This window comes from Pristiophorus japonicus, chromosome 21 (assembly GCF_044704955.1).
Source record: "Pristiophorus japonicus isolate sPriJap1 chromosome 21, sPriJap1.hap1, whole genome shotgun sequence".
Classification (NCBI taxonomy): Eukaryota; Metazoa; Chordata; class Chondrichthyes; family Pristiophoridae; genus Pristiophorus; species Pristiophorus japonicus.
In genome coordinates, this window is record NC_091997.1 from 88,777,199 (window position 1) to 88,921,377 (window position 144,179).

At 47.0% G+C, this 144,179-nt stretch overlaps 1 non-coding gene across 1 annotated transcript; it reads right to left on the reverse strand.

The window, feature by feature from the left end:
• Positions 1-141,474: 141,474 nt before the first annotated feature.
• trnar-ucg (transfer RNA arginine (anticodon UCG)) lies at positions 141,475-141,563 on the reverse strand. The gene is given in 2 exon segments: positions 141,475-141,510; positions 141,527-141,563. It is a non-coding gene; the product is annotated as a tRNA-Arg (tRNA).
• Between the last annotated feature and the right edge of the window lie 2,616 nt (positions 141,564-144,179).

Below are 144,179 nucleotides of genomic sequence, written 5' to 3' on the forward strand. Positions count from 1 at the left end.
CGTAAACACATTGCATGCACAGAAATTTAAAGGGACTGTGCATTAAAAGAAACAGGCCACACAGAATAAAGTGCAGCTTACAGGGAACATTGGTTACCATTACTACAGTATAAAGAAAAATCAGCAGCTATATAACATTAGCAGGCTTCAAGACAGTCTGATTAACTTCACAGTTGTTGATCCTAAAATAATCCCACAGTTTGAGTGTAATCACATCTTAATTTTTTCAAACCCGTGAGTGCAGTTCACAGTCCCAAACCCGTTTAAACATTATAATCAGTCCAAGTACAGCTGGAAGTTTTACTGAACAAAATCTGGTTCGCTAGCTAGCAACATAATGCTGAATTTCCAATTAAGAGAGTGTGTCATCTTTTTATTGATGCCATCAGTACTCACTGGTTGAAAAAAAGTAAAAGGGAGACTGACAGGAAAGATCAAAGCTGATTTCGATAAAATCGTAACCATGTAATTTCCAAATAGGTCCTGATGGTGAGGCGCCCTCTTTAAAACAGATCAAGGAGTTTCTTAGGTGAGACAGGTCAACATAAGGTACACTTCCTTTACATCTCAATCTCATGACGGTTTGATACCTTATCCCACCAGACATGCAGCAAAACTTTCCAGTAGTTCCAAACCAATGGGACTTGGGCTAGCTTTCCGCTTTGGGTGCAAACGGCAATCTGGGCTCCAATTGCACTCAAAATTGCGGCCATTTTGAAAGTGTTTTGTTCCCGAATTTCCGCTCAAACTAATTTAGATATAGCCAAATGCAAAATCTGCCACGAACCAGCACAATCGGGCAGCATTTTAAAACATCATTTAAAAAAAAATTGCTCCTAAAAATATACTTTGATATATTTAAGAGTGGTAACTTGATGCAGTTTGATTAATACAGCAGAAAATAGGTTTCTCACAAAAAAAATAAGCATTTCAAATCACAGTGTCAAATCACCACCTGTGAGTAACATAATTTTAAATAACTGAAAATGGCTCAAAAAAAACTATACAGAACCATTGGCTTATTATATTGGGTACAGTAGTTAGTTTCTTAGTAAATTAAAAGAAATTACATTCAAAAAGCTTTTAAAACGTGCCTTACGCCCAAAAGAAACAGCTTAATTTTTGGATCCTTCTCAAAGGCCTGCAAACGAGCACAATAGCAGAAACTTCCAATGGTGATTAATTTAATCTGGGAGTGTGGCCAGTTATTAGCGCAGTATTTTTTAAACTAGTGCAAAAGAAACTCGATTTGCAGCAAATGTAATTTGCATTAAAACTCTTTAACCTTTTGCGCGGATTATACTGATTTTGGCCGAACCAAGCGGAAACTCTGCCCATGGATTTTCTTTAATTTTTGAATGAGGTGTGTACTCCATCAGTCCTGAAAGCAGGGGAACTGCTGCTTGGGTTAATTTCCTGATTCTGTTCTACACTCGTATGAAAGCAAAGCAACAGACAAACTAACATTCATGTCAGAAAGCATTTAATACACCTTTCTCAATCCACAAATCTCATTAAAAACATGTTCTAAATTGCTGATTTAACAACTGGGAAAATTCAACGGGATAACATTTATTTAACATGACAATGTCCGTACAGCATCAGTTTATGATATTACAGTAGCTGTTACTGTCATGTATCTTACATTATTATATATAACTGTATCCTAACATGCTATGCATGACTGTAATAAGATATGACCTGTAACCACCAGCGTACCTTACCATCAGGGGTGCACTTGCAAGAGACAGGTATATAAGTACAGGTCTCAGGCAAGTGCAGCATTCCAGAGCTGTGAAATAAAGGTGCAGGTCCAGAGTGACCTTGACTTCACGACATGTCTCGTGTGAATCTGTACTGAGGGGACAGAACTTTACAGTGGCGACGGGTTACGGGATTACATAATCCACAGAATGGCGAACAACGGATCAGATGAAAAGTACAATGCGGGAGACAATTGGGAGGACTTTATAGAAAGGCTCCAGCAAAGCTTTGTAACCAAAGACTGGTTAGGCGACGATAAGGCAGACAAGAGAAGAGCTCATCTCTTGACCAGCTGTGGCTCGAAAACATACGCTTTAATGAAGGATCTGTTGGCACCCGAGAAACCAGCAAGCAAGTCGTTTGAAGAATTGAGCACACTGGTAAGAGACCACCTGAAGCCAGAAAGCAGCCTACACATGGCCAGACACAGGTTCTACAACTACAGACGCTGTGTGGGCCAGAGCATACCCGACTTCGTGGCGGAACTTCGGAGGTTGGCTAGTTTATGTGAGTTCGCCGATGAACTGAGGACAGAAATGCTGAGAGACTTTTTCATTGAAGGAATAGGCCACGCAGGCATATTCCGAAAGCTCATAGAAACCAAGAACCTGACCTTAGAGGCAGCAGCACTGGTTGCACAGACATTCTTGGTAGGGGAAGAAGAAACGAGGTTGATTTACAATGCAGGTACGACAACTAACGAAATATCGGAAGAAGAAGTTCACAGCACTAAACAAGCTGCTACCCCCACACACAGACAAAACTGGGAGAACAGGCTCTCGACAGCAGGCAGAAGCCATCAAGCTGCTACCCCCACACACAGACAAAACTGGGAGAACAGGCTTTCGACAGCAGGCAGAAGCCATCAAGGGCCACAGGAACGGCCGTTCACACCTCATCAACCCACAATGCGAGCAATCAACTACAAACTAAGAGAAGCTCAAGAGAGATCAGCCAGACGCAGCTCATTCTTTGGGAACTCTTTGAACAATGGAACAGGTCTGTGCTGGAGGTGTGGGGGTGGGCACTCATCAAGGGGATGTCGATTTCAGCAGGCTGTTTGCAGAAATTGTGAATATACAGGGCAAAAAACAGCAGCTTGGCTGGTATATGAATCGGATGGGTCGGAAGCGGACCAGAAGATGGTGGGGACAGTACCCGGGACACCGGTGTACAGCGGGTCAACACGATCAATGGACGCTGCTCCTACAACAGGACGCCTCCTATAATGATGAGGGTCCTACTCAACAGGATATCTGTGAACATGGAGCTGGATACGGGAGCAAGTCAATCTCTCATGGGCGCTCAACAATTTGAACAACTGTGGCCGCATAAGAGACAGACCAAAACTCACAAGGGTCGACACCACACTAAGGACCTATACCAAAGAAATCGTACCAGTCCTCGGCAGAACCATGCTCTCTGTCACACACAAAGGGACAGTGAACCGACTTCCCCTGTGGATTGTCCCCGGAGACCCCCCAGCACTGCTGGGGAGAAGCTGGCTGGCAAAACTAAACTGGAAATGGGATGATGTCCATGCTATGTCATTAGAGGAATGGACCTCCTGCTCAACAGTTATAAAGCGATTTGAACATCTCTTTCAGCCAGGTGTGGGCACTTTCAAAGGGGCCAAAGTCAAAATCTACATCAGGATGCTAGACCGGTCCATCACAAGGCCAGAGCTGTACCCTATGTGATGAGGGAAAAGATTGAACACAAACTAGACAGGCTTCTGTGGGAAGGCATTATATCACCTGTGGAATTTAGCGACTGGGCAAGTCCCATCGTCCCAGTCATGAAGCCTGATGGATCCGTACGAATCTGTGGGGACTACAAATCTGCCATAAATAGAGTCTCCCTACAGGACCAGTACCCGCTGCCCAGAGCGGAGGACTTATTTGCCACATTGGCTGGAGGTAAACTTTTCTCAAAATTAGACCTCACATCTGCATATATGATGCAAGAATTGACCGAGGAATCCAAGCTACTCACCACCATCAACACACATCGAGGTCTTTTTATATACAATCGATGCCCATTCGGCATCAGGTCGGCAGCTACCATATTCCAGCGCAACATGGAGAGTCTGCTCATCCCGGGGACGGTTGTATTTCAAGACGACATACTTATCACGGGCAGGGACACCGACTCCCAACTCCGTAATTTGGAGGAAGTACTAAAGCGGTTGGATCGGGTAGGCCTACGAGTCAAGAAATCCAAGTGCCTGTTTCTCGCACCCGAGGTTGAATTTTTGGGCAGAAGGATTGCCGCTGATGGAATCCGCCCAACAGAGTCCAAAACAGAAGCAATTTGCCTGACACCCAGGCCCCGGAATGTCTCAGAACTGCGCGCCTTTCTCGGGCTACTCAATTACTTTGGGAACTTTATGCAGAACTTAAGCATGCTGCTGGAGCCTCTCCACGTGCTACTCAGGAAGGGGTGCGATTGGTTTTGGGGGGACGCCCAGGAACACGCCTTCAATAAGGCACGCAACCTTCTGTGTTCCAACAGTGTTTTGACTTTCTTTGACCCAGGTAAAAAGCTAGTTCTCACATGTGATGCGTCAACGTATGGGGTCGGGTGCGTTTTGCAACATGTCAACAATGAGGGCAAATTACAACCCATAACTTATGCCTCCAGGTCACTTTCGCGGGCGGAGCGCGGGTACGGAATGGTAGAGAAGGAGGCGTTCGCGTGCGTGTACGGTGTCAAAAAGATGCACCAATAACTTTTCGGGGCCAAGTTTGCGTTAGAAACCGACCACAAGCCTCTCACTGAGCCCCTGGCCCTGGCCTACCAAACCGTGGTCGCGGGTGCACGTAGACTATGCGGGCCCATTCATGGGCAAAATGTTCCTCGTAGTTGTAGATGCATTTTCAAAGTGGATCGAATGCACCATTTTAAACTCGAGCATAACCTTCACCACTGTGGAGAGCCTCGCAACCATGTTTACAACGCACGGAATCCCTGACACATTGGTCAGTGACAATGGTCCGTGCTTCACCAGCGCAGAATTCCAAGACTTTATAATTGACCACGGCATAAATCACGTCAAGACGGCACCGTTCAAGCCGGCCTCCAACGGCCAGGCGGAGAGAGCAGTGCAAATCATTAAACAAGGCATGCTGAAAATCCAAGGTCCCACGTTGCAGGGTCGCCTGTTGCGACTGCTGCTGGCATACAGATCTCGTCCGCACTCACTGACTGGGATCCCCCCCCGCGCAACTGTTGACGAACAGGACTTTAAAAACAAGGCTCTCATTAATCCTCCCAGACATGCACGAAATCGTTGAGGCAAAACACCGTAAGCTGACTGAGTACCATGACAGAAATTCGAGGGGGAGATGGAATGAGATAGGGGACAAAGTGTTTGTACTAAACTATGGCAGGGGTCCCAAATGGCTTCTAGGGACAGTAACGGGCAAGGAAGGAAACAGACTACTGGTAGTACAAATGGACAATGGCAAAACCTGCCGGAGGCATGTCGACCAAATCAAAAGCAGATTTACCAACAACACTGCGGAACCAGAGGCAGACTATAATGTGGAACTCGCACCACACCTGGTGGACAGACAGAGGGAACAACCTGAGGAAAGGGCAATCTCAACAGACAGCCCAGGCGAGTCAACAACAATCACACTAATCAAAACAGATAGCCCTGGCGAGATACCAGCAACCACACCCAAAGAAAAACAGACACCAAGGCAAACAACTGAACCACAACTCAGATGCTCCACGCGAGAGCGTAGACCACCTGAGAGACTGAACCTATAAAGACAATAAGACCTTGGGGGAGGGTGATGTCATGTATCTTACATTATTATGTATAACTGTATCCTAACATGCTATATATGACTGTAATAAGATATGACCTGTAACCACCAGCATACCTTACCACCAGGGGTGCACTTGCAAGAGACAGGTATATAAAGGCAGGTCTCAGGCAAGTGCAGCATTCCAGAGCTGTGAAATAAAGGTGCAGGTCCAGAGTGACCATGACTTCACTACATGCCTCGTGTGAGTCTGTACTGAGGGGACAGGGCTTTACAGTTACTTTCTATTAAGATTCACTTGCTCCTCAATTCTTTTGGGCGCTTGCCACACTTTATTCACAATTTTGAAGGGTTCGAGTGGCAATCCATCATGTGCTGACATAAAGATAAAAACCACTTCAGTTATTCCCGCCCCAATGCAACCTACTGCGATAAGTGGCGAAAAGAAATCACTGCGCCTAGTGGGTTAGCCCAGCCTTCGCCCAACTTCTGGAAAAATATCCCACATTGAAAACTACTCTACTGGGTTTGGGTTTTAAAAAGTCTGTATAATTGGTTATACATATTCTATCAATTCTTCTCCATCACCGCCTACTTACACCTTTGTAATATTGTCAGTCTCTGCCCCTATCTCGGGTCATTTGCTGCAGAAACCCTCATTCATGGTTTTGTTAACTCCCAACACAATTCTTCCAATGCTCTTCTGGCTGGCCTCCCATCTTCCACCCTCCATAAACTTAAGCTAATCCAAAACTAACTCGCACCAAGTCCCGTTACTCATTACCCCTCTGTTCTCTGATCTACATCTGGTCCACCAATGCCTTGATTTTAAAATTCTCATCTTTGTGTTCAAATCTCTCAATGGCCTCACCCCTCTCTACCTCTGCAACCTCCTCCAACCTTACAATCCTCCGAGATTTCTACATTCCTCGAGTTCTGGCTTCTTGTGCATCCCCTACACCTTTGCCCCACCATTAGTGGCTCTGACTTTAGGGGTTAGAAATTCAGCGCCATTTGAAACGGGTTGCACCTAACGCTTCTGATATGTTTTCACCATCACTGTAGATTAGGTGGCCTCCTGCGCGAAATTCAGCACTTTGGCAATTTTTTTTGAGTGAGTCAGATCAGTCATAATGAGGGTGGAGGTGTGGCAGTGAGTACTCTACGACAAGGTCCAACATCGCCTCCAGTGTTCCAGCGCAGCCTTCGGTTGCCTGAGGAAGAGAGTGTTTGAAGACCAGGACCTCAAATCTGGCACCAAGCTTCTGGTCTACAGGGCAGCAATGATACCCGCCATCCAATATGGCTCAGAGACGTGGGCCATATATAGTAGACACCTCAAAGCGCTGGAGAAGTACCATCAGCGCTGCCTCCACAAGATCCTGCAAATCCACTGGGAGGATAGACGCACAAACCTCAGTGTTCCCGCTGAGGCCAACATCCCCAGCATCGAAGCACTGACCACATTCGACCAGCTCCGTCGGGCAGGCCACATCGTCCGCATGCCTGACACGAGACTCCCAAAGCAAGCGCTCTACTCGGAACTCCTTCACGGCAAGCATGCCCAGGTGGGCAGAGGAAACATTCCAAGGACACCCTCAAAGCCTCCTTGATAAAGTGCAACATCCCCACCGGCACCTGGGAGTCCCTGGCCGAAGACCGCACTAAGTGGAGGAAGAGTATCCGAGGGGGAGTTGAGCACCTCAAGTCTCGTCACCGAGAGCATGCAGAAATCAAGCACAGGCAGCGGAAGGAGCATGCGACAAACCAGACTGTATTGGACTGTACAGTCACCTGAGAACTCACTTTTAGAGTGGAAGCAAGTCTTTCGAGGGACTGCCTATGATGATGAGGGGTGGAAGTGAAGACGGGACGGAGTCTCCGCTGCTGTCAGGCATCAGCTTGCTGCTGATGACGTCATGACGCGTGTGCGTTACCACGTCTCTCCCCTTCACTTAAAGGGGTGAGCTGCTGTGAGCTCTGCGATTATTTTAGTTAGGCCTACTGGGGCACTAGGGAGGGTTTCAGCCGGGCCAGCGATCTGGCACATAAGAGAGGGTGCCAAGCTGCCTGTTGGCGGCACGGCTGAACCAGGGGGCATAATTGTCAGCCCTACCTGGCAGTTGGCCAACAAAAAAAAACATACCAGCCACGGCAGTGTGCTCACCCCTTGAATGAACACCACACAGCCATGTTGCACACACTTCCAACACAGCGCACCGACAGAAAAAGCTGTCAGGGGTACTGCGGGATGAAGATTTTTCCAGGTGAATTTGGATGGAGGTGCGGATGATCAGTGGTGCACGCTTTGATTATGCACTTAGGAGGGGTTGGCAGATGCGTGGTGGAAGTGGAGACCGCCGCAAAAACTACCGAGGTGAATTTCACTGGTGGCGGCCACTGGACTCCAAATCGGCGGCCACTCGGCTCTGCCGCTTGGCCGCCGCTTTCCGGCAGTAAAAGGTCTTTTCGGGAGGCTGAATTTCGGCCACGATGCGTCTAAGCCCTAAACTCTGAAATTCTCTCCCTAAACCTTGCTGCCTCTTTAACGCTCTCTCCTCCTTTAAGACGCTCATTCAGACCTACATCTTTGACCAAGCATTTGGTCACCTGTCCCAATATCTCCTATGTGGCTCTGTGTGAGATTTTGTTTGATAATGCTCCTGTGAAGCACTACATCAAAGGCGCTATATAAATGTAAGTTGTTGCTATTGGCACATCCCTCTAACAATGCTGACCCTTCAACTGGAGCTGTCTGCTCTAATTCCATTTTCCTTCCCCTTAGTCTTTTATATCCTTTATTTTCAAATACTCTGTTAAATTATATTATGACCTCTACCTCAGTAGTTCCCTGTGAAAAAGCATTCCACATTTTAAGAACCCTCTGAAAGCAATTCCTCCAACATCCTTGTGGTGATAAATATCAATTGGGACCAATTCTTCAACTAAAGGTTTTTTACCCTTTGTAAATCTTTAATGATTTTTAAAGGCATAATATAGATTTTCCAACTACTTTTCTTAACAATTATCACCCTGTAATTGGAGAAGGCACATCTTGAGAGGCGTTGTTATCAATCAGATACAGTCCCACACAGAACAATGTCAACCAGTTACAGATCCACCCAGATCCCTCAAGTTCCAACCAGGTACTGTTCCACCCAGCTAAAGTGCTACCCAGGTACAGTTCTGACCAGGTACTGTCCCTCCCAGGTACAGTTCTGACCAAGTACTAATCCTCCCAGGTACTTTCCCACCCAGGTATAGTTCCAACCAGGTACGTTCCCACCCAGGTACTGTTCCACCCAGGTACTATTCCACCCAGGTGCTGTCCCTCCCAGGTATAATTCCTACAAGGTACGGTCCCACCCACGTACAGTGCCATCCAGGTACAGTCCCTCCAAGGTTCTGTCCCTCCCAGGTGTATTTCCAACCAGGTTCTGGTCCTCCCAAGCACAGTTCCAACCAGGTACTATTATACCTAGGTACAGTTCTAACCAGCTACTGTTCCACCCAGATACAGTGCCACCAGGTACTATCCCTCCCAGGTACAATTCCAACCAGGTTCTGTTCCACCCAGATACAGTGCCACCCAAGTACTTTCCCTCCCAGGTACTGACCCTCCCAGATACTGACCCTCCCAGGTACAGTCTCACCCAGGTCTAGTCCCACCCAGGTCCTGTCCCTCCTAGCTACAGTGCCACTACATTTTGGTAATATAAAAAAGGCACCAGTATATTGTGGCTCCCAAGCCACTGTTCAAACTGCATTGGATGCTACCCCAAATTATGCACAGTGCTACACAGAATGCCACAATTAACATTTACCAGCAGGCAGAAGCAGCTCTGATCTGTGGCAAGTGTGGGATTTGAACAAGCAACAAGTCAATGCATCAAAATCCATTAGTTTGCTTAAAAGTGTTGACAGTGTTGGATGGTAAGGACAGTTGCAATGCAGAAACAAACAAAATGCTAGGAAGCATCTTCACACTAAGAAATCTGGTCAAATGGGCTGAAAACAAACCTCAGCACAGGGGTTACACTAATCTATTGTCATTTATCATTCATCATGCATGTGTGACAATCCGGGGAAGCATTCTCTCACTTAAGTTCCAATAAATCTTCCCCCAATTATCACAAACCAGGTCACAGGACAGTGTAGACAAATGTGTTCTACTCCAGTGACCCCTTCATCACTGCCCCCTCCCACCGCCCACCACCCCTGCGCCCCCCCCCGCCCCCGGCGATCTCACAACTAATAACAATATTCCCTGTCTATGTCACTCCGCCCACCCGAGAAGCATTAAAGCCTGAAATATTTGACCTCTGTTTAATTGTTTCACAGTTTCAATGGAGTAACTTCCAAGGCTGAATGTCACAGAAGATCAATTTGTTACTGGTCCCAATTTAACAGAGACACTGCACAGTACCTGTAGGCAAATGACAACACATCAGTCATGGCTTAGGAGGGGGAAAAAACCTCTCTACTACACTTGAGGTATGTCCTTGAAGAATATGACTGCTTATAATGCCAACATTTTTTTTATAAATCAAATATCTTAATCCTTAATTTCTCCTGACAAATTGGCAGGTTGCCAAAAGAAGTCATTTTCAAAGTGTATAACTGTAAATTGAGGTAATTGATAATTTAACACGCAATGTTTTACATAACAGCAGGTAAACCAGTAATTATCAGTGCTTCTCCACATAATACAATTAAATAATTTTTCATATTCAAAAATGAAACAATACAAAAGTCTGCTGCGCTATATTGAATACTCCTTCCATCTAGGCTTCTGCCTCCTATTTCTGATCGTGTCACTGTTTCAATAATTAAAACCATTTGTTTTAGAGGCCACGCCAGACAGTGGCCTAGAAATTCAAGGGTTTAGCGCCAGCCATTAAGGCCCGTTTTGAAGAAAAAATGGTGGCCCACTTCTGGCGGGTCCCGTGGCGGCCGCCATTTTGCACAGGTCGGCAGCTCTGCCGCCGCCTGCGCTCACTGCAGAAGTGGAAATGAGTTAGATCGTGATGGCAAGACTGATTTGATGCACGATCTGCCATTTTGAAAGTTGCCGCTCCACTTACCGCTGTCTCCTAATCATGACTATACCATGCACAACCTCACCATGCGTGGCAGCAGTCTGGCTGGCTGACTGATGGGCTGCAGCCAAGGCAATGGTGGAGTGGCAGTGGTGGGAGTAGGAATGTTGTCACCCTGAGAGACCTGGTTGCTGCGAAAACCTGCAAACCTCTTTCGAGACTCATAACCCCAGCGGCGATGGCAGCAGTCTGAGCTTCCCCTGCGGCAGTGAGATATTGGATTACTTCTGGCTGTATTGCAATAGAAGCTGCAAGATTGCCCATCAAACCCAACATCATCTGTGAGTCCACAAGGTCTCTTCAAGGGTCATCCATCATTCCATCCTGGAAATCATGGGTTCCAAGATCTGCGCAAGGCCCCGTGCAATGTTGGAGCTGGACTCCTCCACTAACACTGATAAAAGTTCTCTGGCAGGCTTGCCATAGCACCTAGCATTTCCATGCCCATCACCCTTCTTCTGAAGGCTGCCCCATCAAGGTCACCATATGAGTCCTGTGGAGCAGAATTCATGCGCGAACTCGCCCTCTGGGGAGCCTGACCACCTGGCCTGCCTGCAGCCCATTCATGCGCAGTGATTCACAATGAGAATCTGTATCACTGTAGCTACCAACTTTATCTGTATTATCCGTACTAATTTCAAATGTATTAACTCTTTCTAAAATGGCCGCTCATGGTTATTGCTGACTCAATGGGCCCAAGTTTCCACATGAGTTGCGCCTGATTTTTAGGAGCAACTGGTGGAGAACGGACTATCTTAGAAATCGCAATTCTCCATATTTTTTTTCTGCAGTTCTAGTCAGGTAGAACAGTTCTACTTTGGAACAGAATTTTTTCTTCAAAAGGGGGCGTGTCCGGCCACTGACGCCTGATTTGAAAGTTTCCACAGTGAAAACGTACTCCAAAATAAAGTAGAATGGAGCAAGTGAAGATTTTTGTAGAACTGAAAAAACCTGTTCTATACATTAAAAAATCAGGCGCAGGTTACAAATTAGGCGTCCAGAACGAGGTGGGGGGGGGGAAGGGAAGTCATTAAATTCTATAATAAATCCTTATTTATACTTATACAAATATTATACAAATAAATCCAACCTGAATAAACATTTATAAGCAAAGAAAAGATTAAATAAACCATCTTCCTACCTGTGTGAAAGTGCTTCAGGCAGGCCTTTCGGGACCGAAGGCTGAACGGGCCAGCCCGAGACTTCGGGCAGGGCCCATCCCCAGCACCAGATTTACAGGTAGGTGGCGTTAGGTTGGGTCGGGTCAGGGAGGGGAGGTTTGGTTCGGGTCGGGGGGGAGAGAGAGAGAGGGAGAGAGGGGGGGGAGAGAGAGAGAGAGAGAGGGGGGGGAGAGAGAGAGAGAGGGGGGGGAGAGAGAGAGAGAGGGGGGGGAGAGAGAGGGAGAGGGGAGGGAGGGGGGTAAGAGGGAGGGAGGGAGGGAGACAGAGAGATAGGGAGGGGGGGCGGAGGGAGAGAGAGAGAGGGAGGGGGGGCGGAGGGAGAGAGAGAGAGAGAGAGGGGGGAGGGAGGGAGAGAGAGAGGGAGAGAGAGAGGGAGGGAGGGGGTGAGGTCAGGTCGGCTCCAGTCCGGGAGCGGGAGTCGGGTCGGGTCCAGTGGGGGGGGCGGGTCGGGGGGCGGGAGCGCGGGTCGGGTCAGGTCCAGTCGGGGAGTCGGGGAGCGGGAACAGGAGCACGGGTAGGGTCGGGTCGGGTCCAGTCGGGTGGGCGGGGAGCGGGAACAGGAGCGCGGGTCGAGTCGGGTCAGTCGGGGGTGGGGGGGGAGGGCGCGGGTGTCAGGTCTGGTCCGGAGGCAGGGGGGGTGGGGAGCGGGTGTCGGGTCTGGTCTGGTCCGGAGGCGGGGGGGGGGGGGGCAGCGGGTGTCGGGTCTGGTCCGGAGGCAGGGGGGGGCGAGGAGCGGGTGTCAGGTCTGGTCTGGTCCGGAGGCGGGGGGGTGGGGGGGGAGCGGGTGTCGGGTCTGGTCCGGAGGCGGGGGGGGGGGGCGGGGAGCGAGTGTCGGGTCTGGTCGAGAGGGGGGGTGAGCAGGAGCTGGCCGTGGGAGGAGCCTTATTCACGCAGCCCCAGTGAGGCCATTCAGCCAGGGCTAGGGGCTGCGTGCTTCGGGCCCCTCCCACACAGTTCGGAGCCTGGAGCTACTGCACTTGCGTGCCCACTGTAGCGCGCATGTGCAGAGGTCCCGGCACTGTTTTCAGCGCAGGGACCTGGCTCCGCCACCCCACAGCTCGTACTGGCTGCACCGAGGGCCAGAGGACCTGCAAGTAGGTGGAGAATACCGAGGATTTTTTTAGGCGCACTTTGTGATGCGAAAAACGGCCGTCCAGGCGCGTGTGGAAACTTGGGCCCTTTAGATCTCACTATAGTGGAAAACAATGAGTGCCTTGTCTTTGTTAAACAACCTTGAGGGACCGTATATGTGAATGTAGCAACAGATGTAGGAATAGTCAGAGAAGCAGGACTATGCGTGCTTTCCTTGTCTGCAAAACAAGGATAAGCTGGAGATGACTTAATCTTCTCTCATGATTAGGGACATTGCTTAATTAACTGTGTAAATGACTAATTTAGCTTGTATCTATGCCACGGTAGCTGATGTGATTGGACAATGAAAAGGGGTTGTACCATTCATGAACTGTATAATATGTATTGATTTTGTAATGATTTTTGCTTGCTCTGATGGATTCGACAGACTCATGAAGTTGGTGCCCCTTTATCAGAGCAAGACCTCATCGATGAAGCCTGAATAAAGTTAGTCTGAACTAAACTTTAAAGTGTTCGAGTCAGTGTATTCACTGAAACAGATTGAGGGGAAAGAATCCGTATCAACATTTGGTGTCAGAAGTGGGATCTCAACGGACGACTGCCGGTAACTTGCGAACTAAGAGCCGAACTAACCTTGGACGAGATGGGAGGAAAATGGCCACCGGAGTGAGCATTCTTTAAATACCACTTCGGTTTCCTCGAGTCCAAAAGTCTGAAGAAAGTTTTGCCGCTCGCTAGTTCTCAGGTAGCGTCTGAACGAGATCCAGGTCAATCTGTCGAATACCTTTTAAACTTAGAAAATAAGTGTCCAAATCAGGTATGATGTCGACCTTGTATATCACTTGGCCCGTCTCGGCGCTGATTGGACTTAAACAGACTAACCGGGATACGATTACCGCGGGGCGACGCGAGGGGGATTGTGTAAATTTGACTTGTACTTATGCCAGGTACGGTGTCGACCTTGTATATCACTTGGCCCGCCTAGGCTCTGGATAAGATAAACTACCTTTACCGCGGGGCGACGCGAGGGGGATTGTGTAAATTTGACTTGTACTTATGCCAGGTATGGTGTCGACCTTGTATATCATTTGGCCCGCCTAGTCTCTGGATAAGATAAACTACCTTTTTACCGCGGGGCGATGCGGGAATGGGCAATCACTTAGACAGTACTACGGATGTGGGCAGCCCACTACAGAAGTTATGTGAAGAATTCCCCGAGAAGGCTGAACAAATTACTGAGTGATTAATTTGGAAAAAGGGACGAAGAAAAAGGGATAAAAGCTTAATTGCCACGTGGAGACAATATTGTCAAAAGCTAAAAGATTGTAACTTGCGTAACTACGTATTGCCATAAAAAAAGCTGATAGTGACTATCTTAAGTGACATATGGATCCAAAAATAGAGCCGGCCAAATAATTAATAGGCTTTGTGGATGAAGAGAGACTTTTATGAATGTTTGTTGTTGAGTGAGAGTCCTTGTGTGATTTTATTTGACTGCAGAAGCCTGTTTGGAAAAATAGTGCAGCTCCACCCACTTTTCCAAACAGAGTGAAAGTTTTTTTTAACCCTTTGTAGTGTTGTCCTGTATGTGGGAAGTTTTAAGACATTTTAAGTTAGAAACGCAGGTGTGGATTTATTCGGATGAATCACTTCTGTCAAGTTGGCAGGAAAACGCCACTAAGTTAGGATTCTCATTAATGGAAGGAGAACATGTTAAACCCCTAGATGTATTAAAGAGAGAGTGCGCGCACGAAAAACGTACCAAGAGCTCCACTCGGACCTCTGAAAAGGGTATTGATAGACTACATAGTCAAATGGTTGGCCTTGAATTGACCGAGGCTGATGACGAAATTGAATTTCAGTAAACAAATAGCTACTAAAAATGTGTGGTCTCATTTTAAATCAATGAAAAAAAAAATCCTTGGCAAGTACTTGAATTAGAAGTTGAAAAAAAATTGGAGTTTAATCTAAAATTCTGTCTTTCCTGATGAGAAGACTTTTATTATGATGGCTTTACTAATGATTTCTGCTGTTTTAACCGATTCCTAATTTCTAAGCAAGTTTTGAAGGCACAAAGACTTAAAAAAAATTTTTTTCGGATGATTACGCGAAGTCACGTAATGACATCAGGTCTTCTTACAAGCCTGTAAAGGAGTTAATCCTTTCCATTGACAGCCGTTTTATACTGAACATTATTAATTTGGATTTCTTAATAGAATAACGACTCACCTGACAGATAAAGGAAATGGTGGGATAGTCAGAATAAAATAGAACTAGCTTATGTAATAATACTTGCCTGATACAATAAAGAAATAGATGCTCAAACAAAACAAATTCAAGAGTTAAAAGGCTAAGATAAATAAGCTGAAAGAGATTTTAAAAAAACGGGACAAGACAGATACAGATAGTACAGTGCACAGCCATAGCACCATCACCTGTGGCAAAAGAGCCAATGTACCCCACGGTGGGGAGTCCACAAACCCAACTTAACCCTGATCTCCGATTTCACGGAGTGACCTCGACATGCATGGATAAAAGATGAGTCAGACTAAAATCTTGCAAAGGATAAGTCAGCCTCGGAAAAACCAATGCCAACCATCCAAGATGTCATTAAAGCACAGGAGGACGCTCCTGAAAAAGATAAACTGTTGTGGAAAGATTTTGGATGTACTTATGACAATGTTTCTAAACTCTGGACCACTCCCGCGGAACAGACTTGCATGTCTGACGAGTTGGCCCTATGGGTTATTGAATGTATGCACTTTGCTACTCATTGTGGAGCAAGGACAACAAGTGACACGCTTTGGGCCACTTGGTGGCACCCTAGACTCCAGGCGCTGGCCCAGAACATCAGTAGTCGCTGCCTTGTTTGCCAACAGCATAATCCGGGGAAAGGAGTCCCCTGTGATTGGGGTAAGACGCCCCGACCAGAAGGTCCCTTTGAGACCTTGCAGTTGGACTACATTGAGTTGCAAAGAGTTCAGTGTTACAAATATATGTTCGTAATAGTAGATGTGTTTAGCAAATGGATCAAGGCTTACACTACCCTGGACAATAAGGCTCAAACTGTTGTTAAGATGTTAATGAGGGAAATCGTTCCTAGATATGGTATCCCAGCTCGACTGAGTTCCGATAATGGCCCTCACTTTATTGGCTAAGTTAACAAGGAATTCTGTTCCCAGATATGCATTAACCAGCAGCTGCATTGTGCTTATCGACCCCAAGCTGCGGGACTAGTTGAGCGTGCTAATCAAACTCTTGCTACCAGTTTCGCAAGCTTGGTTTTATCAACTGGACTCAATTGGCTCAAACTCCTTCCCATAGCCCTATTCCAAATCTGAACTACCCCCGCCGGTAAGGCTAGACTGACCCCCGCTGAGGTCATTTATGGTAGGCCCCTTCGGACCCCATGGAATCAGAATGTCCCCTCCACTGTCCAATTCCACCATATGACTGAGGAAATGACTACCCATGTTCTTGCCTTGACTCAGGCTCTGCGAATGGCGCACAACCAGGTCCGAGATGCTCACCTCGACCTCCCAGTCTTACCTGAATCGTCTCTCGTGGCACCAGGAAAGTATGTCCTGATTAAGAAATGGATTCGGAAGGGATTGGAACCTCGATGGAGGGGCCTTTACAGGTGTTGCTTACCACCCCCACCACTGCCAAGGTTGAGGGGAGGAGCGCCTGGGTTCACCTGCACCACTGTAAACTTATCACCCTATAATGAACCCATTTTACTGGCTTTCCTAACCCTTATTTCTATTCCAGGCTTCCTCTTCTCCATAGCTGAATAAGGACCTTCTTAGAAGCTTCCCGATTGGCATAGTGAATCCCGAGGAAGGCAGTTTGAATCCCCACCTGGCATGATAGACGAGCATTTGTACCGGCAGTAGACTAAAGAGGAAATGAGGAAATCGGACTCTTCAACATGGCGAAGGTTTTTTTTTCAAGAGGAGGAAAAGACCCAGTTGTCATCCAACTTACGGCTACTACTAATGTTTATTTTGTTTGAGCGTAACAAACATGCCGAAGATAGCGTTTATAATTGCGTTACTTTATGTCGTCACGGTCGTAAAGCTAAAGGGGTTAGAAGATAACTTGTTTTTCAAGACCCATATTCGTTTGCACGGCAATCGAACCGTGTGCTACCCACGAGCCCAATCAGTGGAAGCCCTGTTCGTGGCCACCCCTGGATGGACCCCCCGCAACTTATATATGGCAGATACCTCGGACGCGCCCTGTGAGGGACAAACGGGCGAATATAAAAGAGGTATACAAGGAAGATGTGTGGAATTAATAGACTCCACGAATCCTGAGTGCAGGGAATCCCAGGAAAAGAACGGAGCGGTATGCTCAGACAATGCAAGCTACCCGCTTTGCTTCTCAGGGCAAGGGTGGGGATGTGTATATGCCCTGGTCCCCGGGAATGCCACCTGTGTGCAGACGCAGTGCGCCTATCAGCACTGTCGAGTGCGTGGAGGCCAGTTTACCTGTACCTGTAACAAGCAAAGATGCCTGAACATGACCGGGGGAAGGCAAGTTATCTGCGGTCAGTGTAACGGAACTCATGTCAGCTCAGAAACATGGGCATACCCGTTTGATGCTTACCAATTGGTAGGATCGGGCACAAATTCAAGGGAACCGAGCAATTGGTGGTATAAGCAGTTCACGAGTGTTAGCAACACCGACGTAAAGTGTTATAGAGCTAAGGAAGGATTCGTGTTCCTCCTCAACGGCACCTTCAAGACAGCAACACCGACCCTCCCTGTCCTCTTCTCAGTAGGAACCATAGGACCACTCACTGTCCCATGCCCCAAAAGATATCATACCCGGAAAAGGATAGTAACACGGGCCATCAGCAAGGAGTTCTGTGCCGATTGGGAGGATCCTATCACGCTGGGATCATCACTCGGCTATGGGTTCCTCGGGGCCCTATCTGTAGGGGGATCAGTGGGGGTAATTAGTGCCAAAAATAGGAACTATCTTATTTGTGGGTTGACCATCCTGGGAAACAGCACCTCTAAGGGATTGGATACTATCAACCGGGAATTGTCTGAGCTGCAGCTATATACTCAACAGACCCGTTATGTAGTAGATTATCAGCTGGCCCAACAAGGAGGGGTCTGCACGATAAGAGGAGACAAATGTATCACCCATGTCACAGACAAGTCCTACAATATCACCCAAGCTATTGATGCTATACGGAAACAACTCGATGAGTTTCGACAAGGCCCAAAGAAGGGGAATAGCTGGCTTGACAGGCTATTAAGGGGATCCTGGGGGTCCTATTTAACGCATGGAGTAGTTATTCTCCTTATAATAATAATTACCTGTTGCTTGATCATCAGTTGTTTTAATGCCTGTTGTAAAGTCATGATGGCAAAGTTGGAAAACTCTCTTACGGCAATGGACCCCCGGATTATGGTCCAACAAACTAAAGACCGACTCGATGACAACAAAGAGGATCAGGAGCGGGAATGCGAACGGCTAAACGCAATACGCCTGGATTAGCCACCAGAGTTATCATGAAATGATAAAAGGGGGGAATGAGAATCTGTATCACTGTAGCTACCAACTTTATATGTATTATCCGTACTAATTTCAAATGTATTAACTCTTTCTAAAATGGCCGCTCAGGGTTATTGCTGACTCTTTAGATCTCACTGTAGGGGAAAACAATGAGTGACTTGTCTTTGTTAAACAACCTTGAGGGACCGTATTTGTGAATGCAGCAACAGATGTAGGAATAGTCAGAGAAGCAAAACAAGGATAAGCTGGAGATGACTTAATCTTCTCTCATGATTAGGGACATTGCTTAATTAACTGTGTAAGTGACTAATTTAGCTTGTATCTATGCCACGGTAGCTGATGTGATAGGACAATGAAAAGGGGTTGTACCATTCATGAACTGTATAAAATGTATTGATTTTATAATGATTTTTGCTTGCTCTGATGGATTCGACAGACTCATGAAGTCGGTGCCCCTTTATCAGAGTAAGACCTCATCGATGAAGCCTGAATAAAGTTAGTCTGAATTAAACTTTAAAGTGTTCGAGTCAGTGTATTCGCTGAAATAGATTGAGGGAAAAGAATCCTTATCAACAACCATGTGACTGTCCCCTCACCCCCCCCCTCCCGTTGAGTGCTAAGCCAATCAGCAGTGCATTTAGCACTGAGATCAGTGCTCCAATCATGTTATTGAGCAGGCAGCAAGAATTGCACATTCTGCCTGTACCAATCAGAAGAGGTGCAGGCAAATAGCGCTGGCCAGTGTCTCCACCCGTTTTCGGGCCTTATCCAATTTTTCAGTCAGCATCTAGGGAGAGGAGCTTGCATTCCACAAGAATGAGCTGGCAAGTAGCAATTACCCCTGTGTCTTTGAATGTTCTCTTTTATTTTCGAGACCACCAGTGCAAACATGCACTGAGTCAAAGGTAATAAGTCCTGAGGAGATAGCCATCAGCTTGAGCCAGCATCACCCATTAAACCATTCTAAGGGCTCAATTTTCTCCAGTGATTTGCACCGTTTTTAAGCGCGCGTTGCTTTTTTGGGAGAAACTTGTATTTTTTAACTTAGGCCAATCAATTTGCACCAGTGTAACTCAGTTCTTTTTTTAGATTTGTTTTTTTTGAGTCAATGGGGGCGTAACCTGCCACCCATGCCAATTCTCATCAGTTAGGTGAAGTTTGGCCAGCTCAGAGCTACTCCAGTTCTTCTTAGGCCGGGGTATGTGGCCTCTGTCGAAAAACCTTCTGGTGAGTTAAGAAAATCGGTGCAGGTAAGTAAATTCATGCAGCAGTTGCCAAGACAGCAGCAGCAGGAGAGATAAGAGAGACTGGAGAGAATGGGGGAAGCCTTTCGGGTATAATTAGGTGTGGGGACCGGGAGGGAGGAGGCCATTCGGCCAGGGATAGATGCGGGAACCGGGAGGGAGGAAGCCATTCGGCCAAGGATAAGTGTGGGGATTAGGACCGGGAGGCCATTCGGCCAGGGATAGGTGCGGGGACTGGGACTGGGAGGCCATTCGGCCAAGGATAGATGCGGGGATCGGGAGGCCATTCGGCCTGGGATAGGTGAGGGGAACAGGACCGGGAGGCCATTCAACCTGGGATAGGTGCAAGGACCGGGAGGGAGGAGGCCATTCGACCTAGGATAGGTGCAGGGACTGGGACCAGGAGGCCATTCGACCTGGGATAGGTACAGGCACCGGGAGGAAGAAGGTCATTTGGCCAATGATAGGTGCGGGAACTGGGAGGCCATTCGACCTGGGATATGTGCAGGGACCAGGAACGGGAGGCCATTCGACCTGGGATAGGTGCGGGGACCGCGACCGGCAATGGGAGGCCCTTCGACCTGAGAAAGGAGAGGGGACCAGCACCGGCATGGGAGGGGGAGTTTAATCATTTAATAGAGGTAAGTTGCTGCAATGTTTAATGTGCTTGTACTTGGTAAGTTGCTGTGATGTGCTTGGTTGCTGTGAGCTGGCTGTAAGTGTCATTTTCCAGCCTCAGCCCGCATTGTGGCCCCAAGTTTCCACATGATTTGCTCCTGATTTTTAGGAGCAACTGGTGGAGAATGGACTATCTTAGAAATCGCAATTCTCCACATTTAATTTTTCTGCAGTTCTAGTCAGTTAGAACAGTTTCACTTTGGAACAAAATTTTTTCTTCAAAAGGGGGCGTGTCCGGCCACTGACGCCTGATTTCAAAGTTTCCACAGTGAAAACGTACTCCAAACTAACTTAGAATGGAGCAAGTGAAGATTTTTGTAGAACTGAAAAAACCTTGTCTACACATTAAAAAATCAGGCGCAGGTTACAAATTAGGCATCCGGAACGAGGTGGCGGGGGGGAGGGGGAAGGGAAGTCATTAAATTCTACAATAAATCCTTATTTATACTTATACAAATATTATACAAATAAATCCAACCTGAATAAACATTTATAAGCAAAGAAAAGATTAAATAAACCATCTTCCTACCTGTGTGAAAGTGCTTCAGGCAGGTTCAGTCAGCTCAGCGGTGTGGCGTCGTTCCCGCGAAGGGGAGGGAGGGAGGGAGGGGCAGGCAGGCAGTAAGCAGGCATTTGTGCAGCCTTCCACTTGAGGTGGAAGCCTTAAAGTCAGCTCAGCGGTGTGGCGTCGTTCCCGTGAACGGGAGGGAGGGAGGGGCAGTCGGGCAGTAAGCAGGCATTTGTGCAGCCTTCCACTTGAGGTGGAAGCCTTAAAGTCAGCTCAGCGGTGTGGTGTCGTTCCCGCGAACGGGAGGGAGGGAGGGCCCGACCGACCGCAAGGGGTGGGGAGGCAGGGAGGAGGAGGCAGCCGTTCCCGACGGCAGGGGGGGGAGGAGGCAGTGAGAAGGCTGCAGGACGCCTCAGAAGTGTGAAGGAAACATTGGCACTCGGCCATTTTTGTAGTTCTTTGTAGCTGTTTAATTTTTGAATATTTTTTAATAAAAGCACATTGCCCTTCTATGATCAGCACTGAGGCTTCTTGCAGCAGTGAGAAAGCTGCAGGAAGCCTCAGAAGTTGAGGCAGCCGTTTTCCGACGGCCTCCCCCCCCACTGCTGTCGGGAATGGCTGCCTCAACTTCTGAGGCGTCCTGCAGCTCCATGGCAGCTTGGCGCGGCGTCCAGGGGGCGGAGCCTACCACTCGCGCCGATTTATTATGTGGGAGGGAGCGGGTACCATTTAAATTAGTTTTTTTCGTGCCAGCTCAGAGGGGCGCCCGTTTTGTAGCGAGTGGAAACTTGGGGCCTGTGTCCCTGGTTACCGATCTTTCTGATGCAGCTCCACCCTCAAAACTGAACGACTGGCTAGGGGGCGCCAAAAAGAAGAAATCAAACGGGGAAACTTTGAAGATTTTTTATTTGGCATACTTGGGCCCCCAAAAAACAGACATAACACAAAAAACAAATTGGGGGAAAATTGAGCCCAATAACTTTAAATGACGACTTAATTATTTTTAAATTAATTCTAATATGTAAATCAGTATTCATATACTAAAATTATTAATCTATTTTTAATTTTCAACTGTCTGACACATTTTCTTCAGCTCCAACAAAGTGTCTATCTGAAATATTAACCTGTTGTCTCTCATTACAGATGTTAACACCTGCTGTTCATTTCCAGAATTTGCAGGTTTTTTTCTTGTTACTTCAAGTTTCTTACGCTCATTTTACAAAGGCACTTTGCATTTACAGCAGCATTTGGGGCAAAATCCAGGCTATCAGTTGGGTCTTTCATTCCAATTTCAATCTCCCTACAGTTAGTCCCAGTGGTAATAGAGAGTGCAGAGATTCTGCTTGTTTTGACCCTGTATTCTGTGTACGCATGGGATGGTGTTATATTACAGGTGAGTTACTATACATGAATGGGAGAAGGCTGGATTAATGGACGAAGGGCATTGATGGCACATATTATTGGTTTCGTTCATTAAAGAAAGATTCGCATTTATATAGAGCCTTTTACGATCTCAGGACGTTCCAAAGCACTTTGTAGCCAATTAAGTACTTTTGAAGTGCAGTCACTGTTGCAATGTGGGAAACACAACAGCCAATTTGCGCACAGCAAGGTCCTACAAACTGCAATGTGATAATGACCAGCTAATCTATTTTAATGATGTTGGTGGAGGAATAAATATTGGCCAGAACCTTGCAAAATCGCCAGAGGGTTTGCAAAATACCACCCCGCCCGCCTGCCCCACCCCACCCCGCCCCCCCCCCGCCCCATGCTAGCATGACTGTGTCATGGCAAAACATGGAGAAAGCACTAATAAAAATTTACAATAATCAATCACAGAGCTTAGTCCCAATAGAAGAGATCACAATTTCTGTAAAAAAAAAGTAACCAAAGGCTAGAAATGACTTTTGCATTATGTTCCTTTCTTTCATAATTAATTTGTGCAGGAAAGAAAGGCTTTATATAGTGGCTATCACAACTCAATTCATCCCAAAGCGCCTCACAGCCAATGATGTACCTTTGAAGTGTAGTCACTGTTGTAATGTAGGAAACGCAGAGCTGAGTTGTGTATAACAAACTCCCACAAACAGAAATGTGATAATGACCAGATAATCTGTTTTTTAGTGACGTTGATTAAAAGCTAAATATCGGCTAAGACACCAGGGATAACTCCACTGCTCTTCTTTGAAATAGTGCCATGGGATCCATTACACCCATGGCAGACAGGGCCTCGGTTTAACATCTCAAATGAAAGTCGGCACCTCCGACATCGCATCCTTCCTCAGTACTGCACTGTCGTGTCAGCCTAGATTTTTGGGCTCAAATCTCTGGACTGGGAGAAACCCACAACCTTCTGACTCAGAGGCGAGGGTGCTATCCACTGAGCCATGGCTGACAGACCTGGCTAGTTTTCTGTCTTTCTTGAAAACTTCAACACCTGTATCTTTAGCCATGTTTTCAAGCATCTCTCCTGTTACTTCGGGTTCATGTCTCCTCTGTGAATTGATTTTTGTATTTAATACCTTAAAGGTGCTGTATAAATGCAGGTCGCTGTTTCAGCCAACTAAAATTATAATTTAAAAGGATGTCCATCCAAATGCCTGTGCCTGACACTTCACAGGTATTGTGTGTGTAGGATGCTCGTTTTTAATACGTGTCACATGGAGGCAGTGTGGTTCAGAGTATAACACAGCACAGTAGCAACAGGGAGGGGAGGTGTCTCACAAAGCTGGGGCTGAGAGGAGAGGCAGCAACACATCCATACTGCCTGCTACCTGTACCAGATGACTTGCATACAATAGCAAATATGAGGTTGATACGGCCAGTGAATGTGAAGATCACTACAGCCCTGATTTAAATGCTGCAGAGTCATTTCAATCACCTACTAGGGTGATTATGATTTTGGTATGGAGCGCAGATTGGGAGGGCAGAGGGTGGTTTGGAACTCCACTCTCATCGATGGGAGACCCCTGATACATTTTAGTGGTTGGGCCTAATTTAAATGTAATCCGTGAGCTGTCAGCACGAATAGCGCCTTCCATAGGCAATTTGTCAATTCGGAAATCTGGCAGGGCGGCTGGTGCTTAAAGAAAGCTTAACCTTTTATAGGGGAGGTCTGCTTTTCAGTGCTAATTAGTGGCAACCGATTTTCTGAATCCACTGGCAAAATTACTTTGTTCAGAGCTCCCCCCACCCCCCACCCCTGCTCCCCCCTCCATCCCGCCCCACCCCCAGACGGGGGTCACCACTGACCAGGAATTCAACTGGATCAGTCATGTAAATACTGTGGCTACAAGAGCAGATCAGATGCTGGGTATTCTGCAGCGAGTGAAGGGTGCAAAATTCACGTGAACTCCCCCAGTGTTTGGGCTCATTGGAAACAAAATTTAATTTCGGACTAACTACCGGAAAGTTTGAAATCCTAAAGTGCTTACGGAAGAAACTATGAACTTTAATCGAATTTTGGACTTTTACAAGACAAATTCAAGCCTGTGGGCGGGCTTAAGGAACTAAAGAAGTCAACTTGATTATTGGAACTGTCTGGATGTTGGGACTAAGTTAAATTGTCTGGAGGAATGGACAGTCGAAAACCCTTCTCCACAAGAGACATTTACATTACAACAATAACTCCGAGATGGCCAGTCATTATACCAAACTGAGAAAAGCCATCTTCAACATGAATAAGACAAAAGTGCCCACTACAGCCTGTATGTGAAAAACCAAGCATAAAAGGACATTGTGACTACCAAGCTAATATTTCCATCAGGAAACAGATTTAGAAATGCAACCCACCCAAGACATATTAACTTTTAATGAGCTCGCCAAAATATTACCAAGAAAAGTCAAGCCCGCCAAATTTAAACAGAGAATTTTGGACTGATTTGGCGCGAAGATTAGGACAACCCAAACCGTATAACTGGCCCCCTGCCATACTGCGCCTAGTACCATACTACGCTGATGTCATCAAGAAGGGAAAGAAACCAACGCGACAATTGTAAACTAATTTCTCCAGCCTCGCAGTCCTGAAGTCCTGAAGGAAGGAAGAACATCACCATTGCAGCAGCAACCGACCACAGCCAACGTGATACCAACAAAAAAGCACCACGATCGACCAAACTCGAAACAAAACTCCAACGGAAAGAAACCGAAGAATCGAAAGTTTCCACTCTACAATCTAAGCCCTGACTACCAACAGGTGAAAACATTACCTAAAGAGACTTTGAACCTATTTTTAATGAAGAAAACCGGGTACTTACCCCATAGATCCAAAACTCTCCTTACCGCATCAGCGGACTCAACCCAACTGAAGATTGCGCGGTAAGAAGTCTTCTCCGACATCGGGGTACGGCAAGCAGAACTTACAGAATTCAACGAACCCCAAAATCGGGAACTACTGCTAACTGACCAGAAAGAATTGGTAAGCATAGTCTGCCCTGCCCTGGAGTCTAACCTAGCTAAGATTAGGTATTGGGAGGAGGGAGGTGTAATTTTTACTGTAAACCGCTTTGAATGTGTAATGTATTGTTCTTTATTAGAGTGATTATAAATTTGACATTGTATTTTCTTGCCTGTAATAAAGTCAAAGTTCTTTTGCATCAAACCAGTTGCCCTTTGCACTTTGTCACACCCGCCCACCCCCGCCAAATAAACCCAGAGTCTAGAACCTAAGGGAGTGGGAGCGATTCGAACCGCTCAAGTAAGTCAGAGGTGAACCTGACCCCCGGGACCACCCCTTACAAAATGGCGACTGTGGCAGGACTCTGGTACAAGGGGTGTGATGCGGAGAGTGCTGGTCTGGGGCAAAGAACCAAGATGAAGAGAGGATTTCCTCCTATGTGTATAAGAAGGTCAATGTCACTAAAGAATGGGTGCTTGGTCTATTGCGAGCTGAGTGTCCAGTTGACGCTGCAGCCCAGTAGACATCAAGCAAGGATCACAAAGAAGCAGTAGAAAAGGCAATTTGGTTGGTCTGTCGACAGCGACAGGTCCAACTCCTGGACAAAACCAATGAGACACTACAGGCAGAGTTATGGGAATGCACAGAGAACTATCAGGAAAGGTTATGGGGAGAAGTCCATGAGCAAAAACAGGAAAGGACCCAGAAAATGGAAAGGTTTAAAAACAGTCAGGACTATTTTCAAAGTCAGGTTACCGAGGCCAAAAATAATGAAAAGTCACTGCGGGAGGAAAGCACTTGCCTCACCCTACAAATAAAAGAGCTCCAGGAAAAATTAAAAGATGTGCAGGCAGCGTATAAAGTAGCTAGCACTAATGGGTTTGAATCAGGAGACCACGGTCCCTACCAGCAACAAATCAAAAGTTTAAACCTTGCTCTGTCCAAGGCAAAAGGCATGGTATGCCTAATAAGCCCGGGTACGCTCCAGGTAAGCCTGGAAGAGAAGGAAGAAACTGTTCAGCCACCACCTGTGCCACCGGCGACTACACCAGTGCAGCAGCAGGAGGGGTGAACGAGCTGTGAGGCAGACAGGGATAATGAACCATCTAGTTTCGAGTTTCAGCTCGGTCTGGCAGCAGGGAGGAGGGATCGGCAAGCCAGAACAGAGACAGCCAGAACCAGGGCCAATGTGCCTGGTCCGGCAACAGAAGTTTGGCCCGCCCACCAGTGCCGGGGTTCCAGGGCCCCTGGAAAGTCAGTTTGTGGTCCCCCACACTCCCCACCAGCTTAGGGCTATGATAAGCCACCTGAGAAAGCTAACTCCAAAGGGAGACCTCTCGGTTCACTTTAAGGAAGTGGAACAGGCAGGGGATATTAATGGGTGCGATGATGCAGAAATGGCAAAGATGTTCCTCCTATCCCTGGAAAGCAAGTTGTACCAGTCCCGCTCTACTGAGAGCAAAAGGGGACGGAGAACACTTGCTGCCGTCCAGAAAGACATTTTAGAAGCCATGGGCTGCAATGACGGGAGTCCCTCCTCTAGAGTAGAGAAAATGGTGAAGCTCACAGGGGAAACCCCACAGGCTTTCGCAGACCGACTGTGGCCTGTGTAATAGAGCGCCTGTAGCGGGGACATCGACCGAGATAACTTAAGCGCGGACGAGTTAGCCCACTGGTTCTGTAGTTTAGTGGCTAACAGTTTACCCCGAATAAGAGCCAAGGCTGAGGCCTGGTTCAACCCAAGAGATCCCCAAGCCACCGAACAGGGAGTAGTTAGGCAGCTAACCCAAGCTTACAGGAACGGCAGAGCGACGGAAGAGTTCCCTCAAAAGGGAAGGGCTCATGAAATCCGACCTAGCCAGGATAAGAGGGAATGCCGCCACGAGATGGGCAACCCCTCTGATACAAAACATACCTCCTTCGGGTGCGGAAAAAGTGGGCACTGGAGAAAGGATTGCAGAAATCCCTGGAAGAGTAGCGCAGGAAAGAGTTCTCCAGCCCCAGCCAAAAGGGCTGCGATAGATAAGCCAATCCCTCCCCACTCATTCGATACCTTCCTAACCGCACTCCGGACCATGTTAGATGGCCCTGGGAAGGTAGCCACTGCCACCAGTACCGAAATCACATCTGCCCCCTCCCAACCGTGACTAGGACAGGCATAGCCTGTCCACCTGTGTTCCCTCGAGTATGATGCGTGGGGGAGACCGACCGTTCAGATGGAAGTGGAAAAGGTGAAAGGGACTTACCTGCTGGACACCGGTGCCTCAAGCACCCTTGTCTATGCAGCCAACCCCGCCGCCTCACTTCTGTCTAACAGGGTCCCCTACAGCTTGGTGGGTTTCACAGGCACTGAACAGACTGGCTCATTCTCCGTTCCGCTCTCCATTCATTTAGGTACACTCCACACTAAGTGGACTTGTGTCCTGATGAAATGGGAGCAGGAAGGGAGAGGGATCCTGTGGGCTGACTTCATCCTAGGCCACGGGATTCTAGTGGATTTAAGAAACCACTATCTTTGGGGGTCAGTCTGTACGGGACAGGAGATGAGGTGATGGCTATCCCGGGAAAACAGGGGAAAGGGATGGTGTGCACCATAAAGCCAAAGGAGGGTTACAACCTTGAATCACTGGTCAGTAACACTGATAGAATACCAAGAATATGTGAGGAAAAACCTTGCAGCTTTTGCCACTCACAAACACGACTGTGGGAGAATAAATGGGGTCGAGGTTGGCATAGATGGGGACCCCATGACCCGACCACAGAAACAGTACAACTTCCCCAGGGAGACAGAGGCAGACATGGAAACAGTCTTGGGTTCTCAGGTTCAACAGGGGGTATTGAGACCAATAGCTACCCATGTGAACTCTCCATTGTGGCAGGTTAAGAAACCGGACAACTGCTGGAGAGCCATGGTGGACTATTGAGTACTCAACTGTAACATCCCCGCCTGTGCACCCACCGATGCTGCTGTCGCCGACCTCATTTGGAAGTATCCCAGCCTCCGCGACCACCTGCACGGTGCTGGATATTTCCAACGGGTTTTGGTCCATACCTTTAAGAAGGGAAGATCAGTACAAGATTGCTTTTACCTTGAAAGGACAGCAATACACTTGGAACGGTCTCCCTCAGGGCTTCCACAACAGCCCCAGTATTTTACATCAGTGAATGGCCAACTGTTTAAAGAGCTTCAGTAGACCCCAGCACTAGTAGAGTATGTGGATGATCTGCTCCTGTTCACCGATGAGGGGGAGGAGCATGGCCCACTACTGGCTGAACTGCTGGAGCTGCTGAAAGAAGAAGGGTTTAAAGTAAACCCCAAGAAGGCACAGATCGGCCTAAAGGAAGTAAAATTCCTGGGACTGGGGAAAGAGCCATTGACAAAGCTAGAAGGGAAGCAATGTAGAAGTTACCCGCCCCCAACACAGTAACAGGAGTAAGATCTTTTCTAGGGATAACCGGGTACTGCAGAGATTTCATTGAGGATTATGCAGCCACCGCAGCCCCTCTGCTCTGACTCCTACACAAGGGAGTGAAGTGGGAATGGGACAAAGGTCGTGAGGCAGCATTTATCCAACTCAAGAAAGACCTGCAGACCGCGCCAGCTCTAGGGGCCATCGATGGGGGTAAAGAGTTTTTCCTGGAAGGTAGCAGCCAGTGGGGACAGCCTGAGTGCAGTACTGCTCCAAGAGCGGCACGGCCGGCTAAGACCAGTGGTCTACTCCTCCAGGATACTCACGGACGTGGAGAAGGGATACCCCAACTGTGAGCGACACCTCCTAGCCACTCACTGGGCTGTGAAAAGATCACTGATCTTCACAGGGGGATCCCCTATCACACTCCTTACCCACCATACACCCACCCAAATGCTCCTGGATGGGAGAATCAAGGACGGGACAGTGAGCAGTGCCCGCATTGCTCGCTGGACCCTGCTCCGCTCTCAAATGGACCTATGGGTAAAGGGTCTCTGCGAGCCAAGACTCACAGCCAACACGATTTATCCAAGGACAGCCCACCGGTGTTCCCTAGAAGGGGTATGGGAAATTAACATAGGCTTTCGGGCTGGGTTACACCCCAGAGGCTGAGAGATCTATGTGGATGGTTCAAGCACAGTATCTGCGGGTGAACGACTCACAGGTTGCGGAGTTTATGACCCCGAGGCAGGCATTGCCTTGGCGATTAAACTCCCCAGTACTATGAGCGCCCAGCACGCTGAACTGTCTGCGGTGTATACGTAGTCACACACCCCAAAGAGTTCCCTACCCCATACACGATTTGCTTGGACAGTATGTTCACATGCAATTCGTGCATGGAGTACCTGGCTATTTGGTCCCGCCGCGGATACACATCCGCAGACAGGAGACCCCTGGCAATTAAGCCCCTACTGGAAAAGATCATGAAAGCCATAGGGGAGGAAGACAATATCTACATACATAAGATGAAGGCACATTCCACCACCAAGCCCCGTAGCGAGGGAAACCAACAGGCTGACATGTTGGCCAAGCAGAGAGCCCGCATGGGCAAGCTCTGGGATCCGTATAACCCAGGACCCATTGCCGCAGTCAGGGGTAGGATGGGGACGACAGAGAAGGCAGGGATAGCTTTGCCCTCGGACCTAAAAATGGTTCAGACCCAAGACCTCGTCCTGAAAACTGTCCTAAACACGCTAGCTAAAGGGGAAAGGATAGACAGCCGATACGGCACTGCAGCAATTGCCATTAAAGGTGGCAAGCTGTTCAGGGGGGAGCAATGGGTAGTACCGCAACAGCACCGGAGAGAATTCCTCCAGCTGGTCCAGAAGCAGGATACCCCAGACTTGAGACCACTTGGCAACGAGTGGAACAGGCAGGGTGGTGGCCAGGACTCAGGGAAGACGTCCGCGAGTTCTGTGCTAGCTGTCTGGTGTGCGCGGCCAACACACCGACCCCCAGAAAAAAAAGGTGTCTATGGGACAAATCAGGAGGGTAGAGGGACCCTGGCAGTCGATACAGATCGAATACATCGGGCCCCCACCCACCGCCCATGGAGGTTACAAGTACTGCCTGGTATCAGTGGATGTATTCACCAAATGGGTGGAAGCCTTCGCATGTCGAACAGCCACTGCCTGGGAACAGCTAGGATCCTGGTCAGAGAAGCGTTTTCCGATGGGGACGACCACAATACGTGGAGTCCGACCAAGGGAGTCAATTCACCGGGCAGGTGATGCAGGAGACCCTTAAGGTGCTCGGCATCAAAGGAAAATGGCATGTCGCCCACAACCCGCAGTCATCCGGGCCTATGGAGAGTTTAAACCGCACTATCAAAGAAAGGCTGTGCAAAGAGACAGGGGACTCATCCAACGGGTGCATAGAGATCCTACCACTGGTCCTCATGGGGATCTGGGCCAGCCAATCAAAGAGCATAGGGTACTCCCCGTACGAGCTCATGACCGGCAGAGCCATGTGAACCTCTACCCATATGTTAGCCCCTGTACTCATAGAAACATAGAAAATAGGTGCAGGAGTAGGCCATTCGGCCCTTCTAGCCTGCACCGCCATTCAATGAGTTCATGGCTGAACATGCAACTTCAGTACCCCATTCCTGCTTTCTCACCATACCCCTTGATCCCCTTAGTAGTAAGGACTTCATCTAACTCCTTTTTGAATATATTTAGTAAATTGGCCTCAACAACTTTCTGTGGTAGAGAATTCCACAGGTTCACCACTCTCTGGGTGAAGAAATTCCTCCTCATCTCGGTCCTAAATGGCTTACCCCTTATCCTTAGACTGTGTCCCCTGGTTCTGGACTTCCCCAACATTGGGAACATTCTTCCTGCATCTAACCTGTCTAACCCCGTCAGAATTTTAAACGTTTCTATGAGGTCCCCTCTCATTCTTCTGAACTCCAGTGAATATAAGCCCAGTTGATCCAGTCTTTCTTGATAGGTCAGTTCCGCCATCTCGGGAATCAGTCTGGTGAACCTTCGCTGCACTCCCTCAATAGCAAGAATGTCCTTCCTCAGGTTAGGCGACCAAAACTGTACACAATGCTCCAGGTGTGGCCTCACCAAGGCCCTGTACAACTGTAGCAACACCTCCCTGCCCCTGTACTCAAATCCCCTCGCTATGAAGGCCAACATGCCATTTGCTTTCTTAACCGCCTGCTGTACCTGCATGCCAACCTTCAATGACCGATGTACCATGACACCCAGGTCTCTTTGCACCTCCCCTTTTGCTAATCTGTCACCATTCAGATAATAGTCTGTCTCTCTGTTTTTACCACCAAAGTGGATAACCTCACATTTATCCACATTATACTTCATCTGCCATGCATTTGCCCACTCACCTAACCTATCCAAGTCGCTCTGCAGCCTCATAGCATCCTCCTCGCAGCTCACACTGCCACCCAACTTAGTGTCATCCGCAAATTTGGAGATACTACATTTAATCCCTTCGTCTAAATCATTAATGTACAGTGTAAACAGCTGGGGCCCCAGCACAGAACCTTGCGGTACCCCACTAGTCACTGCCTGCCATTCTGAAAAGTCCCCATTTACTCCTACTCTTTGCTTCCTGTCTGACAACCAGTTCTCAATCCATGTCAGCACACTACCCCCAATCCCATGTGCTTTAACTTTGCACATTAATCTCTTGTGTGGGACCTTGTCGAAAGCCTTCTGAAAGTCCAAATATACCACATCAACTGGTTCTCCCTTGTCCACTCTACTGGAAACATCCTCAAAAAATTTCAGAAGATTTGTCAAGCATGATTTCCCTTTCACAAATCCATGCTGACTTGGACCTATCATGTCACCTCTTTCCAAATGCACTGCTATGACATCCTTAATAATTGATTCCATCATTTTACCCACTACTGAGGTCAGGCTGATCGGTCTATAATTCCATGTTATCTCTCTCCCTCCTTTTTTAAAAAGTGGGGTTACATTGGCTACCCTCCACTCCATAGGAACTGATCCAGAGTCAATGGAATGTTGGAAAATGACTGTCAATGCATCCACTATTTCCAAGGCCACCTCCTTAAGTACTCTGGGATGCAGTCCATCAGGCCCTGGGGATTTATCGGCCTTCAATCCCATCAATTGCCCCAACACAATTTCCCGACTAATAAGGATTTCCCTCAGTTCCTCCTCCTTACTCGACCCTCCGACCCCTTTTATATCCGGAAGGTTGTTTGTGTCCTCCTTAGTGAATACCGAACCAAAGTACTTGTTCAATTGGTCCGCCATTTCTTTGTTCCCCGTTATGACTTCCCCTGATTCTGACTGCAGGGGACCTACGTTTGTCTTTACTAACCTTTTTCTCTTTGCATATCTATAGAAACTTTTGCAATCCGTCTTAATGTTCCCTGCAAGCTTCTTCTCGTACTACATTTTCCCTGCCCTAATCAAACCCTTTGTCCTCCTCTGCTGAGTTCTAAATCTCTCCCAGTCCCCGGGTTCGCTGCTATTTCTGGCCAATTTATATGCCACTTCTTTGGCTTTAATACTATCCCTGATTTCCCTTGATAGCCACGGTTGAGCCACCTTCCCTTTTTTATTTTTACGCCAGACAGGAATGTACAATTGTTGTAGTTCATCCATGCGGTCTCTAAATGTCTGCCATTGCCCATCCACAGTCAACCCTTTAAGTATCATTCGCCAATCTAGCCTAGCCAATTCACGCCTCATACCTTCAAAGTTACCCTTCTTTAAGTTCTGGACCATGGTCTCTGAATTAACTGTTTCATTCTCCATCCTAATGCAGAATTCCACCATATTATGGTCACTCTTCCCCAAGGGGCCTCACATAATGAGATTGCTAATTAATCCTCTCTCATTACACAACACCCAGTCTAAGATGGCCTCCCCCCTAGTTGGTTCCTTGACATATTGGTCTAGAAAACCATCCCTTATGCACTCCAGGAAATCCTCCTCCACCGTATTGCTTCCAGTTTGGTTAACCCAATCTATGTGCATATTAAAGTCACCCATTATAACTGCTGCACCTTTATTGCACGCACCCCTAATTTCATGTTTGATGCCCTCCCCAACATCACTACTACTGTTTGGAGGTCTGTACACAACTCCCACTAACGTTCTTTGCCCTTTGGTGTTCTGCAGCTCTACCCATATAGATTCCACATCATCCAAGCTAATGTCCTTCCGAACTATTGCCTTAATTTCCTCCTTAACCAGCAATGCTACCCCACCTCCTTTTCCTTTTATTCTATCCTTCCTGAATGTTGAATACCCCTGGATGTTGAGTTCCCAGCCCTGATCTTCCTGGAGCCACGTCTCCGTAATCCCAATCACATCATATTTGTTAACATCTATTTGCACAGTTAATTCATCCACCTTATTGCGGATACTCCTTGCATTAAGACACAAAGCCTTCAGGCTTGTTTTTTTAACACCCTTTGTCCTTTTAGAATTTTGCTGTACAATGGCCCTTTTTGTTCTTTGCCTTGGGTTTCTCTGCCCTCCACTTTTCCTCATCTCCTTTCTGTCTTTGGTTTTGCCTCCTTTTTGTTTCCCTCTGTCTCCCTGCATTGGTTCCTATCCCCCTGCCATATTAGTTTAACTACTCCCCAACAGCACTAGCAAACACTCCCCCTAGGACATTGGTTCCGGTCCTGCCCAGGTGCAGACCGTCCGGTTTGTACTGGTCCCACCTCCCCCAGAACCGGTTCCAATGCCCCAGGAATTTGAATCCCTCCCTGCTGCACCACTGCTCAAGCCACGTATTCATCTGCGCTATCCTGCGATTCCTACTCTGACTAGCACGTGGCACTGGTAGCAATCCCGAGATTACTACTTTTGAGGTCCTACTTTTTAATTTAGCTCCTAGCTCCTTAAATTCGTTTCGTAGGACCTCATCCCTTTTTTTACCTATGTCGTTGGTACCAATGTGCACCACGACAACTGGCTGATCTCCCTCTCTTTTTAGAATGTCCTGCACTCGACTCTCGGAGTGCCGCCGCCGCTCGCTGCTGCTGAGCCTTTATAGCCCTCACCAACGCCAGGAACTCCCGCCTCTCGGACTGCCACCGTCTCTCGCTGCCGCTGAGCCTTTATAGGCCTCACCAACGCCAGGAACTCCCGCCTCTCGGACTGTCACTGCCTCTCGCTGCCGCTGAGCCTTTATAGGCCTCACCAATGCCAGGAACTCCCGCCTCTCGGACTGCCGCCGCCTCTCGCTGCCGCTGAGCCTTTATAGGCCTCACCAACGCCAGGAACTCCCGCCTCTCGGACTGCCGCCGCCTCTCACTGCCGCTGAGCCTTTATAGGCCTCACCAACGCCAGGAACTCCCGCCTCTCGGACTGCCGCTGCCTCTCGCTGCCGCTGAGCCTTTATAGGCCTCACCAACGCCAGGAACTCCCGCCTCTCGGACTGCCGCCGCCTCACGCTGCCGCTGAGCCTTTATAGGCCTCACCAACGCCAGGAACTCCCGCCTCTCGGACTCACAGAAGGTCAGCTTAGGGAAGCGAACCGGGACAACTTTGTCAGGAATCTGTTTGAACACCTTAAACAGATTCACTGGCAGGCTGCTAACAACATGGGAAAGCAGCATCGGAGCAACTGACTGCTGCGAGACCTCTGCAAGCATCACGAATGGGAGATAGGGACCAGGTCATGGTGAGGAACTATGCTAGAGTAGGGGTCTTTGAGGCACTGTACATGGGACCGTACATTGTCGACAAGGCAAACCCCATGGTCTATGCCATAAAAGTGCCCCGCCGAACAAAGTGGTTCCACATAAATTAGTGCAAGCTTTTCAACCCAGGGCCAGCAGCTAAACGTAAGGAACAGCCAAAAACGGTAACCCGTACTAAAGATAGGGACCTCCAGCCAACAGCCCCCGACTGTGGAATTCCCACAGGGGACGTGGCAGACCCACAGACTGCACCTAAAGGAGTGGTGGACTGTGTTACTGGAGGAGCTGTCCCCATCAATCATTTTGGACTCGGACGCACACCCAGCAGCCAGAGCATTAAGAAGGACTCCCCGCACACCACAGCCAAAGACACCGTGGTCACCAGCGCTCCAATTTGAATGGTTCAGCCCCGGGAAAGGGACCAGCCGCAAAAGGGTACCTAAGGTCAGAGACCAGCCCGCGAGCAGGGAAACCCAGCCGGTAGCCTCGGGCAACGAGGGACCCCCAGAAGAAATAGCGGTGGACCAGCCACCAAGTGAGAGTCCCCAGCCGGTAGCCCTCAACCAGGCAGAACCCCCAGGGGAAGAAACGAACCAGGCAGAACCCCCAGGGGAAGAAACAAACCAGGCAGCCACCCCCAAAGGAGAGGTATGCTGTAGCACCGGAGGGGACGTTCCCCCGATAGTGTGGGATTCAGACCCACGTCCGGTCAGGGACTCCGGGTCTGGCGGTACAAGCCGACTTACTACTAGCCCCGCTGGACACGCAGAGGCAAAAGAAGAAAGAAAGAAGGCAGGAATTACCTGGCCACCCGGAGACGTACAATATGAATTTAAGTATGTCTAGTGAGTAATTTAGAATAGCGTAAGATTATCTGTGTAATGATAAGTATATATGTATTATTTACTGGGGTAAGGAAGAGAATCTACCTGTGCAGCTGTTAAAAGAGGCACAGACCGGGTAACACCTGGGAGTAAGAAGAATCTTCCGGTATAACTATTAAGGGCAGCACCGGGGAGATATCAAGCAAAATGGCTGCAAGATAAAAGTTAGAAGCAGACATCAGTCCACAAGGAACTGAATAAGACAGCCAGTGAATTAAAGACTATACTATGTCTGAAAGTAACAGAGCCCAAACTGGAACTCAGTCATCTTTGTCAAGCCAGAGAGCTTTCTCAGGGCTAGACAATCTATTTTATGTGCCCCTACACGAAAGAGAGCAGCATGAGAAGGGTCCTGTTCCTGCTTGCCCTGATAAGGATGAGCAGCGGCGATCGAGGAGACGTGGAAGGATCCCTCATTTACGGGCGCTCAGGAGAAAGAGCACTGATCGTAACCGCCGGGGGTGGCACCCCAGGTGTGGAAGAACTTGCGGTTTACGCCCACAAGGGAAGATGGCCAGAGTGGCTGGGATCTAATTCTACCTGCTACTCCAGCCAGGAAGGTTTTACCTATGGGGAGGCCTCAGTTCCATGCCCCCGGATACGGATCATCGCTGCCAGAGTCAGTGTTACAGAGGGAAAACGGGTATGTTTGACTTGCAAAGCAAAGATTCCCCTGGGAAGATGGTGGTGGCTCAGAAAGCTCAGCAAGGACGCATGGAACTCGGAATCGGACTGGGTAAGACTCGGTAATGACACTGTTATGTATCTGTAAAGCATGCACTCCCATGTTCCGCCACCAGGGATTGCATCCCCTGAAGTCCCTTTGGAGCACTGTATATAAGCCGGCCCCTAAGGCCTGTTCCTCACTCTGGAGTGTCTTAATAAAGACTGAGCTCACTGTTACTTTAACCTCCCTGTGTGCAGTCTCATCTGTGTTAGGAACACAATAACTGGCATCGAGTATACGAATCCAACGCAAAGATGCAGTAAACTGTGGGCATCCTGGAGAAGTTCTCGGAGGGGGAGGACTGGGAAGCCTATGTCGAATGGCTACACTAGTACTTTGTAGCCAGCGAGAAGGAAGCGCTGCAAAAAGGAGAGCGGTCCTCCTCACGGTCTGCGGGGCACCGACCTACAGCCTCGTGAAGAATCTTCTGGCTCTGGTGAAACCCACAGATAAGTCGTATGGGGAGCTGTGTACACTGGGTCGGGAGCATTTTAACCCGAGGGAGAGCGTGCTGATAGTGAGGTATCGGTTCTACACGTGCCAGCGATCTGAAGGTCAGGAAGTGGCGAGCTACGTCGCCGAGCTAAGGCAACTTGCAGAACAATGTGCGTTTGATGGCTACCTGGAGCAAATGCTCAGAGACTTATTTGTACTGTGCATTGGCCATGAGACAATCCTTCGAAGACTTTTGACTGTAGAGCCACCGACCCTCAGTAAGGCCATTGCAATATGACAGTCGTTTATGTCCACCAGTGATAACACCAAACAAATCTCTCAGCACACAAGTGCAAGCAATGTTCATAAATTAACTGGAACTGTGTTTGTGAGTAGAAATGTACAGGGCAGAAACCACAAGTCTGCAACTGCCAGCAGGCCTCGGGTGATCCAGATGACTCAGAGTCTGCAACAAAGGATGAATGCAAGGCAATTCACACCTTGTTGGCGTTGTGGAGGCTTCCATTCAGCCTATTCATGCTGCTTCAAAGGGTATGTTTGCAAGAGCTGTGGAACAATGGTGCACCTCCAACGAAACCTGCTAACCATCACATGGCAGAGGAAGATCGGTCCATGATGGATCAAAGCAATTTCGAGCCTCAGAGAGAAGAGGCAGATGCTGAAGTACACGGGGTGTACACATTTTCGACGAAATGTCCACCTATAGTGCTAAATGTAAAATTGAATGGCTTACCCGTAGCCATGGAACTGGACACTGGCGCTAGCCAATCCATCATGAGTAAAAAGATATTTGAGAGACAGTGGTGCAACAAGGCATTCAGGCCAGCCCTGAGTCCCATCCACATGAAACTGAGAACGTACATCAAAGAGCTTATCACTGTCCTGGGCAGCGCAATGGTCAAGGTCACCTACGAGGGCATGGTGCACAAACTGCCACTTTGGATTGTCCTGGGCGATGGCCCCACACTGCTTGGAAGAAGCTGGCTTGGCAAAATCCGCTGGAACTGGGATGACATCCGAGCACTATCACATGTCGATGAGGCCTCATGTACCCAGGTTCTTAACAAATTTCCTTCCTTTTTTGAGCCAGGCATTGGAAACGTTTCTGGGGCAAAGGTGCGGATCCACTTCGTCCCAGAGGCACAACCCATTCACCACAAGATGCGAGCAGTACCTCACATGATGAGAGAGAGAGTAGAAATCGAGCTGGACAGGCTGCAATGCGAGGGTATCATCTCCCCAGTGGAATTCAGCGAGTGGGCCAGCCCGATTGTTCCAGTACTCAAAAGTGATGGCACGGTCAGGATTTGCGACGATTATAAAGTAACTATTAATCATTTCTCACTACAGGATCAATACCCACTACTTAAGGCAGATGACCTATTTGCGACGCTGGCAGGAGGCAAAACGTTCACCAAGTTCGACCTGACTTCGGCCTACATTACTCAGGAGCTGGAGGAGTCTTTGAAGGGCCTCATCTGCATCAACATGCACAGGGACTGTTCATCTACAACAGATGCCCGTTTGGAATTCGATCGGCTGCAGCGATCTTCCAGGGAAACATGGAGAGCCTACTCAAGTTGGTACCACGCACGGTTTTTCAGGACGACATATTGGTCACGGGTCGGGACACTGTCGAGCACCTACAAATCCTGGAGGAGGTTTGGATCACGTAGGGCTGCGGCTGAAGAAGTCGAAATGCATCTTCATGGCAACAGAAGTGGAGTTTTTGGGGAGAAAGATCGTGGTGGACGGCATTCAGAACTCAGACGCCAAGACAGAGGCTATCAGGAACGCGCCCAGACCACAGAACGTCACGGAGCTGCGGTTGTTCCTGGGGCTCCTCAACTATTTTGGTAACTTCCTACCGGGGTTAAACACCCTCTTAGAGCCCCTACATGTGTTATTGCGCAAAGGTGAGAACTGGGTATGGGGAAAAAAAAACAAGTAATTGCTTTTGAGAAAGCCAGAAACATTTTATGCTCCAACAAGCTGCTTGTATTGTATAACCCGTGTAAAAGACTTGTGGTAGCATGTGATGCGACGTCATACAGAGTCGGGTGTGTATTACAACAAGCTTACTATACGGGGAAGTTGCAACCTGTCGCCTATGCCTCCAGGAGTTTGTCTAAGGCCGAGAGGGCCTACAGCATGATTGAGAAAGAGGCATTAGTGTGTGTGTGTTCAGGGTAAAGAAAATGCATCAGTACCTGTTTGGCCTCAAATTTGAGCTGGAAATCGATCGCAAGCCCCTCATATCCCTGTTCGCCGAAAACAAGGGGATAAATACGAATGCCTCAGCCCGCTTACAAAGGTGGGCACTTATGCTATCAGCGTATAACTATATCATCCGCCACAGGCCAGACACCGAGAACTGTGTGGATGCTCTCAGTCGGCTACCATTGCCCACCACGGGGGTGGAAACTTGTTGATGGTGGCGCAGCCCGCAGACTTGTTGATGGTCATGGAAGCATTTGAAAATGATAAATCACCTGTCACGGCCTGCCAGATTAGGACTTGGACCAGCCAAGATCCTCTGCTGTCCCTAGTAAAAAACTATGTACTGCATGGGAGCTGGGCCAGCATCCCGTTGAAATGCAAGAGCGAATCAAGCTGTTCCAGCGGCGAAAGGACGAGCTGTCCATTCAGGCAGACTGCCTGTTGTGGGGTAACCGTGTAGTGCTGTCCATTAAGGGCAGGGAGACATTCATCTCAGATCTCCACAGCACACACCCGGGTATAGTAATGATGAAAACGATAGCCAGATCCCACGTGTGGTGGCCCGGTATCGACTCTGACTTTGCCACCCACAGCCTGCCTGACATGCTGGTCAGTGACAACGGACCATGTTAAACCAGTGCCGAATTTAAAGAATTCATGACCCGCAATGGGATCAAACATGTCACCTTGGCCCCGTTTAAACCAGCCTCCAATGGGCAGGCAGAGCGGGCAGTACAAACAATCAAACAGAGCCTTAAACGAGTCACAGAAGGCTCACTCCAAACCTGCCTGTCCCGAGTACTGCTCAGCTACCGCACGAGACCCCACTCACTCACAGGGGTGCCCCCGGCTGAGCTACTCATGAAAAGGACACTTAAAACCAGACTCTCGCTGGTTCACCCCAACCTGCATGATCAGGTAGAGAGCAGGCAGCAGCAACAAAATGTAAACGATGGCCGCGCCACTGTGTCATGGGAAATTGATCTGAATGACCTGTGTTCGACAATGCAGCATGTGTGCTCAATTGAGCAATGCGCCCAGAGAGGCACCACTAAGTTTGTGGTCCTGGCCCTCCAGACCATGGTCAAGGATCCATGTTGACTATGCGGGCCCGTTTCTCGGTAAAATGTTCCTGGTGGTGGTGGATGCTTTTTCAAAATGGATTGAATGTGAAATAATGTTGGGAAGCATCGCCACTGCTACCATTAAAAGCCTGAGGGCCATGTTTGCCAGCCACAGCCTGCCTGACATGCTGATCAGTGACAACGGACCATGTTAAACCAGTGCCGAATTTAAAGAATTCATGACCCGCAATGGGATCAAACATGTCACCTTGGCCCCGTTTAAAACAGCCTCCAATGGGCAGGCAGAGCGGGCAGTACAAACAATCAAACAGAGCCTTAAATGAGTCACAGAAGGCTCACTCCAAACCTGCCTGTCCCGAGTACTGCTCAGCTACCGCACGAGACCCCACTCACACACAGGGGTGCCCCCGGCTGAGCTACTCATGAAAAGGACACTTAAAACCAGACTCTCGCTGGTTCACCCTAACCTGCATGATCGTGTAGAGAGCAGGCAGCAGCAACAAAATGTAAACGATGGTCGCGCCACTGTGTCACGGGAAATTTATCTGAATGACCCTGTGTATGTGCTAAACTATGGACATGGTCCCAAGTGGATCGCAGGCACGGTGATAGCTAAAGAAGGGAGTAGCTTGTTTGTAGTCAAACTAGACAATGGACAAATTTGCAGAAAGCACCTGGACCAAACGAGGCTGTGGTTCACAGACTGCCCTGAACAACCCACAGCAGACACCACCTTTTTCAAGCCCAGGACACACACCCAAAGGATCAACGACACCACCCCGGACCAGGAAATCGAACCCATCACACCCAACAGCCCAGCAAGGCCAGGCTCACCCAGCAGCCGTGCAGGGTCAACAACACGCCAGCCCAGCGAGGGCACAGCCAACACACCAGAACAGACATTTGTACCGAGGCGGTCCACCAGAGAAAGAAAGACTCCCGACCGCCTCACCTTGTAAATAGTTTTCACTTTGACTTTGCGGGGGGAGGAGTGGTGTTGTGTATCTGTAAAGCATGCACTCCCATGTTCCGCCACTACGGAGTGCATCCCCTGAAGTCCCAAGGGATCCCAGCATCCCTTGGGAGCACTGTATATAAGCCAGCCCCTAAGGCCTGTTTCTCACTCTGGAATGTCTTAATAAAGACTGAGGTCACTGTTACTTTAATCTCCCTGTGTGCAGTCTCATCTGTTTTAGGAACACAATAGATACGTACCACACCATCACGGGGACACGGGGAGGAGTAAAAGTGTGTTGGGACAAATGGTGGGAATCCGAACAATTTATGTTTGCATGTGGGGATCAGAGAATATTTGTCCCGCAGGCATATCGATTGCCTTCGCCAGGCAATGGCAAGATGAAGGGAAAGGGATGGGGTGGGACTCCAGCCTACATGGGTGCGCGGTCTCGCACTCCCCACTCCCAATTAACACCACCGAACTAAGAGCACACATTAAGAAACCCCTGCCCACGACCCCGCCAATACGCACAGTAATAGAAAGGTGTCCTACCACCAGGAAGGGATCTGGGAACGGATTAGTATTGGTACCGACCGAAAAGGTGTTATACCAGTGGGTACATTATGCAGTAGCTTCAGTAATTTTAAACCTTACCGAGATACACCTACCTGCATGGTGCTAGAAGGAAACAGAGCTGCTACACCAGGCCCTACTTAGAGACATGTTCAAGAAATTTTATGAGTTAGACTTTGGAAGTGTACACAAAGCAGACCTATACATCCTAAACGCTAGGGACACCATGGGCTTGTGTAGACCTAGAAGGGGAATCATAAACATCGTTTTCACTGCCTACAATACAGAATCTTCTGTAATAAATAGCCTGGATGACATAGCACTGCAAGCACAGATAAACGGTTTAAAGAACCAATTGAGGAAAATCCTGAAACAAGAGAATACAGTAGTAGGTTCAGAACTATATGAGGACCAGGCTGTGACTAAGAAATAATGGCCGAGCTGGAAAAACATGCACAGACAGTGAATGCACTCATATGGGAGGATAGAAACGCTTCGGACCAGGCTGCACAGAACGAGGTGTGCGCACTGTATGGGGCATGGTTGTTGGGTGAGGGCTGCAATAACCTGGAGGATTTAAAACAAGATTTAGTCCCCTTTTGGATCAGGAACAAGCACCTCGCAGCCCTCCATCCATACAGCAATTCACTAAGCTCGTGCCAGCTCCACTTAGCCTCTGAAGCCTACCCTGTCCCAATATACTGTGGGAATTCTAACCACACCATTATGGGAATAGTACGAAGGATGCCGGTCATGGATGGGAAAGCCCGACCCACACCGGTATACTGGGTGGAGAGCATTGGAGTTATTCAGGGAGGTGCACACATTCGTTTTGCAGCAGTCCCACCCTATGTCATAAAGTGGGAGCATGCTGTAACGGATACTGACCTCTCCGGGTGCCGGAGCCGGGGTGCACACGTAACATTGTGTCCCCAGTACTTGAGTACCCATTCAAAGTCACAGTGTGGGTTTAAAGCTGCTGGCGCGCAGCCTATTAACTGCACCATGGAGGTAATGGCACAAGACCATGTCTCTCCACAGGTAGCATACATAGGGGCTGGGACATATTGTGTCACCACCAGTGCGCCCCACTACCAGCATGGACACTTCCGGTGTCTGGTAAGTGATAGCAGTTTTTGCTTCAAACCTGAGGCATCAGTTCAAATGGCCCAGGAACGGATTGTCCCCATTCCTGAGCCCTCCACTGTCCACCTCACTGTGAAGGAAAACATTACAAACCTGCAGGATTATGTTGTACATTTTGGCTATGCAATTTCCCCTCTACCCAAACATCTTACCGATCTGCTAAAAGTTGTAATTATCTCATAAAAACACTTCTACACTCTAGAACAGAAAGTAATTGAGATCGGGAAAAAGATTCTCGATATCACAATTCCGCCTTGGTGGGACCTTTTCAGAAATATAGAAGTCCCAGTCTGGATCCGAATCGCTTCCCACACTTTAGTTATCTGTCAACTCGTGATTATTCTTTACTTATGGTGTCTCACTTGCCGAGTGAAACGCAAGGCCGTCAGGTCAGGCACCAAAGGGTGCTGTATGCTCTGTGGCTGAATTTGGGAATCGTGCAGGGAGGGGTGACACCATACTACCATGTTTAATTCCTGTTTGATTTTACCTGCTGTAAACTGAAAAATATCGAGTGTTGTAAGAGTGTTACTTAAAATATGTTTTACTATGTACCTTTATTTTTACTAAACTTAAAGTTGTGTTTGACTGTATACCACTATTTTACTGTGAAAACCGAGTAAAGGAGGGGCATCGTACTCCTTCTATGCTGTAACCGAATTGTAGTGATTGTATTCGCCTGTGAATTGCATTGCATTTTAAAGGGGGATGCACGTTAATGTTTAGCTAGTATAAATACGGGGAAGGTTGACTCTCGGGATCAGAAATTTTGCTTACCTTGTTTGACACTCAAGTGTGTAGAGTGTCAACAGGGGGGTCTGGAGGGTGCAAAATTCACGAGAACCCCCCTCAGTGTTTGGTCTCATTGGAAACAAAATTTAATTTGGGACTATCTACCGGAAAGTTTGAAATCCTAAAGTGTTGCGGAAGAAACTACGAACTTTAATCAAATTTTGGATGTTTACAAGACAAATTCAAGCTGTGGGCGGGCCTAAGGAACTAAAGAAGTCAACTTGATTATTGGAACTGTCTGAGAATGCATACTGAAAATGTATATTGAATGTATACAGACAGTGAAGTTGAGAACATGGGAAATATATAGGGACACTAAAAGCCAACAAAGGATTCATGGAGGAATAGCCATAAAAATCTCAGACTGGAGACTGCAAATGTTACAATACTGACACAGCTTGCAAAATAACTTCAAGGTCTTATTAGATCATACCACTAACCTGAAACATTAACAGAAGAAGAATAATGGGTCTTTGTGTAAAAACAGACCATACTGATGTCGGCTTATGAGTGGACAAAGGGAAAGAGGGATGAAAGGGGATAGGCTGAACTAGGATGTCACTCTAATTGTATCTTGTTTTCTTTTACCGAAAATGTATAACCGTCGTGCCTTTACAATGTAACGTCACTTTGTCTGTAGGAAGTGGGTGCGATCTATCAAGAAAGCATTCCTTCTGTCTGATAAAGTCCCCGGCCGGTGTTAGAAAAATAAAAGCTTGCTTTGTTATAAGCAGTAACGGTATTCGACTCAGTGAATTCGCTGAACCAGATTGAGGGAAAATAATCCACATTTTACATTTCTGGATGTTGGGACTAAGTTAAATTGTCTGGAGGAATGGACATTCGAAAACCCTTCTCCACAAGAGACATTTACATTACAACAATAACTCAGAGATGGCTAGTCATCAAACCAAACTGAGAAAAGCCATCTTCAACATGAGTAAGAACAAAAGGGCCCACGACAGCCTGTATGCAAAAAACCAAGCATAAAAGGACATTGTGACTACCAAGCTAATATTTCCATCAAGAAACAGATTTAGAAATGCAACCCACCCAAGACATATTAACTTTTAATGAGCCCGCCAAAATATTACCAAAAAAAGTCAAGCCCGCCAAATTTAAACAAAGAATTCTGGACTGATTTGGCACAAAGATTAGGACAACCCAAACTGTATAACTGGCCTCCTGTTTCAACAGAAGGTATGACACACTTTGTCGTACAACTGAGGATATGCCATACTACGCCTAGTACCATACTACGCTGATGTCATCAAGAAGGGAGAGAAACCAACGCGACAGTTGTAAACTAACTTCTCCAGCCTCGAAGTCCTGAAGTCCTGAAGGAAGGAAGAACATCACCATCGTGGCAGTAACCGACCACAGCCAACGTGGTACCAACGAAAAACCACCGCGATCGACCAAACTTGAAACAAATCCCCAACAGAAAGAAACCGAAGAATCGAAAGTTGCCACCCTACAATCTAAGCCCTGACTACCAACAGGTGAAAACATTACCTAAAGAGACTTTGAACCTATTTCTAATGAAGAAAACCGGGTACTTACCCCTTACCGTATCAGCGGACTCAACCCAACTGAAGATTGCGCAGTAAGAAGTCGTCTCCAACGTTTGGGGTACGGCAAGCAGAACCTACAGAATTCAACAAACACCGAAATCGCGAACTACTGCTAACTGACCAGCAAGGATTGGTAAGCATAGTCCCTGCCTGCCCTGGAGTCTAACGTAGCTAGGATTAGGTATTGGGAGGTGGGAGGTGTAATTTTTACTGTATCCCCCTTTGAATGTGTAAGGTATTGTTCTTTATTAGAGAGATTATAAGTTTGACATTGTATTTTCTTGTCTGTAATAAAGTCAAAGTTCTTTTGCACCAAACCAGTTGTCCTTTGCACTTCGTCACACCCCCCAAATAAACCCAGAGTCTAGAACCCAAGGGAGTGGGAGCGATTCGAACTGCTCAAGTAGGTCAGAGGTTAACCTGACCCCCGGGACTACCCCTTTCACGAGTGACTCACCTAAGCCTTTCCACCATCTACAAGGCACAAGTCAGGAGTGTGATGGAATACTTTCCACTTGCCGGGATGAGTGCAACTTGAAGAACACTCCAGAAGCTCAACACCATCCAGGGCAAAGCAGCCTACTTAATTGGTATCCCAATTAAAACCTTAAACATTCACTCCCTCCACTACGGAACCCTTCCAAAAAAAAGGATTTCCATTAATCACAATTGAAAAGTGCACCTCCCCTTTAAAAGGTGCAGACTGCCTTTAAGTAGATGCCATCCCATCAAATTCCCCATCTGTTCAATCAGTGAGCTGCTTATAGAGAGCCTTTGTTAACTCTAAACTTGACTATTCCAACACATTCTTGGCCGGCCTCCCACATTCTACCTTACGTATACTTAAAATCATCCAAAACTCGGCTGCCTGTGTCCTAACTCGCATCACTGTTCACCTATCACCCCTGTGCTCACTGACCTACATTGGCTCCCGGTTAAGCAGTAACGCGATTTTAAAATTCTCATCCTTGTTTTCAAGTCCCTCAATGGCCTCCCTATCTCTGTAATCTCCTCCAGCCCCACCATGCCCGACCAACCTCTCCCTCCCCCAACCTCAGCCTCCTCCCCTGCCAAGATATCTGCACTCCTCTAATTCTGTCCTCCTGAGCATCCCTAATTTTAATTGCTCAACCATTCAGCTGACTTTCAGCTGCCTCGGCCCTAAGTTCTGAAATTCCCTCCCTAAACCTCTCCGCCTCTGCATAATATATATATGCTTAAGGACCTTGGACTATTTACTTTAGAGCAGCATAGACTCGGGGTGACCCATATAGAGGTCTATAAAATAATGAAAAGGCTGGATAGCATGCCTGTTGATATATTATTTCAGTTTAACAGATTGGGAAGGACCAGGGGACATGAATTTAAACTGTGTAAAAGTAGAGATAGAGTGGATGTTAAGCGATTCTTCTTTAACAAAGTGGTGAGCCCCTGGAAGACATTGTCGGCTGGTGTGGTGGGTGGCGACTCTTTGCATTCCTTCAAGAGGGAGAACCGGACCTGTTCTTGACTGAGGCAGAGATCGCAACATATAGAAGGTAACTTTCATTATGACCTTGGTGCAGCACATGCTGAGGGGGAGAACCCTTCTGAAGATGCACCATCATTCGTACTCACACTTCCAGGCACCAACAGAGAAATTGGCACTCTATGTGCCAATGAGTTGGAACGATCTGTAGTGGGTCATTCAACGAGCACAAGTCAGCAGAAGCAAGCGAAGGTGGAAAGGATGACCCATGAAACAGCTCACACTCTGCTGTCATCCATGGAGCGTGTAGTCACCTCCATGCTGCAGTCTCTAGCACCAGTAACATTTCTCAAGGATGCTGTTACTGCAATTCATGTAAGCAGTGGGGTTGTCTAACGGAACCCGCAGAGCCGCATGGGTGCAGTCAATGAAGCTCAGGGCTTGGGTGAACTATGTAATCTGTGTGAACTACTAGGTCCCTACCCTGTTCCTTCTGGTTATCCATGGGGCAAGTGATGAAAGGGTCTGCTTTAGCAAACATGGCATCATTCAAATGCTTAATGTAACTATACAGTACAGATTGACTGATTTCATTGATTCCCCTGTGGCAGCCTGGAAGGAGCTGGAAGCAAAGAAATTGAGCGTTGCAGTGACCTTGACTGCAATGGGCAATACTGCGCCAGTTGTGGCAGTGGGTTGCAGATCTTGTTGCAGAACGAGACGCAACTCTGTGACAGCCTCCCTAAAGAAGCCCAGCCTCCTTATATATTCACTGATACTCAGAGAACTGCTGGAGGTAGAAATTCACCCCTGCCGGAAACCTGGCGCACCTACTGTTTTCAAAGTGTTTTTACCGTCGCGTCAGACAAGGTGACTCTTGATCGATTTTCAGCTCTTTGGAGCGGACCGGAAGTCGGTCAGAGTGGGGGCGGAAGTGCGGTGGTAATTACTCTCGAGGGGTGGAAGTGGGGGCGAAACGGAGTCTCCGCCGCTTTCAAGTCAGTGGCGGAGCGGTGCTGACATCAATGCATGTGTGCATCACCACGTCTCTCTCCTCATTTAAAAGGGAGAGAACCAGTGATTATTTAGCTTCAGCCCACTGGGACACCAGGGAGGAATTCGGCCGGGCCAGCGGCCTGGCACCAAAGAGAGGGTGCCAGACTGCCGTTGGCAACCCGGCCGAACCCAGGGCTGTAATTGTCCCGTCGATTGAGAAGTCGGCCGGCAAAAAAAAACACATGGCGGCCGTGACAGTGCACCCTCCTCTTGAAGGGCCACCATGCTGCCATGTCTCACACAGTGAAAGGAAGGTGGACAGACAGAAAAAACTGTCTGGGGCACCATGTGGCAGATCTATGATTTTTCCAAGTAAATTTTGGGGTGCCATGGCGATGCGGGAGATCGGCGGTGTGCCCTTTGATGATGCACTTAGGACAGTCAGCAGCAGCGGGGCAGAAGTGGGGACCGCCAGAAACACCCTCGAGCTGAATTTCGCTGGCAGCCGCCATTGGACCAAAAGTCCGCGGCCGCTCAACTCCGCAGCCTGGCCGCCGATTTCTGGTGCTAAATGGCCTTTTTGGAGGCAGAATTTTGGTCCCCAGGTATTTTGTCCTGGGCCTATACACTCCAATTGAATGGGCAAGGATTCATCTGAGTACACCTCCTATTTTTCCCTCTCACTACACTGTGTACTCTGTTTGCTCCTGCCCTCTGAGCCTAATGGTTCTCTTTCCAGACTAGAATTACCAGAAGGACCCCCACAATATAAAAGTGCATTGCCAGATGCCCTTTAAGAATTCAGAACATGCACAATCACAACAAGTACTTTGAGATGGTCTAAGTCATGACAACCAAGAAAAATGCCTCCCAAAATTGTGTATCTGAGGATCGTTGGGAATACCTACCTCTTGACTTGAATCATTTTTGTGTTGTGGGTGGATTCAGGTACTGGCAGAAGCAAGATATGTAGGAACCAAAATGGCGTAATTTGACCCTGATTTACATCTAATTATTAGGTCTCCATCTGTTCAGGCAGTGCGCTGGCATCCTAAATCGAGGTGCGCTTGAAAATCAGAATGGGTGTTTTGAAAAAAATGTCCTCTACTGCCTCTTTTATGACTACAATGGTGTAAGCATGGACTGGGTGGATGGGGGTGGTGAGCGTTCAAACTACTCGCTCTAGAGGGTCTCCTGGACCATTGCAGGATCGCTCTTCAATGAGGCTTCATCATAGAAAGTGCAGAGGGTAAGGCACCAGGCATGGCAGGTGAGGAAGGCAGCAGTATTGAGAAGCTAATTACCATGCAGGAAAGGAGCCGACACTGGCAGTCCTCATAGATGAGATATTCAGATTAGCCATATAGATGTTCTATAAAAGGTTCCAGATGATTGATTTACTAACATCCCGAAGGCATCATCTACATTCACTGTTGCACCATGCATTTCTCCCATGATAGCTTGTGTTTTTGTACTCTGTTTCTAATTTATGCTTTTGGAATTATATAACTGATTATACGCTGCAATTTTAGTTCAGCATTTTTTACTCAGCGCATTTGAACAGGTGATCAAGGTGCCTTGTTAACTTCTTGAAGAGACACTTTGCAGCAGAAGTGGAGACTAGATGTCACAAGCTAGCTTGAGTGTTTCATGTATCATCGACAGTCTATCAGCAAAATTGTGCTTTCCTCCATGGACGCTATTGTGCTTAAAAACCTTCAGAAGTGCTTTTCCTAAAACAGTCATTTCTAGCCTGAAATGTTCAATGAAAACAGTTATTTGTAATAAATAGCAACTGCTGGTGAGTCAGACACCTGCCTCACTGGCGCTACTCTCTCCTGCTCTATTTTGAATAGATGTGGCATTAAACAAACAGAGAGCCAGAGACAGGAATATAAAGTAAGAAAGCCGCAAGCTAATCATAGAACCAGCAATAGATTCATGCTCAGATTTATGGACTCATGGAGCAGGCAGCAATTGAAAGCAAAGAATACTGACTCAGAAAGACTCAAAGGAGGATTGGATCAATTTGTAATTCAGTCAGAGCAAATAAGGGTTAGCGTAGGAAATTAAAATAACTAAACAACGTCTGAAAATGGAACTTTTATTTATAATGCATCTTTCACATCCTCAGGACATCCCAGAACCTGTCACAATCAATTAATTATGTTGGAAGTGTAATCACTGTTGTTTCATAAGGAGACATGGCAGCCAATTTGTGCACAGTAAGGTCCCACAAACAACAATGAGATATTTGACTGGATAATCTGTTTTTGTTGGCTGAGGGATAAAGTATTGGTGAGGGAGAACTCTCTGCTCTTCTTCGAATCGTGACATGGGATCTTTTATGTCCACCTGAACAGGCAGACGGGGCCTCGGTTTAACATCTCATCTGAAAACAGAGAGTCGGGATAAATGGTTCACTCTCTGGTTGGCAACCAGTAACTAGTGGGGTGCCACAGGGATCAGTGCTGGGACCTCAACTACTTACAATCTGTATTAACGACTTGGAAGAAGGGACTGAGTGTAACGTAGCCAAGTTTGCTGACGATACAAAGATAGGAGGAAAAGCAATGTGTGAGGAGGACACAAAAAATCTGCAAAGGACATAGACAGGCTAAGTGAGTGGGCAAAAATTTGGCAGATGGAGTATAATGTTGGAAAGGTGTGAGGTCATGCAATTTGGCAGAAAAAAATCAAAGAGCAAGTTATTGTTTAAATGGAGAAAGATTGCAAAGTTCTGCAGTACAGCAGGACCTGGGGGTACTTGTGCATCAAATACAAAAGGATAGTACAGTGTATGGAGGAAGAGCCAGACTGAACACTGTGAGCTCAAAGTAAAGTGTGGCCTTAGTCTTTTATTGCAGGTCTCCAGAGTGCCTCTCCAATCTGTGAAGTCTCCTTAAATACCTGTGCTCCCAAGGGATTATGGGATCCCTTGGGACTCCAGGGGATCAGCCCTCTGGTGGCTGTACAGAGTAAATACAAGTTTACATATATAACAACACTCCCCCCAAAGTCAATAGTGTAACTATTTACAATGTGAGTCAATCTAGGGCCCTTCTTCCCTGGTTGGTCGTCTCGGTGTGAAAGCTGGTGTTATTGAATCATTTATTGGGCCCTCGCTGGGCTGCTGTGCAGCTGGCCTTGCTGGGCTGCCTGGTGTGTTGGGCCCTGCTGGGCTGCTGTGGATGATGGGTTCTGCTTCGTGATCAACCATGGTGCCGTTTGCCACTGGTGTGAATGTTGGGGGATCCAAAAAGGAAGGGTTCAAGGTGGGTTGCTCAGGATAGTCTGTGAATCTGAGTTTGATTTGGTCCAAGTGTTTCCGGTGAATGAATCCATTTAAAAGTTTGACCCGAAACACCCTGCTCCCCTCTTTGGCCACGACAGTGCCGGGAAGCCACTTTGGACCATGTCCATAATTTAATACAAATACAGGATCATTAATGTCAATCTCGCGTGACACATTTGCGATATCATGGTATGCACTTTGTTAAAGCCGTCTGCTCGCTACCTGTTCATGTAGATCAGGGTGAACTAACGAGAACCTTGTCTTAAGTGCTCTTTTCATGAGCAGTTCAGCAAATGGGATCCCAGTGAGTGAGTGGGGTCTTGTGTGGTAGCTAAGCAGGACTCGGGATAGGCGAGTCTACAATGAGCCTACAGTTACCCTCTTCAAGCCTTGCTTGATAGTTTGCACTGCTCTCTCTGCCTGACCATTGGACACTGGTTTAAATGGGGCAGATGTGACATGTTTGATCCTGTTACGGATCATGAATTCTTTGAACTCAGCACTGGTAAAACATGGCCCGTTGTCGCTCACCAGGTCATCGGGTAGGCCACATGTGGCAAATATGGCCCACAGGCTTTCAGTAGTGGCAGCGGACGTGCTAGCCGACATTATCTCACATTCAATCCACTTGGAGTACGCGTCTACAACCACAAAGAACATTTTACCCAAGAACGGGCCTGCATAGTCGACGTGTACCCTGGACCACAGTTTGGAGGGCCAAGACCATAAACTTAGCGATGCCTCCCTGGGTGCATTGCTTAACTGCGAGCCTGTATTACATCTGTGAAATCTAAGTCCGCATCGATACCGGGCCACCACACGTGGGATCTCGCTATTGCTTTCGTCATTACAGTGCCTGGGTGGGTACTGTGGAGGTCATTGATGAAGGTGCCTCTGCCCTTCTTGGGGACCATTTCTCGATTGCCCCACAGAAGGCAGTCTGCCTGTTTGGACATTTCAACTTTGCGCCGCTGGAACAGCTTTATCTCTTCCTGCATTTCCACTGGGACACTGGACCAGCTCCCGTGAAGCACACAGGTTTTGACTAGAGATAATAAGGGGTCCTGGCTTGTCCAGGTTTTGCTCTGCCGGGCAGTGACAGGTGATTGCTCACTCACAAATGCTTCCATAACCATGGCTAGATCTGAGGGCTGAGCCATTTCCAGCCCTGTGGTGGGCAATGGCAGCCTACTGAGAGCTTCGGCGCAGTTTTCTGTGCCTGGCCTGTGGCAGATGGCGTAGTTGTATGCGGACAACGTGAGCGCCCATCTCTGGATGCGGGCCGATGCGTTGGTATTTATCCCTTTACTCTCGGAGAACAGGGATATAAGTAGCTTATGGTCAGTTTTCAATTCGAATTTTAGCCCAAACAGGTATTGATGCATTTTCTTTACCCCATTGACACATGCTAACGCTTCTTTCTCAATCATGCTGTAGGCTCTCTCAGCCTTAGACAGACTCCTGGATGCATAAGCAACCGGTTGCAGTTTCCCGAAATCATTAGCTTGTTGCAATACACACCCAACGCCATATAACGACGCATTACATGCTAGTACCAAACACTTACATGGATCATACAACACAAGCAATTTGTTTGAGCATAACAATTTTCTCGCTTTTACAAAGGCATTTTCGTGTCTTTTGCTCCAAACCCATTCATCCCCTTTTCGTAGTAAGACATTCAGTGGTTCTCACAGTGCGCTGAGACCCGGTAAGAAGTTTCCAAAGTAGTTCAGGTGTCCCAGAAAAGACCGCAGTTCCATCACGTTCTGTGGCCTCGGTGCGTTCTTGATTGCCTCCGTCTTCACGTTGGTGGGTCTGATGCCGTCCGCTACAATCCTTCTTCCCAGGAACTCCAATTCGGGCACCAGGAAACCGCACTTCGAGCATTTTAACCTGAGCCGCACACAGTTGAGTCAACTAAGAACCTCCTCCAGGTTCAGCAGATGCTCGACTGTGTTTCGACCTGTGACCAAGATGTCGTCCTGGAAGACCACGGTGTGCGGGACCGACTTCAGTAAGCTTTCCATATTTCTCTGAAATATCGCCGCGGCCGATCGGATTCCAAACGGGCATCTGTTATAAACAAAAAGATATTTGTGCTTGTTGATGCAGGTGAGGGTCTTCGATGATTCCTCCAGTTCCTGCGTCATGTAGGCTGAAGTCAGATCCAGCTTCGTAAACATCTTAATTTCCGCCAGCGTTGCAAAGAGGTCGTCGGCCTTTGGTAGTGGGTATTGGTCCTGCAGGGAGAAATGATTGATAGTTACTTTGTAATCGCCACAGATTCTGCCGGTGCCTTCTCCCTTGAAGACTGGGACGATAGGACTGGCCCACTCGTTGAACTCGATCGGTGAAATTATGCCCTCTCTTTGCAGCCGGTCTAGCTCAATCTCTACCCTTTCTCTCGCCTTGTGATGGATGGGTCGTGCCCCCAGAATTAGGTGGATCTGCACTTGTGCTCCTTGGAATTTCCTGATGCCTAGTTCGAACAGCGAAGGAAATTTGTTTAAGACCTGGGCACACGAGGTGTCGTCAGCGGGCGATAGCGCTCTGATGTCATCCCAGTTCCAGCGTATCTTTCCCAGCCAGCTCCTGCCGAGCAGCATGGGACCATCGCCTGGTACCACCCAGAGTGGTAGCTTGTGCACCGCTCCATCGTAGGAGACCTTTACGGTAGCACTGCCAATTACAGGGATCAGTTATTTTGTGTAAGTTCTTAGCTTCGTGCAAACTGGAGTTAAGACTGGCCTTGAAGTCTTGTTGCACCACAACCTTTCGAAAGTTTTTTTGCCCATGGTGGACTGGCTCGCGCCCATGTCCAGCTCCATTGACACTGGGAGTCCATTTAGTTCAACATTCAGCAATATCGGGGGACAATTCGTGGTGAATGTGTGCACCGCATGTACCTCTGCCTCCTCGATCAGAGGCTCTGGTTCATCGTGATCTTCTGTGGATCTGTCCTCCTCTGTGGATCTGTCCTCCTCTGCAACATGGTGGTTTACAGGTTTAACAGGCTTTGCAGCTCGCCTGCACACTCGTTGGAGGCGTCCCATTGTTCCACAGCCTTTGCAAACGGACTCTTTGAATCGGCATGAATGGAAACGATGATCACCCCCGCAGCGCCAACAAGGTATTAATGGCCTTGCATTTATCACCCTTGATGGTGGACTCTGAGACATCTGCGGACATGTAGCTGCAGGTATGTGTGACCTGCCCTGTATGTTATGATTCAAAAACAACATCACTTTGTTCACAGTACTTGTAGCAGCACTTGTGTGCTGAGACATTTGCTTGGTATTGTCATTGGTGGCAATGAATGCCTGGGCTATCGCTATGGTGGTACTCAAGGTTGGGGTCTCTACAGTCAAAAATTTGAGAAGTATGGTTTTGTAGCCAATGCCAAGTACGAAAAAGTCTCTGAGCATGTGCTCTAAATGTCCTTCAAATTCGGAATGTCCTGCAAGACGGCTTAGCTCGGCGACATAACTCACCAGACCTTTTGTAGGTGTAGAACTGGTACCTCACCATCAGAATGCTTTCCTTAGGGTTCAAATGCTCTCGGACCAGTGTGCACAAATCGTCGTATGATTTCTCTGAGAGTTTCGCTGGAGTGAGCAGATTCTTCATGAGGCCATACGGTGGTGCCCCACAGACGGTGAGGAGGATTGCCCTTCATTTGGCAGCGCTCTCTTCCCCATCTGGATCGTTGGCCACGAAGGATTGGTCAAGTCGCTCCACAAAAGTTTCCCAATCATCTCCTTCCGAGAATTTCTCCAGGATGCCCACTGTTCTCTGCATCTTTGGGTTCGCTATCTGTATCTCGTCGCCAGTTGTAGTGTATGGAGAAAGAGCCAGACTGAGCACTGTGAGCTCAAAGTAAAGTGTGACCTTAGTCTTTTATTGCAGATCTCCAGAATGCCTCTCCAACCTGTGAAGCCTCCTTAAATACCTGTGCTCCCAAGGGATTATGGGATCCCTTGGGACTCCAGTGGATGAGCCCTCTGGTGGCTGGACAGAATAAATACAAGTTTACATATAACAGATAGCATGCAGGTACAGCAAGTGATAGGAAGGCCAATGGAATCTTGGCCTTTATTGCAAAGGGGATGGAGTATATAAGCAGGGAAGTCTTGCTACAGCTATACAGAGTATTGGTGAGGCCACACCTGGAATACTGCGTGTAGTTTTGGTTTACGAAAGGATATACTTGCTTTGGAGGCAGTTCAGAGAAGGTTCACTAGGTTGATTCCGGAGATGAGGGGGTTGACTTATGAGGAAAGGTTGAGTAGGTTGGACCTCTACTCATTGGAATTCAGAAGAATGAGAAGTGATCTTATCGAAATATATAAGATTATGAGGAAGCTTGACAAGCAGAGAGGATGTTTCCACTGATGGGGGAGACTAGAACTAGAGGGCATGACCTTAGAATAAGGGGCCGCCCATTTAAAACTGAGATGAGGAGAAATTTCTTCTCTCGGAGAGTTGTAAATCTGTGGAATTCGCTGCCTCAGAGAGCTGTGGAAGCTGGGACATTGAATAAATTTAAGACAGAAATAGACAGTTTCTTAAACGATAAGGGGATAAGGGATTATGGGAAGTGTGCAGGGAAGTGGAGCATGAGTCCATGATCAGATCAGCCATGATCTTATTGAATGGCGGAGCAGGCTCGGGAGGCCATATGGCCTACTCCTGTTCCTATTTCTTATGTTCTTATATGTACTTATGAAAGTGGCACCTCCGATAGTGCTGCACTACAGTATCGGCCTAGATTATGGGCTCAAATCCTGAACTGCGATTTGAAACTTCAACCTCCTGACGCAAAGATATTGCCAAACTAACACTTGAGCAAAGTGAATTAAATTGGTTGAATGTTCGTTCTCATTCCTAAATATATTGCTGGTGTTTGCAACTGACATCACATATTGAATCTGCCTGTCTGATTCTTCAGTCTTATTGCCTGTAACCTTTTAGCCTGGCAGTGGGTATTGTAAAACTCTGCTCATCTGATTGAATTTCATATCCAATTAGTCAGAAGGAAAATGTGAAATAGTTGAATTGTGTGAAAGGGAGGGGCTCCGCTGTCAGGTTAGGTGGCCAACAGGCCACATTTCACAGAACCATACAACGCTCAATGTACTAAAGGATGCACTGCAGAAATTCATCATGGTTACTTCAACAGCACCTCTGATCCCGTCACCTCTACCACCAAACAATGCCGTGGGAACACCATCACCTCCAAGTTGCCCTCCAAGTCATACACCATCCTGACTTGTATATATATTGCTGTTCCTTCATCGTCGCTAGGTCAGGATAGGCAGAAGGAAGTTTAAAAGCAAATATATATTTGTAAAAACAGTTTATCCAAGTTAACGTTCAAAACAGTGCTCAGTGCAAGAAAGGTTGTTCAGAAACTGAGTAACCACGTGCAGGTGAGCTGTATCCAGGATATTTAAAAGAAGGACAATTGTGCGATGGATATGGAGACTTTCAATGCATGGAAGCTGAGGAAACAAGTTAGGCAAAACAACCAGAGGGGAGATGAGAAAAATCTTTTTAAACAACACATTGTTATGATCTGGAATGCACTACCTGCAAGGGTGGTAGAAGCAGATTCAATAATAACTTTCAATGCAGAATTAGATATATACATGAAAAGGAAAGATTTGCAGGGTTATGGGGAAATAGCAGGGGAGTGGGACTAATTGGGGCTCAGGGAAGGGGAGGTGCGGTGGGGTTTGGGACAGAGACTGGGGAATGGGGTGGCATGGAGCCCAGAATTTCCTGCAGAACCAGGAGCAGCAGAAAGGTGACTGAGAGTGGCAGTAACAGAGGAGCAGCCAGTAAAGGGGTGAATAAAACCTATGAACCCTACTGTGGGTAAACAGTGAAAGATTGTTTCCGCTGGTGGGCAAATTGGGAACCAGGCAACAGAAACCAAGAATTCTCACTGGCAGAAGGGACTGGGAGGAGGAAGGTTTTTGAACTAAGGGCTATTAGACCGTGGAATCCTTCACCATTGTGGCTATTGAGGGGGAAACTAAAACTTCATTTCAAAGGGAATGGGATAAATATTTGATCATATGATCAGGTGTCATGTGAATAGGTTTCACATGGTCAGATGTTGTGGTCAGAATGTCACGTGATCAAACCTCCAAGAATGTCTCTAACCACAGGTGACAGCCCCAGTGAGGGGTGAAACTCGGGGCAAAGGAGGCACAAGGCTTCCTTCTGAGGGCTGGAGGTGTACTCCTGCTCTTCTTGGCTCACAAGAAAACTTAAAATTCAATTTGTCAAACTTACCTGACTGGGCCTCTTCTGCCCCACGATCCTACCTTCTGCAGTTCTGGCTTGGAGGCTCAGGCCTCCAACTAAATAGCAGATTGGATCTCGATGAAATAATTGGACCCGATCTGTATATTTACAGAAGAACCACACTTCCTTCCTGCAGGTATCCTGCTCACCTGCTTAGGTTAATATTAGGATATGGGGTGAAGGCAGCAGGATCAGAGGGGGTAAGCGACTGTCCTCATTTAATTGCGCCTCCCCGCCCCACCATGTTCCACCAGGCAGCGTAGAGTTAATATCAGGTTCTATGATTCTATCATTTAAAGAGTAACTACTTATGCATGTATGCTGTATGTAATAGACCATTACCTGTTGGATTATGATTGAACAAGGAATAGAATATGGGCTAGGCAAATAGGAAGGAGGGAGAGAAACATGATCTCAGCAGATCCCATAAATCTGATGTCCAATGGAAGACTGTCAATCTAAGGGTGTTTAATGCTGCAGTGCTCACAACCCTTTTGTATGACTGCAACACATGAAGGAACTTGACACATTCCACATTCATCAATTGCAATCAACACAACAACTTGCATTTATATAGCGTCTATTAAAAGGTCCCAAGGTGATTCACAGAAGCATTATCAAAGCAAATTTGACACTGAGCCACATAAGGACATATTAGTGACCAAAAGCTTGGTCAAAGAGGTACGTTTTAAGGAGCCTCTTAGAGGAGAATGAGGTAGAGAGACAGAAAGGTTCAGGGAGGCAATTGCAGAGTTTAGGGCCTAGGCAGCTGAAGGCATAGCTGCCAAAGGTGGACTGAAAAAAATCAGGGATGCGCAAGAAGCCAGAATTGGGAGGAGCGTGGAGATAGAAACGTAGAAAAATAGGTGCAGGAGTAGGCCATTCGGCCCTTCGAGCCTGCACCACCATTCAATAAGATCATGGCTGATCATTCCCTCAGTACCACTTTCCCGCTTTCTCTCCATACCCATTGATCCCTTTAGCCATAAGGGCCATATCTAACTCCCTCTTGAATATATCCAATGAACTGGCATCAACAACTCTCTGCGGTAGGGAATTCCACAGGTTAACAACTCTCTGAGTGAAGAAGTTTCTCCTCATCTCAGTCCTAAATGGCCTACCCGTTATCCTTAGATTATGTCACCTGGTTTTGGCCTTCCCCAACATCAGGAACATTCTTCCCGCATCTAACCTGTCCAGTCCCGTCAGAATTTTATATGTTTCTACGAGATCCCCTCTCATTATTCTAAACTCCAGTGAATTCAGGCCCAGTCGATCCAGTCTCGCCTCATATCTCAGTCCTGCCATCCCGGGAATCAGTCTGGTGAACCTTCGCTGCACTCCCTTAATAGCAAAAATGTCCTTCCTCAGATTAGGAGACCAAAACTGAACACAATATTCAAGGTGTGGCCTCACTAAGGCCCTATACAACTGCAGTAAGACCTCCCTGCTCCTATACACAAATCCCCTAGCTATGAAGGCCAACATACCATTTGCCTTCTTCACCTCCTGCTGTACCTGCATGCCAACTTTCAATGACTGATGTACCATGACACCCAGGTCTCGTTGCACCTCCCCTTTTCCTAATCTGCCACCATTCAGATAATATTCTGCCTTCGTGTTTTTGCCACCAAAGTGGATAACCTCACATTTATCCACATTATACTGCATCTGCCACACGTTTGCCCACTCACCTAACATGTCCAAGTCACCCTGCAGCGTTTTAGTGTCCTCCTCAAAGCTCACACCGCCACGCAGCTTAGTGTCATCTGCAAACTTGGAGATATTACACTCAATTCCCTCATCCAAATCATTAATGTATATTGTAAATAGCTGGGGTCCCAACACTGAGCCCTGCGGCACCCCACTAGTCACTGCCTGCCATTCTGAAAAGGACCCGTTTATCCCGACTCTCTGCTTCCTGTCTGCCAACCAGTTCTCTATCCATGTCAGTACACTACCCCCAATACCATGTGCTTTAAATTTGCACACCAATCTCTTGTGTGGGACCTTGCTGAAAGCCTTTTGAAAGTCTAAATACACCACATCCACTGGTTCTCCCTTGTCCACTCTACCAGTTGCATCCTCGAAAAATTCTAGAATTGTCAAGCAGGATTTCCCTTTCATAAATCCATGCTGACTGGGACCGATTCCGTCACTGCTTTCCAGGTGTGTTGCTATTTCATCTTTAATAATTGATTCCAATATTTTCCCCACTACTGATGTCAGGCTAACCGGTCTATAATTACCCGTTTTCTCTCTCCCTCCTTTCTTAAAAAGTGGTGTTACATTAGCTACCCTCCAGTCCATAGGAACTGATCCAGAGTCGATAGACTGTTGGAAAATGATCACCAATGCATCCACTATTTCTAGGGCTACTTCCTTAAGTATTCTGGGATGCAGACCATCAGACCCTGGGGATTTATCAGCCTTCAATCCCATCAATTTCCCCAACACAATTTTCCGCCTAATAAGGATTTCCCTCAGTTCCTCCTTCTCACTAGACCCTCGGTCCCCTCGTATTTCCAGAAGGTTATTTGTGTCTTCCTTCGTGAAGACAGAACCAACGTATTTGTTGAACTGCTCCGCCATTTCATCGTTGCCCATTATAAATTCGCCTGAATCTGACTGCAAGGAACCTATGTTTGTTTTCACTAATCTTTTTCTCTTCACATATCTATAGAAGCTTTTGCAGTCAGTTTTTATGTTCCCTGCAAGCTTACTCTCATACTCTATTTTCCCCCTTAGTCCTCCTCTGCTGAATTCTAAATATTATGGTTACTCTTCCCCAAGGGGCCTCGCACAACAAGATTGCTAATTAGCCCTTTCTCATTAGTCATCACCCAGTCTAGGATGGCCAGCCCTTTAGTTGGTTCCTCGACATATTGGTCTAGAAAACCATCCCTAATACACTCCAGGAAATCCTCCTCCACCGCATTGCTACCATTTGGTTAGCCCAATTAATATGTAGATTAAAGTCGCCCATGATAACTGCTGTACCTTTATTGCACGCATCCCTAATTTCTTGTTTGATACTGTCCCTAACCTCACTACTACTGTTTGGTGGTCTGTACACAACTCCCACTAGCGTTTTCTGCCCTTTGGTATTCCGTAGCTCCACCCATACTGATTCCACTTCATCCAAGCTAATGTCCTTCCTTATTATTGCATTAATTTCCTCTTTAACCAGCAATGCCACCCCACCTCCTTTTCCTTTCTGTCTATCCTTCCTATTGAGTTCCCAGCCTTGGTCAACCTGGAGCCATGTCTCCGTGATGCCAATTACATCATACCCGTTAACTGCTATCTGCGCAATTAATTCGTCCACCTTATTCCGAACACTCCTCGCATTGAGGCGCAGAGCCTTCAGGCTTGTCTTTTTAACACACTTTGTCCCTTTAGAATTTTGCTGTAATGTGACCCTTTTTTCCTTTTTGACTTGGGTTTCTCTGCCCTCCACTTTTACTTTTCTTCTTTCTATCTTTTGCTTCTGCCCCCATTCTACTTCCCTCTGTCTCCCTGCATAGGTTCCCATTCCCATCTCGGAGACCTGTACACATCAAATGCAAGAGGAAATCCACCAATCTGGGAGTCTTATCCAGATTCAGCACAAAAAGCAATGAGTGATGTTCAACCATTCCATTGGCTCGGCCAATAGTGTTCAGTTGCTGGACAGTAGGTTTATGAATCAAATGCATCACAAGCGAAAAAACAGCAAATGTTCTTGTGATGGGTAAAAGAAGAAGAAAAGGGAAATTCCATTTTTTTTTTCTCAGAGGGTTATTAGAACATGGGGTGCTTTAATAGAAGTGGTTATTGAGGTAGGGATTTTTCACCCAGCCCCGATTATCGATCCATTAAAATGAATAAGCCAAACAAGTCTGGGGGGGGGGGGGCATAGAAGCAGAAAATTCAGGACTATGACGTCAGTTAAAACACAACTGGATAAGTCTTTGAAAAGGGAGAATATAAAAAAGACAGGGAAAGGACACTGAATGGGATTAGAGTAATCAACCCCAGTTGAGTAACTAGCACTGGCACAGGCTCGATGGGCCAAAGAGCCTTGTCCTTTACAGTAAATTTCATGATTCAATGAAAGCGACCTTAGAAGCCAATGTCCTCCCCCTTGGTGACAAATAGATACAAATGGGTATAATCTGATAGCCGTTACAGAGACGTGGTTGCAAGATGACCTGGACTAGGAAATAAATATTCAGGATATTTGACAATCGGAACGGCCGACAGAAAGGAAAAGGAGGTGGGGTAGCAGTGGACTCAGTCTATCTGCAATAATCTGCTATTGGGTGCAATAAATCCTGGAGTTCCTCCATTGGGTGCATCAGTCATGAGCAGATCTTAGATCTTAGAACGTTCTGATGGTACAGTTCTCCATTGGACAACAGACCTAAATGATGACCTGCAGGAGTTGTAGGAATATTATTCTGATCATATGCTTTCCAGGTGAGGCTTTTGGAACAAATAAAAAAAATAACATTTTTAAATTAGAAGATAAAACCATGAGACAGATACATCAGCAGAGTTCAACCAGGGCGGAAAGTGATAAGCATTTCACTTTTAAAGAAATGGCTGGAGTTATCTGAAGATAGTAGCTCTAGATTTGACAGCAGAAAGGAGAAAGCAATAGAGCAGGGTAGCACTTGGGGAAACGAAAACCAGAGCGTGCCAGGAAGGGACAGAATGTATAAACATAAGGCGAATCAGAAAGTGGGGTTAAAGCAGAGAAAAATTGTAAAAAAATATTTTAAAGCACTTTATCTGAATGCATGCAGCATTCGTAATAAAATAGACGAGTTGACGACACAAATAGATACAAATGGGTATGATCTGATAGCCGTTACAGAGACGTGGTTGCAAGATGACCTGGACTGGGAAATAAATATTCAGGGATATTTGACAATCGGAACGGCCGACAGAAAGGAAAAGGAGGTGGGGTAGCTCTGTTAATAAAGGATGAGATCAGTGAGTTAGTGAGAAATGATACTGGTTCAGAAGATCAAGGTATTGAATCAGTTTGGGTTGGAGATAAGAAATAGGGGGAAAAGTCGCTGGTGGGTGAAGTCTATAGGCCCCCTAACAGTAGCTACTCCAAGAAATAATGGAGGCTTGTAAAAAAGGAACAGCAATAATCATGGGAGACTTTAAACTTGGTATTGATTGGACAAAGCAAATTAGCCAGAATAGCCTTGAGGAAGAGTTCATAGAGTGTATCCGGGATAGTTTCCTTGAACAGCAGGTTGAGGAACTAACCAGGGAGCAGGCTATCTTAAATCTGGTACTGTGTAATGAAGCAGGATTAATAAATGATCTCGTAGTAAAGGATCCTCTAGGAATGAGTGAACATAACATGGTTGAATTTCAAATTCATTTGGAGGGTGTGAAAGTTGGATCCCAAACCAGTGTCTCAAGCTTAAATAAAGGAGACTACAAAGATATGCGGGCAGAGTTGGCTAAAGTGGACTGGGAAAATAGATTAAAGTATGAAACGGTTGATGAGCAGTGGCAGACATTTAAGGAGATATTTCATAACTCGCAACAAAAATATATTCCAATGAGAAGGAAAGACTGTAAGAGAAGGGATAACCATCCGTGGCGAACTAAGGAAATAAGGGATGGTATCAAATCGAAAACAAAGTCATACAAGACTAATGGGAGGCCAGAGGATTGGGTAACTTTTAAAAGCCAGCAAATTATAAAACGAGGGAAGATAGATTATGAGAGTAAACTAGCCCGAAATATAAAAACAGATAGTAAAAGTTTCTACAAGTACATCATCATAGACAGTCCCTCGAAATCGAGGAAGACTTGCTTCCACTCGAACAGTGAGTTCCCAGGTGACTGTAAAGTTCAACACAGGAATTACTGTCTGCGCTTGTTTTCTGCATGCTCTCGGCACCAAGACTCTAGGTACTCAGCGCCCTCCCGGCTGCTCTTCCCCCACTTAGGGCGGTCTTTGGCCAGGAACTCCCAGGTGTTGGTGGGGATGTTGCACTTTATCAAGGAGGCTTTGAAGGTGTCCTTGAAACGCTTCCTCTGCCCACCTGGGGCTCACTTGCCGTGTAGGAGCTCCGAGTAGAGCGCTTGCTTTGGGAGTCTTGTGTCGGGCATGTGGACAATGTGGCCTGCCCAACGGAGCTGGTCGAGTGTGGTCAGTGCTTCGATGTTGGGGATGTTGGCCTGATCGAGAACACTGATGTCTATCCTCTATGGGGATTTGCAGGATCTTGCGGAGACATCGTTGGTGGTATTTTTCCAGTGATTTGAGGTGTCTGCTGTACATGGTCCACGTCTCTGAGCCATACTGGAGGGTAAGTATCACTACAGCCATGTAGACTATAAGCTTGGTGCCAGATTTGAGGGCCTAATCCTCGAACACTCTCGTCCTCAGGTGACCAAAGGCTGCGCTGGTGCATTGGAGGCGGTGTTGGACCTCGTCGTCGATGTCTGCCCTTGCTGATAGTAGGCTCCCGAGGTATGGAAAGTGGTCCACGTTGTCCAAGGCCGTGCCGTGGATTTTGATGACCGAGGGGCAATGCTGTGTGGCGGGGTCGGGTTGGTGGAGGACCTTTGCCTTACAGATGTTTAGTGTAAGTCCCATGCTTTCATACGCCTTGGTGAAGATGTTGACGATAGCTTGGAGTTCAGCCTCTGAATGTGCGCAGACACAAACGTCGTCCGCGCACTGTAGTTCGACGACAGAGGATGGGACGGTCTTGGATCTAGCCTGGAGGCGACGAAGGTTGAACAGGTTCCCACTGTTTCTATAGTTTAGTTCCACTGCAGCGGGGAGCTTGGTGAGTGTGAGATGGAGTATTGCAGTGAGGAAGATGGAGAAGAGGGTTGGCGCAATGAGGCAGCCCTGTTTGACCCCGGTCTAGACGTAGATTGGATCTGTGGTGGATCCGTTGGTCAGGATCATGGCTTGCATGTCATCGTGGACAAACTTTTGGGGGAAGCCGAAATGGAGGAGGATGCTCCATAGTCCCTCGTGGTTAAGAATGTCAAAGGCCTTTGTGAGGTCAAAGAAGGCCATGTACAAGGATTGGTGCTGTTCTCTGCATTTCTCTTGCAGTTGTGGCTGCCGTGAAGATCATGTCCGTTGTACCCCGCAGCAGACGGAATCCGCACTGTGACTCTGGGAGGAGCTCCTCAGCCACAAGAAGAAGACAGTTAAGGAGGATTCTAGCGATAACTTTCCCAGTGGTTGACAACAGAGAGATTCCCCCATAGTTGCTGCATTCGGACTTGTCCCCTTTTTTAAAGGTGGTCATGGTTACTGTATGCATTCCTCCTTCCAGATGAGAGAGATGAGGTCATGCATTTGAGCCAATAGTACCTCTCTGCCATACTTTAGTGCCTCAGCGGGGATTCCATCTGCTCCCGATGCCTTGTTGTTCTTGAGCTGACAGATGGCATTTTCTACCTCGTACAGGGCTAGGTTTTTTTGTTGTTTTTTTTTTGGCGGGTAGCATGCTACGGGATGCAGTCGAGGACACTCGTGTCAAAGGCAGAGTCTCAATTAAGGAGATCTTCGAAGTGCTCTTTCGGGCGGACCCTGACTGCCTCGGTGTCCTTGATGATTGTCTCCCTGTTATTGGCCAGCAGTGGGCTGGAGCCTTGGGTGTTTGGGCCATAGGTGGACTTTACTGCCGTGAAGAATCGTCATGGATCATGGCTGTCGACCAGCTGCTTCAGGTCATGGGTTTTTTGTTGGACCTCAGCCTTCAGCCATCTGTAGAGCTGCTTTGCTGCTCCAGAGTTGGGTTGTTGCTTTAAGTTCAGAAATGCCCTGCGCTTGCGGTTTATTAACTCTTGAATCTCCTTGTCATTCTCATCAAACCAGTCCTGGTGCTCCCTGGTTGACTGACCGAGAGACTCTTTGCAAGCACTGGTTATGGTGGCCTGGAGGGCAGACCAAATGCTGAGGGCGCTCTGCCTCTCGAGGTCAACATAAGAACATAAGAAATAGGAACAGGAGTCGGCCAATACGGCCCCTCGAGCCTGCTCCGCCATTCAATAAGATCATGGCTGATCTGATCATGGACTCAGCTCCTCTTCCCCACCCGCTCCCCATAACCCCTTGCCCCTTATCCCTTAAGAACCTGTCTATTTCTTCCTTAAATTTATTTAATGTCCCAGCTTCCACAAATCTCTGAGGCAGTGAATTCCACAGACTCAAAACTCTCTGAGAGAAGAAATTTCTCATCTCTGTTTTAAATGGGTGGCCCCTTGTTCTAAGATCATGCCCTCTAGTTCTAGACTCCCCCATCAGTGGAAACATCCTCTCTGCATCCACCTTGTCAAGTCCCCTGATAATCTTATACGTTTCGACAAGATCACCTCTCATTCTTCTGAATTCAACTGAGTAGAGGCTCAACCTACTTAGCCTTTCCTCATAAGTCAACGCCCACATCCCGGAATCAACCTAGTGAGCTTTCTCTGAACTGTCCCCAAAGCAAGTATATCCTTTCGTAAATATGGAAACCAAAACTGCAATATTCCAGGTGTGGCCTCACCAATACCCCGTATAGCTGTAGCAAGACTTCCCTGCTTTTATACTCCATCCTCTTTGCAATAAAGACCAAGTTTCTATTGACCTTCCTGATCACTTGCTGTACCCGCATACTAGCCTTTTGCGTTTCATGCACAAGTACTCCCGGGTCCCGCTGCACTGCGGCACTTTGCAATCTTTCTCCATTTAAATAATAACTTGCTCTTTGATTTTTTTCTGCCCAAGTGCATGACCTCACACTTTACAACATTATATTTCATCTGCCAAATCTTTGCCCACTCACTTAGCCTGTCAATATCCTTTTGCAGATTTTTTGTGTCCTCCTCACACATTGCTTTTCCTCCCATCTTTGTATCGTCAGCAAACTTGGCTACGTTACACTCAGTCCCATCTTACAAGTCGTTAATATAGATTATAAACAGTTGGGGTCCCAGCACTGATCCCTGCGGCACCCCACTAGTTACTGGTTGCCAACCAGAGAATGAACCATTTATCCCAACTCTCTGTTTTCTGTTAGTTAGCCAATCCTCTATCCATGCTAATATATTACCCCCAACCTCGTGAACTTTTATCTTGTACAGTAAGGGTCGCCAGGCTGGCAATGAGGCGCTGGTTGTATAGGGCTTTCTTAGCTGGGTCTTTGAGTGCCCCGGCTTTGATTTATCTGCGGCATTGCTTCTGTTGCCATCATCGCTTTGGGACTATATTAATGTTGATGACGGAACGGATTAGGCGGTGGTCTATCCAGCAGTCATCGGCTCCTGTCATAGCGCGAGTGATGTGCACGTCCTTGCAATCCCTCGCTCGAACGATGACGTAGTCGAGCAGGTGCCAGTGTTTGGGGCAAGGGTGTTGCCACGATGCCTTGTACTTGTCCTTGTGGCGGAACAAGGTGTTGGTGATGACAAGATCGTATTCTAGACATTTTGTCAGGAGCGGGGTACCGCTGGAGTTGGTTTTACCTACCCCCTCTCTGCCGATTACGCTTCCCCAGAGGTCCATGTCCTTACCGATTCTGGAGTTGAAGTCGCCGAGGAGGATCAGTTTGTCGTCCGTAGGGACGCAGGACAGGGATTGTTCGAGACTGGAGTAGAATGCCTCTTTGGCCTCATCTGTTGCATCGAGCGTTGGGGCCTACGCACTGATCACTATGGCACACTGGTTCTGGGATAGAGTAAGCCGGAGAGTCACGAGGCGCTTGCTAATCCCACAGGGGGAGTCTCTGAGGCGGTTGGCCAGCTCGTTCTTGATGGCGAAAACAACTCCATGGAGGCGGCGTTCTTCCTCCGATTTGCCTTTCCCGAAGGTGTAACCTCCAATTTGTTCTTTGAGCTGGCCTTACCCTACCAGCAGGATCTCTCTTAGGGCGGCGATGTTGACATTGAAGCATCAAAGTTCCTGGGCAACAATGGAGGTGTGGCATTCCAGTCTGTCGCTGTTGGGGTTTGTCATGTATGTAACCTTTATGTAACAACACTGCAATATTGTATATACGTAAGAAATGCACACCTTGACCACAGGGGGTGAACTTGTGGGTGACACTCCTCACCTGGTCATCCAGGTATATAAAGGCAGGTCCCACGCAGGGTCATCACTTCTTGGTCCTGTGAATAAAGGTGCAGGTCATGGAGTGACCTTGTCCATAGAATATGCCTCATGTGGATTTGTGGTATTGTGTAAGGACTTTACAGGGTTGTCTCTGAGGGTCCTGACATTTCAGGTCCCGAACTTCATTTTGAAGGCTGGAAGATGCCTGTGCGTGAGTTCTTTTAACGTGGGGTGGCCATTGTACATTGGCTACCGCACGGGCTTAGCAGAGCAAGGTCTTGGTTCAGTGGCAAGTGGGTCCGATGATTGGAGACCAAGCTCTACTGTATGGGCTTAATTGCTTATGGTGGGGTGTGAGCCGTAAGCTCGGCACTGCGCAGCGCCTTCAGGAAAAGTGGTGGGAGATCGGAGGTGTAATGAGGGGAAGGAATGAGAGACGCTGGGGCCCTGCTCCATTTTAGCTTCTCGACCGCGCCACATGCCCGACAGGTGCTCCAGGCTCGCGCCGCCTCCGTTGTCAGGGTACAGGTACATAAAAAGGAGAAGAGTGGCTAAAGTAAATGTTGGTTCTCTAGAGGATGAGACTGAGGAATTAATAATGGAGAACAGGGAAATAGCAGAGACTTTGAACAAATATTTTATATCGGTCGTCACAGTAGAAGACACTAAAAACATTCCAATAGTAGATAATCAAAGGGCTATAGGGAGGGAGGAACTTAATACAATCACGATCACTAAAGAAGTAGTACTCAGTAAAATAATGGGACAAAAGGCGGACAAATCCCCCTGGACCTGATGGTTTACATACTAGGGTCTTAAAAGAAGTGGCTGCGGAGATAGTGGATGGATTGGTTGTAATCCACCAATATTCCCTGGATTCTGGGGCGGTCCCAGCGGATTGGAAAACCACAAATGTAACACCCCTATTTTAAAAAGGAGGCAGACAAAAAGCAGGAAACTATAGACCAGTTAACTGAATATTTGTGGTTGGAAAAATGCTGGAGTCCATTATTAAGGAAGCAGTAGTGGGACATTTGGAAAAGTATAATTCAATTAAGCACCGTCAGCATGGTTTTATGAAAGGGAAATCATGTTTGACAAATTTGCTGGAGTTCTTTGAGGATATAATGAGCAGGGTGGATAAGGGGAACCAATGGATGTGGTCTATTTGGATTTCCAGAATGTTATATATGTAAGCACTCTAGTAATGATTCCACGAGGTAAGGTATTGTACTCGAACTGTTGTGACCTTTGTCCATTTTTTGTAGCTCCCTGAGTGAGGATGCAGTGAGGTGAGCTCCCTTTTGTACTTGGTTACCTGCAGTGTGCAGATGACCCTTAGGTCTCCACCAGTAGTACAGGTATGGTGTATACAGTGAGGATGGTCTAATGTTACAGTACATACATTATGCATACACAACATCATTCCCTTCTAAGTCTTGTGCCACTGGATTTTGCACTGTGTGCTCTGGCCCTCGACTTGAGTGCTCCAAGGCTTTGCACTTACTGTGCTTGGGAATGGCTCTCTCCCTGTAGACCCCCCGCCAGTCCTTATCACAACTTTGGGAAATGGTCAGCAGTGGACGGTTGTAGGTTGTGGTGAGGGTTGGGTGTGATCCATGTGTGTCCATGGCTACATACATCCATTTCCACCCCCCCCCCCCCTCATACATAGAACATGTAGGACTCGACATCTGCATTGAGGGGTAGGGTCGATCTGGGGCAGGGTGCCAGTGGTGGTGCCTGTGCCATCCATTGATCGCTGGCCCTGCAGTGGGTATACTCCCACTGTGTGTGTGGCCACATTCCCTGGGGCATCACGTTGGTCCTGAAGGTGCAGGCTACATGATCGGGTAGCCCGCTGGACCTGGGTGCTTCCCACAGGAGGTTGCCCTTGGCTTTGTCGGCGTGCATGTAGAACCCGGCATCACATATAATTTCATCATTAGCATTCATGATACATTGGCTCCGACCGCAATCAGCTGACTCGATATTGTTATTTGTCTTTACAAATTCGCATTTGTCAATTACATCACTTTCTTGTGTACTATCAGCATCTCTGTGCAAGGTTACATTTATATACTTGCATTTGTTAATTACATTTTTTTCATTAGTGTTCGCTGTACAAAGAGTGGAATTGTCCCTTTAATTGTGCTGGGTTGCCAGTCTTCTTTAAAAAGGGCCTTGCAATCTTTACCCCAATCCGGTTCGCTGCTCGGCATCACGTGTTGCTCCCTCAACGCTGCTCCAAGTAGTCTGGTCGTGGCCATCTTGATTTCAGGTGCTTCACCTCGTGGTGCGGGCGCCATCTTCTTTCTCTCCACGAGGTAGGCTGCGGTGATCCTTTTCTCCCCAGGTTCTGCCACTGAAGCCGGGAATTTACCTTCGGCGCCGATCTTCTTTCTTCAGAGTCCTGCTACTTGAGCCCAGAAGGTGAAGTCTGGTCGTTTGGGTTGGATCATCTCGCCGTTGATTTGTGCAGCCTGTGTCGTCGCCATGCAGTCGAGTTGGGCAGGAGGATTTTCAGGTGCTGTGATGGATCCAAATTTGGGGCCGCGTAGGACGTCGATCGCTGGGGCCTGGAGGCTTTCCCAGCTCCAACACATTTGGATTTGCTTCATCCAGCTTCTTCCCAGCAGCATTGGACCATCACCAGCAACGATCCACAAAGGTAGCTTGTGCATCGCGCCGCCATGGGACACCTGGACATCCACGCTGCCAACGACTGGGATGGTGTCTTTTATGTAAGTGAGCAGCTTCACCTCGATTGGGAGCATTTTGGGTCGTTCAGCGGGATTGTCCCAGAGTTTCTCGAAGGCCATCTGATTCATCAGTGATTGGCTCGCCCCTGTGTCGATCTCCATCGAAACTGGAACACAGTTGATTACTATTTCCATTTTCCACGGGGAACTCTCGGTGGAACAGGTATATGCTCCGTAAACCTCTTCCAGGGGCTGAGCTGCTTCATAGACTCTCTCTTTGTCTTCATCAGCACTGGAGCCCGGGTGATCGGCCAACTCTTCAGCAATTCGCTGAATAAAAGTTCTTCTACACATTCGCTGGAGATGACCTTTAGTGTTACATCCTTTGCAAGTATAGTCTCTGTTTCGGCACTGGTGGGCCCTGTGGTTTTCTCCACAGCACCAGCATGGGGCTAGCCGGTTGGCCCCATGTGACGGACTCAGAGTTGCAGGACACGAGGTAGCAGCCTTGCCTCTGAAAGGCGCCATTCGGTTCACCGTAATTGTCGGGTTAGAGTCCTGGGGGTGAGTCATCACCCTCTTGGAATCGCAGGCCGAAATCATGAATGCCTGGCTCACTTTAATTGCCTTCTGCAGGGTGACCGAAGTGTCCGCAGAGAGCAGCTTGTGCAAGAGGCCCCCGTGGCCGATTCCAGTAACAAAGATGTCCCTCAGTACTTCGGTGAGGTGGTCGCCAAAATCGCACGGTGCAGCCAATCGTCACAAGTCTGCAGCATATTTTGCGATTTCTTGGCCTTCGGGCCGCCAGTGGGTTAGAAACATAAAAACATAGAAAATAGAGCCTGCACCACCATTCGATAAGATCATGACTGCTCATTCCCTCAGTACCCATTTCCTGCTTTCTCTCCATATCCCTTGATCCCCTTAGCCATAAGGGCCATATCTAACTCCCTCTTGAATATATCCAATGAACTGGCATCAACAACTCTCTGCGGTAGGGAATTCCACACGTTAACAACTCTCTGAGTGAAGAAGTTTCTCCTCATCTCAGTCCTAAATGGCCTACCCATTATCCTAAGACTATGTCCCCTGGTTCTGGACTTCCCCAACATCGGGAACATTCTTCCCGCATCTAACCTGTCCCGTCCCGTCAGAATCTTTTTACATTTCTATGAGATCCCCTCTCATTCTTCAAAACTTAAATGTATAAAGGCCCAGTTGATCCAGTCTCTCCTCATATGTCAGTCCAGCCATCCCGGGAATCAGTCTGGTGAACCTTCGCTGCACTCCCTCAATAGCATGAATGTCCTTCCTCAGATTAGGAGACCAAAACTGAACACAATATTCCAGATGAGGCCTCACCAAGGCCCTGTACAACTGCAGTAAGACCTCCCTGCTCCTATACTCAAATCCCCTAGCCATGAAGGCCAACATACTATTTGCCTTCTTCACCGCCTGCTGTATCTGCATGCCCATTTTCAGTGACTGATGAACCATGACACCCAGGTCTCGTTGTACCTCCCCTTTTCCTCATCTGCCACCATTCAGATAATATTCTGTCTTTGCGTTTTTGCCCCCAAAGTGAATAACCTCACATTTATCCACATTTTATTGCATATGCCATGCATTTGCCCACTCACCTAACCTGTCCAAGTCACCCTGCAGTCTCTTAGCATCCCCCTCACAGCTCACACCGCCATCCAGTTTAGTGTCATCTGCAAACTTGGAGATATTACACTCAATTCCTTCATCCAAATCATGGATGTATATTGTAAAGAGCTGGGGTCCCAGCACTGAGCCGTGCGGCACTCCACTAGTCACTGCTTGCCATTCTGAAAAGGACCCGGTTATCCTGACTCTCGGCTTCCTGTCAGTATATTACCCCCAATACTATGTACTTTGATTTTGCACACCAATCTCTTGTGTGGGACCGTGTCAAAAGTCTTTTGAAGGTCCAAATATACTACATCCACTGATTCTCCCTTGTCCACTTTACTAGTTACATCCTCAAAAAATTCCAGAAGATTTGTCAAGCATGATTTCCTCTTCATAAATCCATGCTGACTTGAACCGATCCTGTACCTGCTTTCCAAATGCGCTGCTATTTCATCCTTAATAATTGATTCCAACATTTTCCCCACCACTAATGTCAGGCTAACCGGTCTATAATTACCTGCCTTCTCTCTCCCTCCCTTTTTAAAAAGTGGTGTTACATTAGCTACCCTCCAGTCCATAGGAACTGATCCCGGGTCGATAAACTGTTGGAAAATGATCACCAATCATCCACTATTTCTAGGGCCACTTCCTTAAATAATCGGGATGCAGACTATCAGGCCCCGGGGATTTATCGGCCTTCAATCCCATCAATTTCCCGAACACAATTTCCCGCCTAATAAGGATATCCTTCAGTTCCTTCTTCTCACTAGACCCTCGGTTCCCTCGTACTTCCGGAAGGTTATTTGTGTCTTCCTTCATGAAGACAGAACCAAAGTATTTGTTTAATTGATCTGCCATTTTTTTGTTCCCCATTATAAATTCACCTGACTCCGACTGCAAGGGACCTACATTTGTCTTCACTAATCTTTTTCTCTTCACTTATCTATAGAAGCTTTTGCAGTCAGTTTTTATGTTCCCGGCAAGCTTCTTCTCGTACTCTATTTTCCCCCTCTTAATTAGACCCTTTGTCCTCCTCTGCTGAATTGTAAATTTCTCCCAGTCCTCAGGTCTGCTGCCATTTCTGGCCAATGTATATGCCTCTTCCTTGGATTCAACACTATCTTTAATTTCCCTTGTTAGCCACAGTTGAGCCACCTTCACCGTTTTATTTTTACTCCAAACAGGGATGTACAATTGCTGGAGTTCATCCATGTGATCTTTAAATGTTTGCCATTGCCTATCCACTGTCAACCCTTTAAGTATCATTTGCCAGTCTATTCTAACCAATTCACACCTCAAACCATCGAAGTTACCTTTCCTTAAGTTCAGGACCCTAGTTTCTGAATTAACTGTGTCACTCTCCATCCTAATAAAGAATTCTACCATATTATGGTCACTCTTCCCCAAGGGGTCTCGCACAACAAGATTGCTAATTAGTCCTTTCTCATTACACATCACCCAGTCTCGGATGGCCAGCTCCCTGGTTGATTCCTCGACATATTGGTCGAGAAAACCACCCCTAATACACTCCAGGAAATCCTCCTCCAGTTTGGTTCGACTAATCAGTATGTAGATTAAAGTTACCCATGATAACTGCTGTACCTTTATTGCATGCATCCCTAATTTCTTGTTTGATGCTGTCCCCAATCTTACTACTACTGTTTGGTGGTCCGTACACAACACCCACTATCGTTTTCTGCCCTTTGGTATTCCGCAGCTCCACCCATACCGATTCCACATCATCCAAGCTCATGTCCTTTCTTACTATTGCATGATTTTCCTCCTTAACCAGCAATGCCACCCCGCCTCCTTTTCCTTTCTGTCTATCTTTCCTAAATGTTGAATACCCCTGGATGTTGAGTTCCCAGCCTTGGTCACCCTGGAGCCATGTCTCCCTGATGCCAATTACATCACACCCGTTAACTGCTATCTGCGCAATTAATTCATTCACATTATTCCGAATTCTCCTTGCATTGAGGCACAGAGCCTTCAGGCTTGTCTTTCGAACACACTTTGCCCATTTAGAGTTTTGCTGTAATGTGGCCCTATTTGCCTTAGGTTACTCTGCCCTCCACTTTTACTTTTCTTCTTTCTATCTTTTGCTTCTGCCCCCATTCTACTTCCCTCTGTCTCCCTGCATAGGTTCCCATCCCCCTGCCATATTAGTTTAACTCCTCCTCAACAGCACTAGAAAAAATACCCGCCCCCCCACCTCGGACATTGGTTCCGGTCCTGTCCAGGTGCAGACCGTTCGGTTTGTACTGGTCCCGCCTCCCCCAGAACCGGTTCCAATGTCCCAGGAATTTGAATCCCTCCCTGCTGCTGCTGCACCACTCCTCAAGCCACGTATTCATCTGAGCTATCCTGCGATTCCTACTCTGACTAGCACGGTGTCTGGCTGTGAGGATGCTCTCTTTAGGTTTCAGCTGTTCCCATATTATTGTTTTGAGCTCAGCGTACATTTTGGTTGTCATCTTCGCTGGGGCTAGCAGGTCCCTGACGAGGCCATGGACAGTGGGCCCACAACTGCTGAGCAGGATAGCTCTGCGCTTATCAGGCAGCGAGGTCGGTATGTCTCCAGCCAGATCGTTCGCGATGAAAAAGTGTTCGAGCCTTTCCACAAAAGCATCCCAATCTTCTCCATCAGCAAATTGTTGAAAGTTGCTTAGGTTAGCCATGTTGCGTGTGGAAATTCGTAATCTCGTCGCCAGTTGTTATATATGTAAGCACTCTAATAATTACTCCATGAGATAATGTATTGTATTTGAACTATAGTGACCTTAGTCCATTTATTGTAGCTCCCTGAATGAGGATGCAATGAGGTGAGCTCCATTTTATATTTGGTTACCTGCAGTGTGCAGGTGACCCTTAGGTCTCCACCAGTAGCATCCTCTGGTGGTACAGGTATGATGTATATAGTGTGAGGATACATTCAGTGGTCTAATGTTACAGTACATACATTATGCATACACAACACAGAAGGCATTTGATAAGGTGTCACATAAAAGGTTACTGCACAAGATAAAAGTTCACAGGATTGGGGGTAATATATTAACATGATAAAGGATTGGCTAACTAACAGAAAACAGAGAATCGGGATAAATGGGTCATTTTCCGGTTGGCAAACAGTAACTAGTGGAGTGCCGCAGGGATCGGTGCTGGGGCCTCAACTATTTACAATCTATATTAATGACTTAGATGAATGGACCGAGTGTAATGTTGCCAAGTTTGCTGATGATACAAAAATGGGCGGAAAAGCAAATTGTGAGGAGGACACAAAAAATCTGCAAACGAATATAGACAGTCTAAGTGAGTGGGCAAAAATTTGGCAGATGGAGTATAATGTGGGAAAATGTGAGATTATCCACTTTGGCAGAAAAAATACAAAAGCAAATTATAATTTAAGTGGAGAAAAATTGCAAAGTGCTGCATTACAGAAGGATCTGGGGGTCCTTGTGCATGAAACACAGAAAGTGAGTATGCAGGTACAGCAAGTAATCAGGAAGGCAAATGCAATGCTGGCCTTTATTGCAAGGGGGATAGTGTATAAAAGCAGAGAAGTCCTGCTACAACTGTACAGGATATTGGTGAGGCCACATCTGGAGTACTGCATACAGTTTTGGTCTCTGTATTTAAGGAAGAATATACTTGCATTGGAGGCTGTTCAGAGAACATTCACTAAGTTGATTCTGGAGATGAGGGGGTTGAGTAGGTTGGGCCTATACTATTGGTGTTCAGAAGAATGAGAGGTGATCTTATCGAAACATATAAGATAATGAGGGGGCTAGACAGGGTGAATGCAGAGAGGATATTTCCATTCATAGGGGAAACTAAAACTAGGGGACATACAGAATTTAAAACTGAGATGAGGAGAAATTTCTTCTCTCAGAGGGTTGTAAATCAATGGAATTCTCTGCCCCAGAGAATTGTGGCGGCTGGGTCATTGAATATATTTAAGGCAGAGATAGCCAGATTTTTGAGCGATAAGGGAATAAAGGGTTATGGGGAAAGGGCAGTGAAGTGGAGCTGAGTCCATGATCAGATCAGCCATGATCTTATTAAATGGTGGACCATACTCGAGGGGCCAGGTGGCCTACTCCTGCTCCTATTTCTACTGTAATTCTACTGTAAATTGCAGTAAAACCCAAGTGTCTTTAGCAGCTGACACAGACATAGGCACAAGTTATTCAGACAAATAACCACTCTGAAACTTCCAAAAAGCATCAGCAGATAGTTTTATCGTGTTGATGGCATTAGCTCCTCTGTTAGTGTTCGCCGTCATTACTTCGCTGAAAGTGACAGCAACTTCTGGAGTCCGCGTATGCGCAGATAAACACAGAAAGACAGAAGTTTCTGTTAGTGATTCCACGCTTCTCTGCAGGTTGAGCTGTGGAAGTCCCCGGAGCCTGTGGAAGTCCCACAATCAATTCAAATCAAACTGAAATGTAGGAGGTCAATTTTAACCTAAAAAAACAGATCAGTTGGGATTGGGTCGGAGGTTAATGCTTTAAAAATCCGAATCCTGACTCCAACGCACCAATTTCCAATTATAACAGGGAACGGACGGGCAGCCAACCCGTTCGCAGGAGGCAGGTTGGTACTTTAAATATTATAATGAGGCTCCATGCAGCATGGTGATCCACTATTTTAAATTTAACTGTGGGCAGGCAGGTTTCCCAGGCCTCGGGGCACCCTCCCGCTAAAAGGGAGGCGAGGTTTTGGTGGATCCAAGAGATAATGCCTTTCCATTGCTGGATCCAGCATCCCTGCCTCGCTGACACCCTGCTATCGTACAGTGCCTCCCACTCTTCCGATCCCTCCCCCCACCGAGGCCTCTGGCTCCCCACAAGGAACCCGATTCCCCCCTCTGGCATTCCGGCTTCACCCCTCTTTACAGCAAATTATTTTTGAAGTGTAGTTACTGTTATAATGCAGGAAACATGGCAGCCATTTGTGCACTGCAAGCTCCCATAAACAGCAATGTGGTAATCTGTTTTTCCAGTGACGTTGATTGAGTGATAAATATTGACGAGGACACCGGGGATAATTTCCCTGCTTTTCTTCGAAATAGTGCGATAGAATTTTTTATTTCCACCTTGGGGAGCAGACGGTTACTCTGTTTAACGTTTCATTAAAAAGACAAAACCTCCAACAATGCAGCACTCCCTCAATACTGCACTGGAATGTCAGCCTAGATTTTTGTGCTCAAGTCTCTGGAGTGGGACTTGAACCCATGATGTTCTGACTCATAGGCGAGAGTGTTACCAACTGAGCCACAGCTGACATGTATATATCTAATATATAAAAAAAGGGCCACCACAATAGATGGTCAGAATACAGCAGATCACCTGCTGAAGGACAAACATAGCCAATTCAAAAGTTTTGAAGCAAAGTGTTCCAGGATGAAGATTGCTCCAAAACTCTCTGTCCCCGATGTTGGGGAAGTTCAGAACCAGGGGACACGGTCTAAGGATAGAAACATAGAAACATAGAAAATAGGTGCAGGAGTAGGCCATTCGGCCCTTCGAGCCTGCACCGCCATTCAATAAGACATGGCTGATCATTCCCTCAGTACCCCTTTCCTGCTTTCTCTCCATACCCCTTGATCTCTTTAGCCGTAAGGGCCATATCTAACTCCCTCTTGAATATATTCAATGAGCTGGCATCAACAACTCTCTGCGGTAGGGAATTCCATAGGTTAACAACTCTCTGAGTGAAGAAGTTTCTCCTCATCTCAGTCCTAAATGGTCTACCCCTTATCCTAAGACTATGTCTCCTGGTTCTGGACTTCCCCAACATCGGGAACATTCTTCCCACATCGAACCTGTCCAGTCCCGTCAGAATCTTATACGTTTCTATGAGATCCCCTCACATCCTTTTAAACTCCAGAGAATAAAGGCCCAGTTGATACAGTCTCTCCTCATATGACAGTCCAACCATCCCTGGAATCAGTCCGGTGAACCTTCGCTGCACTCTCTCAATAGCAAGAACGTCCTTCCTCAGATTAGGAGACCAAAACTGAACACAATATTCCAGGTGAGGCCTCACTAAGGCCCTGTACAACTGCAGTAAGACCTCCCTGCTCATATACTCAAATCCCCTAGCTATGAAGGCCAACATGCCATTTGTCTTCTTCACCGCCTGCTGTATCTGCATGCCCACTTTCAGTGACTGATGAACTATGACACCCAGGTCTCGTTGCACCTCCCCTTTTCCTAATCTGCCACCATTCAGATAATATTCTGCCTTCGTGTTTGTGCCCCCAAAATGGATAACCTCACATTTATCCACATTATACTGCATCTGCCATGCATTTGCCCACTCACCTAACCTGTCCAAGTCACCCTGCAGCCTCTTAGCGTCCTCCTCACAGCTCACACCGCCACCCAGTTTAGTGTCATCCGCAAATTTGGAGATATTACACTCAATTCCTTCATCTAAATCGTTAATGTATATTGTAAAGAGCTGGGGTCCCAACACTGAGCCCTGTGGCACTCCACTAGTCACTGCCTGCCATTCTGAAAAGGACCCGTTTATCCCGACTCTCTGCTTTCTGTCTGCCAAGCAGTTCTCTATCCACATCAGTACATTACCTCCAATACCATGCACTTTGATTTTGCACACCAATCTCTTGTGCGGGGTAAGCCATTTAGGACTGAGATGAGGAGAAACTTCTTCACTCAGAGAGTTGTTAACCTGTGCAATTCTCTACCGCAGAGAGTTGTTGATGCCAGTTCATTGGATATATATATTCAAGAGAGAGTTAGATATGGTCCTTATGGCTAAAGGGATCAAGGGGTATGGAGAGAAAGCAGGAAAGGGATACTGAAGTGAATGATAAGCCATGATCTTATTGAATGGTGGTGCAGAATCGAAGGGCCGAATGGCCTACTCCTGCACCTATTTTCTATGTTTCTATGTTTAAGAGCAAGAAGGTCTTTTAAGTCATATTTAGAAATAAGGAGAAGCCTTTCAACTCCTTTACAATTACACAGCCTGTCTTCCTGCAAATGCAATATTAAAAATAAATCATTTATTTTTTATTCATTCACGCAATGTGGGAGTCGCTGGTCAGGCCAACAATTATTGCCCATTCCTAATTGCCCTTGAGAAGGTGGTGAGCTGCCTTCTTGAACCACTGCAGTTCGTGTGGTGAAGGTGCTCCCATAGTGCTGTTGGGGAGAGAGTTCCAGAATTTCTGGAGTCTAACTGGCCTGCAGTGTACAGAAATTCAGCAATGAGCTTTTAAATTCTTTTGCAATAAAATATTTTCCTTGTTGATCAACCAAGATTGAAAGTGCCACAACAATTTTATTTTATTTCAATACCAAGCAATTCAAGTGGCACAGTCTGCTTTTTCATTAGGCTGTGATCTTGCTCGAGCTGTCTCACCCCTTAGCCACTTAAAGAAAAATTATGCCTCAGAACTTTACTGTTTCCCAGTTTTGCTTTTCACAGTCACAGCTGAGCCAGTGCACCTGGCAAATTGACAAATTTTTAAAAATAAGTCAATTTTAGTCGGTCGTTAGCAGTCTGAGCACAGCTTTGCAGATAAATGACTGCCTACCTTAAGCATGGCAGCATATCTTCAACAACGTCCCTGAGAGACTGCCGCATTACAACAGGCCTCAGCCATCACGGGGACTAACAGCATTCCTTCCCTGTCCAACTTTAGGAAAAGGTCACCTTCAGAAAACTTTTTTTTCCTCTCTTGCCTCCATACTGTTCCATCTCTTTGTAAACCGACCTATCGATACAACATTGTCTTTCAGCAACAAAAACATCAGAACCAGAATCATAAATAGTCCTGTTTCAAGTGGCATCATACTGTTTTATATGGAACTTCTCTGGGAACCAGGTTAGATTGTCAGTTTAGAAAGAAAAACTTGCTGTTATATAGTGCTTTCACAACCTCAGGATGTCCTAAAGCACTTTACAGCCAATGAAGTACTTTTGAAGTGCAGTCACTGTTGTAATGTAGGAAATGCGCCAGCCAATTTACACACAGCAAGCTTCCACAAACAGCAATGTGATAATGACCAGATAATCTGTTTTAGTGATATTAATTATGAGATAAATATTGGCCAGGACACTGGGGAGAACACCCCTGCTCATCTTCGAAATAGTGTCATGGGATCTTTTACATCAACCTGTGAGAGTAGATGGGGCATTGAGTTAACGTCTCATCCAAAAGATAGCACCTACAACAGTGTAGCACTGGAGTGTTAGCCTAGATTTTTGTGCTCAAGTCTCTGGAGTGGGATTTGAATCTATAACCTTCTGACTCAGAGGCGAGAGTGATATGACTGACACAATTTGCTGCAAAGGATCTCCTGCCCTGAAATGAAGATCTCAACTATTTCTGCAATCCTGACACTACAAACACTCTCACAATCCTTACACTACAATTACTCTCATAAACTTTAAACTACCATGAAGCCTCTCACAATTATTACACTACAAACCCTCTAAAAACCTAAGCTGCATTTTACATGGTTTATTGAAACCAATGGAATACTTTGTGTGAATTGGTATTAAGGTAGAGACCATTTCATCTTTTAAGGGAAAATTGGATAGATATTTGAAAGAGAAGAAAATACAGGGCAATGGGCAGAGAGCGGGGCGGTGGGATTAGTTTTGAATTGCTCTAGCAAAGAGACAACGATGGGTCAAATGTCCCCTTCTGTGATGTAAACCTCTATGGCCCTGTGTTTCAAGCAATATAATAATAATTCTATTAAAAATTTTGGATTAGCTACACAAACTGTTAAGGCCATTTGTGTTGCAAAGTCATATGGGGTTGAAATTGGTGGAAGTCCCACCCACAGCCGCCAAGATTCTGCCAGAAATGAAGGTTTTTTTGCAATTCCTGCGGTGCCGCCCATCTGCCACCCATGTTCTGCCCGCCGGTAGATTGGTCGCGTAGGTTCTGCCGGCACACTGTCCTGCTGCCTACCCATGCCGGAGGCTGGAAATCCGGCATTTTCCTCATCGACGACTGACTAAAATCGTCCTGCCGCCCGCCAAAACGACCACTGGCAAAAAGCTGGTCTGAGCTGGCTGTGAGTTGGGTGGCGGGGAGAATCGCTCAGAGTGCTACAGTGCTGCACGTCCCAGATATCGTTCAGATCCTGCAACATTATCAGTGGCACATAAATAGTGAGGTGATGGACCTTAACCCGCCCAGAGAGAGTTCAGATATGTTACTCCCTATGACTCCGTTGAAGGGAAGGTGAGGTAGAGGAAGCGGCAATGAATTGCAGAATATGGCAAAGGCTTAATGGAAATTTCCTGCAAGAATTTGGAGACGATTTCATGCAGAACCTATTCAGTGACTGATGTGATTGGCATAAGCTCATACCATCTGCACAGAGTTATTAAGTGAAAGTTATAAGATGTCAAGTTAGGGCAGATCGCTGCAACTGATACTGAGAACATCATGACATGAGGTCTGAAAGAGGGGAAAATACATATAATAGACTGTAATGTTGCTGATGAACATGTCATCTCAGGGGTGGCACTCCGTCATGTTTGGCGGCTTAAAAAGTGGCTTGACCTGCAAGTCTTAATGTATGCCCTGCAAGTAGTTCAAGTATCTCTGATTGAATAGCAGCCTTTCTGCATTAGTCACCCTTACTTGTCATGTCACGATGGCCTGATGAGAGGACCCATTATACAGTGGAATCATATGTGCAGCACAATATATTCCTAATACAGCAGAACACCTGAGGGACTGCTGTGTGTTTCTCACACGGCATCACACATTACGTGGAAATGAGACACTGACCAAGAGAGGGTGAACATTGTGACTGTATTTAAAGTACTTAATGACAAAAGTGACATAAATTTTGAATTCACGGAATCTTCACCATCAACACCCATCCCCCTACCCGCTACCACCACCTTTCTTTCCACCCCCCCCTTTGTTGTGAGGCCCATTGCCATCTTCTTTGCCCGCCTTCAAGATGGCGTCCCGCAACCCTCCCCACCTCTGCTTGAGCAGGTTGTGCAGGAGGGCAGCTGGATCTCTGCAGACGTGTATGTCTTGGAGAGCAGGTAGGGGGCATGACTGAAGGCACCGGTATCTCTGGCTCCTCTGGATCTGCGTGCCTTGAGTGTGTGGGGCCGGGGGCTTGCACGACCTGCCCAGAAGCCATCGCCTGCCTCATCACCTCAGCAGACTGGATGTTGCGCTCCACCACACTAATGAGCTGGTCCATGCTGTCAGAATGGTGCTGAGTGAGGGTTTCGATGCTGGCACCTATTCCAACCATGATCTGCAGCAGCTCATGACCTAGGTCGACGCTCGACCTCAATAGCTGGACCATCTCATGAATTGCTGTGAGCCGTCCTGCATCCTCAGCAGTTTGTTGGGTCTTTGTGGGTTGACGCGCCTTGGTTGGGTCAGCTCCACGGCCTCTGCGCCTGGGAGCGCTTGGAAGTGTTGCATCCGGTTCAAAGCCCATGAATTCTGAGCCCGATGCCGAGGTTCTCTGGACACATGGCACACATGGCAGGAGACTGGTGTCATCCTCTTCCAGCTCCTCGACCTCAAGGGGCTCAAACACGGGCCTGTCTCCCTCTGCTCTCTCCTGTTCTTCGTGACTCTGGGTGATGGAGTTGGTGTGGTGGAAATGGTTGATCTTGGTTGGGGGGAGGCGGTTTGGAGGAAGGAGCTCATGTCTATTGCTGGGGACAATGTTGGGGTGGAAGACGCTGGGGTCACACTCCTCCTTTGAGTGCCAGAGGTATGCATTGATCGGTGCTGTCCGACTCACCATCTGCAAGTAGAGTACAGCATTTCAGTCTATAGGTGGCGGGGGGGGGTTGCCATTGCTCAATCTGACATGTGAGCCCCCTCATCTCACATTAAGGAGTTCCAGCTCTACATGGGCACACCAATAATGGCCGATAAACTGCGTTAAAATGCATTTGCCTTGACATTCATGCCATGACCGTTACTCACACCGGAAATTATTATACCCTTACCATGATCCAGTACGGGATCTGCATCACCTTTTGTAGTTACATGGTGCCGGTCATCCACCGCTGCCAAGGCACGCTCCTCCAGGCAGCTCAATTTTATTACCTCTGCTGGTCCCCCTCCCGTGGCACTGAGGCTTGCTGCCTTGCTGCAGAAAGAAACGTTGCAGCCTTTACCCTTTGCTTACGCCCCCTCCCCCCCCCCCATACACACACATCTGGGGCATAACCTTTTGCAGTTGTTCAGGAGGGGTCCCATAAATGTTTACTCACTCTTGCTGACGCCACCACATCGTTCCAATGTTTCCTACACTTATCTCCATCTCGCTCAGTGTTCCCCATTGAGGACACGGCCTCACCAATCTCCCTCCAAATGTATTGGGGTGGTGGAGGTTTGCCATGACCATCCCAGGTGACTTCTTTATACCTGTGCTCCACCTCTGATACAAGCTCCTCCAGTTCCTCATCATTAAACCAGGGAGCTCTAGGCCTGGTCTTGACAGTCTTTGATGCTTTTTCCCCCCACTCATGTTAGATCACTTAAGGAATGGCTTATGAAAAGTTTGCAGCTCTGTGTCTCTGATACCCTCCCCCTACAACTGCAGGTGCAAGAGTGTTCACCATTTAAGCACATGTGCAGATGTCCCAGCAGCCTCAATCGCGGCAAAACTGATGTCGGTGTGCTAATAGAACCACAAAAAAAATACCAAATCTCGCACATGCGCGGTGCAGAGCTTCCAAAGTTCTCCAATTCGAGAGGCCTGCACCTCCTGCCCACATATGCCCACCGACGCCCGTGCCCGCCCGCAGCCTGCCACAATACCAAGGCGAAACTGGCTCCCGACTGGACCCAATTTCGGGGCCATAGTTCCCAGCAGGCCCAAGACTGTAAGTCTGCGAAAAAAAGCAAGTCTGACTGAGTGCCCTGACCTGAGAATTACACCTGTCATAGAGAGAGAAAAACGGGAAGACAAGTGAAAGAATGGAACCCTGTGGGAAAAAGCCAAACAGTCCATACTTCCTGTCAACTATTGATTAACCATTTTTATTCACACCAAAGTTCTTTAATAAAGTACAAATGAGCTGTCCCAGTGAAAGCAAGCAAGCTGAAACATTACCTGGGTGACATATACATGCTTAAAATAAAATTCAACTTCAGAGATTCGTCCTGAAAAAAGAATACCGTAGCCGATCGGCAGTCTCCTTTCTGATGTACAAAAGAAAATAAATGGGCAAACATGGACAGATGGAGAGATTTATAAATTGCACATCTCCACTGTGCATTCTGAAACATTTCTGTGCACAGCTTTGAGATAATTTAAAACCGACATGTGAGCAGCAAAATTGAAGTCTGAATAAATAAGATGTCCAAGGTTTAGTCTAATTGAAAATCTAAAGCACACGTTGTGACACAGATTTGGTTGAGTTTCACTAAACAGTGCCGCACAACTTTATACACAACAAACCTCAAAAAAGGTTGTCAAATATCCTGCTGCAGACTAAAATTGTTTTTTTTAGATGATTTCTACAATTGTTCCAGAGACAATTCAGGAAAGCTACATTGAATGACTGAAATCAGGATCATGTCTGTGAGTTGGGTGGTGAGGTCAGTGTGTCTCCATTCGACAGTCAAGTGAAGCTTCTCATCAGGAGTATTACCTCTCTGAATGTACTGCAGCATATATGAAGTATAAGAAAGAACTTGCATTTATATGGCACCTTTCACAACTTCAGGGCATCCCAAAGCACTACACAGCCAGTGAAGTGTAGTCACTGTTGTAATGTAGGGAAACACGGCAACCAATTTTCACACAGCAATGTCCCATAAACAGCAATGAGATAATCAGTTTAAAATCACTCTTCTCTCTCAGGTGGATGTAAAAGATCCCATGGCACTATTCAAAGAAGACCTGGGGAGATCTCACTGGTGTCCTGTCCAGTAGTTATCCCCCAACATCAGTAAAACAGATTATCTGCTCATTACTGTTTGTGGGAGCTTGCTGTTTGCAAATTGACTGGCATGTTACAACAGTGACTACACTTCAAAGGTACCTAATTTGCTGTAAAGCGCTTTGGGACATCTTAATTGGGTCTTTCCAATCACACTTAAAAATAAATAAATAACGTACTGCCAAGATAGCAATTAAACTCTGAACGAGCTCATCCAGTGTTTACTGAATAGTAATTTGACTTTATAGCATTAAAGGGACACAGCTTCACTTTAGCAGCAGAATAATGCATCACACATTACATGGTGTATCAGTCCTGTCCATGTAAGACGGAATATCATCTGACAATGTAATTAATGTCATGCATATATAAAGGTCTTCAGTCTACAGTGTGCTCTTCGCACCAGATATCACACTATAAAATGCCAAGAAATTACAATTAAATAATCTTAAAACATATATATATATATATATATATAAAAAGATAGGAGTGTACACTCGAAGCATTAACCTGTTTTTTCTCTTTATAGATACGGCTGATCTGCTGTGTATTACCAGCATTTTCGGGTTTTCAGATTTCCTGAGTTTGCAGCTTTTCCTGTTTATTTTTTGATATAGAAGCTGAATTACTTCCTGCTGTTCTTATAATCTTCAGATAACCTTGAGAGATCATTGAGATAACAAAGGGGAGGAGCCAAGCAGCTGCCAATCTAGAGAAACTACCAACAATAATTAACCTTTAATTAACCTAGGACCTATTTACACCACTTCCCCACAGGGGGTGCTTGAGAAATGGCTTTATAAAGACAGGTCAGGTTGGCTGCAAAACATTGCTAATGTGCCCCAGACCCCTGAATACCCATAAGCAATGCCCTAGGAGATTAGCTAGTAGGAGTGAAATGGAGCACAAGCTTTCAAGGTCACACAGTTCTACTGTTCAGGTGAGAAAGGACCTTGCCTTTACCTGATTAAGGGTCGCTGAAATCTGTGGCCAAGAAAGTCCACAATGTACCAGGGATGTGAGGCTTCAGTTACGTGGAGAGATTAGGGAAGCTGGGATTGTTCTCCTTAGAACAGAGAAGGTTAAGGAGAGATTTAACAGAGGTGTTCAAAATCATGAAGGGTTTTCATAGAGTAGATAGGGAGAAACTGTTCCCACTGGCATGTGAGTCGGTAACCAGAGGACAGTGTAAGGTAATTGACAAAAGAACCAGAAGGGAGATGAGGGGATTTTTTTTTAGTAAACAGCCAATTGTTACGATCTGGAATGCACTGCCTGAAAGGGTGGTGGAAAAATAGATTCAATAGTAACTTTCAAAAGGGAATTGGAAAAATACTTGAAAGAGAAAACATTTTAGGCGATAGAGAAAGAGCAGGTGAGTGGGTCTAATGGGATAGCTCTTTCAAAGGACTGACACAGGCACGATGGGCTGAATGGCTTCTTTTTTTTCTGTATGATTCTACCTTGGACTAGAATTTCGGGTTTTACTGATTTCGCCCGTTTTTGGGCAATAATTGCGGCGGAAATGTATTTTTACCGCTGGGTTACCGTTACCGCCAGAGCTCACAAAATTCGGCAAATGGTCAGGAGCATTAGCGATAGCAATAAATCTGGAGTTGCACAACTGAATTTGTGCGCCGGCGCCAAAATTTGCGAGCGAAAAAAAAAATCGGACCTTCTGCGCATATGCAATTTTATTATTTTTTTGGCCAATTTTTTTTCTTCTTCCCACGCTTCTGGTCAGCTCTCAGGGAGGGCCCGCGCATGCGCAGTACACCCAGGGCTGAATCAGCCATTTTTAGATTTAATTCACGATGGAAGGAAATGGAGCAGGCAGAGAGCCAGAAAGATCAGCAGTGAGGCAACCGAGGCCTTTGTCACTGCTGTTGAAAGATGGGCAGAATTAAACAAGAGGGATGCAAGTAAACCCCTCCCAGCGGTTTTTCATAGAATTTGGAGCAGCATATCTGAGGAGGTCTCCTATATCGATGCAGCAAGAGAGGTTTAATGACCTTTGCAGGGTTGTTAGTAGAGTAAGTAGTATTTTTATTGATGCACTCCTGCATTACTTAAATTATAAATCTGACACACTATTTGTTCTCATGCTGTTGGTATAGGTAGGCTTAGTGTTGCACCTTATTTGCCATGAATGATCTTTACACATTATTAAGATTGCTTTCTGAGATCTTAAAAGATGTTTCTGTACTTCGATGTCTTCCTCATGAACCACATGCAACTTCCAGAGCCATTAAACAGAGGACTGTATTAAACAGTGTGGTATAAGTGCTTTGGTGGCTATCTGTGTGCCACAAGAGCAGATGGGCCCTCTGGTAACCATTCCCATTGTCATCTTTGCAGGGAAAGATGTCCCACAACCGCCAGGAGCAGCATCGGACAGGCGGCGGTCCACCCCGAAGCATGCCTCTGAGAGACATCGAGGAAAGAATGGCTAGTCTGACTGGTGCCTCAGGGAGGGCAACTGCCCATGGGAGTGCTGACCTCCCCGTTCAATTAGAGGGTAAGTCCGGCACACTCCCTGGGCTGGGTTGGGGCAATGTGATGTAGTGTCTGTTAACTAGGGTTGGGGCAATGTCATGCAGTGTCTCTGACAATCACTATCACAAGGGGGGTTGTGCTGGACAGGCTAATGGGATTCAAGGTAGACAAGTCCCCTGGTCCTGATGAAATGCATCCCAGGGTATTATAAGAGATGGCGGAGGTTATAGCAGATGCATTCGTTATAATCTACCAAAATTCTCTGGACTCTGGGGAGGTGCCAGCGGATTGGAAAGCAGCTAATGTAACGCCTCTGTTTAAAAAAGGGGGCAGACAAAAGGTAGGTAACTATAGGCCGGTTAGTTTAACATCTGTAGTGGGGAAAATGCTTGAAGCTATCATTAAGGAAGAAATAGCGGGACATCTAGATAGGAATAGTGCAATCAAGCAGCCGCAACATGGATTCATGAAGAGAAAATCATGTGTAACTAATTTACTGGAATTCTTTGAGGCTATAACAAGCATGGTGGATAGAGGTGTACCGATGGATGTGGTGTATTTAGATTTCCAAAAGGCATTCGATAAGGTGCCACACAAAAGGTTACTGCAGAAGATAAAGGTACGCAGAGTCAGAGGAAATATATTAGCATGGATCGAGAATTGGCTGGCTAACAGAAAGCAGAGAGTCGGGATAAATGGGTCCTTTTCGGGTTGGAAATCGGTGGTTAGTGGTGTGCCACAGGGATCGGTGCTGGGACCACAACTGTTTACAATATACATAGATGACCTGGAAGAGGGGACAGAGTGTAGTGTAATAACATTTGCAGATGACACAAAGATTAGTGGGAAAGCGGGTTGTGTAGAGGACACAGAGAGGCTGCAAAGAGATTTAGATAGGTTAAGCGAATGGGCTAAGGTTTGGCAGATGGAATACAATGTCGGAAAATGTGAGGTCATCCATCTTGGGGAAAAAAAACAGTAAAAGGGAATATTATTTGAATGGGGAAAAATTATAACATGCTGCGTTGCAGAGGGACCTGGGCATGAATCCCAAAAAGTTAGTTTGCAGGTGCAGCAGGTAATCAGGAAGGCGAATGGAATGTTGGCCTTCATTGCGAGAGGGATGGAGTACAAAAGAAGGGAGGTCCTGCTGCAACTGTACAGGGTATTGGTGAGGCCGCACCTGGAGTACTGCGTGCAGTTTTGGTCATCTTACTTAAGGAAGGATATACTAGCTTTGGAAGCTGTACAGAGACGATTCACTTGGCTGATTCCGGAGATGAGGGGGTTACCTTATGATGATAGATTGAGTAGACTGGGTCTTTACTCGTTGAGTTCAGAAGGATGAGGGGTGATCTTATAGAAACATTTAAAATAATGAAGGGGATAGACAGGATAGAGGCAGAGAGGTTGTTTCCACTGGTTGGGGAGACTAGAACTAGGGGGCACAGCCTCAAAATACGGGGGAGCCAATTTAAAACCGAGTTGAGAAGGAATTTCTTCTCCCAGAGGGTTGTGAATCTGTGGAATTCTCTGCCCAAGGAAGCAGTTGAGGCTAGCTCATAAAATATATTCAAATCACAGATAGATAGATTTTTAACCAATAAGGGAATTAAGGGTTATGGGGAGCGGGTGGTTAAGTGGAGCTGAGTCCACGGCCAGATCAGCCGTGATCTTGTTGGGTGGCAGAGCAGGCTCGAGGGGCTAGATGGCCTACTCCTGTTCCTAATTCTTATGTTCGTATGTTCTTATGTTCTTATTAATGTTGGAGAAGTCTAGAATCAGGGGTCACAGTCTAAAGATAAGGGGTAAGCCATTTAGGACCGAGATGAAGAGAAACGTCTTCACCCAGAGAGTGGAATTCTCTACCGCAGAAAGTTGTTGAGGCCAATTCACTAAATACATTCAAAAAGGAGTTAGTCCTTACTACTAGGGGGATCAAAGAGTATGGCGAGAAAGCAGGAATGGGGTACTGAAGTTGCATGTTCAGCCATGAACTCATTGAATGGCGGTGCAGGCTCGAAGGGCCGAATGGCCTACTCCTGCACCTATTTTCTATGTTTCTATGTTTCTATGGACTATATAAAATGGAGTAGCGACAGTCCTTCAAATGAGCCTGCGCTATGTGACGTTACTCATGTCACCCTGTCCCCTCCCCTGCTGCTAACCACTCATCTGTTGTTTTCTATTTCCAGATGAGGAGTCGCATGCACCAAATCTTTCAATGGAAGCCTCCACCTCAGGCCGTCATGTGGTGGGGGGGGGAGATGCGGGGAAAAGGACGATGAGGACGAGGACAAGGAACTTGGAGAGGAACGGACAGAGCAGCCTACTCTGGGGGGGGAGGGGGGAATGGGTGGTGGCAGGGGGAAACAGATGCATCTCTTTTTCCTCCGGACAGCACCTCATCCGAGCATGAAACATTCTCGGGCTTTCATCCATTTGAGGCTCCAAGTACTAGTGGCATGCAGCAATGCACTCCCGGGGTTGAATCCCATATACCATCTCTCTGGAGGGTGAGTTGTCAAAACCGGCCTGCTAATGGGAATGTCCAGGGGGAGCATCCACGTCAGCTCCTAGAGGTATTGGGTAGGATTGCCGCATGCATCGCGACACTATCTGTAAACATGATGGAGGTCGGGTCGCAGATAATCCGTGCCAAGAAATCTGCAAGGCTGTCAATGCCCACGTGCAATTGATGGCCTCCATCTGTGACACTGCAGTCCTCAGTGTCACACTCAAACCCACATCACCTGTGAGTGCGATGCCAAGCATGAGGCCTGCCACTCAGAAGCCGGGATTTCCAAACCCCGAGCTTCTCCACATGGTGTCTCCATTGTCTCTCCCCCAATACAACAGGAGTCTGGCCGCCGTGCTGCATGAACGCTTGGGGCCAACTTGGATAGGATCATGATGCAAGGGAGAGAGGTTGGAGTGTGGGGGAGGGAGGAGGAGCCGGAGGTAAAAGACGTTTGGTGCAGGGGATGTTGTTTTGTTGTTGATTTATTGTTTTGTTGTTATTTTATAAAAGTTTAAAATTTACAAAATTTGTCCAAGTTCAAATTTTATTTAAGTTTCAAATTTATGTTTAACAAGTTTACAATGTTTATTAAATTCTTTTGTTCACCTTAACCATTCCTGCGTCGTGTCTCATTTGCAGAATAAGAGTAGGAATAGTCAACATGGTAGGATAGAGTGGCCAGGCAACAGTCAAATGTGCCGTTCACTCTTCAAGCAAAGCGTTAAATTATGAGCTGACGTAAGGCTTTTGCAGTGGAGAAAGCTGCACAAGGCCTCCCCTGTGGTGGTGGTGATGATGGTAGTGCCATGGGTTTCTCGCCAGGCTACTCGTCCTCGTCGTCCTCATCCCCTCTCTCCTGAGGTGGTCCTGCAGTCCCCATTGGCAAAACCTTTCCCCTCATGATGTCTAATCTGTGTCGCATGCAGCACAGCACAATGAACTCAGAGACCTGCTGAGGGGTGTATTGCAGGCAGCCTCCAGAGTGGTCCAGGCATCGGAAGCACTGCTTGAGCATTCCAATTGTCTGTTCGACGATGTTACATGTGGCTATATGGCTCTCATTATAGCGATGCTTGGCTTGAGTCTGAGGGTTCTGGAGTGGGGTCATGAGCCAGGTGGCAAGGTCGTAACCTTTGTCCCCCAGCATCCAGCTCTGGCCTTGTAGTTGACACTCAAACAGGCATGAGACACTGCTCTCACGCAAGATGAAAGCATCATGGATGCTCCCTGGATATTGGACATTGACTGCCATGATGCGCTGAATATGGTCGCAGACCATCTGTACGTTCATGGAATGGAATCCCTTTCAGTTTCGGTAGACCTCTGAATTGAGTAAAGGTGCTCGCAGGGCTATCTGCGTACAGTCAATGGCACCCTGAACCTTGGGGAAGCCAGCAATTTGTCCAAAACCTACAGCTCTCTCATTCTGTGCCTCCTTGGTCATTGGGAAGTTTATGAAGTCCATCCTGCGTGGTGCGTACAGTGCAGTAGTCACCTGGCGAATGAAGCAATGTGTAGTGTACTGCGAGATGGAGCATATAGAAACAATAGAAATTTACAGCGCAGAAGGAGGCCATTTCGGCCCATCGTGTCTGCGCCGACCAATAAGAGCCGCATGGCCCTTGGTCAGCAACCCGAAAGGTTACATATACACCTATGAACAATGACGGAAAAGCAAAGAGCAACCAGTCCACCTCAAGTAATTGCGACACCCCTTATACTGAAAACATCTGCACACCACCCCACCGGAGCCATGTAATCTCCTGGGAGAGGCAAAAATTAGATATAATTTAGGGAGAAAAAATCTGGGAAAATTCCTCTCCGACCCATCCAGGCGATCGATAGTAGTCCAGATCACCCTGGCTGTATTCTATTCCCTGCAAAACTTATTATATCTGCGCCATCCAACAAAAGGTGATCTAGTCTAATCCCAATTACCAGCTCTAGGTCTGTAACCCTGCAGGTTACTGCACTTTAAGTGCCCATCCAACCATCTCTTAAAAATGTTGAGGGTTTCTGCATCCATCTCTCTTCCAGGCAGCGAATTCTAGATCCCCACAACCCTCTGCATAAAGAAGCTCCCCCCTCCCCCGGCTCAAATCCTCTCTAAACCTTCCACCAACCACCTTAAAACTATGCCCCCTAGTAATAGACCCCTCCACCAATGGAAATAGACCCTTACTATCCACTATGTCCAGGCCGCTCAATATTTTGTACACCTTGATGAGGTCTCCTCTCAACCTCCTCTGTTCCAATGAGAACAAACCCAGCCTATCCAATCTGTCCTCATCACTAAGATTCTCCATTCCAGGCAGCATCCTAGTAAATCTCCTCTGCACCCTCTCTAGTGCAATCACGTTCTTCCTATAATACGGCGACCAGAACGCAGTACTCCAGCTGTGGCCTAACCAAAGTATTATACAATTTAAGCATAAACTCCCTGCTCTTATATTCTATGCCTCAGCCAATAAAGGCAAGCATTCCGTATGCCTTAACCACCTTATCGACCTGGCCTGCTACTTTCAGGGATCTGTGGACAAGCACTCCAAGGTCCCTTTGTTCATCTACACTATTAAGTGGCCTACCGCTTAATGTGTGTACCCTTTCCTTATTAGCCCTCCCAAAGTGCATCACCTCACACTTCTCTGAATTAAATTCCATTTGCCACTGCTCTGCCCACCTGACCAGTAGATTATATCCCCTGCTGATGTCTGAAAGGAGCTGCAGGCATAGAAGGCAAGTGACGCAGTCACCTTCACATTGAAGGGCAGTGCAGTCCTGTTGCTGCTGGTAGGCTGTAGGTCTGCCTTTATGAGTTAGCATATCTCTGTGACCACCTCTTTTCGGAAGCGCAGCCCACTAATGCACTGTGCCTCAGAGACCTGCAGGTATGAGTGTTGTTGCTTGTAAACTCGTGGGGGGTAAGGCCTCCTCCCCGTATGTCCAAGACCTCTTTGATTACGCTCAAAATACTCATCAATAAGCCATCTTCTAGCTCAACGCTGCATAGAAAAAGCAGCCAGGAATAATGGCGGACATAGTATAGCCTCCATTTTTTTTTTAATGTCCTTAAATAGCCTTTAAAATAAACTATAAATTCACATAAAACTTCAATGTAAAACACAGCCTTCTTCTCCAAATCCTTTTATGCACTGAACTTCTGCTCCGTTTTCATGATGGCGCCGTTAGCACTGGGTGTGCCCTGGATTCGACTTATGTTTTCTGGTGGGTTCCCAAGCGGACGGTAAATCCGGCACAAAACCACTGCCGAAATTTCCACCTGGGAATAAAATGTTGTGTGACTCGTTGAGCGCCAAAGAAAGTATTTTTTGCACTTCGCCCAGATGAAAAACCGGTTGCAAACCATTCGAAAATCTAACCCTATATAGATTCTAAGTGCAGAGTCAGGAAAAGGATCACAAGTGGGTCTTTGGTGATTTGGGTACACATTTCAGATGCTCCCTCCACCCCGAAATAAATGTAACTGGCAGCCAAAGCTTGCTGGGATTACAAATCAGAACTTTGTAGGGACGGATGGAAGCTCCTACCCTACAAGGCTATCCCAGAAATTTGCCCCATAAACATGACCGAGCATATCTGGGTCTCGGCAGAATTTGCATCAATTCTGGAAGACTTCTGCCAAAGTTACAGCAGGACTTTGCTGCAACAGTCATGCTTTTTTCAACACTATAAATCTTACGCTGCTGCAGCAACATATGGTTACAATGGCCCCAAGTTTCCACACGCTACAAAACGGGCGCCCCTCCGAGCTGGGCGCTAGTTTTTCGCGCCGAAAACGGCGCCGGAAAAAAAACGCGCGATTCTGGAGCGCCCTGCAGCTCCATGGCAGCTTGGCGCGGCGCCCAGGGGGACGGAGCCTACCTCTCGCGCCGATTTTGTAAGTGGAAGGGGGCGGGTACCATTTAAATTAGTTTTTTTCCTGCCGGCAACCCTGCGCGTGTGCGTTGGAGCGTTCGCGCACGCGCAGTGTGAAGGAAACATTGGCACTCGGCCATTTTTGTAGTTCTTTGTAGCTGTTTAATTTTTGAACATTTTTTAATAAAAGCACATTGCCCTTCCATGATCCGCACTGAGGCTTCTTGCAGCAGTGAGAAGGCTGCAGGAAGCCTCAGAAAGTTGAGGCAGCCGTTTCCCGACGGCCTCCCCCCCCTGACGTCGGGAATGGCTGCTCAACTTGTGAGGCTTCCTGCAGCCTTCTCACTGTCTCCTTCCCCCCCTCCCGCCGTCGGGAACGGCTGCCTCCCCCCCCCGCTGCATTCGGTCGGTCAGTCGGGCCTGCACACCCTCCCTCCCTCCCACCGTCCGGAACAGCTTCCTCCCCCCCCCCCCGCTGCGGTAGGTCGGTCGGTCGGGCCCGCACTCACTCCCTCCCTCCCTCCGCCCCCCCCCCCGCCCACCCGCCGTCCGGAACGGCTTCCTCCCCCACCCGCTGCGGTCGGTCGGTCGGTTGTGCCCGCACTCCCTCCCTCCCTCCCTCCCCCCCGCCCGCCCGCCGTCTGGAACGGCTTCCTCCCCCCCCCGCTGCGGTCGGTCGGTCGGGCCCGCCCGTCGTCTGGAACGACTTCCTCCCCGCCCCCCCCCCCCCCCGCTGCGGTCAGTCGGGCCCGCACTCCCTTCCTCCCCACCCCCCGCCCGCCGTCGGGAACGGCTGCCTCCTCCCCCCCTGCCGTCGGGAACGAACGGCTGCCTCAACTTGTGAGGCTTCCTGCAGCATTCTCCGTGCCTGAAGCACTTTCACACAGGTAGGAAGATGGTTTATTTAATCTTTTCTTTGCTTATAAATGTTTATTCAGGTTGGATTTATTTGTATAATATTTGTATAAGTATAAATAAGGATTTATTGTAGAATTTAATGACTTCCCTTCCCCCCCCCCCACACTCCCCCCCCCACCTCGTTCTGGACGCCTAATTTGTAACCTGCGCCTGATTTTTTAATGTGCAGACAAGGTTTTTTCAGTTCTACAAAAATCTTCACTTGCTCCATTCTAAGTTAGTTTGGAGTACGTTTTCACTGTGGAAACTTTGAAATCAGGCGTCAGTGGCCGGACACGCCCCCTTTTGAAGAAAAAATTCTGTTCCAAAGTGAAACTGTTCTAACTGATGAGAACTGCAGAAAAATAAATGTGGAGAATTGCGATTTCTAAGATAGTCCGTTCTCCACCAGTTGCTCCTAAAAATCAGGCGCAAATCATGTGGAAACTTGGGGCCATAATCTCCCAATATTCATCATTTGTTTTCACAACATAAAGCACTTTTCATCAGCAGATATGCATCTCCTATGAACTAAAACTGACATAAATATACCTGATATTAATAGGATAGCGTGTCAGCTAACATTACCCTAGTATGTTAGTATTATGTATCAAAGACTACAAGGGCTGCCAGCTACATTCTTCTGTTCACACCATACTCTTGTAAATGTCATGCTGCTATCATTCAGGGTAAAACTAATACAGGGTGTAGTAGAATTTATTTACAAATAAAATAATTAGATAGAATCAGAAAAATATGCACACACATTGTAAAGTCCTGTCCCCTCAGTTCAGATTCACACGAGGCATGTAGTGAAGTCATGGTCACTCTGGACCTGCACCTTTATTTCACAGCTCTGGAATGCTGCACTTGCCTGAGACCTGTCCTTATATACCTGTCTCTTGCAAGTGCACCCCTGGTGGTAAGGTATGCTGGTGGTTACAGATCATATCTTATTACAGTCATGTATAGCATGTTAGGATACAGTTATATATAATAATGTAAGATACATGACATCACCCTCCCCCCAAGGTCTTATTCTTTTTATAGGTTCAGTCTCTCAGGTGGTCTACGCTCTCGTGTGGAGCGTCTGAGTTGTGGTTCAGTTGTTTGCCTTGGTGTCTGTTTTTCTTTGGGTGTGGTTGCTGGTATCTCGCCTGGGCTGTCTGTTTTGATTGGTGTGATTGTTGTTGACTCGCCTGGGCTGTCTGTTGGGATTGCCCTTTCCTCAGGTTGTTCCCTCTGTCTGTCCACCAGGTGTGGTGCGAGTTCCACATTGTAGTCTGCCTCTGGTTCCGCAGTGTTGTTGGTAAATCTGCTTTTGACTTGGTCTACATGCCTCCGGCAGGTTTTGCTATTGTCCATTTGTACTACCAATAGCCTGTTTCCTTCCTTGCCCATTACTGTCCCTGCAAGCCATTTGGGACCCCTGCCATAGTTTAGTACAAACACTTTGTCCCCTATCTCATTCGATCTCTCCCTCGAATTTCTGTTATGGTACTCAGTCAGCTTACGGCGCTTTGCCTCAACAATTTCGTGCATGTCTGGGAGGATTAATGAGAGCCTTGTTTTTAAAGTCCTTTTCATCAACAGTTGCGCGGGGGGGATCCCAGTCAGTGAGTGCGGACGAGATCTGTATGCCAGCAGCAGTTGCGACAGGCGACTCTGCAGCGTGGGACCTTGGATTTTCAGCATGCCTTGTTTAATGATTTGCACTGCTCTCTCCACCTGCCCGTTGGAGGCCGGCTTGAACGGCGCCGTCTTGACGTGATTTATGCCGTGGTCAATTATAAAGTCTTGGAATTCTGCGCTGGTGAAGCACGGACCATTATCACTGACCAATATGTCAGGGATTCCGTGCGTTGCAAACATGGTTGCGAGGCTCTCCACAGTGGTGAAGGTTGTGCTCGAGTTTAAAATGGTGCATTCGATCCACTTTGAAATGCATCTACAACTACGAGGAACATTTTGCCCTTGAATGGGTCCGCATAGTCTACGTGCACCTGCGACCACGGTTTGGTCGGCCAGGGCCAGGGATTCAGTGGAGCCTCCCTGGGGGCATTGCTGAGATGGGCACAAATGCTGCACCTTCGGACGCAGAGCTCCAAGTCCGCGTCAATACCAGGCCACCAGACGTGGGATCTGGCTATGGCCTTCATGAGAACGATCCCCGGGTGCTCGCGGTGGAGCTCCCGGACAAATGCCTCTCTGCCTCGCAGAGGCATGACGACTCGGCTGCCCCACATCAGGCAGTCTGCATGTCGTGATAAGCTCATGCATGCGCCTGTGACAGGGTTTTAATTCCTCGGGGCAGGCATCGCGAGCCTCTGCCCAGTCACCGGTTAGGACACATCTTTTTACTAAGGATAACGTGGGGTCGCTGGTCATCCAGGCTCTGATTTGGCGAGCCGTTATGGGCGAACCTGTGGACTCAAAGGCATTGATTGCCATGACTATCTCACAGTCCTGTTCGTCAGACCCTTCCGTGGTAGCCAGGGGTAGCCTGCTGAGCGCGTCGGCACAGTTGTCTGTGCCTTATGGTATAGTCGTAGGACGCCAACATGAGTGCCCACCATTGGATTCGCGCCGAGGCATTGGCGTTTATTGCCTTGCTCTCGGATAGGAGGGACGTGAGGGGCTTGTGGTCGGTTTCTAACGCGAACTTGGCCCCAAAAAGGTATTGGTGCATCTTTTTGACACCGTACACGCAAACGAGCGGCTCCTTCTCTACCATTCCATACCCGCGTTACGCCCACGAACGTGACCTGGAGGCATAAGCTGTGGGTTGTAATTTGCCCGCACTATTGACATGTTGCAAAATGCACCCGACCCCATACGCTGACGCATCGCATGTGAGAACTAGCTTTTTACCTGGGTCAAAGAAAGTCAATACACTGTTGGAACACAGAAGGTTGCGTGCCTTATTGAAGGCGCGTTCCTGGGCGTCCCCCCAAAACCAATCGCACCCCTTCCTGAGTAGCACGTGGAGAGGCTCCAGCAGCGTGCTTAAGTTCTGCATAAAGTTCGCAAAGTAATTGAGTAGCCCGAGAAAGGCGCGCAGTTCTGAGACATTCTGGGGCCTGGGTGCCAGGCGAATTGCTTCTGTTTTGGACTCTGTTGGGCGGATTCCAATCTTTCTGCCCAAAAATTCAACCTCGGGTGCGAGAAACAGGCACTTGGATTTCTTGACTCGTACGCCTACCCGATCTAACCGCTTTAGTACTTCCTCCAAATTACGGAGATGGGAGTCGGATTCCCTGCCCGTGATAAGTATGTCGTCTTGAAATACAACCGTCCCAGGGATGGACTTGAGCAGACTCTCCATGTTGCGCTGGAATGTGGCAGCTGCCGACCTGGTGCCGAATGGGCATCAATTGTACATGAAAAGGCCTCGATGTGTGTTGATGGTGATGAGTAGTTTGGATTCTTCGGTCAATTCTTGCATCATATACGCAGATGTGAGGTCTAATTTTGAGAAAAGTTTATCTCCAGCCAATGTGGCAAATAAGTCCTCTGTTCTGGGCAGCGGGTACTGGTCCTGTAGGGAGACTCTGTTTATGGTAGATTTGTAATCCCCACAGATTCGTACGGATCCATCAGGCTTCATGACTGGGACGATGGGACTTGCCCAGTCGCTAAATTCCACAGGTGATATAATGCCTTCCTGCAGCAGCCTGTCTAGTTCATGTTCAATCTTTTCCCTCATCACATAGGGTACAGCTCTGGCATTGTGATGGACCGGTCTAGCATCCTGTCTGATGTAGATTTTGACTTTGGCCCCTTTGAAAGTGCCCACACCTGGCTGAAAGAGATGTTCAAATCGCTTTATAACTGTTGAGCAGGAGGTCCGTTCCTCTAATGACATGCCATGGACATCATCCCATTTCCACTTTAGTTTTGCCAGCCAGCTTCTCCCCAGCAGTGCTGGGGGGTCTCCGGGGACAATCCACAGGGGCAGTCAGTTCACTGTCCCTTTGTGTGTGACAGAGAGCATGGCGCTGCCGAGGACTGGTACGATTTCTTTGGTATCGGCCCTTAGTTTGGTGTCGACCCTTGTGAGTTTTGGTCTGTCTCTTTTATGCGGCCACAGTTGTTCAAATTGTTGAGCGTCCATGAGAGACTGACTCGCTCCCATATCCAGCTCCATGTTGACAGATATCCCATTGAGTAGGACCCTCATCATTATAGGAGGCGTCCTGTTGTAGGAGCAGCGGCCATTGATCGTGTTGACCCGCTGTACATTGGTGTCCCGGGTACTGTCCTCACCATCTTCTGGTCCGCTTTCCGACCTATCCGATTCATATACCAGCCGAGCTGCCGTTTTTTTGCACATGCGGGCCAAATGCCCTGTATATTCACAATTTCTGCAAACAGCCTGCTGAAATCGACATACCCTTGACGAGTGCCCACCCCCACACCTCCAGCACAGACCTGTTCCATTGTTCAAAGTGTTCACAAAGAATGAGCTACGACTGGCTGATCTCTCTTGAGCTTCTCTCAGTTTGTAGTTGATTGCTCGCATTGTGGGTTGATGAGGTGTGAACGGCCATTCCTGTGGTCCTTGATGGCTTCTGCCTGCTGTCGAGAGCCTGTTCTCCCGGTTTTGTCTGTGTGTGGGGGTAGCAGCTTGTTTAGTGCTGTGAACTTCTTGTTCCGATATTTCGTTAGTTGTCGTACCTGCATTGTAAATCAACCTCGTTTCTTCTTCCCCTACCAAGAATGTCTATGCAACCAGTGCTGCTGCCTCTAAGGTCAGGTTCTTGGTCTCTATTAGCTTTCAGAATATGCCTGCGTGGCCTATTCCTTCAATGAAAAAGTCTCTCAGCATTTCACTCCTCAGTTCATCGGAGAACTCACATAAACTAGCCAACCTCCGAAGTCCCGCCACGAAGTCGGGTATGCTGTGGCCCACATAGCATCTGTAGTTGTAGAACCTGTATCTGGCCATGTGTAGGCTGCTTTCTGGCTTCAGGTGGTCTCTTACCAGTGTGCTCAATTCTTCAAACGACTTGCTTGCTGGTTTCTCGGGTGCCAACAGATCCTTCATTAAAGCGTATGTTTTCGAGCCACAGCTGGTCAAGAGATGGGCTCTTCTCTTGTCTGCCTTATCGTCGCCTAACCAGGCTTTGGTTACAAAGCTTTGCTGGAGCCTTTCTATAAAGTCCTCCCAATTGTCTCCCGCATTGTACTTTTCATCTGATCCATTGTTCGCCATTCTGTGGATTCTGTAATCCCGTAACTCGTCGCCACTGTAAAGTCCTGTCCCCTCAGTACAGATTCACACGAGGCATGTAGTGAAGTCAAGGTCACTCTGGACCTGCACCTTTATTTCACAGCTCTGGAATCCTGCACTTGCCTGAGACCTGTCCTTCTATACCTGTCTCTTGCAAGTGCACCCCTGGTGGTAAGGTATGCTGGTGGTTACAGGTCATATCTTATTACAGTCATGTATAGCATGTTAGGATACAGTTATATATAATAATGTAAGATACATGACACACATGTACAAACAAGCAAACAGCAACAGAATATAATGTATATAATACTTGCACTGTTCCAATATAGAGTCCAAAATCTTTAAAGACTTATTTTTATTGAGTCTCTTATGAATTCTTACATTAGCAATGACTGCCATGGAGTTCCTCTTTCTTGTTTCAAGAAGTACTCGGTGAAACTTGCCAACTGTTGTACAACTTTCTGATACTTCCAACACCCACCATCAAAGAAGTTCTTTCTCAAAAGTCAGTCAATCATTATTAATTATGGTTTTGAATACATAATAAAGAACTAGCTCATCTGGAGTGTTACCCGCCTGACACGGAGCCAAGCCTGTCAATCAGTAGTGTTCGGGAAACCAGGTCTTCCAGGCTACCAGAACTGGCCCCACCCCTCCCTCCGGCTTGGAAATCCTGTCTCAGTAAATATCAGGACCAATATTCCAGTGAACAAGTGGTAAATCTATAGCAACAGGCTCCCTAGGGAGATGGTGGAAGCAGTTAATGTAAATTAATTCAAATGCAAATTAGATAGATTTCTGAACATAATATTTTGGGATACATTATATGAGTAAAAAGTAATATGTGATTTATGGTAGGTGTAGGAAGCTTGGAATTAACAAGTGACTTTGGAAGTATGGTCCTCAAAGCTCTCCTCCATTAGGGTTTTCCTCCCCTCATGTCTGTTGTAAACCAATTATGATAGAGTCATCCAGCACAGAACAAAGCCATTTGGTCCATCGTGCCAATGCCAATTCTTTGAAAGAGCTTGCCAATTAGTCCCACTCCCCTGTTCTTTCCCCATAGCCCTGCAACTTTCTTCTTTGCAAGTATGTATCCACTTCCCTTCTGAAAGTTACTATTGAATCTGCTTCCACCATCCTTTCAGGCATTCCAGATCGTAACAACTCACTGAACAAAAACTGGGTAGAGATTGATTGTCATGATTAGTCAACAACTTCATTATAGTTGCATCATGCGCCTACCAGGATGATAGAAGGAAAGTTAGATAGACCTTGGTCTTTTTTCGTCCAGAAATTCCTATGTTCCTACTGTTCATAGTGAGTCAAAGGATGTGCTGTGTTACAACATCTAGAAATGCAATGTACAATGAATTATTAAGCAATACAAGGGTCAATCAGCCACCAGAGAAACAAAAACACAACCTTCAAAAAGGAAAATAAATAAACTGCAATGAAGATAAAAACAAATACCAAAAAACTGCAATTTATAAAAGAAATGTGCAATGGAACATATGGTCTTGATCTTTCGTGTGGATTCACCCGAGTGGGTTGTACAATCAGATCTCATTTTAAAGGGAAAAAAAGTGATATAAAGCAGAAATAATGTAAGCAATATTGAAATCAATATTCCCCAAAGTTTTAAACATCCTGCCAGGAACAATAGAAAATCCAGCTTGATCAACGCCAGACACAATAGGGTCAGAGGTTACATGTACTATCAGGCCAAAGTTTAAAAGGCAAAAAACAGACAGCAAAGCCATCTGACAAATATAATCCGCAACAAACAAGAGATGTTCATCGCAAATTCCCCTAAGAGGGAGCGACGTCTGTAGGAGGACCCTACATTTTTTGTATTTGTTCTCGATGCTGGCAAGACCACTTTTATTGCCCATCCCCCCTAGTTGTTCTGAGAAGTCGATGGTGGGCCTTCTCATGGAGGAATCACTCTTTTTACAACTGCATGGCTTGCTAGGCTTTTTGAGAAGGCATTAAAAGCCAATGACATAGCGTGGGACTGGAGCCATAGTAGCAGGTTTTTCTGAAGAGCATCAGTAAAGCTGTTGCATCTTTATGAAAATCTAGCATATTTCATGGTCATTGTTTCTGATGATAGCCCACGAATTAACCATTGAATTTAATTTCATAACCTGGGATTCAAACTCACGACCTCTGGATCGAACACAGCTGGAGCATAATTTAACATTATGGGGCCGAAATTCACCCCCGCCGGAAATGGGTTACACATACCATTTTTCCTATGTTTTCACCGCCGCGGTGGATGTGGTAGCCTCTTGCGTGAAATTCAGCTCTTTGTCTTTTATTTTCGAGCGATCCGGAAGTCGGTCATGATGGGGGCGGAAGTAAGGGTGGGAGCGGAGTGTCCGTAATAAGAGCCATGATCTTATTGAATGGTGGTGCAGGCTCGAAGGGCCGAATGGCCTACTCCTGCACCTATTTTCTATGTTTCTATGTTTCTAAGAAGGGCGGATGTGATAGAGGGTGGAGTGTCCGGCGCCATCAGTCATCAGCGTAGTGCTGATGACATCATCATGTTGGTGCGTCACCACGTCTCTCCCCTTCACTTTAATGGGAGAGCCGCTGCGAGCTCTGCGATTATTTTAGTTAGTCAACTGGGCCACCGGGGATGGTTTCGACTGGGCCAGCGACCTGGCACGCAAGAGGAGGTGCCAGGCTGCCTGTTGGCGGCCCGGCCGAATCTGGGGGCATAATTGTCGGGCCGACCTGGCAGTCAGCCGACAAAAAAAAATAAGATGGCGGCCATAGCAGTGCGCCCTCCCCTTTAATGGCGGCTGCACCGCCATTTTGTACACACTGCAAGCACAGTGCACCGACAGAAAAAACTGTCGGGGCACCGCGTGGCGGCGGAAAGATTTTTTTAGCTGAATTTTACTTCCAGGCGGGAAATCAGCTGTGCGCGCTTTGATGACACACTTAGGAGGGTTCGGCAGCAGCGGGGCGGAAGTGGGGACTGTTGGAAAAACCACCGAGGAGAATTTCACGAGCAGTGGCCATTCGACAAATAATCGGCGACCATTTGACACTGCCACATGGCGGCTGCTTTCCGCCGGTAACAGGCCTTATCGGGAGGCTGAATTTCGGTCCCTATATGTTTGCCATCTTAAGACTTTAATTTTTAAACAGATCTTCAAGGCTCAGTGAGAAACCAAGGAGAGCACAAAAAGTGTTAAAAAAAAAGGTTTTGAGTAATATCATTGGTTGGCTTTATGCCATTTTTTGATTCCTGATTGATAACGTTTTCTGCCTGGTGATTGGGAGTATTTTTTTCTGCATGGCGATTAGTGGTATTTTTTCTGCCCAGTGATTGGTGAGTTAGTTTTGCTCCTTTTTGATTGTTAGGTTTTGTTACTTCTACTTATTCATTGCTATATTTCCTACTTATTTCATTAGTTGGTTTTATGCCATTTTTTGGTGCACTCATAGGTGAGCCAATCAGCATTATCAAGCATTCGTCAATTAACACTAATTGGCTGTGGGTCATTTGATTTTGATGTTCTTTTGTCAATGCCAGGATGCATAGAGATAGTCAGCTTGTTCCGTGGGTTAGCTTGCAATGACATTCACATTCATGGATTAACAACCATAACCAGGTAGATTACTGAGTGATAATCTAGAGCCAATCAATAGCCAGCATATTAAGATTTTCACCACTCCGTAACAAACTTAACCAGATGGACAACATGAAGTTAATCCCAACAGAAAGCTGCCATATAGCACTGATATACTGAAGATTTTTATTTCCTAAAACATTCAGTAACACAAACTTGTAATGAATATTGAACCAGTAGTGATTGTTGAGAGCGCAAAAGTATATATCATTATAATTGGCAAATGCCTTGTTTTGACCATTTGAGTTTTACATTCATTAATTCACATAATGTTTCAATTAATCTTACCATGAAAAGCTAGAGGCGTTTGTTGCAAGTCAAACACACACAAAAATAAATTCTCATCTGTGCCAGCTGGGTTCTTGGAGCCATTTACTTATATCAAACATGTTATGAAAGATGTTGAAGATTTTATTGAAAAGTTCTCTTTTGGGGAATGCCTTATTTAAGCAGAAGCTTAGGAGTATGTGGAAAAAATGTGTTAGAACAATGTCTGCTCATCTCTAATACATCAGTCATATTCCAGCCCGCATAGATAGGACAAAGCTCTGCCTATCTTTCTTACTGATTATCTGAATTTCATTCTGGCAGCCCCAGTCTAGTTCCCAGTGGACAAGAGCTCAATACACAAAATTGTCCTGAATTCAGTGCTAACTTGGCAATCTCACTGTGACAGACTACAAGAACTGACAGCAGCAGGGACAGCCATTCACACTGGGATAGTGATGGTCTTATCAGCAATTGGCCTTGAGGTGCCCTAGCAGGGCTGATGGTGGAAAGGTCTTTTGTTTTGATAAAACTGTCCTATGCAGACCTCAAAGTGTTGGGAGCAATTTTGGAGGATAATTGGGAAAATGCAGTGTTCTTGGGATACTGTGCAGACTCATTGCGATCTATTGTATGTATGGTATACAGCCTCACTGCTGGCCAGTGTACAGTGCACAGCCTCACTGGATGCCAGTGTATAGTGCACAGCCTCACTGTGGACCAGTATACAGTGTACAGCCTCACTGAGGGCCAATCATGATGAGACATTAAACTGAGGCCCCGTCTTCCCTCTCAAGTGGACGTAAACGGTCCCATGGCACTATTTCGAAGAAAAGCAGGAGTTCTCGCGGGTGTCCTGGGCAATATTTATCCCTCAATCAACATTACTAAAACAGATTATCTGGTCATTTTCACATTGCTGTTTGTGGGAGCTTGCTGTGCGCAGATTGGTTGCTGCATTTCCTACGTTCCAAATGCAGAGTATCATCATTACACCATCAAACCCAGAGTATCATCATTATACCATCAAACCCAGGAATAAATGGGTCATTTTTGAGTTGGCAGGCTGTAACTAGTGGGGTGCTGCAAGGATCAGTGCTTGGCCTTTGCTATTTACTATCTATATCAATAACTTAGATGAAGGGTGTTGTGTATGAATAATGTATGTACTGTAACATTGGACCACTAAATGTATCCTCACACTGTATAACCATACGTGTACCACCAGAGGGTGCTACTGGTGGAGACCTAAGGGTCACCTGCACACTGCAAATAACCAAGTATAAAAGGGAGCTCACCTCACTGCATCCTCACTCAGGGAACTACAATAAATGGACTAAGATCACAACAGTTCAAGTACAGTACCATACCTCGTGGAGTGATTACTAGAGTGCTTATATATATAACAAAGGGACTGAATGTAATGTGTCTATGTTTTCTGACGATACAAAGTTAGGTGGTAAAGTGAGCTGTGAGGAGGATGCAAAGAGGCAGGAAAGGAATTTAGACAGGTTAAGTGAATGGGCAAGAACATGGCAGATGGAATATAATGTGGAAAAATGTGAAGGTATCCACTTTGATAGGAAAATTAGAAAAACAGAATATTTTTTAAATGGCAGGAGACTGGGAAATGTTGATATTCAGAGGGACCTGGGTGTCCTTTACAAAAATCACAGAAAATTAGCATGGGGGTGCAGCAAGCAATTAGGAAAGCAAACGGTATGTTTATTTTTGTACTCTAATCCTTTTGTAATAAAAGCTAAGCAGACTTACTGAAATTATATAGGGCCTTAGTGAGACCACACCTGGAGTACTGTGTACAGTGTTGGTCTCCTTACATAACAAAGGATATACTTACCTTAGAGGGAGTGTAACAAAGGTTCAATAGACTGATTCCTGGGATGAGGAGTGATTGAGTAGACTAGGCCTATATTCCCTAGAGTTTAGAAGAATAAGAGGAGATCTCATTGAAATGTATAAAATTCTTAAGGGACTTGACAGGGTAGATGCTGGGAGGATGTTTCCCCTGGTTATGGAGTTTAGAACTAGGGGTCATCATCTCAGAAAAAGGGGTCGGCCATTTAGAACTAGGTGAGGAGAAATTTTTGCATTCATAGAGTTGTGAATCTTTGGAACTCTCTACCCCGGAGAATGCAGTCAGAGATCGATAGATTTTTGGATATAAAGGGAATCAAGGGATATGGGAATAGTGCGGGAAGGTGGAGTTGAGGTGGACGATCAGCCATGATCTTATTGAATGGTGAAGCAGGCTTGAAAGGCCTACTCCTGCTCCTATTTCTTATGTTCTTAAGTTCTTATCTGTTAATGGGTAAAATAACAGAAGATCAGAAGTAGGTGTTCAAAAAGGTTTGTAACATGATATAGAACCAGTTTATGCCCCTAAGGGACAAGAGCTCTGCTGGCCAACAAAAAAGATATGGATGACAAAAGTAGTAAGGGACAACATAAAACTAAAAAAAAGCATACAAAAATGCAACAAAGTAGCACAGAACCTGGTGAATCGGAGAGGGAGTATGAAAATCATCATAGGCAGTCCCTCGGAATCGAGGAAGACTTGCTTCCACTCCCAAAGTGAGTTCTCTGGTGGCTGAACAGTCCAATACGAGAGCCACAGACCCTGTCACAGGTGGGACCGACATTCGTCGAGGGAGGGGGTGGGTGGGGCTGGTTTACCGCGCACTCCTTCCGCTGTCTGCGCTTGACCTCTTCACGCTCTCTGCGTTGAGACTCGAAGAACTCAACGCCCTCCCAGATGCACTTTTTCCACCTCGGGCGGTCTTCGGCCAGGGTCTCCCAGGTGTCAGTGGTGATGTCGCACTTCACCGGGGAGGCTTTGAGGGTGTCCTTGTAACACTTCCACTGCCCACCTTTGGGTCGTTTACCATGAAGGAGCTCCGCATAAAGCATTTGCTTAGGGAGTCTCGTATCTGGCATGTGAACTATGTGGCCTGCCCAGCGAAACTGATCGAGTGTGATCAGTGCTTCAATACTGGGGATGTTAGCCTGGACGAGGACACTGATGTTGGTGCGCCTGTCCTCCCAGGGGATCCACAGGATCTTTCGGAGACATTATTGGTGATATATCTCCAGCGACTTGAGGTGCCTTCTATATATCGTCCATGCCTCAGATCTATACAGGAGGGCGGGTATTACTATATCCCTGTAGACCATGAGCTTGGTGGTAAATTTGAGGGCCAGGTCTTCAAACACTTTTTTCCTCAGACGGCCAAAGGCTGCACTGGCACACTGGAGGCGATGTTGAATCTCCGCATCAATGTCTGCCTTTGTTGAGACGAGGCTCCCGAGATATGGGAAATGGTCCACATTGTCGAGGGCCGCGCCGTGAATCTTGATGGTTGGAGAACAGTGTTGTGCGATGGGGACAGGCTGGTGGAGGACCTTTGTCTTGCGGATGTTAAGCCCATGCTTTCATATGCCTCAGTGAATACATTAACTATATCCTGGAGTTCAACCTCAGAATGTGCACAGACGCAGGCATTGTTGGCGTACTGCAGCTCAACGACAAAGGTTGGGGTGATCTTGAACCTGGCCTGGAGGTGGCATAGGTTAAACAGCTTCCCACTGGTTCTGTAGTTTAGGTCCACTCCAGCGGGGAGCTTGTTGATTGTGAGGTTGAGCATGGCGGCGAGGAAGATTGAGAAGAGGGTTGGAGCGATGACGCAGTCCTGTATGACCCCGGTCTGGACGTGAATTGGGTCTGTAATGGATCCGTTGGTAAGGATCATAGCCTGCATGTCGTCGTGAAGCAGGCGAAGGATGTTGACAAACTTTTGGGGGCATCCAAAACGGTGGAGGACGCTCCATAGACCCTCACGGTTGATTCCGGGAGAAGCTCCTCGGACTTGCAAGAGATATCAAAATCAACGCAGACTTTTACAATTATATTAGGAAAAAGAGGCTACAGGAGCAATGTGGCCCCTTGAAAACTGATAATTGATATTGTAAATTAAAATACGGAAAAGCGAACATGTTGAACTGTGAATCAAAGGTATTAAGGGATTATGGGGCAAAGGCGGGTTTATGGAGTTAGGTCAAAGATCAGTCATTGAATGGCAGAACAGGCTAGAGGGAATAAATGGCCTGCTCCGGTTCCTATGGGCTCAAATTTGGCTCAATCGATTTTTGGCCCACTCACCCGAGGCGCGCCGACTTCCTAGGATAAAAACGGCGCCAAAAAGTTGTTCCCGAATTCTGGACGCTCTGTGGCCTCTCACATGGCTTGGCACGCCGTGGCAATTCAATAAGGGGCGGAGCTAGGGCCTGTGCTCAAAAGAGTGCCGGCAGCTCAACGCATGCGCACTGGAGATTTTGCGCATGCGCAGTAGCCCCTCTGCAGCATGGGACCCGATGTCCCACCCGATCCCAGGCCAAGTGGCTTCATGACGTGCGCCCAGCTGCTACACGCCATAGAGAGGGTCCCGCACCTATCCCCGGCCGAGTGGCCTCTCACACCGGACGGCCGGCCCGCTGACTTCCCGGGCCGAGGTAGGACTTGAGTTTTATTTTTTATTTATTGATGGTTGTACTTTGTTTAGAGAGGAGAGTTTTGATTGGGGGGGGGGGGCGAGGAGGAGAGTTTTGATGGGGGGGGGGGGAGGAGAAGAGTTTTGATCCGGGGGGGAGAGCGTTTTGATCGGGGGGAGGGGGGGTGATAACTGTTTTTATTTGGATATTTTGAAAAAATTATGTAAATATGTTTTGTCTCTTTACTTCTTTTATTTTTGTAGTTTAAGCTTCCATGAATGCTTCTGTTGTATAGTAAATTAACTTTGCGAAGTTTGTCTAAATTCCAGAAGATTCGTCAAGCAGGATTTCCCTTTCATAAATCCATGCTGACTTGGACCGATCCTGTCACTGCTTTCCAAATGCACGGCTATTTCATCCTTAATGATTGATTCCAACATTTTCCCCACGACTGTATAGCTGTTTGATCCTATTCACATTCTTTAGTCAAGTCATTAAGTACCTACCTGCGCTGATTTAACTCTTCGCAAGGGTTTTCTGTGCCGCTACAAGTGGCCACATACACTGGCCTAAGTTAGTTTTGAGCAACTATTAGCTGTGCAAACTGGCTTAAATGGCCAACATAGAAACATAGAAAATAGGTGCAGGAGTAGGCCATTCGGCCCTTCAATAAGATCGTGGCTGATCATTCCCTCAGTACCCCTTTCCTGCTTTCTCTCCATACCCCTTGATCCCCTTAGCCATAAGGGCCATATCTAACTCCCTCTTTAATATATCCAATGAACTGGCATCAACAACTCTATGCAGCAGGGAATTCCACAGGTTAACAACTCTGAGTGAAGAAGTTTCTCCTCATCTCAGTCCTAAGACTATGTCCCCTGGTTCTGGACTTCCCCAACATCGGGAACATTCTTACTGCATCTAACCTGTCCAGTCCCGTCAGAATCTTATACGTTTCTATGAGATCCCCTCACATCCTTCTAAACTCCAGTGAGTAAAGGCCCAGTTGATCCAGTCTCTCCTCATATGACAGTCCAGCCATCCCTGGAGTTAGTCTGGTGAACCTTCGCTGCACTCCCTCAATAGCAAAAATGTCTTTCCTCAGATTAGGAGACCAAAACTGAATGCAATATTCCAGGTGAGGCCTCACCAAGGCCCAGTACAACTGCAGTAAGACCTCCCTGCTCCTATACTCAAATCCCCTAACTATGAAGGCCAATATACCATTTGCCTTCTTCATCGCCTCTTGTACCTGCATGCCAACTTTCAATGACTGATGAACCACGACACCTATGTCTCGTTGCACCTCCCCTTTTCCTAATCTGCCGCCATTCAGATAATATTCTGCCTTCGTGTTTTTGCCCCCTCATATTTATCCACATTATACTGCATCTGCCATGCGTTTTCCCATGAGAATCTGTATCAATGTAGCTACCAACTTTATATGTATTATCCGTACTAATTTCAAATGTATTAACTCTTTCTAAAATGGCTGCTCATGGTTATTGCTGACTCTTCAGATTTCACTGTAGGGGAGAACAATGAGAGACTTGCTTTTGTAAAACAACCTTGAGGAACCGTCTGATCATCCGAACTAAGAGCCAGACTAGCCTCAGACGAGATGGGAGGAAAATGGCCACCGGAGTGAATATTCTTTAAATACCACCTCGGTTTCCTCCAGTCTAAAAGTCTGAAGAAAGTTTTGCCGCTCGCTAGTTCTCAGGTAGCATCTGAACAAGATCCAGGTCAATCTGGCGAATACCTTTTAAACTTAGGAAATAAGTGTCCAAGTCAGGTACGACATCGATCTTGTATGTCACTTGGCCCGTCTAGGTGCTGATTGGACTTAAACAGACTAACCGGGATACGATTACCGTGGGGCGACACGAGAGAGAGATTGTGTAAATTTGACTTGTACTTATGCCAGGTACGGTGTCGACCTTGTATATAACTTGGCCTGCCTAGGCTCTGGATAAGACGAACTACCTTTTTACCACGGGGCGACGCGAGAATGGGCAATCACTTAGACAGTGCTATGGATGCGGCAGCCCACTACAGAAGTTATGCGAAGAATTCCCCGAGAAGGCTGAGCAATTTAGACAGTTATCTGGAGCCTTGAACAAATTATTAGGAGATGATCAATGGCCCCTAGGGGGCACTAAGAGTGTAGAGGTGGCAAAAAGGGCACAAGAACTAATTTGGAAAAAGGGACGAGGAAAAAGGGATAAAAGTTTAATTGCCACATGGAGACAATATTTCAAAAACTAAAAGATGAATCACTTCTGTCAAGTTGGCAGGAAAACGCCACTAAGTTAGGATTCTCATTAATGGAAGCAGGATATGTTAAACCCCTAGATGTATTAAAGAGAGAGTGCGCGCACGAAAAACGTACCAAGAGCTCCACTCAGACCTCTGAAAAGGGTATTGATAGACTACGTAGTCAAATGGTTGGCCTTGCATTAACCGAGGCTGATGACGAAATTGAAGAATGGCCACTGACTCGGTGCCCGACGGCACCTCCTGCATCTGGACCCCCTGGTACAGATGGTGGTGCCTAGAATGATGAATCAGACTAAAAACCCTGCAAAGGGTAAGTCGGCCTCGGAAAAACCAATGCCAACCATCCAAAATGTCATTAAAGCAAAGGAGGATGCTCCTGAAAAAGATAAACTGTTGTGGAAAGATTATGGATGTACTTATGACAATGTTTCTAAACTCTGGACCACTCCCGCGGAACAGACTTGCATGTCTGACGAGTTGGCCCTATGGGTTATTGAATGTATGCACTTTGCTACTCATTGTGGAGCAAGGACAACAAGTGACACGCTTTGGGCCACTTGGTGGCACCCTAGACTCCTGGCGCTGGCCCAGAACATCAGTAGTCGCTGCCTTGTTTGCCAACAGCATAATCCGGGGAAAGGAGTCCCCTGTGATTGGGGTAAGACGCCCTGACCAGAAGGTCCCTTTGAGACCTTGCAGTTGCACTACATTGAGTTGCAAAGAGTTCAGTGTTACAAATATGTGTTCGTAATAGTAGATGTGTTTAGCAAATGGATCGAGACTTACCCTACCCTGGACAATAAGGCTCAAACTGTTGTTAAGGTGTTAATGAGGGAAATCGTTCCTAGATATGGTAACCCAGCTCAACTGAGTTCCGATAATGGCCCTCACTTTATTGGCCAAGTTAACAAGGAATTTTGTTCCCAGATGCGCATTAATCAGCAGCTGCATTGTTCCTACCGACCCCAAGCTGCGGGACTAGTTGAGGTGCTAATGAAACTCTTAAATCCAAGCTTGCGAAACTGGTAGCATCAACCGGACTCAATTGGCTCAAACTCCTTCCCATAGCCCTATTCTAAATCCGAACTACCCCCGCTGACATCATTTATGGTAGGCCCCTTAGGATCCCATGGAATCAGAATGTCCCCTCCACTGTCCAATTCACCATATGACTGAGGAAATGACTACCTATGTTCTTGCCTTGACTCAGGCTCTGCGAATAGCCCTCAACCAGGTCCGAGATGCTCACCTCGACCTCCCAGTCTTACCTGAATCGTCTCTCGTGGCACCAGGAAAGTATGTCCTGATTAAGAAATGGATTCGGAAGGGATTGGAGCCTCGATAGGAGGGGCCTTTCCAGGTGTTGCTTACCACCCCCACTGCCACCAAGGTTGAGGGGAGGAACGCCTGGATTCACCTGCACCACTGTAAACTTATCACCCTATAATGAACCCATTTCACTGGCTTTCCTAACCCTTATTTCTATTCCAGACTTCCCCTTCTCCATAGCTGAATAAGGACCTTCTTAGAAGCTTCCCGATTGGCAAAGTGAATCCCGAGTAAGGCAGTTTGGATTCCCGCCCGGCATTATAGACGAGCATTTGTACCGGCAGTAGACTAAAGAGGAAAACGAGAAAATCAGACTCTTCAACGCGGCGAAGGGTTTTTTTTTCAAAAGGAGTAAAAGACCCAGTTGTCATCCAACTTACGGCTACTACCAATGTGTGATATTGTTTGAGCGTAACAAACATGCCTAAGATAGCATGTATAATTGCGTTACATAGGGCCCAAGTTTCCACATGATTTGCGCCTGATTTTTAGGAGCAACTGGTGGAGAACGGACTATCTTAGAAATCTCAATTTTCCACATTTTTTTTTCTGCAGTTCTAGTCAGGTAGAACAGTTCTACTTTGGAACAGAATTTTTTAATCAAAAGGGGGCATGTCCGGCCACTGACGCCTAATTTCAAAGTTTCCACAGTGAAAACGTACTCCAAACTAACTTAGAATGGAGCAAGTGAAGATTTTTGTAGAACTGAAAAAACCTGTTCTACACATTAAAAAATCAGGCACAGGTTACAAATTAGGCGTCCAGAACAAGGTGGGGGGGGGGAAGGGAACTAATTAAATTCTACAATAAATCCTTATTTATACTTCTACAAATATTATACAAATAAATCCAACCTGAATAAACATTTATAAGCAAAGAAAAGATTAAATAAACCATCTTCCTACCTGTGTGAAAGTGCTTCAGGCACGGAGAATGCTGCAGGCGTTCGTTCCCGCGGGGGGGAAGGAAACAGCCATTTCGTTCCCGTGGAGGGGAGGGGGGTGGGGAAGGGAACAGCCGTTTCGTTCCGGTGGAGGGGAGGTGGGGGAAGGGAACAGCCGTTTCGTTCCCGCGGAGGGGAGGGGGGGAAGGGAACACCCGTTTCGTTCCCGCGGAGGGGAGGGGGGGGAATTAAACAGCCGTTTCGTTCCCGCGGAGGGGAGAGGGGGAAGGGAACAGCCGTTTCGTTCCCATGGGGGAGGGGGGAAGGAGACAGTGAGAAGGCTGCAAGTGCTGATGTGCTGATGGCAATGTGCTTTTATTAAAAAATGTTCAAAAATTAAACAGCTACAAAGAACTACAAAAATGGCCGAGTGCCAATGTTTTTTTCACACTGAGCATGCGCGAACGCTCCAACGCGCACGCGCAGCGTTGCCGGCAGGAAAAAAAATATTTTAAATAGTACCCGCCCCCTCCCACTTACAAAATCGGTGCGAGTGTAGGCTCCGCCCCTTGGGCGCAGCGCCAGGCAGACAAGGAGCTGCAGAACGCTCCAGAATTGCGATTTTTTTTTAGCCGCCGTTTTAGGCGCGAAAAACGGGCGCCCAGCTCGGAGGGGCGCCCGTTTTTTATCGTGTGGAAACTTGGGCCCTTTATGTTGTCACGGTCGTAAAGCTAAAGGGGTTAGAAGATAACTTGTTTTTCAAGACCCATATTCGGTTGCACGGCAATCGAACCGTGTGCTACCCACTAGCCCAATCAGTGGAAGCCCTGTTCATGGCCACCCCTGGGTGGACCCCCCCGCGACTTATATAGGGCAGATACCTCGGCTGCGCCCTGTGAGGGACAAACGGGTGAATATAAAAGGGTTATACAGGGAAGATGTGTGGAATTAAGAGACTCCACGAATCCTGAGTGCAGGGGATCCCAGGGAAAGAACGGAGCGGTATGCTCAGACAATGCAAGCTACCCGCTTTGCTTCTCAGGGCAAGGGTGGGGGCGTGTATATGCCCTGGTCCCCGGGAACGCCACCTGTGTGCAGACGCAGTGTGCCCATCAGCACTGTCGAGTGCATGGAGGCCAGTTTACCTGTACCTGTAACAAGCAAAGATGCCTGAACATGACCGGGGGAAGGCAAGTTATCTGCGGTCAGTGTAACGGAACTCATGTCAGCTCAGAAACATGGGCATACCCGTTTGATGCTTACCAATTGGTAGGATCGGGCACAAATTCAAGGGAACCGAGCAGTTGGTGGTATAAGCAGTTCACGAGTGTTAGTAACACCGACGTAAAGTGTTATAGAGCTAAGGAAGGATTCATGTTCCTCCTCAATGGCACCTTCAAAACAGCAACACTGACTCTCCCGGTCCTCTTCGCAGTAGGAACCATAGGACCACTCACTGTCCCATGCCCCAAAAGATTTCATACCTGGAAAAGGATAGTAACATGGGCCATCAGCAAGGAGTTCTGTGCCGATTGGGAGGATCCTATCATGCTGGGATCATCACTCGGCTACGGGTTCCTCGGGGCCCTATCTGTAGGGGGATCAGTGGAGGTAATTAGTGCCAAAAATAGGAACCATCTTATTTGTGGGTTGACCATCCTGGGAAACAGCACCTCTAAGGGATTGGATGCTATCAACCGGGAATTGTCTGAGCTGCGACAAATGTATCACCCATGTCACGGACGAGTCCTACAATATCACCCAAGCTATTGATGCTATACGGAAACAACTCGATGAGTTTCGACAAGGCCCAAAGAAGGGGAATAGCTGGCTTGACAGGCTATTAGGGGGATCCTGGGGTCCTATTTAACGCATGGAGTAGTTATTCTCCTTCTAATAATAATTACCTTTTGCTTGATCATCAGTTGTTTTAATGTCTGTTGTAAAGTCATGATGGCAAAGTTGGAAAACTCTCTTACGGCCATGGGCCCCCGGATTATGGTCCAACAAACTAAAGACCTACTCGATGACAACAAAGAGGATCAGGAGCGGGAATGCGAACGGCTAAATGCAATACCCCTGGATTAGCCACCAGAGTTATCATGAAATGATAAAAGGGGGGAATGAGAATCTGTATCAAGGTAGCTACCAACTTTATATGTATTATCCGTACTAATTTCAGTTGTATTAACTCTTTCTAAAATGGCCGCTCATGGTTATTGCTGACTCTTCAGATTTCACTATAGGGGAGAACAATGAGAGACTTGCTTTTGTAAAACAACCTGTTGATACGGATTCTTTTCCCTCAATCTGTTTCAGCGAATACACTGACTCGAACACTTTAAAGTTTAGTTCAGACTAACTTTATTCAGGCTTCATCGATGAGGTCTTGCTCTGATAAAGGGGCACCTACTTCATGAGTCTGTTGAATCCACCAGAGCAAGCAAAAATCATTACAAAATCAATATATTTATACAGTTCATGAATGGTACAACCCCTTTTCATTGTCCTGTCACATCAGCTACCGTGGCATAGATACAAGCTAAATTAGTCATTTACACAGTTAATTAAGCAATGTCCCTATTCATGAGAAAAGATTAAGTCATCTCCAGCTTATCCTTGTTTTGCAGACAAGGAAGGCACGCATAGTTCTGCTTCTCTGACTATTCCTACATCTGTTGCTACATTCACATATATGGTCCCTCAAGGTGAAATTTAGAAAGGTCATTTAGGGTTTCCTTCTAATCTACTGCATACAAGCATGGTGCGATTGGCTGTGCAGTCAGACATGGCCATTATCCAGAAGGATTTTCCCAGCTCATTACATATGCATTCTGAAAGCTTAACATTCTAAAAATAACACATTGAGGAGACCACATATTATTCACATGAAGACCAGAGGAATATGAGTTACGAGTTGAATCAATGAATTAAGACACCTGATCTAATGTAAAGCCTCTTTATATTCAAACAATAGAAGCTCTGAGAAAGACATTGCTCTGATACTTTCAGTAGATAGTTTGCCTGTTCAATTCTTCTAAATTACTGGCGGAGTTTTCTATTGTTGCCAGCAAACTTGATTTAGAAGGTTGAAAATCAGTTCCTCAGTGAACCCATTTTACAGCAGAGAGATCTTCTGTAATTAAAAAAATCTTCATCTACGTTTCCATGTCCCTCGCAGATTGACACTCATTAATTCATCAAATGTCAGAAAGAAAGACTTGCATTTATATAGCGCCTTTCACGACCAAAGGGGGTCTCAAAGTTCTTTACAGCCAATGAAGTACTTTTTGAAGTGTAGTCACTATTGTAAAATAAATAATTTTATCTCACTGACTCTGCCGCTCGATGATAAATGACACACAGGTCAGGGATGATGGTGGCTGCATGCATAAATGCAGGTTGAAGGCAAAAGAATCCCATTGACAACTAAACAACTTAAGCATAGGATGGCTACAGTACTACTACCCGTAACCAGGAGATCGTGGTTTCAGTGTCCTGCTGTGAAACTCCCACTGTTACACTGCAAGGATCTTTCTATGTGTCAGTTTATATCTCATAACGCTCCTTTGCCTGCATTCTACAGTGTAATTTCTCTCTGCATTAGAGTTAGCATATGCTCTAAATGTGTGTTAATGTCTCGTAATTCACATCAACAGAACGTTATGACGAAGTAATTTAATGTCTTAGCATTAATAGAGCATTCATGCATAGTAATTTGGTACATTTGCATTCACAAACAATTAATTAGCAGTAATTTGATGCTTTAGCATTGGCAGAGCAAAATGTACAGTAATTTGGTGCATTAGAATTGACAGAATAGTAATATGTAACAATCTAGTATGTTAGCATTGGTATATTTTTACTCGTGTGCTTGAAATTTCTCCTGCCAGTGAACTAGATTATTTCACATTATCTCACAGACTGTGTGTTAATTTTTTTTGGCTTGTTAAATGCTTGCTGAGCACCATTCAAAGGCAAACATGTACATGTACTCATTTTCAGCTTCCAGTCTACATTGTGTTAATGACCACTACTGTAAAGATGGTATTTTGGCAGTAGAGAGATTTGACAAAGATCCACTGTGGGGAGCAATTCAAACTGCTTCAATCCATGGGTGTATCAGCAAGTGTTACTGTTATGTATGAATGAAGAGTCTGAGCAGATATCGTGAGCTCAAAAGTAAAGTGTGATCTTAGTCTTTTATTGCAAGTCTCCAGAGTGCCTCTCCAGCCTATGATTATGGGATCCCTTGGGACTCCAGAGGATGAGCCCTCTGGTGGTTACACAAGGTATTTAAAGGTTTACAGATATAACAACACTGCCCCCAAGTCAATAGTATAACTATTTACAAAGTGAGTCGATCTGGGGCCTTTCTTTCCCTGGTTGATCGTCTCGGTGCAAATGCTGGTTTTGATGAATAATTTGTTGGGCCCTCACTGGGTTGCTGTACAGCTGGCCTTGCTGGGCTGCCTGGTGTGGTGAGTCTTGCTAGGCTACTGCGGGTGATGGGTTCTGCTTCGTGGTCAACCGCTGTGTCGGTTGCCACTGGTGTGTGTGTTGGGGGGGGTCAAAGAAGGTAGGGTCTAATGTGGGTTGCTCTGGATAGTCCGTGAATCTGAGTTTGGTTTGGTCCAAGTGTTTCCTGTAGATGAGTCCATTTGAAAGTTTGACCCAAAACACCCTACTCCACTATTTGGCCACAACAGTGCCGGGAAGCCACTTGGGACCTTGTCCATAGTTCAACACAAAAACAGGATCATTAATTTCAATTTCACGACACATTTGCGCTATCATGATATGTACTTTGTTGAAGCCGCCTGTATTCTACCTGTTCGTAACCGTGCGGTAACTAAGCAAGACTCGGGATAGGCGACTCTGTAGTGAGCCTTTAGTTACCCTCTTCAAGCTCTGCTTGATAGTTTGCACTGCTCTCTCTGCCTGACCGTTTGAACGGGTCAGATGTAATATGTTTGATCCCATTACGAGTCATGAACTCTTTGAACTCGGCACTGGTGAAACATGGCCCGTTGTCGCTCACAAGGACATTAGGCAGGCCGTGCATGGCAAACATGGCCCGCAGGCTTCAATGATAGCAGTGGACATGCTTGCCGACATTATCTCACATTCAATCCATTTGGAGTATGCATCTACAACCACTAGGAACATTTTACCCAAGAACGGGCCTGCAAAATCGACATGGACTCTGGATCACGGTTTGGAGGGCCAAGACCATAAACTTAGTGGCGCCTCCCTGGGTGCATTGCTTAACTGCGAGCATGTGTTACATCTGTGCACGCAGGACTCTAAGTCCGCATCGATACCGGGCCACCACACATGGGATCTGGCTATCGCTTTCATCATTACGATGCCTGCGTGGGTACTGTGGAGATCACTGATGAAAGTGTCCCTGCCCTTTGTGGGTACCACTACCCGATTACCCCACAAAAGGCAGTCTGCCTGTATCGACATTTCATCTTTGCGCTGCTGGTACGGCTTTATCTATTCCTGCATTTCTAATGGGACACTGGACCAGCTCCCGTGAAGCACACAATTTTTTACTAAGGACAGTAAGGGGTCCTGGCTCGTCCAGGTTCTAATCTGTCGGGCGGTAACGGGTGATTGCTCACTCTCGAATGCTTGCATTACCATTACTAAATTTGCGGGGCTGTGTCATTTCCACCCCCGCGGTGGGCAATGGCAGCCTACTGAGAGCATCGGCACAGTTTTCAGTTTTCTGTGCCTGGCTTGTGGTAGATGGCATAGTTGTAGGCGGACAACTGGATGCGGGCCGATGCATTCGTATTTATCCCCTTACTTTCAGAAAAGAGGGATATCAGTGACTTATGGTCAGTTTCCAATTCAAATTTGAGCCCAAACAGATATTGATGTATTTTTTTTACCCCATAAACACACGCTAACGCTCCTTTTTCAATCATGCTGTAGGCCTCTCAGCCTTAGACAGACTTCTGGATGCGTAAGCAACAGATTGCAATTTCCCAGATTCATTAGCTTGTTGCAATACACACCCAGCACCATATGACGACGAATCACATGCTAGTACCAAACGCTTACATGGATCATACAACACAAGCAATTTGTTTGAGGATAACAGTTTTCTAGCTTTTACAAAGGCATTTTCTTGGCTTTTACCCCATACCCATTCATCTCCTTTATGCAGTAAGGCGTGCAGTGGTTCTAACAGTGTGCTGAGACCCGGTAAGAAGTTACCAAAGTAGTTCAGGAGTCCTAGAAACGACCGCAGTTCCGTCACGTTCTGTGGCCTCGGTGCATTCTCGATTGCCTCCGTCTTCAAATCGGTGGGCCTGATGCCGTCCGCCGTGATTCTTCTCCCCAGGAACTCCACTTCAGGCGCCAGGAAAATGCACTGCGAGAGTTTTAACCTGAGCCCCACGTGGTTGAGCCGACTAAGAACCCCCTCCAGGTTCTGCAGATGCTCGACTGTGTCCAGGCCTGTAACCAAGATGTCGTCCTGGAAGACCACGGTGCGCGGGACCAACTTCAGTAAAATTTTCATGTTTCTCTGGAATATCGCCACGGCTGATCAAATCCCAAATGGGCATCTGTTGTAAATGAAGAGACCTTTGTTCATGTTGATGCAGGTGAGGCCCTTCGATGATTCCTCCAGCTCCTGCATCATGTAGGCTGAGGTCAAGTCCAGCTTAGTGAACGTCTTTCCTCCCGCCAGCGTTGCAAAAAGGTCGTCTGCATTTGGTAGTGGGTTTTGCTCCTACAGGGAGAAACCATTGATAGTTACTTTGTAATCACCACAGATTCTGATGGTGCCGTCTCCCTTGAGGACTGGAACAATTGGACTGGCCCACTCATTGAATTCGATCGGCGAAATGATGCCCTCTCGTTGCAGCTGGTCCAGCTCGATCTCCACCCTCACTCTCATCATGTACGGTACTGCTCGAGCTTTGTGATGATGGGTCACGCCCCCAGAATTAGGTGGATCTGCACTTTTGCTCCTTGGAACTTCCCAATGCCTGGTTCGAACAGCGAGAGGAACTTGTTTAAGACCTGGGCACACGAAGTGTCGTCAACGGATGAGAGAGCTCGGATATCGTCCCAGATCCAGCGTATCTTTCCCAGCCAGCTCCTGCCGAGCAGCGTGAGACCATCGCCCGGTACCATCCAAAGTGGGAAATAGTGCACCGCTCCATCGTAGGAGATCTTTACAATAGCACTGCTGATTACGGGAATCTGTTCCTTTGTGTAAGTTCTCAGTTAAGTGTGAATGGAAGTCAAGACTGGCCTTGAGGCCTTGCTGCACCACAATTTATCGAAAGTCTTTTTGCTCATAATGGACTGGCTCGCGCCCGTGTCCAGCTCCACTGAACCGGGAATCCATTTAATTCAACCATCAGCATTATCGGGGGACACTTTGTGGTAAATGTGTGCACCCCATATACCTCTGCCTCCTCAGTCTGAGGCTCTGTGATCCGTCGTGGATCTGTCCTCCTCTGCAACATGGTGGTTTGCAGGATTAGCAGCTCGCCTGCACATACGTTGGAGGTGTCCCATTGTTCCACAGCCCTTGAAAACGTATCCTTTGAAGCGGCATGAATGGAAACGATGATTACCCCCGCAGTGCCAACAAAGTGTTAATGGCCTAGCATTCATCATCCATGATGGTGGACTCTGAGACATCTGCGGACATGCAGCTGCAGGCATGTGAGGCCTGCCCTGTACTTTGCGATTCAAAAACAACATTACTTTGTTCACAGTAATTGTAGCCGCACTTGTGTGCTTAGAGATTTGCTTGCTATTATCACTGGTGGCAATGAACACCTGGGCTATCGCTATGGCTTTACTCAAGGTTGGGGTCTTGACAGTCAAAAGTTTGCGAAGTATCACTTCATGGCCAATGCCAAATACAAAGTCGTCCCTGAGCATGTGCTCCAAATTCGCAATGTCCTGCAAGGCGTCTTAGCTCGGCGACATAGCTTGCCACTTCCTGGCCTTCAGACCCTTTGTATGTGTAGAACCAGTACCTCGTCATCAGAACGCTTTCCTTCGAGTTCAGATGCTCCTGGACCAGTGTGCACAAATCATCGTATGATTTCTCTGTGGGTTTCGCTGGAGCAAGCAGATTTTTCATGAGGCCATACGTTGGTGCCCCACAAACAGTGAGAAGAATTGCCCTTCATTTGGCAACGTTCGCTTCTCCTTCCAGCTCGTTGGCCACGAAGTATTCGTCGAGTCACTCCACGAAGGTTTCCCAATCATCTCCCTCCGAAAATTTCTCCAGGATGCCCACTGTTCTCTGCATCGTTGGGTTCATCTTCTGTATCTTGTCGCCAGTTGTTATGTATGAAGAGTCTGACCAGATACCGTGAGCTCAAAGTAAAGTGTGACCTTAATCTTTTATTGCAGGTCTCCAGAGTGCCTCTTCAGCCTGTGAGGCCTCCTTAAGTACAGGTGCTCCAAGGGATTGTGGGATCCCTTGGGACTCCAGGGAATGAGTCCTCTGGTGGTTACACAAGATATTTACAGGTTTACATATATAACAGTTACCATACTGGACATATTGGAGGAGTGGAACCAGGGATGATTGGAGTAGGACCACCAGTATGCACAATGACACGAGGCAGCATGCCTATTGCTTGCAAGAGAATTACCTTAGCTTTAGCATAGAGCAATGCGTTAGGAGGGTAGACCTCAGCCAGGAAGTCATTCCTGGAACCAGAAGGATCGTGCTGTCACAAGCATGAAATTGATGAGGACACGCAACTTTTTTGTCACATCTTTTTTCCGGACAGCAGCAGCAAATTTGGCAAAGAGTCAATAGAATGACGACTCAGTGATGAATGATCCAGACCAAAGATGCAATATTTTGACAGACTGCTGAATATTTAAAATCAACACCAACACACAGCAGCAGCTGCAACAGGAGTGACCAGCGAGGGTTTTTCAAATGAAATGGTAAACAACGGCAACAATGTGGCCTTTCAAGTACCTGTACAATGTCTCATTGGGGTTCATCAATAGACAACTCTGAATGCCCTGAGACCACTGCCAAAGAAGAGTGCATGCCAGTGCCTGGTTTTCTAAGGGGATCAATCATGGGTTTACCAGATACGTCAGGGAAAAGCCAAGTTGAATGGTTGGAACCTTGGAGGTAAGGGTGCCCACTCAAAACATGACCCATGACATTGCTACATACCTCCCAGGAAAGTGCATACAAAGAGGCATAGTCAGGGGGCAGGAGCATCATTATTTGGCACGCCCAGATAACCATTCTGATGCATGGATTGTACCTGGAGTGCTTTGTAGTACAAGAGATTGGCAGAATGGTAGTGATTTGCTGCACAGTATAGGCATAGAAAGAGGCTTATGTCTGTTTATAGAAGACAAGCAACAAGAAACCATGACACATCAGAAGGACGAAGATGATGGAGAAGAGCAGAAAGTAGCACAGGTTCACCGAGTAGAGCAGTTTCTTGCTTGGCATTCACCTTTTTATTTTTTATACATTACTGTTGGTAAAAACATACTGAGTTTCCAAAAAGAAATGCTGACACATTCAGTGTAATTCTAACCCCATATTTCCATGGTTGACCAAATCAGCCTCACTAAATTTTTGCCTCTGGTTCCATATTCTTCCTTCTTCCATGCTTTCCTCTGACATTGGAGCCTAATGTTTTCGGAGTGATTATTTGCAACAGTTTTTTGTGTGTCCTTCTGCACATGTGCGTCCTGGACTCTGACATTTTTTTTGCACATGTGCGCTTTATTCAGTCGTGCATGCACAGTGCGACATACGAGGAAGCTGGAAATAGTGCTGAACCACAAACCACGTGGAGCTCATGGCCGCAGGAACTGCTTCTCGGGCTTTTGCCTAAAATATCTCTGTGATTATCTACAAGAACATTTTTGTGGCCTTCTGAGAGAGAGAAAAAAATCGGAGGTAGTGGGAGACTGGGAAGAGAGAAACTGGGAAGAGAGAAACTGAGGAGAGAGAAAGAGAGACTGGAGAGAGTGAGAGATTGAGGAGAGGTGGGAGATAGAGATACTGGGGAAAGGTGGGAGATAGATACTGGGGGGAGTGAGAGAGAGTGACTGGGGGAGAGGGAGAGAGACTGGGGGAGAGGGGGATAGACTGGGGGAGAGGGAGAGAGACTGGGGGAGAGGGAGAGAGACTGGGGGAAGAGGGAGAGAGACTGGGGGAAGAGGGAGAGAGACTGGGGGAAGAGGGAGAGAGACTGGGGGAAGAGGGAGATAGACTGGGGGAAGAGGGAGAGAGACTGGGGGAAGAGGGAGAGAGACTGGGGGAAGAGGGAGAGAGACTGGGGGAAGAGGGAGAGAGACTGGGGGAAGAGGGAGAGAGACTGGGGGAAGAGGGAGAGAGACTGGGGGAAGAGGGAGAGAGACTGGGGGAAGAGGGAGAGAGACTGGGGGAAGAGGGAGAGAGACTGGGGGAAGAGGGAGAGAGACTGGGGGAAGAGGGAGAGAGACTGGGGGAAGAGGGAGAGAGACTGGGGGAAGAGGGAGAGAGACTGGGGGAAGAGGGAGAGAGACTGGGGGAAGAGGGAAAGAGGCTGGGGGAAGAGGGAAAGAGGCTGTGGGAGAGGGAGATGGGGGAAGAGAGAGACTTGGGGAAGAGAGGAGACAGGGAGAACTAATTAACCTGCGAGAGTGAGCTCTCTCCTGTCTGGAGTCGGCAGTCAGAATGGCTCGAATTACACTTTGCAAAGTCACTGATTACGTAAGCAGGGTGGTTCTAATTACACATTAGAAACTGCTCGTTGTGTCTTGTCCTCCAAAGTGACCAATCAGCAATCAGGTCACATAATCAAGGGGACCCAATCGGAGCATTTTTCTGTTGCAAATAAGCATGTCCTAATTTTTTAGCACAACATTTCCGAACCAGTTAACCTGACAATGTAGCTGTACGGGGGTAGATTTGGAGAATGGACAAGAAGTTGGCTGAAGGATAGAAATATAATGGGAAGTTGTTTAAAATATTATGTCGGGGTGGAGGAAGAGTACGGCTTAGGATGTCTCAGGGCTCAGTATTGGGACCACTAATTTATATCAATAACTTCGATTCAGAATTTCAATGCAAACGAATGTAATTTGTTGATGATACCAAACTAGGAAGGACAGTGGAATCAAAGGAAATTGCTCCAAAATTAAAATGAAAGAAATGCTTGCATTTATGGAGCCCCTTTCATGTCCTCAGGACATCCCAAATTGCTTTAGAGCCAATGAAGTACTCTTGGGGTGTCACTGTCGTAATGCAGCAGATGGGGCCTCAGTTTTATGTCACATCTCCAACAGTGTAGCCCTTGCTCAGTATTGCACTGGAGTGTCAGCCTAGATTTTTGTGCTCAAGTCTCTGGAGTGGGACTTGAACCCACAATCTACTGCTCATTCATCCCACTGCTGTTTGCGGGATCTTGCTGTGAACTAATTGACTGCTGCTTGTGGGAGCTTCTTGTGCACAAATTGGCTACCATGTTTCCTGTATTACAAAAGTGACTGCACTTCAAAACATACTTCATTGGCTGTAAAGCACTTTGGGACATCAGGTGGTCGTGAAAGGCACTATATAAATGTATTTCCTTCTTTCCTTCTCTCTTTCCTTTCTTTTTTTGTTCCCTTTCTTTTCTTTCCCTTTCTGTCCCAGTGCCATTAAAATCTGCAGGAAATGGATTTGCTCCATTTTAACTGCTCGCCTACTGTGTTCCCAATCCCCTATGGGGAGAGTCCCCCTCAGAACTCAGCGGCCCTGGTACCCCTTAAACACTAAAGGAAATACAGCTTCAAAGCAAACGACTTGTTCAGGACAGGCTCCATTACTGCCTTGCATTCTTCTGTTAGTTTTTCATGTGGGAGTGACCTCCACGTTCTCTTGCTGACCTCATTGCTCTGACTGTCCTACAGGAAGAAAGCCTCTCTTTTCAGTTTTTGTATGTGGGCAAAACCTCTGGCAGACGAGACTGAATCTTACATACCTAGGCTGAGGGGAGTTACCATATATATTGCACAATACAGAATCATAGAATCTTACAGCATAGAAGGCGGCCATTTTCAAGTATTTATCCAATTCTCTTTTGAAAGTTACTATTGAATCTGCTTCCACCCCTCTTTCAGGCACTGCATTTCAGATCATAATAACTTGCTGCATTAAAAAATTCTCATTTCCTTCATATATTCCTGCTTCAAATAAAAGTGCCATTCAACAGTTACGACATTTAAAAAAAAATCTAATAACACCTTGTACTAAATATGAAGATCAGTCAGTTTGAAGCCACGGTAGAACAGGAGGCAGAACATGACCTACTGATAGCAGTCTTCTAACCCCACATACAGGAGCTGATAATGTCACACACTCACAAACACAGACAGCAATGCAAGTCATAATCAATTATTTTCAACAGATTTGGCAGATATATTCAACAAATGCTTCGTGATGTTTTTACTGAAGTGCCATTTTTTGTGGCACGGCAGTGTAACATTTTAATGGGAGTAAGATGTCCATTCATGCCTGTAGTTCCTGATCTCAACTATACTGCCATGAGGATGTCTGGAGAAGAGGCCAGGTACTCCCTGAAATTAGAACAATATGGGGTCCTGAACAAAGTGTGGTCCCCGATAATTGTGGGTAGCAGGTTGATTTAGTATTGATAAAAGTAGATTAATTTCATAACTGATCCTGCTGGGAAGTGTCCCATCACCCCTGTGCACGCTGACCTACATTGCTTCCCATTCCGGCAACGCATCCAGGTTTTTAAATCCCTCCATGGCCTCGCCCCTCCCTATGTCTGTAACTTCCTCCAGCCCTACAACTCTCCGAGAACTCTGCGCTCCTCCAATTCTAGCTTCGCAATTCCCGACTTTCAGCGCTCCACTATTGGCGCCCATGCCTTGAGCTGCCAAGGCCCTAAGCACTGAAATTCCCTCAAACTGCCTCTCTAACAGGCCATCCTAGACTGGGTAAGGAGAGAGGATTAATTAGCAATCTTGTCGTGTGAGGCACTTTGGGGAAGAGTGACCATAATACGGTAGAATTCTTCATTAAGATGGAGAGTGACACAGTTAATTTAGAGACTAGGGTCCTGAACCTAAAGAAAGGTAACTTTGATGGTATGAGACGTGAATTGGCTAGGATAGACTGGCAAATGATACCTAAAGGGTTGACGGTAGATAGGCAATGGCAGACATTTAAAGATCACATGGATGAACTACAACAATTGTACATCCCTGTCTGACGTAAAAATAAAACGGGGAAGGTGGCTCAACCGTGGCGAACAAGGGAAATTAGGAATAGTGTTAAATCCAAGGACGAGGCATATAAATTGGCCAGAAAAAAGCAGCAAACCTGAGCACTGGGAGAAATTTAGAATTCAGTAGAGGAGGACTAAGGGTTTAATTAGGAGGGGGAAAATAGAGTATGAGAGGAAGCTTGCAGGGAACATAACTGACTGCAAAAGCTTCTATAAATGTGAAGAGAAAAAGATTAGTGAAGACTAATGTAGGTCCCTTGCAGTCAGAGTCAGATAAATTTATAATGGGGAACAAGGACATGGCAGACCAATTGAACAAATACTTGGGTTCTGTCTTCACTAAGGAAGACACAAATAACCTCCCGAAAATATTGGGGACCGAGGGTCCAGTGAGAAGGAGGAACTGAGGGAACTGAGGGAAATCCTTATTAGTCAGGAACTGATGTTAGGGAAATTGATGGGATTGAAGGCCGATAAATTCCCAGGTCCTGATAGTCTGCATCCCAGAGTACTTAAGGAAGTGGCACGAGAAATAGTAGGCGGTCATTTACCAACATTCCATGGACTCTGGATCAGTTCCTATGGATTGGAGGATAGCTAATGTAACCCCACTTTTTAAAAAAGGAGGGAGAGGGAAAACAGGGAATTATAGACCAGTTAGCCTGACATCGGTAGTGGGGAAAATGCTGGAATTAATTATTAAAGACGTAATAGTAGCGCATTTGGAAAGAAGTGACAGGATCGGTCCAAGTCAGCATGGATTTATGAAAGGGAAATCATTCATGACAAATCCTCTAGAATTTTTGGAGGATGTAACTAGTAGAGTGGATAAGGGAGAACTTGTGGATGTGGTGTATTTGGACTTTCAAAAGGCTTTTGACAAGGTCCCACACAAGAGATTAGTGTGCAAAATTAAGGCTCATGTGTTTGGGGGTAATGTATTGACGTGGATAGAGAACTGGTTGGCAGACAGGAAGCAAAGAGTGGGAATAAACGGGTCCTTTTCAGAATGACAGGCAGTGACTAGTGGGGTACCACAAGGTTCAGTGCTGGGACCCCAGCTATTTACAATATATATTAATAATTTAGACAAAGGAATTGAATGTAATATCTCCAAGTTTGCAGATGACACTAAGCTGGGTGGCAGTGTGAGCTGTGAGGAGAATGCTAAGAGGCTGCAGGGTGACTTGGACAGGTTAGGTGAGTGGGCAAATGCATGGCAGATGCAGTATAATGTGGATAAGTGTGAGGTTATCCACTTTGGTGGCAAAAACACGAAGGCAGATTATTATCTGAATGGCGACAGATTAGTAAAAGGGGAGGTTCTATGAGACCTGGGTGTCATGGTACATCAGGCATTGAAAATAGGCATGCAGGTACAGCAGGCAGTAAAAAAAGCAAATAGCATGTTAGCCTTCATAGAGAGAGGATTTGCCTATAGGAGCAGGGAGATCTTGCTGCAGTTGAACACGGCCTTGGTGAGGCCACACCTTGAGTATTGTGTGCAGTTTTGGTCTGCTAATCTGAGGAAGGACATTCTTGCTATTGAGGGAGTGCAGCAAAGGTTCACCAGACTGATTCCCAGGATGGCTGGACTGACATATGAAGAAAGACTAGCCTTATATTCACTGGAATTTAGAAGAATGAGAGGGGATCTCATAGAAGATATAAAATTATGACGGGATTGGACAGGTTAGATGCAGGAAGAATGTTCCCGATGTTGGGGAAGTCCAGAACCAGGAGTCACAGTCTAAAGATAAGGGGTAAGCCATTTAGGACCGAGATGAGGAGAAACTTTTTCACCCAGAGAATTGTGAACCTATGAAATTCTCTACCACAGAAAGTTGTTGAGTCCAGTTTGTTGAATATATTCAAAAGGGAATTAGATGTCGCCCTTACGGCTAAAGGGATCAGCGGGTATGGAGAGAAGGCAAGAGTGGGGTACTGAAGTTGCCAGTCAATATGATCAGCCATCATCATATTGAATGGCGGTGCAGGCTCGAAGGGCCGAATGGCCTGCTCCTGCACCTATTTTCTATGTTTCTATGTTTCTAACTCTCTCTCCTCCTTTAAGATGCTGTTTAAAACCTAGTTCTTTGATGAAACATTTGGTCACCTGTCCTAATATGTAGCTTGCTGTTAAATTTTCTTTGCTAATGCTCCTGGAAGCTCTTTGGGATGTTTTACTATGTTAAAGGCACTAGATAAATGCATATTGTTGTTTTAAAGTGAATAGGCCTATGACAGTCTGAGGATAGAGACAGCTATGGTGACCTGTAGTGGGAGAGTATAAATGGCAGAGAAAGTCGGTAAATTTTAAATAAAACAGCAGTGAGAATAAAAAACATAAAAAAATTATGCTATATAAAAACATTAACTCAGATATAAAAACTTACAAAGTTTAAAGCAAGATGTCAAACTTACTTTCTATGGTGGGCCGGATATAATATTCTGGCACTTGGGCCACATTCAGCAAAAGTTACTGAAATAGAAATAGATGAAAATAAACTATATTGGTATTTACTTACATGTAGATTATATGTTGTGCTAATGCTGTTCCTCGATACCTGGCACAACAACTTGCCTTTATATAGCACCTTTAGCGTAGTAAAACATCCCAAGGCTCTTTACAGGAGCATTAAGTCACAATTTGACACCGAGCCACTTCAGGAGATATTAGAGCAGATCACTAAAATCTTGGTCAAAGAAGTACTTTTTAAGGAGTGTCTTATAGGAGACGTAGAGAGACTTAGGCCCCAAGTTTCGCCCCGCGCCGAAAACGGCGCACCTCCGAGCTGGACGCCTGTTCTTCGCGCCTAAAAGTGCGCTAGAAAAAAACTTCGATATTCTCCGGCTCCTCGGAGCTCGATCTCAGCTTGGCGCGGCGCGCTCTTCACAGCAGGGGGCGGAGCCAAACACTCGCACCAATTCTGTAAGTAGTGGGGGGCGGGTCCAATTTAAATGAGCCAACGTGGTGCCGGCAACCCTGCGTGTGCGCGTTGGAGCGTGCGCGCACGCGCAGTGTCAAACATTGGCATTCGGCCATTTTTAAAAGGACTCGGCTGCTGTCGAGCCACTGACGCCGCCCCTTAAGCGTGGCCGAATGGCCTCAACCCCCTTGAAAAGCTGCGTGCGTCTGGTGTTGATCCTTCGGCTGCCGGCCAGCCACTGACGCCGCTCCTATCCCATGGCCGAATGGCCTCAACCCCCTTGAAAAGCTGCGTGCCTCCGGTGTTGATCCTTCGGCTGCCGGCCAGCCACTAACAGAATGAAGGCCTGCCTGCAGCACAGCAGCTCAGCTCGAAGGCTGCTTGCTGCCGCTGTTGGGGCTGCCGTCGAGACAGTGACGCCACACCCCTGCCTGTCTCCAACATGAAAGACCTGCCTGAAGCACACTGCTGTTTCACACAGGTAGGAACATGGTTTATTTAATCTTTTCTTTGCTTATAAATTTTTATTCGGGTTGGATTTATTTGTATAATATTTGTATAAGTATAACTAAGGATTGATTGTAGAATTTAATGACTTCCCTTTCCCCCCCACCCCCTCGTTCCCTACGCCTAATTTGTAACCTACGCCTGATTTTCTAAAGTGTAGACAAAGTTTTTTCGAGCGTACAAAAATCTTCACTTACTCCATTCTGAGTTAGTTTGGAGTAAGTTTTCACTGCCGAAACTTTGAAAACAGGCGTAAGTGGCCGGACATGCCCCCTTTTGAAAAAAAAATTCTGTTCCAAAGTGAAACTGTTCTAACTGACTAGAACTGGAGCAAACTAAATGCCGAGAATTTGAATTTCTAAGATACTCCGTTCTACACCAGTTGCTCCAAAAAATCAGGAGCAACTGAGGCCGAAACTTGGGCCCTACTAGGGAGGGAATTGCAGAGCTTAGAAATTAGACAGTTGAAGGCACAGCGACCAATGGCAGAGCAAAGGGAGTCGGGGATGCGCAAGAGGCCAGAATTGGAGAAAAAGAGACACCTTTTCGCTTGAACCATTGTTCCAACTTTTGGTACAAATGACTGCGCTGAGGTCTGCCTTGGATACAAAACATGAGGATCACTTGTCACCACAGAACTTTGAGCCCCAACCACTAATCCTGGAAATGAATTTCACAGCTTCACAACACTCTGTAAAGAAGTTTTTCTTGATCACTGTTCTAAATCCCTTACATTTAATCTTGTATCGATGGCTCCTTGTCTTGACCCCTCAACCATTGGAAACATCATCATCATAGGCAGTCCCTTGAAGTCGAGGAAGACTTGCTTTCACTCTAAAAGTGAGTTCCCAGTTGACTGAACAGTCCAATACGGGAATTACAGTCTCTGTCACAGGTGGGACAGACAGTCATTGAGGGAAAGGGTGGGTGGGGAGTCTGGTTTGCCGCATGCTCCTTCCGCTGCCTGCGCTTGGTTTCTCCATGCTCTCGGCACAAGACTCGAGGTGCTCAGTGCCCTCCTGGATGTTCTTCCTCCACTTTGGGCAGTCTTTGGCCAGGGACTCCCAGATGTCGATGGAGATGTTGCACTTTATCAAGGAGGCTTTGAGGGTGTCCTTGAAATGTTTCCTCTGCCCACCTGGGGCTCACTTGCCATGTAGGAGTTCTGAGTAGGGCACTTGCTTTGGGAGTCTCGTGTCGGGCATGCGAACAATGTGGTCCGCCCAATGGAGCTGGTCGAGTGCGGTCAGTGCTTCGATGCTGGGGATGTTGGGCTGATCGAGAACACTGACATTAATGCGTCTATCCTCCCATTGCAAACAGCCTGCTTCTATCTACCCCATTCCATCATTCAAACTTTCAAACATTTATATCATACTACCCTGGAATATGTGTTAAATATGAGAAGGAGGAGTCCAAATAGAAAGGACATAAAGTCAGAATAGGCCTGAGACTAAGGCAGCTACCATTCTGGTTAGGAATGCGCCTGTCTTGTTTGACTTAATGTACTTCTAATCAGTTATCCAACCACAACTGGCTGCCTTAGTGACTATTAGCTATAAATCATAAGCACATGGCACTCTCTGTTGCACATACCTTGGAAGCATTGGTTTGCTTTTTTTATGGCCTTATTAACCTGTGTTGCTACTTTTAGTGATTTGTGTATTTGTACTCACTCTACCCTTTTCTCCCAATTTAGATACTTATTGTCCAAGGAACTCTTCTTTCTGGCCCGAGCCCAATTTCCTCCCTTCTTTCATATCTCTACATTTCTCACAGAAATAGATATCAGGGATTAGGTTGCCTTTGGTTCTTCATTGCAAGTGGACGTGGATTTGTTCTCAGTGCAAGTATCTCAGTATTTGGTCTCACAATCTAAGTGGTCCCTCAGTATAAATGGTCCCTGGATTTAATCTCTTACATAAGAACATAAGAATTAGGAGCTGGAGTAGGCCATTCGGCCCTTCGATAAGATCACGGCTGATCTTCTACCTCAACTCCACTTTCCCGCCCTATCCGCATATCCCTTGGCTCCCTTAGTATCCAAAAATCTGTCAATCTGTTTTGAATATACTCAACGACTGAGTATCCACAACCCTCTTTGTGTAAATGGTCCCTAGATTTGGTGTCACATCAGTGGACCCTAGATTTGGTTTTGCAATGCAAGTGGTCCCTGGAAATGGTATCACATTGTAAGTGGTCCCTGGATTTGGTCTCTCAGAGTAACTGATCCCTAGATTTGATCTCTCGGAGTAAGTGGTTCCTGGATTTGATCTCTTAGTGTAAGTGGTCCCTGGATTTGATTCATGGTGCAAGTGGCCCCTGGATTCAGTCTCTCAGAGTAAGTGGTCCCTAAGATTCAGTCTCTCGATGTAAGTGGTCCCTAGATTCAGTCTCAGAGAGGAAGCTCATTGTCACCGCCTGCTCATCCCAGTCCGCTTCACTCACCAACTTTTCGTCTTTTTTTTCTCAGCTTTTTTTTTTCGCGTGTTTTGCTTCTTTTTTTAAAATGTGTAAACGCTGGACCACTCCCTTCTGCTTTTCCATTTCCCTGCTCCATTTTTTTTTACGATCAAGATATACCTCATTGTAAACGGCAGAGCAGAGGAACATAGTGGCCGCAGCACACTGACAGATAGGCGCGAGCTGAGCGCTCCAACCCAACGGCAGAAGCGCGAGCGGCCGGAGAGAGCGGGAAACAAAATCTGAGGCTGCGATTGGAGGATCAGCGAGAGCGCGAGCGGAGGGCGGGAGAAGAGGAGGTGAGGGTGGGGAGTGCGGAGCCAAACGCTGAAAGCGCGTGCGGGTCTGAGCGCCTGGGGAAAAGCGAGGCGGTGATTGGAGGATCAACGGTTGGGGGGGGGGGCGGGGGGCGTGGAGCATTCAGGCCAAACGGTGAAAGCGCGTGCTGCCTGAGAGCGCGGGGAGAAAAGTGGGGCTGTGATTGGATGATTGGCGGGGCGGGGATCACGAGGAGTCCTGCAAACGCCTCAGATCTCAGAGGAGGACCGGCTTTAGGAGGTTAGAGCGCTTCAAATTCATTTGTCAGGACTTCGAGGGTCACTTGGGATGGACAGCGGCAGTTGGTGAGAGGCGGGAGCAGCGTCAGAGCGGCCTATAACAGGCCCAGCGGGAGCTCGAGAGCCAGCGGGAGTTGGTGAGAGGCGGGAGCAGTGTCGGAGCGGCCTATAACAGGCCCAGCGGGAGCTCGAGAGTTGGCGAGAGGTGGGAGCGGCCTATAAAAGGCCCAGCGGGAGCTCGAGAGCCAGCGGGAGTTGGCGAGAGGTGGGAGCGGCCAATAACAGGCCCAGCGGGAGCTCGAGAGCCAGCGGGAGTTGGCGAGAGGTGGGAGCGGCCAATAACAGGCCCAGCGGGAGCTCGAGAGCCAGCGGGAGTTGGCGAGAGGTGGGAGCGGCCAATAACAGGCCCAGCGGGAGCTCGAGAGCCAGCGGGAGTTGGCGAGAGGTGGGAGCGGCCAATAACAGGCCCAGCGGGAGCTCGAGAGCCAGCGGGAGTTGGCGAGAGGTGGGAGCGGCCAATAACAGGCCCAGCGGGAGCTCGAGAGCCAGCGGGAGTTGGTGAGAGGCGGGAGCAGTGTCGGAGCGGCCTATAACAGGCCCAGCGGGAGCTCGAGAGTTGGCGAGAGGTGGGAGCGGCCTATAAAAGGCCCAGCGGGAGCTCGAGAGCCAGCGGGAGTTGGCGAGAGGTGGGAGCGGCCAATAACAGGCCCAGCGGGAGCTCGAGAGCCAGCGGGAGTTGGCGAGAGGTGGGAGCGGCCAATAACAGGCCCAGCGGGAGCTCGAGAGCCAGCGGGAGTTGGCGAGAGGTGGGAGCGGCCAATAACAGGCCCAGCGGGAGCTCGAGAGCCAGCGGGAGTTGGCGAGAGGTGGGAGCGGCCAATAACAGGCCCAGCGGGAGCTCGAGAGCCAGCGGGAGTTGGCGAGAGGTGGGAGCGGCCAATAACAGGCCCAGCGGGAGCTCGAGAGCCAGCGGGAGTTGGCGAGAGGTGGGAGCGGCCAATAACGGGCCCAGCGGGAGCTCGAGAGCCAGCGGGAGTTGGCGAGAGGTGGGAGCGGCCTATAAAAGGCCCAGCGGGAGCTCGAGAGCCAGCGGGAGTTGGCGAGAGGTGGGAGCGGCCTATAAAAGGCCCAGCGGGAGCTCGAGAGCCAGCGGGAGTTGGCGAGAGGTGGGAGCGGCCTATAAAAGGCCCAGCGGGAGCTCGAGAGCCAGCGGGAGTTGGCGAGAGGTGGGAGCGGCCTATAAAAGGCGTACCGGTGCAGCTACAGCGGGAGAGAAAGCAAAAAAGAAGTAGAAAGGAATCAAAAGGTGACGTCACAGCCAATGGGGTAAGTGATTGGCTGGTGACTGGTGAGTAGCTTTTCTTTTTATATCAGTAAGTAAACTAACATTGTTATTACCTATCTAAGGGTTAAGGCATGGCAGGAGAGCTCGGTCACGTGATATGCTCCTTCTGTGCCATGTGGGAACTCGGGGATGCTTCCGGTGTCCCTGACGACTACGTATGTGAGAAGTGTATCCGCCTCCATCTCCTGACGGACCGCGTTGCGGAATTGGAGCTGAGGGTGGATTCACTCTGGAGCATCCACGATGCTGAGAATGACATAAGTGGCACGTGTAGTGAGTTGGTCTTGCCGCAGGAGAAGGGTCCACAGCCAGATAGAGAATGGAAGACCAGCAGGAAGAGTAGTACAAAGAAGGTAGTGCAGGGGTTCTATCTGGTCATCCCCCTGCAAAACAGATGCACTGTTTTGAGTGCTGTTGAGGGAGATGACTCATCAGGGGAGAGCAACAGCAGCCAACTTCATGGCACCGTGGCTGGCTCTGTTATACAGGAGGGCATAAAAAAGAGTGGGAGAGCGATAGTGATAGGGGATTCAATCATAAGGGGAATAGATAGGCGTTTCTGCGGCCGCAACCGAGACTCCAGGATGGTATGTTGCCTCCCTGGTGCAAGGGTCAAGGATGTCTCCGAGCGAGTGCAGGACATTCTGAAAAGGGAGGGAGAACAGCCAGTTGTCATGGTGCACATTGGTACCAACGACATAGGTTTAAAAAAAAAAGGGATAAGGTCCTACGAGACGAATTTAAGGAGCTAGGAGTTAAATTAAAAAGTAGGACCTCAAAAGTAGTAATCTCGGGATTGCTACCAGTGCCACGTGCTAGTCAGAGTAGGAATCGTAGGATAACACAGATGGGAGCTCGAGGGTCAGCGGCAGTTGGCGAGAGGTGGGAGCAGCGTTGGAGCGGCCTATAAAAGGCCCAGCGGGAGCTCGAGGGTCAGCGGCAGTTGGCGAGAGGTGGGAGCGGCCTATAAAAGGCGTACCGGTGCATCTACAGCAGGAGAGAAAGCAAAATAGAAGTAGAAAGGAATCAAAAGGTGACGTCACAGCCAATGCAGTGCAAGGAAGGTAATGCAGGGGTCCCCTGTGGTCATCCCCCTGCAAAACAGATGCACCGTTTTGAGTACTGTTGGGGGGGATGACTCATCGGGAGAGGGCAGCAGCAGACAATTTCATGGCACCGTGGCTGGCGCTGCTGCACAGGAGGGCAAGAAAGAGTGGGAGCGCGATAGTGAGAGGGGATTCAATTGTGATGGGAACAGATAGGCGTTTCTGCGGCCGCAACCGAGACTCCAGGATGGTATGTTGCCTCCCTGGTGCAAGGGTCAAGGATGTCTCGGAGCGGGTGCAGGACATTCTGAAATGGGAGGGAGAACAGCCAGTTGTCGTGGTGCACATTGGTACCAACGACATAGGTTTTTAAAAAAAAAAGGGATGAGGTCCTACGAAACGAATTTAAGGAGCTAGGAGCTAAATTTAAAAAGTAGGACCTCAAAAGTAGTAATCTCGGGATTGCTACCAGTGCCACGTGCTAGTCAGAGTAGGAATCGCAGGATAGCGCAGATGAATACGTGGCTTGAGCAGTGGTGCAGCAGGGAGGGATTCAAATTCCTAGGGCATTGGAACCGGTTCTGGGGGAGGTGGGACCAGTACAAACCGAACGGTCTGCACCTGGGCAGGACCAGAACCAATGTCCTAGGGGGAGTGTTTCTTAGTGCTGTTGGGGAGGAGTTAAACCAATATGGCAGGGGGATGGGAACCAATGCAGGGAGACAAAAGGGAGGCAGGAGACAGAGGGGAGATTGGGGGGGGGAGGGTGGGGGGCGGAGAGGCCCGGGGCGGGGAACAGGAAGGGCCACTGTGCGGCAGAATTCTAAAAGGACAAAGGGTGTTAAAAAAACAAGCCTGAAGGCTTTGTGTCTTAATGCAAGGAGTATCCGCAATAAGGTGGATGAATTAACTGTGCAAATAGATGTTAACACATATGATTGGGATTACGGAGATGTGGCTCCAGGATGATCAGGGCTGGCAACTCAACATCCAGGGGTATTCAACATTCAGGAAGGATAGAATAAAAGGAAAAGGAGGTGGGGTAGCATTGCTGGTTAAAGAGGAGATTAATACAATAGTTAGGAAAGACATTAGCTTGGAGAATGTGGAATCTATATGGGTAGAGCTGCAGAACACCAAAGGGCAAAAAACGTTAGTGGGAGTTGTGTACAGACCTCCAAACAGTAGTAGTGATGTTGGGGAGGGCATCAAACAGGAAATTAGGGGTGCATGCAATAAAGGTGCAGCAGTTATAATGGGTGACTTTAATATGCACAGAGATTGGGCTAGCCAAACTGGAAGCAATACGGTGGAGGAGGATTTCCTGGAGTGCATAAGGGATGGTTTTCTAGACCAATATGTCGAGGAACCAACTAGGGGGGAGGCCATCTTAGACTGGGTGTTGTGTAATGAGAGAGGACTAATTAGCAATCTCATTGTGTGAGGCCCCTTGGGGAAGAGTGACCATAATATGGTGGAATTCTGCATTAGGATAGAGAATGAAACAGTTAATTCAGAGACCATGGTCCAGAACTTAAAGAAGGGTAACTTTGAAGGTATGAGGCGTGAATTGGCTAGGATAGATTGGCGAATGATACTTAAGGGGTTGACTGTGGATGGGCAATGGCAGACATTTAGAGACCGCATGGATGAATTACAACAATTGTACATTCCTGTCTGGTGTAAAAATAGAAAAGGGAAGGTGGCTCAACCATGGCTATCTAGGGAAATCAGGGATAGTATTAAAGCCAAGGAAGTGGCATACAAATTGGCCAGAAATAGCAGCGAACCTGGGGATTGGGAGAAATTTAGAACTCAGCAGAGGAGGACAAAGGGTTTGATTAGGGCAGGGAAAATGGAGTTCGAGAAGAAGCTTGCAGGGAACATTAAGGCGGATTGCAAAAGTTTCTATAGGTATGTAAAGAGAAAAAGGTTAGTAAAGACAAACGTAGGTCCCCTGCAGTCAGAATCAGGGGAAGTCATAACGGGGAACAAAGAAATGGCAGACCAATTGAACAAGTACTTTGGTTCAGTATTCACTAAGGAGGACACAAACAACCTTCCGGATATAAAAGGGATCAGAGGGTCTAGTAGGGAGGAGGAACTGAGGGAAATCTTTATTAGTCGGGAAATTGTGTTGGGGAAATTGATGGGATTGAAGGCCGATAAATCCCCAGGGCCTGATGGACTGCATCCCAGAGTACTTAAGGATGTGGCCTTGGAAATAGCGGATGCATTGACAGTCATTTTCCAACATTCCATTGACTCTGGATCAGTTCCTATCGAGTGGAGGGTAGCCAATGTAACCCCGCTTTTTTTAAAAAAAGGAGGGAGAGAGAAAACAGGGAATTATAGACCGGTCAGCCTGACCTCAGTAGTGGGTAAAATGATGGAATCAATTATTAAGGATGTCATAGCAGTGCATCTGGAAAAAGGTGACATGATGGGTCCAAGTCAGCATGGATTTGTGAAAGGGAAATCATCATGCTTGACAAATCTTCTGGAATTTTTTGAGGATGTTTCCAGTAAAGTGGACAAAGGAGAACCAGTTGATGTGGTATATTTGGACTTTCAGAAGGCTTTCGACAAGGTCCCACACAAGAGATTAATGTGTAAAGTTAAAGCACATGGGATTGGGGGTAGTGTGCTGACGTGGATTGAGAACTGGTTGTCAGCCAGGAAGCAAAGAGTAGGAGTAAATGGGTACTTTTCAGAATGGCAGGCAGTGACTAGTGGGGTACCGCAGGGTTCTGTGCTGGGGCCCCAGCTGTTAACATTGTACATTAATGATTTAGACGAGGGGATTAAATGTAGTATCTCCAAATTTGCGGATGACACTAAGTTGGGTGGCAGTGTGAGCTGCGAGGAGGATGCTATGAGGCTGCAGAGTGACTTGGATAGGTTAGGTGAGTGGGCAAATGCATGGCAGATGAAGTATAATGTGGATAAATGTGAGGTTATCCACTTTGGTGGTAAAAACAGAGAGACAGACTATTATCTGAATGGTGACAGATTAGGAAAAGGGAAGGTGCAACGAGACCTGGGTGTCATGGTACATCAGTCATTGAAGGTTGGCATGCAGGTACAGCAGAAAGCAAATGGCATGTTGGCCTTCATAGCGAGGGGATTTGAGTACAGGGGCAGGGAGGTGTTGCTACAGTTGTACAGGGCCTTGGTGAGGCCACACCTGGAGTATTGTGTACAATTTTGATCTCCTAACTTGAGGAAGGACATTCTTGCTATTGAGGGAGTGCAGCGAGGATTCACCAGACTGATTCCCGGGATGGTGGGACTGACCTATCAAGAAAGACTGGATCAACTGGGCTTGTATTCACTGGAGTTCAGAAGAATGAGAGGGGACCTCATAGAAACGTTTAAAATCCTGATGGGTTTAGACAGGTTAGATACAGGAAGAATGTTCCCAATGTTGGGGAAGTCCAGAACCAGGGGTCACAGTCTAAGGATAAGGGGTAAGCCATTTAGGACCGAGATGAGGAGAGACTTCTTCACCCAGAGAGTGGTGAACCTGTGGAATTCTCTGCCACAGAAAGTGGTTGGGGCCAATTCACTAAATATATTCAAAAGGGAGTTAGATGAAGTCCTTACTACTTGGGGGATCAAGGGGTATGGCGAGAAAGCAGGAAGGGGGTACTGAAGTTTCCTGTTCAGCCATGAACTCATTGAATGGCGGTGCAGGCTAGAAGGGCTGAATGGCCTGCTCCTGCACCTATTTTCTATGTTTCTATATTAATACGTGGCTTGAGCAGTGGTGCAGCAGGGAGGGATTCAAATTCGTGGGGCATTGGAACAGGTTCTGGGGGAGATGGGACCAGTACAAACCGGACGGTCTGCACTTGGGCAGGAACGGACCAATGTCCTCGGGGAGTGTTTGCTCGTGCTGTTGGGGAGGAGTTAAACTAATATGGCAGGGGGATGGGAACCAATACAGGGAGACAGAGGGAAACAAAAAGGAGACAAAAACAAAAGACAGAAAAGAGATGAGTAAAAGTGGAGGGCAGAGAAACCAAAGGCAAGAAACAAAAAGGGCCACTGAATGTAAAAGAGCTGCAGGAGGGGTAAAAACTAAAAATCATGGTTTAAAAACTAGGATGAAAACACTCTACCGAAATGCACGCAGCATTAGAAATAAAGTAAATGAGTTGACGGCACAAATCATTACAAATGGGTATGATTTGGTGGCCATTCCAGAAACATCGTTGCAAGGTGGCCAAGACTGGGAATTAAACATACAGGGGTATCTGACGATTCAGAAAGATAGGCAAGAAGGTGGGGTAGCTCTGTTAATAAAGGATGATATCAGGGCAGTTGTGAGGGATGATATTGGCTCCAATGAACAAAATGTTGAATCATTGTGGGTGGAGATTAGAGATAGTGAGGGGAAAAAGTCACTGGTCGGCATAGTTTATAGGCCCCCAAATAATAACTTCATGGTGGGGCGGGCAATAATCAAGGGAATAATGGAGGCATGTGAAAAGAACGGCAGTAGTTTTGGGGGATTTTAACCTACATATTCGATTGGTCAAATCAAATCGCAGGGGGTAGCCTGGAGGAGGAATTCATAGAATGCATACGGGATTGTTTCTTAAAACAGTATGTAACAGAGCCTACAAGGGAGCAAGCCATTTTGGATCTGGTCCTGTGTAACGAGACAGGAAAAATAAACGATCTCCTCGTAAAAGATCCTCTCGGAATGAGTGATCACAATATGGTTGAATTTGTAATACAGATTGAGGATGAGGAAGTTGTGTCAGAAACGAGCGAACTATGCTTAAACAAAGGGGACTACAGTGGGATGAGGGCAGAGTTGGCTAAAGTAGACTGGAAGCAAGGACGAAACGGTGGCACAATTGAGGAACAGTAGAGGACTTTTAAGGAGCTCTTTCATAATGCGCAACAAAAATATATTCCAGTGAAAAAGAAAGGAGGCAAGAGAAGAGATAACCAGCCGTGGATAACCAAGTAAATAAAGGAGAGTATCAAATCAAAGACCAATGCGTATAAGGTGGCCAAGGTTAGTGGGAAACTAGAGGATTGGGAAGATTTTAAGCAACAGCAAAGAATGATTAAAAAAGCAATAAAGAAAGGGAAGATAGATTACGAAGGTAAACTTGCGCAAAACATAAAAACAGATAGTAAAAGCTTTTACAGATATATAAAACGGAAAAGAGTGACTAAAGTAAATGTTGGTCCCTTAGAAGATGAGAAGGGGGATTTAATAATGGGAAATGTGGAAATGGCTGAGACCTTAAACAATTATTTTGCTTCCGTCTTCACAGTGGAAGACATAAAAACCATGCCAAAAATTGCTGGTCATAGGAACGTGGGAAGGGAGGACCTTGAGATGATCACTATCACTAGGGAGGTAGTGCTGGACAGAATAATGGGACTGAAAGTAGACAAGTCCCCTGGTCCTGATGAAATGCATCCCAGGATATTAAAAGAGATGGCGGAAGTTATAGCAGATGCATTTGTTATAATCTACCAAAATTCTCTGGACTCTGGGGAGGTACCAGCGGATTGGAGAGCAGCTAATGTAACGCCTCTGTTTTTAAAAAAAGGGGGCAGGCAAAAGGCAGGTAACTATCGGCCGGTTAGTTTAACATCTGTAGTGGGGAAAATGCTTGAAACTATCATGAAGGAAGAAATAGCGGGACATCTGGATAGGAATAGTGCAATCAAGGAGACGCAGCATGGATTCATGAAAGGGAAATCATGTTTAACTAACTTACTGGAATTCTTTGAGGATATAACGAGCATGGTGGATAGAGGTGTACCGATGGATGTGGTGTTTTTAGATTTCCAAAAGGCATTCGATAAGGTGCCACACAAAAGGTTACTGCAGAAGATAAAGGTACGTGGAGTCAGAGGAAATGTATTGGCATGGATAGAGAATTGGCTGGCGAACAGAAAGTCGGGATAAATGGGTCCTTTTCTGGTTGGAAATCAGTGGTTAGTGGTGTACCACAGGGATCAGTGCTGGGACCACAACTGTTTACAATATACATAGATGAGCTAGAAGAGGGGACAGAGTGTAGTGCAACAAAATTTGCAGATGACACTAAGATTAGTGGGAAAGCGGGTTGTGTAGAGGACTCAGAGAGGCTGCAAGGAGATTTGGATAGGTTAAGCGAATGGGCTAAGGTTTGGCAGATGGAACACAATGTTGGAAAGTGTGAGGTCATCCACCGGGGGGGGGGGGGGGGGGGGGGGGGGAAAACAGTAAAAGGAAATATTATTTGAATGGGGAGAAATTACAACATGCTGTGGTGCAGAGGGACCTGGGCGTCCTTGTACATGAAACTCTTTTAGGAGTAAACAAAAAACATTAAACCGTGCCCCCCGATCTGGGGGAAACACCAACATTTACAAGGCCCTTTTTTTATTTTTTGTTTTTTTTTGGGCACAGAATCAATTTTTTTTCCAAGTGCCCCCTATAAAAGGGGAGGGGGGACACTAAAAGCACCGGCAATTAAAACAAATTAACTTAAAAACATAAAATCAAATTAAAATTTGGTTGCCGGGCGTGATGATGCACTCCAGTCCCTCCGGTGCCCACCTCTCGCGGAAGGCCGCCAGCGTACCGGTGGACACCGCGTGCTCCATCTCCAAGGACACCCTGGACCGGATGAAATTTCACGCGGCGAGTTAGCAGACCGCGGCAGGACTTGAACCTGTAATCTTCTGATAACATCACAGTTACAATCGAAGTCAGACGCCTTATCCATTAGGCCACGCGGCCGCTTCCTTGTACATGAAACTCTTTTGGATCCCAAAAGGTTAGTTTGCAGGTGCAGCAGGTAATTAGGAAGGCAAATGAAATGTTGGCCTTCATTGCGAAAGGGATGGAGTACAAAAGCAGGGAGGTGTTGTTGCAACTGTATAAGGTATTGGTAAGGCCGCACCTGGAGTACTGCGTGCAGTTTTGGTCACCTTACTTAAGGAAGGATATACTAGCTTTGGAAGGGTTACAGAGACGATTCACTAGGCTGATTTGAGAAATGAGGGAGTTACCTTATAATGATAGATTGAGTAGACTGGGTCTTTACTCCTTGGAGTTCAGAAGGATGAGGGGTGATCTTATAGAAACATTTAAAATCATGAAAGGGATAGACAAGATCGAGGCAGAGAGGTTGTTTCCATTGGTGGGGGAGACTAGAACTTGGGGGCACAGCCTCAAAATACGGAGGAGCCAATTTAAAACCGAGTTGAGAAAGAATTTCTTCTCTCAGAGGGTTGTGAATCTGTGGAATTCTTTGCCCAAGGAAGCAGTTGAGGCTGGCTCATTGAATGTTTTCAAGTCAAAGATAGATAGATTTTTAAGCAATAAGGGAATTAAGGGTTATGGGGAGAGGGTGGGTAAGTGGAGCTGAGTCCACGACCAGATCAGCCATGATCTTGAATGGCGGAGCAGGCTCGAGGGGCTAGATGGCCTACTCCTGTTCCTAATTCTTATGTTCTTATGACAGTCCGCCTCTGACAGGTAGTCTGCAGTCAAACTGTTTCCCCATCGCTGCGTTAATAGTTGCTCAGGTGTACAGAAAATGGCTGCCTTCTGCTCGGAGAACGCCGTGAGACATGATTTTTTTAATTGTTCGAATGGTGCAGCTCACGTCCTGCTCGGACATGCAGGTCCCAAAGTAGCGCACCGAGCGGCAGCCAGAGGCAGGGCTGACTGTCGTACCCCAGCAGCAGAGCTTCCAAATCCCCACTTTCCCAGAGATAAGTGGGAGAAATGGTACATTTCCCCGGATTAAAGCCCTGCTTTGCAAAAACACCATGTAATTCTCGAGCTACATGGAAGTCGGGGACTCAAAGAGGGCGCGGAGCAGGAGGCAGAGAAGATGGGCGTGCAGGGTCCATAAACGTGGTCAGAGTGGGATTGCCCACTGTGGACGCTTGTAATCATGGAGGTTACATCACATCAGCCTTTTTAATTGCCATCTCCAATATTTTTATAACTAATAAACGTCGAGGAGGTCTGTTGGTGAGGCCTAAAAAAGGCGTACTTGTGCAGCTACAGGGAGAAGGCAAAAAATAAGTAGAAAGAAACAAAGGTGACGTCACAGCCAAGGGGGTAAGTGATTGGCTGGATTGGTGAGTAGTTTTTCTTCTTTCTCTCCTATAACAGTAAGTAACTTGTTAACATTGTTGTTGCCAATTTAAGTGTATCTAAGGGTTAAGTCATGGAAGGAGAGCTTGGTCACGTGATATGCTCCTCCTGTACCATGTGGGAACTCGGGGACACTTCCGGTGTCCCTGACGACTACGTGTGCGGGAAGTGTGTCCGCCTCCAGCTCCTGACGGTCCGCGTTGCGGAATTGGAGCTGAGGGTGGATTCACTCTGGAGCATTCACGCTGCTGAGAATGACGTGAGTAGCACGTGTAGCGAGCTGGTCTTACCACAGGTGGTGAAGGGTCCACAGCCAGCTAGGGAATGGAAGACCAGCAGGAAGAGCAGTGCAAGGAAGGTAGTGCAGGGGTCCCCTGCGGTCATCCCCCTGCAAAACAGATGTACCGTTTTGAGTACTGTTGAGGGAGATGACTCATCAGGGGAGGGCAGCAGCAGCCAAGTTCATTGCACTGTGGCTGGCTCTGCTGCACAGGAGGGCAGGAAAAAGAGTGGGAGAGCGATAGTGATAGGAGATTCGATTGTAAGGGGAATAGATAGGCGTTTCTGCGGCCGCAACAGAGACTCCAGGATGGTATGTTGCCTCCCTGGTGCAAGGGTCAAGGATGTCTCTGAGCGGGTGCAGGGCATTCTGAAAAGGGAGGGAGAACAGCCAGTTGTCATGGTGCACATTGGTACCAACGACATAGGTTTTAAAAAAAGGGATGAGGTCCTACGAGACGAATTTAAGGAGCTAGGAGCTAAATTAAAAAGTAGGACCTCAAAAGTAGTAATCTCAGGATTGCTACCAGTGCCACGTGCTAGTCAGAGTAGGAATCGCAGGATAACAGATGAATACGTGGCTTGAGCAGTGGTGCAGCAGGGAGGGATTCAAATTCCTGGGGCATTGGAACAGATTCTGGGGGAGGTGGGACCAGTACAAACTGAACTGTCTGCACCTGGGCAGGACCGGAACCAATGTCCTAGGGGAGTGTTTGCTAGTGCTGTTGGGGAGGAGTTAAACTAATATGGCAGGGTGATGGGAACCAATACAGGGAGACAGAGGGAAACAAAAAGGAGACAAAAACAAAAGACAGAAAAGAGATGAGTAAAAGTGGAGGGCAGAGAAACCAAAGGCAAGAAACAAAAAGGGCCACTGAATATAAAAGGGCTGCAGGAGGGGTAAAAACTAAAAATCATGGTTTAAAAACTAGGATGAAAACACTCTACCGAAATGTACGCAGCATT